The 144,179-nt window shown below is 46.8% G+C and overlaps 2 long non-coding RNA genes across 3 annotated transcripts; both read right to left on the bottom strand.

Moving 5' to 3' along the window:
* Window positions 1-36,419: 36,419 nt before the first annotated feature.
* Window positions 36,420-56,626, bottom strand: LOC144105014 (uncharacterized). Of its 2 annotated transcripts, none has more exons than XR_013308686.1 (3): window positions 56,606-56,626; window positions 44,951-45,034; window positions 36,420-36,690 (listed from the first exon to the last, which is right to left on the bottom strand). It is a non-coding gene; the product is annotated as an uncharacterized LOC144105014 (long non-coding RNA). The 2 variants fall into 2 exon arrangements; XR_013308687.1 differs by lacking the exon at window positions 56,606-56,626 and adding an exon at window positions 50,997-51,015.
* A 2,161-nt stretch (window positions 56,627-58,787) lies between these two features.
* LOC144105013 (uncharacterized) lies at window positions 58,788-105,808 on the bottom strand. The gene is made up of 3 exons (XR_013308685.1): window positions 105,657-105,808; window positions 63,584-63,735; window positions 58,788-58,803 (listed from the first exon to the last, which is right to left on the bottom strand). It is a non-coding gene; the product is annotated as an uncharacterized LOC144105013 (long non-coding RNA).
* Between the last annotated feature and the right edge of the window lie 38,371 nt (window positions 105,809-144,179).

The following is a 144,179-nucleotide window of genomic DNA, read 5'->3' as shown; positions in this document are numbered from 1 at the left end:
GCCCACAAGTGATAAGTGTGACATCCTCGCAATGCAAGCGAAACTAGCTGGATTCTTAGAACTACGCAGACAAGGCAATTGCTGTCTTTTTTGTTTTGAAATATCGCCTTTCGAGCTTACTTTTTGTAACAAGAGAAAGTAGGCTGAAAAGTGCGAAACTTTTTGTTTAAAATTTCGGTCTAACTTCGGTAATGTATCCCAAGATTACATAATTTTATGCTGTTTAGTAGATCCAGAGAAGCGCGAGATTCCCAAAAAACAAGGTCTGGACTGTATACCCTTGTTCGCTGTAGCTTGCCCTGTGTGTTTGTTTCTGCAGAAATTACCCAAACCGAAAAATTTCAGCGTTCTTAAGCTGAGATTGTTCTTCAAGAGTATCGGGGGAAAGCAATAAACGTACAGGATATGTTTTCTAGACGGTTATTGTGGTTGACACAACACTCTGGTTGCATCGAGTGAGGTGAGTGATTTCTCACACGCTGCCTTCGTATTCATTGGTCGCACCATAAAAATAATTAACGACCTTTGATATACCCGGCATTTGGCCAGGACGTTTGGGATACTCCAGTATGCTACATTGTTATACTGTTGCGCGATGCTGTTCATCATAGAAAGATTTTTTTTTGGCGGTAGGGATGCAGGACAGGACAGAAAAGAGGCCTATAAACAAAATGAGCAGCAAGAAACGTAGAACGAAAAGTGGTTTTTTTACGTGACCTATAGGCAATAAATAGCGTATCGTGGATATTGTTGCATCTGAAATCTAGTCCGTATCACATGTGCACTCAATGTTCAGAATAACCCATTTCGACCTCTCCTAACAGCACGGGGATCTCCGGAAATAGTGCACTGAGGTTTTGTCACTTCTCAAATTATAACCTATTTGGCGCGTCCCACACATGAAAATTATAGAATACCGCACATGATCAATGAAAAGTTACCACTTGCTTCCACACGGTATACATCTATTAGGGCCGCGTGTTCGTAGTAGGGGAGCCTAAATGCTCTGTCGCGTCGTGTCGTGTAGAGACTGCTAGGGAAAGTCAACGGCGAATCCGCCATGGAGTAATTTCGCCAACTGCGTAAGATTTTTAACGTCATCCTTGTTTCAAAGGGGTTGTCAATCCATCAGCTTTTGTGCTCATTTTGTTCGGTGCGCCTGACGAGCTGCTTTTGGAAAATGATACAGAAAACGATAAATGCCACAATTCAGTAGTGGTTTAAGAAGAGAGTTATCTCAGAGCTCATGAAACGCTTTTTTGGGCGCCGATACACAAGGAATGCCTTTCTGAATGCGATAAGTAATGAACACGAGCGTAAGCCTTCGTGTGGATCAGTGGCTATGGCGCTTGGCTGCTGAACTAAAAGGCGCAGTTTCGATACCGGCTGCGGTAGTCGGATTTCCTTGGATGCAAACTTTTAGAAGCCCGCGCACTGTGTGAGGTCAGTGCACGTAAAAGAACTCTAGGTGATCGAAATTTCCGGAGCTCTTCACTACGGCGTCACTGATAGCCTGAGTCGTTTTGGGGCGTTAAGCCTTCATAATCGAAACCTGAACACGAGCGCAACTGCGGTGATATCAAATTAGCAGTATTTATGAATATCATGTATCCATTCAACACTGTGAGTTATATTATTGAGCTACTGAGTATACTGGATCACGGTGTGAGTGAAAGACCGCGACGATTGTTTCATATTTTGCGTCAAGATTATAAATTCCAGGCGATTAAAGAAAAGCTCTGATCATGGCCTCATGCGCACTGGTCTAATACAGACATATGTTCAAAAATTTTATATTGATTATATGTCTGCCTGTATGGAGGTGATGTCTGCACTTGTGTTCGAGCCAGGGCTGGCCGCTTTGTACAGTTGACCGTGCAAGGAAGCCTGGATTTCACTTACGGTTTTTATAAGGAACGGATGACGCTTTCAAACGGAAAAATGCCTCTCTCTTCTTTCTCCCATAGGCAATACCACAATAAAGGCAATAGAGGCAATACTCTCTGTTTCGACACAGAGGCCTTGAGGTTTGTTGAGCAGCTCCAATTTCTGGGTGGAATTCTCGATAAACTTTGCTCTGCAGGTATAAAATCTAGTGAAGATCTCACGAACTCTTATTTATAAAAAAACTATGTATTCAGTATGGATATTTACGCACACTAGCGAACAGGGGAGGCGCACTTTCAGGAATTGATATCTAATGACTCACGGGTGTGATTCGATGTCAATTTAGTTGCTTCCACCTCTGGGCTTAATGCAATTTGTGGAGAGCCTCTGTTCGCTTATGCTGCTTCATGTTAAATACACTTACGTATCCTTAGTGAAACATGTACGTAACGTGCAGGAAACTTTGGATTCGGTTCTCATCCTCATCCTGACACTTCCTTTCCAAAAAAAAACAGATAACTGTTTTCGATCATTATAAATCTTTCGCAGAATTTTTGGAGAACTTTAAATAGTAACAAATTATATATGCGTTCTCGCATGATTCAGCGACAGAACTAAAGGAAAATACTGTATTAATACAGAAAAATGTTTTGCATGACAAGACTTTAAACACTCTCCTACTTTTTAGACACTTCTCTGTTATATTTTTCTTAGCGGTAAATGAAATAATCCCTGAAATTTATTAATTATTCATTACAATCACAATCCCTTAGCTTTTACTAATAATTACCAGGAAGTGTCGGAAAAAATATTATAACGCGAACCGAAATCACTATCATGTCGCACAGATTTCCAGTGTGGATATTACATTTCTTATAAGGAGATGATGCAGAGCGCGCCGATTAATTACGAAGAAATAAAAATTGGATAGTTGCGTGCTTAGATGCGTGCAGCCGGGATCAGGACCAAGAAGCAATTTGTGTTTTGAAAAAAAAATGTCCAAAAAAACAGCTGGTAATTAATAAACAAGAAAAGCGGAGCCTTAATTGCTGCTATTCAGCAAAGGTAGAAGTGGAAACAATAATCAACAATGAAGCTTTAATGAACGTTGAAATAACAGGCTCCAGATATCAGGGCACTGTGACTATGCTGAACGGTATTCCTGCTATGGAAGCTATTTTGAAATCTTCTTCGCTTCGATTAGTAATTGCATGTATACAATGTATACCTATTATTTATTTGGGATGTTATTTCTATGCCCAAACCCGTAGGGTTTTATTTGCCTGCCAAATTCCGCACACAGCTGTCCCCGGATGGATGCCCCTTGTTGTCGGAGTATATATAGCGGAATGAATCTATACATGCATAGCGGTCCCGTAAAGGGATAGTTCGCCAAGAGATTGCGCATCTGCGTGCAGAAGTTTGTTCATTCCGGGTTCCGTTCCCGTTGCCTCCCCCCCCCCCCCCCCCCCCCCCCACCAGCGCGACCTCGGAGGACCAGCCGCCCCTGCTCCAGCCCCAGGCCTGCTGGCTTGGTGTCCAGGGGTCGACGACCATGGCCATCCCTTCTCCTGCTACGTGCCGCACAAAGGCGCGATGTTTCTACATTACCGTGCCGGAGCCTGTTCCGGCGGACGATCTCATCGAGGCGGTCTCGCTGTCCGGGGGCTGCAGTACCTGCAGCACCTCGGCGGAGTTCCTTTGTGTCGTGATCTCGATGGCTCAGACGACGGAATTGGTAGCAGCAGGGAGGTTCCTCATCGCTGGTAACCATGTGCCGCTGACGTAGTTGGCGGCGGCATTGTTGTACGTGACGGTGTCACAGTCATGGACGATTCCCTGGCTACTCCCCTGGGAGCCCACAGTAAGGTGCGAGCGGTGTCGGACGCAGTCTTGAAAAGCCGGGGCTACATCCGGAACGGGTGCCGCACCGTGAAACTGGAAATGCAGCAGGCGCCGCCGAACTTCCTTATCGTCTCGGGCCACCGCGCCATTCTGGAGTATCGTGGCATGATGCGGATGTGCTCACGGTGTGGAGGAGAGGTTTACCTGGGCGCCGCCTGCACTGCCACGCGGTGCGGTGGCTGCGGCGTGTACGGCCAGAAGACTGAGACCTGCCAGGCGGCGTGCAAGTGCAACGGAGGACAGACAGCACGCGACCTCGGACTGCGTGCAGCCCAGCTCATACACTGCCGCCGCCGCCGCCGGTTCCAGCAAGGCGGCAGACGAAGCACCTGCCAGCTACAGCGGGAATAGGCTGCGGCGAGCTCCGCTGAAGACAGGACGGAGAAGGAGCGGATTGACTCCTCGGCGCTCCAGATCGATGTCCCATGTTTTCCCGGCCGCTTTAAATGCGTACTTGACTCGGCAAGCGATATTCGGTTACCAGGAGAGGGTCGGGGACCACATCAGTTTTTTACGCCAAGAAATTAGGTTAACTTATTCGCCAGCTCTTCCTTTCAGATGCTTGGGTCGCGCTTCATGGCCATTGCTTGGAGGGTACCCGCCTCAAAGGGCATAGCGCGAGCAGGATAGATCGAATATACCTTCCGCCCGGCCTAGTGCCACGCTTAGTATCCTGCGAGATTCTCTCTGTTCTGACAGGCTTGCGCGCTTTGAATGATCACGTTCCCTTCTCAGTCATCTTATGGGGCTAACCGAGTCGCGCCAATGTGTCCAGCGCGTGGCGCGTAAATTCATCACTCCTGCACAATCCCCGCAGTATTGCAGACATCTGTGCTGAATTGGTCGTAGGCGTCAGAGGTTTGGAGGACGGCTTCAGCCGTGAAGCATGGGACACACTTAAAATGCAATGGCGCACCATCCTGAAACGCACCGGGAAAGAGAAGCGTGTGCGCCATTCACCCGCATTTAATGATGTGCTTCGCCGCATGCGCATTGCCTAGGGAGTGGAGGAACTTACTTTCACGATGCGCGAGTACTTGGAAACGCTACGGGTCAGGTGCAACCGCATCCTAGAGGAGACGACGCCAACCTACTGCGTCACGGTAGACTTGCACCTCCCTGTAGGCGACACGGCAGACTTTTTGCAAGTGTGTAGGCTGCTCTCCCGAGGTGACCGTCCTAGTCATGTAGAGCAAGTGGTGCTGGAGGATGGTACGACATCAGCCGATCCTGCAGACATCACACGAGTGTTTCGCGGCCACTCCCGAGCCCTCTTTGCGTCTCAGCGGTCGGGCGCGATTGAGGACTTGAGCGTCACCGTAGCGAATCTTTGCGGGACTTTGCCCAGCCCAGCGGGCGACGCGATGCTCCGTGCTCCGGCCACGCGCTAGGAGGTTTGTAGCGTCCTGCGTGCAATGAAAGAATCGTACGCGCCGGGACCAGGTAGCCTGGTCGTCAGGTCTCTCACTATTACGTGGAACTTCGCGCAGACGCTCTTTGATCTTCCTATCATTAAACATGTTTCTCTCTTTTCTCTTCTTTCACCAATGAAAACGGGCACTGGCACATCACACCTTACTCCTATTATGGGGAGGTTGAAGTTGTGGAGTCATAATCTAAGAAGTGATATCTTATCATAAAGAAGCTTTGACAGTGGTCCAAAACATCTTAAAGTGCCTGATTAACGCTAGCCAATGAGGGAGGCCTTTATTGGAGATTGAAAAAAGTACGACTCTTTCCTGTCGCCACGATGATGACCGATTCTTTAACGCGTAACCGGATGTCCATCAAAAAATTCCTTCGAAACATCGGTCAGCGTGATTGGTGGATCTTTTTTGGCATCACTAGAGATGCTAGGAAAGAGCACCGGTGTTGGAGTTAATGTAGGACTGGTAGTAACTCTTCGGCTTTGCTTACACGAAAAAAATATTGTATTGTTCATTTTAACACCGACGTATCGTCGTCCTTTGTTAAAATAAATGCATGGGTTAAAAAGTAAACCAACAAAGTTTTTTGGCCCACCAGTGGTCATAGAGACACTGAGAGGAATCACGGATGTCAGACTAAAGGCTGCCCAAATTAATGTGTCTTGTACATTTCTGTGAGCTCGATTTTGCCACATGTGTTAAGAATAAAATTACGAAGTTTTCAAGCCTCATGTCCTTTCTTGCTGAGGAAACAGATCGAGGCAGCATCATCGCCTGAAAAATAAACAGTAATTTACCACCGTTGTCTCTTACTATTCTACCCAAGAAGTAACACCTAAAGAAAAACATGCTTATGCCCTGCTGTAATAGTTTTTTTCCAAAAGCTAGAAATTGCGTTCTGCTGAACTGCATGATAAAACTACAAACTTGCCATGTGTACCTTAAAAAACGACAAAGAGCATAAGTTATTCACCCTTTTTTATCGATGTTCAGTGTCGCTCATGTTTATTGATTACAGTGAGTACCATAGGCTGGTTAAACAGCCTAAAAGTGCAAGCTCCTGCATTCTGACACATTCTGACAGAGGCGCCTGATCCTGCATTGAAAGAATTTTACTCTGTAATTATGAAACAGACATTGTTACGTGGCGGCCAGCCAAAAAAAGAGACGCAGTGATCGATGGCAATGAGATGATTTAATGGCTGCTGGAAAGAAAGAATGAAGGCCTCAGGCGTTGCTGGCACATACCCACTACGGGGGAGTGGCCAAGACACAGGCGGTTAATTGCTGGATACAGGAAAGTTTTGGCGGGAAAAGTAGTGGTAATAGTAGGTAGTTTGATAGATTGGAAGACGGAAGGACAGGGGTCCTGTTATCTTGGAGACCGTGGGCGGGACCATTCCTTAATGTGCATAATAGTATACAATGCCTGTAATGTTTCAATTCCGTACTGACTGATAGCGGGAAAATGAAATTAGAATGGGAGTCGCTGCGTTTCTTGACGAAAATTTTGAACACCAGAGCGCACACACCTGTCGCGTCGTCCAAGCAAAGATGCACCAATGGAAAGAACAACCGCGGAGGACACAGGCAAGCCCAGTTGATGAAATGGAATTTGCAAAAGACGCTTCCTCAAATGAGAGAAGCGGCGGCAGAACAGCAGGAAGTGATCTATTTTCTCAGGTTCGGCACTAGCGCGAGCGCTCCTATTCGCGCCACTGCACAGTTCGTCGTCTTCTTCGTCACATTACCCGGGGCCACAGAGCGACCGTCCCGATCGCTGAATAAGAGGCGCGCGAAGTGCTTACGGGCTTAAGAGGATGGCTGGACCGGAACGAGAAAGGTGTGAGGTGCTGGCCGCCACTATGAATGAGATGGCTGAATGAGTCCTCGCCTTAATGCTTCCGGGCCCCATGTCGCCAAGAGCCGACGGTCGAGGCCCCAGGACGCGCCGAATGGCCTGGGCGGGGTAACGGCGTCATCATATGTAAGCGGCATCTCGGGTCGGTGGAGTCGATAAGCCAGGTCCTTGTGTCGGGTTCAGTTCGTTGTGTTAAGTGTTTTTTTTTCGGGGGGGAGGGGGTAAGGGGCGGGGTAGGGGGGAACAATGGCGAGGTCGGTTTGGGTTTGAAAGGCTGGGGCACGGCCGAGCGACGCAGGCCAAGAACTCACGGCTTACGATCACGGCTCACGATCACGGCTGACGAAGGACGCCGAAGCACCCCAGACCTGGATGTCGATGGTACCCCGCAAGCTCCACCAAATGTTACGTGGCCGCCAGCCGAAGACAGAGACACGAGGATCGACGGCATTGAGATGATTTAAAGGCTGCTGGCCTAGCGCGAGCGCTCCTGGAAGGAAGGAAGGAAGGAAGGAAGGAAGGAAGGAAGGAAGGAAGGAAGGAAGGAAGGAAGGAAGGAAGGAAGGAAGGAAGGAAGGAAGGAAGGAAGGAAGGAAGGAAGGAAGGAAGGAAGGAAGGAAGGAAGGCCTCAGACGTTGCTGGCACATACCCACTACGGGGGAGTGGCCAAGACACAGGCGGTTAATTGCTGGATACAGGAAATTTTTGACGAGAAAAAGAGTGGTAATAGTATGTAGTCTGATAGATTGGAAGACGGAAGGAAGAAAGGAGGCTCTTGCCCGTGCCACTGTACAGTTTGTCGTCTTGTTCATCCCAATATAGTGAAAGAAATATGACCACATGAGAGGCGTGCTTTCACCAAGTGTACAACAGCCACAAACAGTGGCAAGAAAACTCGCGGACTAAAATATGTCTATAAAAGTCAACACATATAGCCATCGTGCACTATGAGAAAGTATTTGATTGATTCCAAGTGTGAGCATCCATGTAGACAGTGTGTATCCGGGTTGTCCAAAAGATACGCCCTAAGGTGCTGCAAATGATACCTAGCAAGTGCATAGTGACAATAACCAATACACATAAATTCTGGACAAACGCATTTTTGAATGAGAAGTTTGAAAGCGGAAACTTTGCGCATTTCCTCAGACTGCACTATTGAATTCACTAACGAGGACGTCCTTCAGTCGGCACCACAACACAGCAGTGATTATTTCAACCAAAGTAACGCTCTTTGTAAAGGATATATTAATTTAAAATGCGCTTTCCGTGTGGACACAGCAGTGCTGTCCTCTTCATACACTAAGTTATGCGGCTTTTGTGATTGTATATCCTTAGCGGGTTGTTCCTGTGGTAGCCCGAAAATGTGTAGAGGAAAATCCTAGTGCACTGGCAATAGGAAGATCTTCATAATTTATACACATGGGGAGAATGTTCTCCTCGATGCTCACCGATGTACAGACAACTCAGACTTCCTCTGAATGCAGATTGCTTGAAGTGCAAAGAAGCCGCCGCGGTGGCTGAGTGGTTACGGCGCTCGGCTCCTGGCCCGAAAGACGCGGGTTCGATCCCGGCCGCGACGGTCGAATTTCGATAGAGGCGAAATTCTAGAGGTCCGTGTGCTGTAAGATGTCAGTGCACGTTAAAGAACCCCAGGTGGTCGAAATTTCCGGAGACCTTCACTACGGTGTCCCTCATAGCCTGAGCCGCTTTGGGACGTTAAACCCCTATAAACCAAACCAAGTGCAAAGATGACTTTTGATACTGAAAGGAAGCTGCAAAGCCGGACGATAATAAGAAAAGGCTCGGAAACATGGAGCTCTTGATGATATTTGGAAGGGATGCATGTCATGCCTCGCTATACTATTTTAAGAACTTTACTATCGCTCAGAAAGAAATAAAGTCATAATTAGAGGAATGAGTGAAGACGTGCATTAAATTGATGAGATTGTTTTGACGAAAGCGAATGCATAGATTTCTATGGACACCGTGAAAGTACAAGTAAGGTCCTGTAAAAGAATAAGCAGGGCTGTTAAGCAAACTCCTCGTTGATATCTCCCGATTTTTTTTGGGGGGGTAGGGGACTTTAGGAATAAAGTAAAAAAATCAGCAGTTGTCCGTTTCTTAAAAAGAGAGATATGAATCCGTGGGGATTTCTGCAAGCGAGTAGAATCCACCAAAAATAAACTTTGAAACTCGTGAGCAGCAGAAAGAAAAGAGGGCCGTCAAGGGAAATTGATTTCAGATAAACTAGAAATGAATTTTCTGTTTGGTTGGGAAAAAAAAGAAAGTAATTGGCGCCGAGTCGCCGGTGCCATTGTAAAGCAAGAAATCACATGAGCAAAAGTAAACAGTCGTGTGATAAATACTAAATATTAATGACCGAAACAAAATAAAGCCGATGCAATGAAAGTTGTTCGCATGGGTCATTAACCTGACGAGACACCGAAGTGGTGTCAACTGATTTAAAGCTTCTAGAATGCAGCGAAGAGGTATACGCGGTGGTGTGGCCGCAATGGCTCTGCAAAAAAAATCATGTACTACCCTTGAACACTCGAAGATTCTGAAGCGGTATAATATAAATCTCAGATTAGCGGTAACAATTAACATAGAATGATTCTACAGGGCCTCAAAGTCATTACTTGATGTGCTTTTTAGCTGATAGGAATATAGAGTAAATATTATTTGGGTGGGAGACATTATGATGCTGTTGTGCAACATCAGTTTACCGATAATATGTTTGGAGCTGAATACGTAAGCTGTGAAGTGGGTGGGGCTACAGGTGAGCAGCAATATATAGCATTTTATAGCGATCATAAAAGTTTTATAATTGACAGCTCATAGTAACCGAATAGACAAAGCTTTGTGGTAGAACTTCAACTATTCTTGGCCTCATTTTAGTGCCACATAATTTTATTTAATTGAAATACTGCCAGCCGCTGATTGAGACTATAGCTGGTTGGCATTACATGTATATTTGCTTTGTTATCTTGTTTGATTGCGCTGTTTATATACCTGGTTTCCTGTGAATAAACCTTCAGTTGTAAGTTAGCGCTGGTCATGTTGTTTTCTTCACTTGTCCCCGTCTTTTGCACTATTTTCCCTTACATTAATAAATGCAGCAATGTGGATCTCCTGGAGTTATTTGACTAAAGGATTACAATGCTGTTCATGGTTCCTTTTACGGGTTAATGGATGGGCCTTTGCTTTCATGTGTTCCTTAACGTTTAAATATGTACAACCTTTGCCCGTAAAGCTCGGAGACTAATTTTTTTTCTTCTTTAGAAACAACTCCCCGCAAAAAATGTTGGTGCGTATGTGTAGCGCCATCTTTTCCAGCTAACTTGAGCTATTTATGTTACTTGCTATAACATTCGATAGATGGCACTACATGTCTAAAAATACATGTACAATAGTCGTTTGCGCGTTCTACTGTGAGTGAATGTCGAGAGATGGACGTCCACTTCAAACAGCGTGTAAGCATACAATTTTTTATGAAGCTTGGCAAGACCGCCACACAGATGTATGAGTTCTTTTGCGACGCTTACGGCAACGAGACATTATCGCCGGCGCGACATTTCGAGTGGCACAAAAGGTTCGTTTCGGGGAGAACGTCGTTGGAAGAAGACACAAGGCAGGGGTGCCCTTCAAACTTTCGGAATGAAAGCAACGTGGCTCGGATCAGGGAAATCATACAGCAAGACCGCACCATAACAGTCCACATGCTATCAGATACTCGCGACATTAGTAAGACAGCATGCCACCAGATTTTGCGTGAGAATTTGGAGAAACGAAAGCTGAATGCCAGACTTGTGCCGCACTCCCTCACACAGGACCAGCAGGACACGCTGGTATCACTAAGCGCTGATTTGAACTCCGAAGCACAGAAGGATGCTGCATTCGCCGACAGCATCATTGCTGAAGATAAAACATGGTGTTTTAAATACGATCCTTGAACAAAGAGGCAGAGCGCCAAATGACGGTCCGCAAGCTCTCTGGCATCAAGAGAGGTGCGGCGGCAGAAGACCACAACCAGAGGTGTCATACCAGAGGTGTCATACACCAAGCGTTCATCCCACAAGGGCAGACTCTGAATCAGGAGTTTCATATCCGCGTCCCCCAAAACATGCGTGACGCACTGCAGCGCCGTCGCCCTGACTTATGGGCATCTGGACAATAGCGACTTCGCCACGGTAACGCAATGGCGCACAGTGCGTACAGCGGGACAAAATTTTTCGCCAAGCACAAAATTACTGTACTTCCTCGTCCGCCTTAGCTCTCCCCACGCGATTTTTTCTTGTTTAACCGTGTGAAGAGAGCCCCAAAAGGTCGTTGGATTGGGAGCGTGGAGGCCATTTAAGACGCCACTACAGAGGAGCTGACAGCACTGCCAAAAGAAGAGTTTTCAAACTGTTTCCAAGACCTGAAGAAGCGTTGGAAGCTGTGTATACACTGCAAGGGAGACTATATCGAAGGGGTGCTGCACAAATGATTTCAGTGTTAAACGCCGTTTTTTTTAATAGACTCTGTCTCGGAACATTGTGGACAAAGGTTGTAGTTTTGTGGTTTGCTTTTCTTTGTGTGGGTTTAAAGTCCCAAAGCGACTCAGGCTATGAGGGACAACGTATTGATGCGGTCCGGAAATTTTGACCACCTGGGGTTCATTAACGTGCATTGACATAGCACATCCCACGGGCCTTTAGAATTTTGACTCCATAAATATTCAACTGCCGCGGCCGGGATTGATGCCGCATCTTTCGCGTCAACAGCCGAGAGCCATAAGCACTGAGCCACCGCGGCGGCGAGTAGTTTTTGTGGAATACATACTAAACCCCGTCAGGAAGTCTCGAACATGTTTCCTTCATTCATGTGTCTGCAAAAGTGTTTTGTAGCGATATCTACACTATGCCAGCCACTTCGCGAGGTCAGCGTGGCTGCCAGCTGAGCCGTGGCACCACCGCTCCGCCAGGTGTGCGCATATGTGGTGTGACGTCATAGCCCGCCGCTGGTGTGCGTGCCGCACACCACGGCGCTGCGTTGATGGCGGAGCAGACGACGCCCGCATAGTTGTGCGCATGCTCGGAGCGACGTCAGAGAACACAACTGGTGTGCGCTCCTCGCGCCTACATCACGCTAGCATTTCGAGCCTTCAGCCTTCCGACTCCGTGGCTAGTGACCTGATTGCTCACGTGGTGCGGAGCAGCTGCCGGCGGCGCGGAGCGCCGTCGACACCGCGTGGGGGAGGAGCGGAGAGGGGAGAGATTGAATCCACGTTCGGAGACGACGACGAAGAAGGAACACCCAGCGAAACGCAGCGGCGAAAGACTCACTTTTCGAACCGACTGAGCGAGTTCCACTCGGCCAGCTGTAGCCATCACGTCACTCCAGGTTTACTCAGAGCGAAACCACAGCAATTTTTTTGTTATTCTTAAGCGGTGTAGTCTCTAAATAATAATAATAATAATAATTGGCTTTTTTTGGGGAAAGGAAATGGCGCAGTATCTGTCTCATATATCTTTGGACACCTGAACCGCGCCGTAAGAAAAGGGATATAGGAGGGAGTGAAAGAAGAAAGGAAGAATAGGTGCCGTAGTGGAGGGCTCCGGAATAATTTCGACCACCTGGGGATCTTTAACGTGCACTGACATCGCACTGCACACGGGCGCCTTAGCGTTTTTTCTCCATAAAAACGCAGCCGCCGCGGTCGTGTTCGAACCCGGGAACTCCGGATCAGTAGTCGAGCGCCCTAACCACTGAGCCACCGCGGCGGGGCATGTAGTCTCTTGCAATGCTAATATTGCGATAATGTAGCACAAGTTATGAAGGTACTCTGTTCTTTTGTTCGTTGTCTCTGTTATCGGTCGCAGCTTGCTAGGCGCCCTTTCTTGCCTTCCCCGCAGTCGGCGTCGTCTTCGGTGTCCTGTGTAAACGGTCGTCCAAATAGCAGAGTGAAGCGACACCTGCCGCTACGTGACCGGAGAAGTCTACATCCGGAAGGTGGCTACCAAAGGAAGACAGTATGACAGCGTAACACGCCGCCTACCAGCAATGGCTGCTGTTAAGTGAAGAGCTGCGCTGGTATCTCGCATTATTGATGGTCCTAATCGTCTGCTAATTTTTTTGCGAAAGCAACACTGTGCCAGCCAGCCCGTCTCGTCGCGTCGTCGCACTTCAGCCGTATGCCATGACCCACAAACGACCTTCAGTCGCCGTTGCCTAGCAACGCCGAAGCCGCGCTCCAACAGATGGCGTTGCCGTCGACGCCGCCGCTGCCGTCGCCGCTCGCTCCCCATGATGTGCTCCGCTGGGGTAGAGGGAGAGGACGGGTCGCCTCTCGGAGGGCATATATGCATATGCGCTTCGCCTCAGTGTATTGAGTTGTTGTGGAGAGAGCTTAAGAGACGCCAGAAGAACGCGCCGCATTGTCTCGAGAAGAGTCGTAACGAAGATGCGGCTAGAAGTCGTGCCATGTCCTGGAGTGACTATACAACTGCGGTAGAAGCCGGTTTGAGCTCTCGAGAGCGTCGGAATGATGACGTGCCGAGGAAACGAAGCTTTCGCAATTCAACTAGGGTTAACCAGAGCTAAACCACAGCCAATTTTTTTATTCACACTTATAACATTAGATTTGTCATTTGTTTGCCTTACGGTCAATGTGATTACGAAAAATAAAAATATATTACTTAAATGATGCATTCAGTCCATGCGTTGACATTTTTTCTTGTCCATCATGTTCTAATGAGGGTTAAATTTGTGTTTCCACCAGTTTTTGCTTGACAAAACCTTTCCATCAAGAGATTGTCAGTTGTGAGCGTGGTTTATGCATGCCTTCATTGTTTTCATGTGAGCAATGCCGCCACTGTCGCCTGATATTGTGGGTGTCGGCATTTGTAAATCTGCTGTTTTTTTTTCTGAGGTCAACAGTTCTTGGTAGCAAGAAATAGACAAACTGAAATAAAGCTTAAAATGCTTGTTATGATCAACATAGTTAAAATCAAGGGGCCTAGTATTTCGAAATTCTTGATAACAAATGATCTAGAGACATCGTCATCAGGCAGTCTAATTCTATAACACGGGCTAAGGTCGCTCCTATGCCTCTCCAATCGACGCTGTCATTTGCGAGCTGCGCCTACCGTATGCCCGCAAAGTTCTCAATTTCATCCGCCCACCTAAATTTCTGCCCCCGTCTGCTACGCTTGCCTTCCTTGAAATCCTTTGCGTTACCCTTAAGGACCAGCGGTCAACATACTTTCGCATTATATGCCTTGTCCAGGCAGGTTTCTTTCTCTTCATTTCATATAGGGTGTCATTAAACCGCGTTTGTTTAGTGTTTAGGGGGGTTTAACATCCCAATGTTAGTGAAGGGCAACAATGCTGATTCTTGGGCTAGTTGGTACTGTTCACTCATAATGGCAAATCCTTTAGCGCAAAAAACGAGGACGTGAGAGGAAGACGTAAAGTGAAGCATAGGAATAAGTTTGTGGAGTGCTCGCTAGTGTGGTATACAGTATTCCTTTAACCTGTGGTCGGGTATACATAGAGAAAACCGGCAGATGCCTTAATGCAAGGCTTGCTGAACACAAGTGGAACGTGGCAAACCCAAGGGACGGTAATCTGTCTGAACATTGTCATCACTGTCCTAGCAAAACATGCAAGCCCATGTTCGGCGCATGCACAGTAGAGGTGAGAAGTATAGACCGCTGCACACGTGAAATAATCGAAGCCCGGTTGATTAGGAAAAGCGGAGCGGACTGCGTTAGCACGCCTTATGTTAATCTTTCTGACAAGGAAATCGCTTTCCTAGACTGCAGTGGTGGGCGCACGCGCAGGGTGTGATCTTTTGTATCCATTGTGTATTTCCATGCTTGCTTTGCTATATATATATGCCTCTGTATTTCAATAAACGCCAGTTGAAAGTTAGCGCTGTCCCGTCTTCCTCTCACGTCCTCGTTTTTTGCGCTAAAGGCTTTGCCATTATGAGTAAAGGGCTCCGGAAATTTCGATCACCTGGCGTTCTTTAACGTGCACTGACATCGCACAGTACACAGGCCTCTCGAACTTCGCCTCCATCGAAATTTAACCGCCGCGGCCGAGATCGAGGCCGCGTCTTTCGCGCCAGAATCCGGGCGCCGTAACCACATAGCCAATGCGGTGGCCCGCGTTTGTTTCCTCACCCACTCTGCACGCTTCCGGTCTCTTAACGTCACGCCCATCACTTGAATTTCCATAGGTCGCCGCGTTGTTCTTAAGCTTAACCCTTATCGTTAGCTTTCATGTTCCTGCCCTGTTGGTTAGTCCCGGTAAGATACAGCTATTGTATACTTTTCTCTTTACAGATATCGATAAACTGCCATTCATCATCCGAGAGAACCTGCCGTATGCACTCCACCCTATTCTTTTTTAGTTTCTTCCCTCTCGTGATTGCGATTAGTGGACTCTACCTACCCTAAGTAGCCGCATTTCTTTACCACTTCCAGCACCTCTGTAGCAATTGTAAACTTCTCTTCCCTTGCTAGACTGTTGAGCAAGACTTTTGTTTTCAACACGTAATTTTAAGACCTACAGCTCTGCTCTGAAAGTCTAACTCGGAGATGATGTGTTGCAGTTCATCTCCGTAGTGACTTAGCAAGCCAATGTCATCAGCGAATCGCATATTAGATATTCTTCAATATCTATTGTCTCTAACTGTTTCGAATTCAGGCCTCGGAATGCGTCCTGTAAAGCGCGTGAATAGCGTTGGCAAGATAGCGTCGCTCTGCCTGACGCCCATCCTTACTGTAATTTTATTGCTGACTTTACGTAGGGCTACGGTAGCTGTGCAGCAGGTAAATTTATCTTTTGAGGATGATAAACGAGCGCAAGATAGCCGGCATAAAGAAGTTTAATACGGAGTGAAACGAGAATGCTCTGAAGAAGGGTGGTAGCCAGAAGCGGTGAAGAAGAAACTGGCCATAGGTATAAACCAGATGTATACGTTAAAAGGCGTGGAGGGCAACGTCATTAGCATCATGGATAATGTAGCAAAAGTAGCGGAAGATTTCTACACAAATCTATTCAGTAGCCAATGTTATCAGGAGGTTAATGAGAGAGACAGTAGCGCACAACAATGCGTCATCCCGTCACTATCGAAATAGGAAGAAAGCCTTGGGAGCAATGGAAAGGGGACAAACAGCTGGTGAGGATCAGGTAACAACAGATCTTTTGACGAACGTAAGGGAGATTATGCCAGAACAACTAGCCAGCCTATAAACGGAGCCTCATGACCTCGACCGTACCAGAAGCTTGGAAGAACGCTTATATGCTGTTAATTCACAAGAAAGAAAACAAGCGCATGAAAAATTGCGGGCCGATCAGCTTACTGTCTATTGCATACAAAGTATTTTCTAATGTATTCTCTATTAGAGGCACCACAACTTAGATATCAATCAACCAAATGATCAGGCACGCTTTCGTGAAGGGTATTCCAGAACAGTTCATATGATTACGTGGCGGCCAGCCGAAGAAAGAGACACGGTGATCGATGGCAATGAGATGATTTATTGGCCGCTGGCCTAGCGCGAGATCTCCTGCCCTCGCCACTGCACAGTTCGTCGTCGTCTTCGTCACACTATCCGGGGCCACCGAGCGATCGTCCCGATCGGTGACAAAGAGTCGCGCGAAGTGGTTACGGGCTTAAGAGGATGGTTGGACAGGGACGAGAAAGGGGTGAGGTGATGGCCGCCACGAGGAATGAGATGGCTGAATGATTCGTGGACTACGAAGCCTCTGGGCCGCAGGTCGCCAGAAGCCGACGGTCGAGGTCACAGGACGCGCCGAACGGCCTGGGCAGGGGAACGGTGTCTTCAGGTGTAAGCGGCGTCTCGGGTCGGTAGGGTCGGTAGGTGAGGTCCTTGCCGCAGGTTCAGTTCGTCGTGTTGAGTGGTCTGGGTGGGGGGAAGAACGGCGATGTCGGTTCGGGTCTGAAAGGCTGGGACACAGCCGAGCGACGCAGGCCAAGAACTCACAGCCGAAGACCATGGCTGACGCAGGACGCCGAAGCTCCCCGGACCAGGATGCTGATGATACCCCGTGGCGGCAAGCCGAAAAAAGAGACACGATCATTTATGGCAATGAGACGATTTAATGGCCGCTGGCCTAGCGCGAGCTCTCCTGCCCGCACTACTGCACAGTTCGTCGTCTTCTTCGTCACAATTTTCACACTATCATTCATGTGATGGAGAAACGTGCAGAGTATAACCAGGCCAATATATACCCTTCAGTGATTACGTGAAAGCATTCGACTCGGTGGAAACCACAGCATTCCTGCAGGCATTGCAAAATTGGTGGTAGCAGGGACTAATGTGAAAATATTGCATCTAGATACAACCTCAGCTTTATTGTTCTTCCTCGATCCACCAGATAAGAATGCGTTAAATATTGTCACAGAAACAGGAGAATTAACAAAAGTAAAACTCAGACAGAGAGACAGCTGCTCAGCAAGCCCCTAGATCGTAGAGCGCGAGAGGTGCCCAACTCGTCGTCGTTAGAGCGCCACCAGCGACCACCAGGTGGCAATATAGTTATTTTTTTCAGAGCGATAAAATGAATAGAAAGCTGCCCGATTTATGGCTCTGTCTTCTTCACGTAAGGCTCTTTTATTTGTCTCGACAGTATTAATTATACTATGTGCACAGTGGATTAAATTATTGATTTGATTCTTGTTAATCATGTTTGGGCTTTGTGTTATTGTTCATAGACGTGTTCAAGTGCGCTTGATTTTTATGTTTTTTCCTGCACTGAGACGTTTATTGGGCTCTGCATAGATGTTTATGCCTATTGTACTGTGTTGGTTTTTGTATTTTTGTGCTCTTGACCTTTTCAGATGTGTTACCTTTGGTTGTGTTCAGCACAGTTTCGACTCATGCAATTGCCCTTGAATAGGTCTCACATTATCAATAAAAAGAACGAAATAGAAAGAATAAACTATTGGATTATATCTGTATAACGTTCCTTGCTACACTTGTAATTGTAGGTTATATATTGTCATAAATGCACCCTACTTGACTTCAATGGACGACCAACTAATCCGTGCGGTAGCAGGGCTGACTACAAAAGCGACATTTTCGTACACATCAGAAGGTGAAAATATTCTCAGTATTACGCTCCTTATAATAACTCAAAATATTTCACAATTTACAACGTATTTAAAGTGTTGTACTGACAAGCAGAATTCTTGCAATAAACCACAAATAGCGCTCGTGAACCTGTTTTTTGTGTCCCTTACTCTGTCCGTCGTCCCGTATTTTGCGCTTCCTAGTTTGCAACATGCATCACCAACTAGCACGGCAGCTTGCCCTCCTGGACAAATATGATATGCATTAGAAAAGTTTTAATGCACAGAGAGGCAACAACTCAACACAACCTCTCCACATAAACTTTCAATCTCTCGACAAGAGCATGGCAGAGTTAAGAATTGCGAAGACCAAGGGACACACATAAATGGATGAATGCAATGAAAATTTAAATTTTGAGTTTTGAATGGCCAGGAGCCCTGGAGACGAGGACAAAATGCAGGCATGTCTGCCTGATGGGGCCCAAGGACATATTCACTACATAATTTCACCCTGGGGTACATTTTCCTCAGAATCCGTTTTATTTCATCCTGCACTTCTTCACTGCACTTCTAATTCACGTCTCGGCTCGGAATGCGGGACAAGCCAATGTTACCCAGATGGAACGAAGAATCTTGCACACAGATTTATATGCGCCGCATCATAGACTTCAGTCGGCATACAAAGCATATACCATCTGGGCCACCCATTGGAGAGAAGCTGCGCAGAGTCAACTCCCAGCTTTCGGTAATTCCCAGTTAGAAAGGTAAATATACAGGGCCGCTGTACGCTCAGCTGGCATTGCGCACTGCGGGGGTGCGGTTTGCTCATATTCTTTTGTCCTTAATCGTTCAGGACATGAAAGAACACGAGCAATTTTTTCGCTCAAGTGACCTATGCTTTATAGTGCTGCCGTCCTCACTGCTAATGAGCTGCGTGTGTTGCGGGTTGTCAGGATTGCGAAATCTGTCGCATCTGGCATGAGATATTGCAACAAACACAGTACCGCTATGACAGAAGTAGTCAACCAAAACAAAGATTCTTAGACATCTGGTACATAAAAACAAAAGCTGCAGAAAATGTAAAAAATTACATCAAAGCTAATCGGTTTATGTTTTAATCAAAGATAGCTGACAAGAATTAGCGCTGGAGAGGTGTGGTGTGTCAGGCCCATTTTGATATTGCCCAGGCGAGTGCTCAATTGGGCATACACCGGCACGTTCTTGCGTGTTTCCGCTAACGTTCATACTGGACATTTTTTTCTCTTGCGTTCTTCGGTTCGGTCGCGTTCCCAGCACATTTCACGGACTCCGGGCACGCTTGAAGGAAGCAAACCGCCTAGTATTCAGGGTTGTCGAATTCGCAGTTTAGCCCTCCGTTGGGTTTGAGAAAAAAAATGGCGCGGCTGAGCGGACACCTCCGCCGTACTTTAATTCACGCGACTGTGTTGTTTACCTACAAAAGCACGTTATGCGTAATCCTTTACATTGCTTTCATTGTACTCCCTAAATTATTTCGTCTAAATCGTTTGCAGGTAGCTAATACGCTTTCTCTAGAAAACGAGATGTGCTAACCCGGCTCAAAAACTGTTTCCTTTATCCGTATGCAGTGAACTGATATGGACAATATAATCAATAATATAGAGAACAACATAATGTGGACAACAGCAGAATATGATCCAACCTATTAACATACGGCTTACCTGAAAAGCGGCAATCTTCAAAGCACTTTCAATAAAAAAATAACCCACGGCACTCTAGCTGCAGTCTGGTTTTTTATTGAAAAATTAACCGTTTATGCAGGTCAAGACTCTATAAAACATGACCAGTAATTTTTAACCTCCTTGATACAGGCCAGAAACCGCAATATTCATAATGTGTTCCAAGCAAAAGAGAGGGGACGGCTTGTATGGCGAAGGTTTTTCCTCTATAACACGAGAACTGCATAAAACGTTCCGGAGAAAAATTAAGGCACACCTTGATTACCGTGAGAGGATAGCTGGATTTTGAAAAACCCTTATGCGTAGGGTTGCAGATTTGTGTGGAACGACTAAAGCAACATCAGAGTTCTGTTAGAGCAAAACGACGATTTCATTCGCCCCGTTGCAGCTAGGGCACAATATAAAATGGTCGAACTATCCACAACAAAACTGATCACCAGGAAAACTTCTTACAAGAGCACGAACCCGGTGTATAAGACATCACTGAAACATGGCTGGCGACACATGTATCTAATGATTACATGGGTTCTCAAACTATTCAAAAATAAGAAAAGATCTCCAAACACGTGGCGGTAGCATTTTTGCTGATAATGCAGCAGTTGTCTTTCATCATCCTTCCAGATGTACAAAACGCTGAGCTCATGCTTTATACGCTACAACACATGGGTACTTATATCGATGTATGTGGTCTTTAACGAACCTTCCTCCTGGGCACGATGCATAAATAATACTTAAGAGTTCAGGGAAGGAAACATTCGCAGCCCAAATTCTCGAGTAATGCTCATAAGTGGTTTTAAATCTTTACCGCATTACGTGCCATATATGATATGGAGCATATTTCTTGTCCTAAATAAATTTGAACGGCGAGAAAGGCAATCTTGCTTATTTAATATCACAATGTGCACTGCCTGGAAGCCATGCACGCAGTAAATTAACTTTCGGGAGAATTTATTTAGTGTTTTTCTTATTGAAATCTGCGTGGCTGTCGTGCAGTGCGTTTCTTGAGAAAGTTCGGCAAGTAGAGTAAACGTTTTCTGCATTGAACCGAAGGTAGCGTTTTTAGAAAGTTATTAGCTTACGCAGCCCTCTGACTTTCTTTCATGGCATCTGGGGAGCGACAGTCCTTAATGGGACACAGAGGAGAAATCGAAGTTGGCTTGTATCTATCGAATTCAAGCTCCTAAACACAAGAACAGCACACTTTCTAAAAGCAAAGCTTGTTTAAGGTAGAAAACAGCAAGAACCAAAGTAAATGTATCGCCACCAGAGGCCAATCTTGCAAATACAAGCGTGAGAATGAAATAGGAGAAAAGACACCAGAGATCTCTGAGGCTGACCAATGCTGCATGGTGGTTACGTGTTTAATCGATATTGAAGTATCCAGGTTTTGTTTTGAAAGGACCAGTGCACTTTTTTCATACGAGGATGTCCGAAAAAGAGAATATAAATTTTGGAACTCAAATAAAAGCTGCAATTGGAGGCGTAACAAGTGCTAAGCAGGGTTTCGGTATCTGCTGTGTTGCTTAGCGGCTATGTGTTCCGCGTTTCCCGCAAGGGCGGAGGAACAGAGGACCTCCAGGTATATCTCGAAGTGCACCTCGGATGGAGTACGTCCAACTTCACGCAACTGAGGGAAGAAAAGAGAGCTGTTCGCAACCAATGTTCAATGCGCCTCCACGTTAGCAAAACGCACCACTCGCATTGTTCGCTTTGTCAACGTGACAAGACGCTCGGCTGCATAACCAGCCCTATCAGGGCTATTATTACGGAATTTAAATTAGGCCGCATGCACATGTACGTACACATCAGTCGTGATTGCGGCTCAACGGGGATAGCGAAGCTGCGCACTCCTCGGAGCAATAACCGTCTCGCCAGACCATCCACTTCAGCCCTCAAAAGCATCGTGCGCTGTGTGTGGTTGAGGTCGCTAAACGCAGACCCCAATTCTTTGCAACAACTTTGACGGAATCGAGAACGGGATCCATCGTAACGTTGGTCCAAACGTAAACGAAGCGACGATGGCTGATAGAGGCATTAAAAATCCGGCCGCCAGTAGCTTCAATTTCGGCTGTTGACTGATGGGAGCGCAGCACTCGCCGACGGCAATCACGAAGTCCTCGTTTTCACTCCTGCCACATTATATTAATTTAGTCTGATTTCGTCATAAGAGGCTCCAGTTTGAATCGTAACGGCCGCCTCGACCTCGACCGCCTACCTATGCTTTGCCTCCAATACCTGCGCGAGTGGTGGCTGCTTCTCTTCGGCCGGCTCCGCGACTCAGCAATCCCTGGCGCGCCATCGACAACCGACCTATCTGCTACAATTGCGGCTTACCTGGTCATGTGGCCCGGCTTTGCCGCCGCCGTCTCCCAGTCTACGCGCCACCTCCTCCAGCTCCCGCGTACTGGCCTTCCACGAGTCAGTACTCCGGGTCTGCTGAGCCGCCGTCTAGTCGTCCTTTTTCTCCTGACCGTTCAGCCCTTTCTAGACGCCGTTCATCTTCACCGAGGCGCCGCTCCGTTTCTCCTATGCGACGTCGCCCTAATCTCCCTCAGGAGGAAAACTAGGTGCCGCCATTCCTGAGATGAGAACTGCGTCCCCGTCGAACTTTCCAAGGCCTCACATATCCCCTGCTAATCTGATCGAAATTTCTGTCTAGGGCATTACTGTCTTGGCCCTTGTGGACACTGGTGCTGCGATTTCTGTTATGAACGAAAAGTTTTGTAGTTCGTTGAAGAAGGTAAAGACGCCGATTGCTGGACTGTCGCTGCGTGCGGCCAGCGCTGAGCACATCAAGCCGTCCGCAACGTGTACCGCTCGAGTTGTGATTCAGGACTCCCTCTACACGATAGAATTCGTCGTGCTGCCTTCCTGTTCCCATCCTGTTATTCTGGGCTGGGATTTCCTTTCCGCCCATGCAGCTATCATCGACTGTGCTCGAGTGGAATTCGCGTTCTCTTCTCTGCTCAATCCTTTTCTGGACGCTAATCCTCCTGTTGCCTGTGTTAAAGCCCTCGCCGCCGAAGACATCGACATTCCCCCGTGCTCTTCCGTTCTTGTACACTTGTCTTGCGACTCTATCAATGACGACACTGTCCTTTTTACTCCAGGCCATACTTTTCTGCACCGCAAGTGTCTCCCTCTGCCATACGCTGTACTGACTGTGTCCGCTGGCCTTTCGATACTTATGGTTTCTAACCCGTTTTCCTGCCCTACCGCTCTGTGCCTTGGTGAATGCCCGGCAGTGTGCAGGCCATCGCATCTCTGCTCACCCGCGAGGAGACCGACGATACACCGCTCCTCGCCATGAACGCGCTCAGCCCTCCTGTCTCTACGCCAGATCGCTCTTCTACCGAAATGTTCTTGCGCTCCATCGACGCCGATCTTTCCCCGCCGCAAAGAACACAGCTTCTCGCCCTCCTTCATCAATTTCGCTCTTCCCTAGACGCACACCAAAGTTCCTTGGGCCGAACTTCTACCGTCCCTCATCACATCGACACTGGTGCCCACGCGCCGCTGCGGCAGCGCCCCTATCGTGTGTCTCCAACCGAGCGCCAGACTATTACAGAGCATGTCGACTAAATGCTTCAAAACGGCGTCATTCAGCCCTCAAGTAGCCCTTGGGCATCGTATGTGGTCTTTGTGAAACAGAAAGATGGCTCCATAGCTTCTGTGTCGATTACCGCCGCCTTAATAAGATAACGCGCAATGATGTCTATCCGCTCCCCCGCATAGATGACGCTCTGGACTCTGCAAGGGGCGGAGCTCTTTTCGTCTCTCGATTTACGTTCTGGGTACTGGCAGGTCCCCATGGAAGCGGGCGATCATCCTAAAACTGCTTTTGTGACCCCTGACGGATTGTATGAATTTACTGTGATGCCATTCGGCCTTTGTAATGCCCCTGCAACCTTCGAACGGATGATGGACACCATTTTGCGTGGACTCAAGTGGAATATGTGTCTATGCTATCTCGACGACATTGTCGTCTTTTCCCTCGAATTTGAAACACATCTATCCCGCCTGAAGCACGTTTTGACCTGCCTCTCTGACGCTGGCCTGCAGCTCAACTTGAAGAAATGCCGTTTTGCTGCGCGTCAGCTGACAATTTTAGGACACGTTGTCTCTAAACAAGGCGTTCGTCCCAACCCAGCTAAACTTCGCGCTGTCGCAGACTTTTTCAGACCCACTTCCATCAAAGACTTGCGCAGCTTCTTAGGTCTGTGCTCTTACTTTCGGAGGTTTATTCGCAACTTTGCTTCGATTGCTGCGCCTTTAACACAACTGTCCAGCAGTTCCGACTTATCGATGTAGTCTCCGGCGTGCGACGATGCGTATAACATTTTGCGCCGCCTCCTCACAGCGCCGCCCATACTGCGCCATTTCGACACGACCGCTGTAACCGAGGTCCACACGGACGCCAGTGGTGTCGGCCTCAGCGCCGTACTCGCCAAGCGCATCTGTGGTTTTGATGAATACGTTGTTGCCTACGCAAGCCGCACACTTACGAAGGCTGAAACTAATTACTCCGTCAGTGAAAAAGAGTGGCCATCGTATGGGCTCTTGCCAAATTCCGCCCGTACCTATATGGCCGCTCTTTTGACGTTGTGACGGACCATCATGCGCTTTGTTGGCTTTTTTCCTTGAAAGACCCATCCGGCCGCCTTGCCAGGTGCGCTTTTCGTCTGGAAGAATATGACATCCGCGTGGTCTATCGTTCCGGCCGCAAGCATCAAGACGCTGATGCCCTGTCCCGCTGCCCACTTCCAGCCGAGATCGCCAGCCTTCCCACCTCTGACGTCTCCCCGTCGTCGCTTCACATCAGCGACATGCCCTCAGCGCAACGTACTGACCTCGGGATCGCTTCTCGTCTCGACTTTCTCTCCAACCCCACGGCTGCTCCTCCATCCCGTGCTCTCCGCTGCCATGCTTCCCACTTTGTGATTCGCGATAACCTCCTCTATCTCCGAAACTACAGCACCGACGGACGCAAGTAGTTACTCGTTATTCCTCGCCACCTGCGCACGAACACATCCGCCTATTTTCACGCCGACCCACACTCCGGTCACGCGGGCGTTTTCAAGACATACACCCGCATCCGGCTGCGCTATTACTGGCGCGGCATGTGCACCTGCGTACTTAAATACGTTCGCGCCTGTCTCGCCAGTCAACGTCGCAAGCCATCTCTTCATCGTTCTGATGGAGAGTTGTAGCCACTCCCTTGCCCACCACGCCCTTTCGACCGTATCGGCATTGATTTCTACGGCCCGCTTCCGCACACTGCGGCCGGCAACCGTTGGGCTATCGTTGCGGTTGATCATCTCACAAGATATGCCGAAACCGCCGCCCTTCCGCCTGCCACAGCGACAGACGTTGCCTCCTTCCTTTTGCAACGTTTCGTCCTTCGTCTCGGTGCACCTCGTGAACTGCTTAGCGACCGCGGACGAGCCTTTTTGTACGACGTCGTCACCGCCCTGCTCTGCCAGTGCAACATAATCAATCGTACCACCTCGTCCTATCATCCGCAGACCAACGGCCTCACCGAGCGATTTAACCGCACCCTCGAGGACATGCTCTCTATGTATGTCGCATCCAAACACTCGAATTGGGATCTCATCATCCCTTATGTGACTTTCGCCTACAACACCGCCCAGCAGTCCACTACTGGGTTCTCTCCCTTCTTTCTTCTTTACGGCCGTCATCGATCTGCTACAATAGACACCATTCTGCCTTACCAACCTGACGCCTCCGAATATACCTCTGTTTCCGGAGCCGCGCAACACGCAGAAGGTTGTCGCCAAATCGCCCGGTCACTCACAACTGACGCCCAGTATTGCCAAAACTTCCGCCACGACAACGCTCACACCACATCGCACTTCTCTCCTGGTGCGCTTGTGTGGCTCTGGATACCATCAAGTACTCCTGGACTCTCCTCGAAATTTCTCTCCAGGTATCACAGCCCCTACCGTGTCCTGGAGCGCACATCTCCAGTTAATTACGTCGTCGAACCCCTCACGCCATCTCCTGATCTCCGCCCCCGCGGCCGGGAGACATTTCACATCTAGCGTCTTTTAGCCTTACTACAACCCATCCATATTGCAGTCGCCGTAAGTCGCCAGGACGGCTCCTCTTCGCCCCGGGGGTGATTGTGAAGAAGATGATGACCCAGACAAAGCAGATGACTCGTGAAAACGAAGAATACGGCCTTGTGCGTCAGCCGTATTGCTATCGCCACGTGTGTCCGTGCCCGACCTGGTTGCCCTCGGATTGTTCTCGCCGCTGCTCTCTTCCTTCCAGCTCTTTTAAATAAACCCCCGCCTTACAAATTATTCACCTTTATGATGCAGACGAGTTTAAAGTTTGTGGATGATGTTTTGTACGGTTTTGTTTTCCTTTTTTGTCAGATGTTTAATGTTTGACCTCATGTTTCCTCGGTGCGCGTTTTATGTGCCGCCATGTGTCGCTGCGTAAAGTGCCTTTGGTGACTTCGCCGGCATCTAACTTGTCAATTTATCACATGAACATTAGTGTTTGTGAATCAACGGCGTTCGTTTGCTTCTCACCTGAAATTCGTGTTGTATGCACCGCCGGCAGTTTTTTCTGCGAAAAAACATTTCCGAAGGAGGGCTTATGTGAGGTGTACAACAAATTCTCAGGGGATTTTTGAGTGAGGTACGTGCGTCTACAGCGGTGCGCTGGACAGCGGAGCGCTGCACTTGCCAGATCAGCGTTGCTCCTGTGCGCATGCGAATGGTGTGTGCGAGGCGACGGCGACAGGGAGCGTGGCGATCACGTGGAGCGGTGAGCTGACGTGTTAGAAAACTGAGGTGTGCAGGGAGACAGCGCAGCGCAGGTCGTGTCATTCAAGTGTGGAGGTGACAGCCGTTCGACGGTGGGTGCGTGCTGCCGTCGACCTCCCTTGGATCTCCGACGCAAACTTCCTGGGTTTCTTGCAAGCGTGCAGGTGGCAGCCGATGGATTGATGGTTCGTGCTGCCGAAAGGCACCTTTGGATATCCTGCTTTAAGCCTATGGCGTTTCGGGACGTAGTCGACGGGCCTCGGCTACGGTTGCTCTTTCTGCTGCATCCAAGTTCTTCGGGCTGTTGACGGGAATCCACCGGCGTCTCCCTGTCTTCCTCTTTGCTCCTACCACCACCTGGCTCCCTTCCACCGCTTTCTTCAACGTAGCGCCAGCGACGCGTCGCACTAGAACCACCCGCGTCCGGCCTGTCTGCAAGACGTCGCCGCTTCACGTGGGACGCTCAGTACCTGGTGAACACTTTCCTTTACTCTGTTGTACGCGTGTTGAGTGTGTGTGTTTTTGGTGTTTTTCTTTATTATTGACACTTTTTTAACTCTAAATACGGTTTCGTTTTCTTTTGTTTGGTTTCTTTGTTCTCTTCTTTTGTTCGAACATGCACGCGATAGCGTTGCCCTTCGGAAAGTCGGGACGCATTACCAATTTGCGTCAGCAAGAACAGAGCTACCAATTATACCATGGCATTGATGTGCACTGCAGTGGCCACGCCTTTACCCTGACGAACACGCCCAATACGACTAGTGGGTTCATACCGGTGTTTCTCTCACCACGCCTTGCGTAGGCAGTGGGTACCAGCTTCAATATCCCGCTCCGTTTTCCTCTTGACACGGGAAGCCAGCGGACTTTTATTTGCCGTGACGTGGCACGTTCTTAGAAGTTGTAAGTTGAAGGGATCGAAACCCTGAACATTTTCACCTTCGTTCGCTCTCGCTATCCGACAGCCCTCATCTCTCACAGAGTCACCGTGACCCTCAGGAGCCGCCATACGTTTGGAACATTTCAGTTGCTTCCTTGTAAATCCCGGAAATACGATCGGTGGCAACTCCCGCCCTCAGCACTGACATCATCGCCATGATGACATTACGGAGCATTGCAGTGGTGGATGCCTCTCTGGGAAGCACTGTCACGAATAACGTGTGTTCGGAGCCGACTCCTACGGGACGGTAGTGACAAGGAGCTTCTGCAAGCTAACTCCCGATCTCACTGCCAAAGAAACTCCCTTTAGATGGACGGGTCAAGGTGTCCATGCTGTTAGTCATCAACGGCAGCTTTCCCATTAGAGCTCCACTGTACTCTTCTTTATTGCAGAGGAAGCGTCTGCAGACGACCCTGCCAGCCTGGCTAGAGCCGATATGTGGCGCCTCGAAGCCATAGGCATTAGCGATGCTGCTGAATCCGCGCAGCACATAATGTCAGATCTCGCGATGGAGCAGCTTGAAGACAGCGCTCGGAAATGGCGCTATAAGTATAAAGTACCTCTCCTCATTCAGCCACGTGGCATTCACCGGTGTTGTGATATATCTGGTCTCGCAGAGAAGGTGCTCACAGAACTTCGTCGCTTTCGCAGCCAGCCGCACACGTTGTCCGAGTATGATCGTACCATGAGAGCTTATTTTGACAACGGTGACGCTGAACATGTCGAAGGGGACAACTGCCCGAGAAGAAACAGTTATTATATTCCGCGGCAACGCGCAATGCGTCGCGATGCTGTCACCACAAAGCAGCGGGTTGTCTTCGACGCCTTTTGTCATGTTGTACATCAGCCATCTCTGAACAATGCGCTTCCGAAGGGCCCCACGCGCAATGTCAACCTTCTGTGGCTTCTTCTCGTGTTTGGATGTCACCCAATCGTCCTGGTGACTGACATCAGGAAGGAATACTTGCAGATAATATTATGGAAGCAGAATAAAGGCGTCTTGCGATTCCAGGGTCTACCGCCTACCGACCGAGCAGGAAACAAACCCATCCATCGTCAAATGACCAATGACGAGCAATTAACGCTCCTTCTGCACGCTGCAATCTATCATCATTAGCGTACACTACGGAGCAAGTAAAAGAGACTGTGGCCAGCATCAGTGACGCATTCTACGAAGATGACTTGGTTGTCGGCCCAGGCAACATCATCAGCGCTCACAAGCTTTACAAGGAGGCTGAGATCATCATGGCTGATGCTGATATGCCACTGTGGAAAAGGCTTCGAACATTTAATCACTTAGAGATGAGTTCTTGCGACATAAAATTGCACTGGAAGGTGACGACGACAACCAAATCAATATAAAGATCCTGGGGCTAACCTAGAACTTAGCTAGCCACACAGCATGCATCTGTAGTTAGCACGGCCATTCATTTGTCTCGTCAAAGCCTGCTACCAAAAGCACTCTTCTTCAGTCTTTCTCAAGGCTTTACTATGCGCTAGGTTCCCAGACCCTTTTCAGCGTTCGAACAAAGGTGATTTTACAATACTTGTGCAAATTGCATCACCCCTGGAACATCCGCTGTGCAAAGACCAGCTAAGGGCTTGGAACTCCTGGTGCAGTTAGATTCCCGGTTATCTCACGTGTTCCTCCCCGGAATGTCTCCGCTCCGTAAGTGTGTGATAAATACTCTTCTGTGAAGTATATCTCCTCTCAAACAAGTACCAGGAGCGCCTACTTCCGTTACCATGTCTGCATGTCAGACGCTTATACAGCATGCATCTCCTTACCAGCATAGGGCATATGGCACCGTTAAAAACAACTATAAAAACAGACGGCAATTGACGTACTTGGCGGCAACCTAGACAAGCAGGCCCCACTTACTTCGTCTCATTCTTGCTTGGCAAGCATGCTACTTGCCTCCCGCTGCAGTTAGGTTCAGTGGGACAGTCATCCACAAAAGCATAGCTTAAAAAGTGCGCCCTCCATCGACAGGCCTTCACCCCACCATCTATGGACTCGATGGCGGCGTAACTACTTGACACTTTTGTTTGCCGCTCATCCGTCCTGTGCTCCGACTCAACTCCAGGTCGGGGAATTCGTCCTCGCTCAAAATGACCACATGCCACCAGTGTTTTTGCAGCATTTTTAGTTTATAATTGCATCACAGTCTGTAGAGTCCCCTTTCTCTGATGCAAAAAACTGTTTTTCAACATACCGAATAGAACTATTTTAAAAGGACCAAAACAACAAGAATGAAACCAAAACTCGGTTTTATTCAAAACATTGCCTCGTTACATAGGAACCTATGACTTTACGGATACTGTCCGAAAACTAATTGGATAAACTGGCGAAGGTATGCAACAGCTTTGGTCATTATTTTCTTAACTAACCAAAATCAAGCATAAAGTTATATCGTTGGTCAAATGCAGAGCGACTATCAACAAGCATGCCAAACTGTGACTCCACACTCGCAAGGTTGCCCGTTGAAATCGCCCCGATTGAAGCCACGAAATTGAACGTGTTAAAAGTTATTTTCGCGTCACCAACACTTCGCCCGATTTACAAAATTGGGCACAAATGACCAGGAAACTGCCGTTAGCTATCCTTGAAAGTTTGAGTAACATTTGTGGGAGTACAAACAAACGCTTGAGTTGCACTTTAAGGCGTCCGCACCAAGCAGAGAACGGTGTTTCTCAGGTGTAGGAACAGGAGCCGGTTGAGGCCGAAGGAGTTTTCAATTTGGTGTCAGGCTCTATTTTGATACAGCGTGCGCTGACAGTCATAAATTTTGTTCCATTTATGCTTGGCGAGCAGAGCCGAAGGAGTTCACAAAATTCGTTGCCGGTTATTTTTTCATTCAGCGTGCGTTCACAGTCTTAAAAATTTCGTTCCATTTATGCTTGTCAAGCGAAGCGCAGTGTTCTCTGACCTGCTGTATGAATTCGGTGACACGATCGGCAAAGTGAGTATTATTGGTCTGGATGCGAAGGGTGCGCTAGCGTCGTTGCCTCCTATTTCAGATCCGGACGAGGTATGTGTCCGGGTTGTCCAGTTGGGCTGACGTGGAAGCTTCCTGCGGCGTGGCTTGTTCGCGGGCCTGTTTGCGTGCTTCTGTCAAGTTGTGAAGATCCCCTTGCATATGAAAGGGGCCACGCAATGTGCGGAAAGAATACCAGTTTGTGTTGGATATTGTACGTTTACGCATGCGCACACAGCTAGGGACCGTGATTTGAATAATGCAATGGCCTCTAAGCAGTCTTTCATGTGTAACCTCACAGGTGACATCTCGCGGCCCCGGCCAACCATTACGTGTGGCATGGTCGCCTGTTGCTGCCAATTGCCATGCCTAGTGATTGAATCGAGGGTATTGTAAACCTTTAAGTTACGTTTTGCCTGTCGTTGAGAACGCGCCTGTCGGGCGCGTCCGTTGGCTCCCTCCGGACGAGTGAAAGGAGCGGTGTGTTTGTGTGGACGTTCGCGCGGCTCGGACTATGGATGGGTGATACCCCAGAGCGGCGTGAAGGGGGGCCGGAAGCTGGCGCCAGGCGGACGGCGAAGGCCCGAAGATGAACGGCAGCCACAAGGACGCCGCGGTTATGTACGTGTACGCGCGGGCGATCCGGCGCGCCCACGAAAAGGCCGCGTGCACTGACCGAGGTGGCGTGAGTTGGCGCCTGGTACGCGGTTGACGGCCGAGGCTAGATGGTGGCCTCTGCGAAGTACGCCGGAGAAGTTTGTCACCCTATAAGAGCAAGGTCTGCGCCTGGTAGAGACGGCGCCTCCTTAATGGCCGTCGGATTACGGGAACCAGGGAAGATGCCTTCACAAGAAGTCGACCGATGGGAGCAGCGTGGAAGCAAGGACGAGAGAGAGCAAGCTGGAAAGAAGGACCGGGAAGAGAGGAAAGACGACCGAGAAGAACAAGACAGACGGGTGGTGGATGCCGAGACGAGAGGCCGCATCCCGACGGCCGAGTTATGTCTCCGCAGCAAAGTTGGCTCAAAGGTGTAAATAACGTAAATAAATTCTCCTGTATTGCTCATTCTGTGGTGATCCGGCTTCTTCCTGAGAAGTGTGGAAGAGTTAGCAAGAACCTGTCTGACTGCGCCGATGTCGGCAGGTGCGCGGATAACCACAAGTAAGGTGCGGAGCATTCAAATCCCCACCTATAAGAAGCGGGGAGCCATGATGCAACCTTGAGCTAAAGTGAATGAGTGGCTTGAAGAGTGTGTACTCTGTAGGGTGATTAATAAAATATTGAAGCGCCAAAGGACGAGACGATAAGTAAGGCAGATCGTACAAGCAGTGCGGTTACAGTGCGGTTACAAGCAGATGACATCGATGGCCACAAATTGAAGGTCCTGACGAAGGTAAGTGCTAAGCAATGGTGCGCAGTCGCTGTCATGAGAAGCACGTAGGGCCCGGAATCCAGGGATACCATTACGAGCACGTAATTCCTTGATGAGAACGATGTGTGGTGGCGGGGGTTAAGTCATCAGCCAGTGAATACAGAGGATTAAATTGGTATTGATGTTTTTGCGGTTCCACTGTAGTGTGTCTATGTTATTGTTTACAGCCGTGTCTAAGCTAGTTAGCACACTTCTTGGGTAGGGAAAAAGAGGATGGAGCAGATGTTTCAGTGGATATAGATAGACGAGAACGTTTGAAAGTTTGAGCTAGGAATTTCATGCGCTCTCATCATGCAGGTGGTTACTGAGAAGATTACGCATGAGATCGAACGCTGGGCGAATCGCTGCTATTTTTTCGGCAAAGAACCAAATTAGGGAGTCATTTCGATCGATAATGTGTTTAATTTAACTGTCATCTGTGATATTGGCTTGGGTTGAGAGATGCGTAAGAGGAATGTGTTAGGGGAAGCATAGGAGGTGGCAGGCCCAGCTTACCCGGTGGTGGCAGCGTCGCTGGTGTTAGGAGCGTACGTTGGGTAACTGACTGCTCCTGGACATCTGGATGCCAGGGACTGGGCTGGGGTTGTCTTGAAGTCTTCTGTTTGGCCGAGGCCAGTGGAGAGAAGTCACCACGACTTAGAGGATGATGGGGTTGCGAGTGCTTCTTGTTTGGTTCACCAGACGACAATCACTGAACAGTCGATATTTGCTTTGTATTGAACGATCGGGAATTTGGCGGCTTCTTCTGTTCTTACTCTGACGCCTCCAGCTTTTTCCTGATATTAATCCTTGGGACAAATGAGGGTTTATGGCTCTTTTGGTTGTGCTATTTTTGTACAGGACGGGTCTGGTAGAATGTGGGATGGGTTCAACCGCAGTGGAAAAAATCGGCGGAACAACGGTGCTTTACATCTTGTTTGATAAGCTGTGTTGAGCAGGTGCGCCAGCGTTGAAATGTAGGATGGTGAGGGCAGTTGAGCACGCGATGTTCACATTTGCGGCACCTATAGCAGCTCAGGGCATTGGGTCTCTGAGGCTTGCACCTGTACATGCCACGGTCGAAAAGGTTGTGTGTGTGTAGGTGGGTGCCCTCGCACATTATTAACACCGGCTCTGTGTCACTCATCATGCGAGCGGACAGGATCGTTGGATGCCACGATTCAAGGCTTTCTAAACGTCGCGCGCCGAAAAGAGCCTTCCTATCGCGTGAAATATGCAGCAACACGAAATCCCGCGGGCCGGCACGCAAACTTCGACGATGTGTCATGAGCAGAGAACGTGGTATATGCAGCTACTCCTTGGGCAATTATTTCGTTGAAGGCCTTTAGGAGAATGACATTCTTACAGAACAAAATTTGAAGGGTCGGGGCATATTCCTCATATGGCGCCAAATTTGCTGTGGAAGCTGTGGCTTGAAGGAATTCGTATGGTCTCACTTGTGCGATGTTCAGTGCGTCTGACGCCGTTGTGACCATGGTCTTCAGCGTTACGAAAGACTTCATCGGAATCTTTGGCTTCTCTTTCAACCGGGGGAGGAGGGGCGGTAAATCAGTCAGTCGTGTAAAAATAATAATAATTGGTTTTTGGGGAAAGGAAATGGCCCAGTATCTGTATGATATATCGTTGGACACCTGAACCGCACCGTAAGTGAAGGAGTAAAGGAGGGAGTGAAAGAAGAAAGGAAGAAAGAGGGGCCGTAGTGGAGGGCTCCGGAATAATTTAGACCACCTGGGGATCTTTAACGTGCACTGACATCGCACAGCACACGGGCGCCTTGGCGTTTGCCTTCATAAAAACGCAGCCGCCGCGGTCCGGTTCGAACCCGGGAACTCCAGATCAGTAGCCGAGCGCCCTAACCACTGAGCCACCGCGGCGGGTCAGTCGTGTCAAGGTCGTCTTTTGTGGTTTGAGCGCGCGCTTCCGCAGGATAACTATCGGGGGCACGTGGCGGCGGTGGCAACCACGCCGCTTCTATGTGAAGAGTTTGGGCGTGCGCTTCCGAACGATACCTATCGGGGGCACGTGGCGGCGGTGGCAACCACTCCGCTTCTATGTCAACGGAGTCCAGCTGCGTGATTAGGCTTAGTGCTGTTTGGGCATGGTTTTCACCTTTATATTTTCGGTTTTTAGCAGAAAAGCGATCAATTTCGGCAATTGAAGAGTCGGTACGCCACTGGAGACAGACCCATTTGCGTGAGATAGCCGTTTCAGGTCGGAGCGCCAATTTTGTTGTGCAAGGAAGGCAGATTCCGGAGCTTGGTGTCCCGCTGTGTTTCCAGTCAGCACCACCAGGTGTGGTCTTCCACTTTAGTGTTTCAGAGAATACGAAGCCCAGGAATTTTACTGCAAAAACTACATCTAACCTTTTGTTCCCCAGCGTCAGGCTGATGTCATTATAAAACTGCTTATTTTGAGTTCCTGAATGGTATATATTTGGTGTTTCTAAGTATCCTTGTGCTGTACGATGTCAGTGCACGATAAAGATCCCCAGGTGGTCGAAATTATTCCGGAGCCCTCTACTACGGCACCTCTTCTTCCTTTCTTCTTTTACTCCCTCCTTTATCCCTTCCCTTACGACGCGGTTCAGGTGTCCAACGATATATGACACAGATACTGCGCCATTTCCTTTCCCTCAAAACTTCTTCTTCTTCCTATTATTATCATTATTATTATTATTATTATTATTATTATTATTATTATTATTATTATTATTATTAATATTATTATTATTATTATTATTATTATTATTATTATTATTATTATTATTGTTATTGTTGTTGTTTCTAATAACATTTAGCACATTTTTTCTGCCCATTAACGCAAGTATTACAAAAATCTCTGCCGTATTTTGGTAATTATTTGGAAGTATTGCTTGCTACAACGTAGTAAGGTCGTGCGGGAACGCTACGACGCAGGCTGGTAGTGTGCTACATAAATCGTTAGCATATTACATAAATAGAAAAAAAGTGTGAAAAGTTTGGCGCAGTTGGTTGTTCATTATGGCGAAACGCTTTAAGCTTTTAAGGGCAGAAACGAAGCAAAGACAAAATAGGGTGCGCACTCTAAGTCTGTTTTGGTTCAGGCCATAAAAAGTGTAGCGCACTTCACTCTATGAGAAAGAGAAGAGGGCCTTTAAAATGCTGCCTTGCGCCACGCCAGTTAAATGTATCTGAGCTGGACAGCATGTGGTTGTGTTCCATGATCTGCTTCTTCGCATTAAGTTTGAGCTCTACACAGGTAGGTTTAATACACCTACTGTTATAATGCTTCAGTTTACGCAATAACAAGTTATGATTGTATAAATCAAATCCTTTCGAAAAATCAGCGTATATTTCAAGAAACTAAACCTTGTGCTAAGCTGCATTTATAATAATATTTTTCAATTTTTGCACTGTCACTTTCTTTAATTTTTGTCGCATCTTAAATTTGCAGTCGGAAAGGACCGGTCAGCGGCAGTAACTCGAATGCTTCGTAACCGACTCCATCTCCTCGCACCTTTCTGCGCTCCTCTCAGCTGCTATTATGGCAATTTGTGGCGTTGATTAGCGCTAGCACCCTCTCTGCCGTCCTCTCCATCGCTCCTCGCAAGGGGGAAGCCCATCAGAAGGCAACCCTTTGGCCACCGACTTTACCATCACCGGACATAGATAATTACGAGGAGTCACTAGCCTCTTGACATGGAGATCGTGCTCCGGGATTCCTTAGCTGATGACAAACCAGCGGCTGAACAGAGATGAACATTAAAAAATTGGCGAACCCTGGAATTCAGCGAAAAGCAAGCAAACTTGCTAGGCGTCTGAGCTTCGTCCATGGCAGCTAGGCTACACTCTCGCGACAACCGTTCTGTATGTACTCAAACGACCACGTGAATATGACGTGGTATCACAAGGTCTTACGACACCCCCATCGGATGTCATCAGGTGGTTTCACATCACCACGTAGGATGTTCTTACGGTCAAAGGTCAAGCCAAATGTCACCCGTTATCAATGAAAACAGTCAACTGAAGGTCATGGGTCAAGGTCAGCGGTCAAGGGCTCGGCACCATAACTCTAGCACACATGGCTATGCAATGCTATCCTTGGTTGGTCTAAAGGTCGTTCGAGATCGTTGTGCTGCCTACCGGAAGGCTGCGTTACGTAGCGTAGCGAAGCTTTTTGCTTCAAAAGCGTGCAGCGCAGCGGGTAGCAGAGCTTACGTGCCAACGCTCAACGCGCGATATTCTTGGAGCAGTGAAGCGTCGCTTTAGACTAAAGGTTGGAGATGCGCCTGCAGTGTTTATGTAGAGATGTTGAAATAAATAAAGCGGTGGCTGGTGTTCAGTGATGGAAGGTGACTACCCAGCAAAGCGTTTTATGGTGGCAATGATTCTATTAATTTCATACACCAACTTACAGCCTTTTATTTAACCATTAAGGTACATAGACAAGCCATCATTATTTACACAGGCCGCCCGGCTGAAAAACAATTGCATTAACGCAGCGGTTTGCTTCAGTCTATCTTCCTTGTCCCAACTTCCTCTCAGTAACAGCAGCTGTATTTTGTTTCCAACAACTCAAAAATAGACCCGAGGCTTCGCACTTCTCACTGTTGCACAGTCCCAGTGGGCACGAATACCTGGTATTAGTACTCATCGCTGTGTATGCGGCGTCTGTTATATTCTGGAAGTAAAATTTTACACTGACTGAGTACAAAGTTGCATAGCATGGTTTAATACACTGATGAAAAATTCATCCTACCAATTTATTACTAGATTTGCACTCGTTGAAGTGTGTTTTTTCTGTCTTTTATGTTTTATGAGATGTCGAATTAAAATTTAAGAAGAAAAAATCCACGTTCTCTTCTTTCTTGACTATACATTTCATTTTATAGAATATCTATTTTCGCTAGCTTGACTTTTGTAATTAAGATACATCGCAATGCATACATAGAAGTTCAATTGAGAACGGAAGTCACGATAACGATACTGGAGACAGAACACGGCGGAACATGTAGTTCAACAGGGTGAGTTGTTGGGCTAGTTGGTGTTCGGATTTTACAGGCATATTTTTAGCGCAAAGGACGGGACGAGATACAGACAAGACGAGCGCCCGTGCTCGTCTTGTCTGTATCTCGTCCCGTCCTTTGCGCTAAAAATATGCCTGTAAAATCCGAACATGTAGTTCCACGCGTCCAGAAGGATTCCTTAAAAACAGTGCTTTATTCTGTGATGTTCTAATTTTTTCTAATGCAGTATCTCGGCAGTTACAGAACAATAAAGATTATGAGAGAATATTTTATCTCTTAAAGAGAATTTCTTACAAAACCAGAAGAAAAAAACAAGTGGCCGGTGAGAACCAAAACCACGACCTCCGAACTATGTGTCCGGTGCTCTACCAACTGAGCGACGGGAACGAGTGTCAGACCTTTTGCTTTCGGAAGGTTTTTAAGTTTACCTCTGTGATCTGTACTAAGCTTGAAACGCCATTCTTGTCCACAAGCGGCGGACGTAGTACGGCCTGTATTACCTCTGTTCAGTCGTGGAAAATAGTGGAACGGCGAGGGCAGGAGCTTGGTGTGAACCCTGTTATGCTTCCTAGAGCATCAAGGCTGCCAGAACTGAGACTCTGGTTAAGCAATTAACAGACGAAAGAAGGTAAATATGACAAAAGTTAACAGCCACAGAAACCAAGCAGCATAAAGGATTTTATGTATATATATATATATATATATATATATATATATATATATACATACATCGAAGTATACGCTTCATTTAAGGAAACATTTTTATTTCACTCGACGTTTCGATCGGAGGACCGATCTTTTTCAAGATCTCTTGAAAAAGATCGGTCCTTCGATCGAAACGTCGAGTCAAATAAAAATGTTTCCTTAAATATACTTCGATGTATATTATTTTAAGCAGTCAAGTACCTCATGTTTTCACAGCTATATATATATATATATATATATATATATATATATATATATATATATATATATATATATATATATATATATATATATATATTTTATATATATATATACATATATATATATATATATACATATATATATATATATATATATATATATATATATATATATATATATATATATATATATATATATATAAAATATATATATACACTCATGAAGGAAGCCAACAGTCACCGAAACCAAGGTGCAAGGCGGAATGTTTTCTGTTTTTTTTAAATTTATAGTGCGGATTAGTGGGAGAAAAATACTTCAATTAAGCTTTGATTTTAAGAAAACTACTTATAAAGCAGCTGAAAAAACAACCATGCCGCCGGTGGGATCCGAACCCACTACCTCCGAATATCGCGTCCGGTGCTCTTACCAACTGAGCTACGGCGACGGCTGTCCAATCTGCTGCTCTGGTCGGTATTTATGTTTATTGCGTGTAAGCAAACCTTTGAGATCGACGGCTGTCCAATCTGCTGCTCTGGTCGGTATATATGTTTATTGCGTGTAAGCGAACCTTTGAGATCGACGGCTGTCCAATCTGCTGCTCTCGTGGGTATTTATGTTTATTGCGTGTAAGCGAACCTTGGATGGTAAGAGCACCGAACGCGATATTCGGAGGTCGTGGGTTCGGATCCCACCGGCGGCATGGTTGTTTTTTCCGCTGCTTTATAAGTAGTCTCCTTTAAAATCAAAGCTTAATTGAAGTATTTTTCTCCCACTAATCCGCACTATAAATTTAAAAAAAAAACAGAAAACGTTCCTCCTTGCAGCTTGGTTTCGGTGACTGTTGGCTTTCTTCATGTATTTGTCAAACGAGCTCCTAATTTCTCTTTACTTGTCTGCTATATATATATATATATATATATATATATATATATATATATATATATATATATATATATATATATATATATTGTTTACCTTTTAACACAAACACTTTAGTCGAATCTATGAGCTGAGGTCGCTCAGGCTGACAACGTACCTTTGGCTGCCTCCCCTAGTGCCCCTTTCCCCTTCTAGCCGTTCGTTTTTTTTTTTGCGGGTGCGATGTCCAGCTGCAGCGGCTATACCACCAATGGGCGCAATATTGCACGAGGAAAAAAAACTGCTTTACGACTGTTTGGCTCTTTCCTTTGTAGTTGTGTCAAGATTGTTGTGCTGCCTGACCTTCCGGCCAGGATAAGCGCACCTCTCTCTCTCTCTCTTTTCTTTTTATTTCCTTCTCCCTTAGCCCCCTCTCACGCAGCTTCAGCTGCTCTTTCCTGCCTTTTGCTTTTTATATTTTCACTTATTTTGTTGCGTTTACTCACTCCTGCTCTGGGTCTAACCCCTATAAATAAAGGGGAGACACAAATCAAGCGAATCATTCTTGGAAAAGATCGGTCGTTCGATCGAAACATCGAGTAAAAAAATGTTTCCTGAAACAAAGCGTATACTCCGCTCTATATTTTTTTAAGGAGTCAAGTACGCCATGTTTCTGCACATATATATATATATATATATATATATATATATATATATATATATATATATATATATATATATATATATATATATATATATATATATATATATATATATACACACGACGCGGGAATATATATGTACATATTAACCACGTCGTAGAAGGAAAATATATTCCTCCATGTTTTGATCGCTATGTCGATTCAAACGAAAAATTTTCTTTCCGTGAAACGTTAACTTCGCTATATGAGGTATAACCAGAAAGTCTTTGGCCCTATTTTTGTCAGGCAAAATAAGGTACATGTAGGTAACTAAATATACACGTATTATTAAACCTACCCTGGAATATTTTTCAACATACTTTCTACACCAATTCAGACATTTGACTCATTGCAGAACTAAATTTGACATGCCCCTGTAATAGAATTCGTCCGGCTGACTGAAAGCAGCGTCCAGCAGCTGTCTTGGCTTTATCGCTGCACGTGAATCGGTGTCCTGACAGGAGGTTTTACTGAGGACCGAAACGAAAAAATCACTAGGGGCGAGGTCGGCACTGTATGATGGGTGATCCAGACACTCCCAGTGAAATGACCAGAGCTTGTCGGCGGTTATGATTGCCACATGTGGTCTCGGATCGTCGTGAGAGATTATCGCTTTGTCCGCATCGAGAATCCCACGCGTCTTCGTGTGGTGGCAGCCAGCAGACGAGACAGTGTGGAACAAGAACCTTCGGCATTGATGGTTGCACCTTGCTCTTGAAGTCCAGCAGGAGTGCTTTTTGCTTATGGTTTCCCCTACGTGCAGCTTCGGCTACCTATAACTGACAAATGTTTTTACAGTACCTTAGGCTTTTATTGTAGGATGATGGTCTTTCGGGCGTCGAAGGAGGCGCATGATGGTCGAAGCCACTTGTGTATTGTTCGCACACCTGCGTGGTCGTTTTCAGGCGAAACTCGCACGCACAAATACGATGAAACTCTATTTGCCACTCGACTGGAAATAGCATAACACTTATCTTTTAGAGCACTGCGGAGAGGTGCGATCTGCAGATAACCCAGCGCCAGAGCATATCGGCAGCTTCTTCAGTCCCCAGCGTGTCGTCACGATATATTGACCACCAATGGCGGCAGCGAGACACGCTTTATGCCTCGTGGTCCAGGTTGCATACTTTCGTGAAAAAAAGACAATTAGAGCTTATTTCTGTGCAATGTGCTTTCGATACTGAAGTTTGCTGCATGAAAATTTGTACTATCTCGGCGTGAGCCCAATTTTCGCATAATGTCCATCAATGTCATCAACCTGACCATGCCCACTGGAAGGCAAATGCCTCTCCTATATCTCTCGAATTAACCCTGTCCTATGCCACCAACGGTCATCCTATCCCACCAAGCTTCTGAATCTCATCCGCCCGCCTAACTTTCTGTCGAACTCTGCTACGCTTGCGTTCTCTTAGAATCCAGTCAGTTACTCTAAAAGAACATCAGGTATATTGTGATCGCATGACATGCCCTGGCAAAGCCAATTTATTCCCCTTGATTTTCACTAGCATATCAATTGCCAGCGTTTGTTCCCTGACCGACTCTGCCCTGTACCTATCTCTTAGCGTTACACGCATAATTTTTCTTTCCCTAGATCGCTTTTTTGTCCTTAAAATGAACTGTTTTCGTTTCCTCCACGTTTCTTCAGCACACTCAGCAGCAGGCATTTATTCCAAACGCAAATCTCTCTTACACACTGCCGAGTAATGACTTTAAAAAGCAACCATAATCTCTTAGGAAGATGACAATATTTGGCATCGCGTATTTGGAGCGGAGCTGCAGTCGCTGCGCTGTAAAATTTCTACTATTTTCCTTGGTACGCATAGACCACACATTGTCAGAATAAATCTCTACTTCGTTATGATTTTATGAAACGCATACTCACAAGAGAGCGTATGAATCCATAATTTTACGCACTAAATTCGGTGCGTTTCGGTTTCGTGGCTTTGCACAGGACGACGCCGAACTAACCAACGTCCACTTCATAAAAAATGTAGCCCACAAAATCAAATTTCCTCGACGGCAGAGAGTCAGCGGTGTTGCAAAGGCATGGCTCCTCCACATTATATTGACGTAAATATAAGAAAAATATTTGTCGCTTGTTCCCTGTCTAGACCTACTGGTACAGCCAGTTCTGCTGCCGGTACTGTGCTCCACAATCGCTGCCTCGCTGTTGCATCATCTCGGCGCTCGTCGAGCGACACGAACTTCTTTTAGCCTGTTTTCGCCTCACGTACTGTTCTTTAATGAACGGGGCCGAGCTTTAACCTATGATTTTCATCGAGAAATCGTGTAATTATATTAGTCATCTGATCAGCTACTCCACAACCTAATCTCATCTGGTGAGAGAGGCATAAATAGGTGCGCTGTGAAGTGCGCGCCGCGAACTTCACGAAACGCGGCGCGTCACGTGAGGGATATTTCATGATGCTATGACTATAAGAACCAATCACAAATATTGGTCTTAGAATTTATGCGATATGTGCATGGCCACGATAACCGCCTAAGCCAGGTCACGAAGAAGCAGACAGGCAGCCCACGGACGCCTTGCGTGCTTTCTTTTTCTAGAGCATATTATTAGTCGCTTTGGCAACTGTTCCTAAAGAAAGTGTGGTTGCCGAAGAGACGGCTTGAATAAAAAGTATTCTGCTCATAAACTGTCAAACCAGAAGAATTGAGTTTCTGATACTTGTGCAAAATCTTTTTTGCAAGTCTCTGTTAGAACCTTCACTTTTTCTTATGATAACAAAGGAAAAATTGAAAAACATATTGGGAACAGCGTTTTAATAAGTAAGCTCCTCTTACCTATGACAACTGCTGGCATTGTCCTCGATATAATGCCAGCATGATTGTACGAAAAACACACAAACGCTTTACAAAGCGGAAACAATTTAACACAACTATATGCACAACGCTCAGATAAAACATAAAAACTAAAAAAGCACGTCCGTTACTGCAGTAGTAAGTAACAAGAAACGCTCAAAGGAAAGAGAACAAAAGGTGAAATACCAAAATTGGTACTCGGATGTTTTAGATAGAATAATAAATGTAATGAGACGGGAGCAAATACGTCGGCGAGAAATACTGATATCTAGTCTGCTTGTCTGCAATGGGCAAGGGGCGGAGGCGAAGAGAGAGGGTTCTCATGGCTGACGATGTGGTGAGAAGATAGATGAGAGCCGGTGCACACTGTCTGACGACCTCAGAACCGCGAGTGAAAGTCCGCGTCACCCCACCCCCCCGCAAAAAAATGGCGGTGGTTTAGTCCTGGTTAAACCTGGAGTGACGCGTTAGCTACAGCTAGCCGAGTGGGACTTGGTCACGTGGCCATTCAAGTGACGAACCACGTGATCAGCCGCGGAGCAATGCAGCCGGCAGCTGCTCCACACCAGGTTACCAACCACATGACAGCGTGGGGGCGCAGCCACAGGGTGGATTCCGCTGCGACAGCAACGGCGCCGCCATGCTGAAGGCTGGAAATGCTACCGTAATGTAGCTATGGCTACGAAAATGAACGAAAATCTGTGAGATTGGAATGTTGATACCACAAAGCAGCACCCGCACTGAATCAACTCGTTGTTTCAGTACATCTTTCACCTGCTGATTTCCGGTCTTGTCGATGTTATCAGCTATAGTTGCAACACAACTAGGGCGTGCCACGGTGACGGACTTTGATGGTAGGGCAGGCCGTTCAGCATCAGGGGAGGTCGATATTACAACCGCATCTGACCGAGCCTTAGCGATGGCCTTTGACACTGCAGCTGGCATCGTATGTTTTTTAGGCTCATTCTGTGGAAACTCAGTTGACTCTAGCTGCGGCGTAAGTTTATTTAGTTTATGCTTGGTTTGCGACTCCGGGTGTCGATGTCGGGAACGACGCTTGTATCGACGAGTACACGCAGCCGGTTCTTCGTCCTTTCAATTGTTCTTCGCCATTATCTTTAGTATAAGTATTTCATTCTTCATTTTTATAAAGTCTTTAGCTGTCGCTACTTTGGCACCGGAGAAGTTCGCGTACTTAAATGCCTCCGTTTCACAAGTGTCATGCTGGTTGTCCCCGCCGTATCCTCGGCAGGATACCTCGTTTCTTCAAACAACACTCGAATGTCTCATCTTTTTGCACTTGCTGCCCTGAAAAGGCCTGCGAACCTACAGACGGACAGGATGACTCACATAGACCGCCCTAACAAAGATGAGAGGTATTCAGTTGCTAAACAAATTTCACGTTCTTGAAGTGGCCGAAACGATGCACATCGACGATACGGGCCGAAGAACTGATACGCGGTCCCTGTAACTCATTTGAGGGTCAACAGTCGCAATGAGGCCAATGGTAGTGTTCTTTGCATGAGCAAGAAAGGAGCGGACTGTCGTGTCAGCAAACACACCAATTTCTTTCATGTTGCTCAGCGATGCGTGGGATTTCACATCAACGGCCACAGTATATTTCCAAGCGTCGAATTTGACCTCTCGGAGTTTTCCCAGAACCACCTCGTGGAAGAACTTGGTCAGCCGCTGTCTGTTTATGGCATCCAGATTAGCTGTCACTGTGGTTGGCACGAAGGCCTTAGAGAGAATTCCTGGTTTGTCAACTGTAGGTTTAAGTAATTCACCCACTGTTGATGTCCGCTACTTTCTTTTATGGCGGCGAGACTCAGTAAACGTGCCACTGCTCTCAGAGTTCACCTCAGCCAACAGTATCATCTGGAAGCTCCAATTCTGCTACGTTGAAGTAAACAAGTGACTGCGCCGCTGTCTGCTTGACGGCGACGACGGGAGGGTGAAGGGGACGTGCGCCCTTCATACCGAAGGATGATGAGGCCACAGTTTGCAGACAAGGAGAGAAAACAAAGAAAAATGAAAGCGCCGCTGGCAAAATGACGATGACAATGCCCTCAGGCTTAATAGCACATACGTACGGCGGGGATTGGCCAGGGTGCATTGCAGAGACGCTCGATAGCACCACTTGTTCTTCCTCAATGTTCGGATGTTTTCTTCGTATACGTGCCAAAGATTATGCAAAGCAGCAGCACTAATTACGGATACAAATTGCGGAGACAACAAAGAATGCGCAGAAAGCAGTAGTTTGTTCAATGTTCTCCTAGAAGAGTGGAGTCAGTCATTTTGATAAAGAATGCTGCCTCTGACAGCTTGATGTCTTGCATGAACTCATGGTTTCAAAAATTCCTTATTCCCACGAACCGTTCGAAAATGGAGGAGTCTTAGCCGCGTTAACGTGGAATGTCCGACACTCGAGTAATTTTAAAAGATGCTTTAAGATAATTTTATAAACAAACTTCGTTCTTTCTTGTCATTGCTTGTGAACGTGCATTTTCCTTGTCAATGCGCATTTTATGTGACACCCACTCCTGTCAAGGGTCTTTGTTCAAAAGCTGGCAGTATTACTGAAATAAATGGATGAAGAAATGGTATAAGACAAGACTGGTCAACTTACGATGCATTCCTCTCCTTGCCTCTGTCGAATGCCTTGTATAGTTTTCTCCCCATCCGTATAATTATATACGCAGCCCACTGTGCGCTGAAAAGGAGACATTTTAAAGGGTGAAAAGAAATGCGGCTAAAAATGTAACCCAGGTGGGCTGAAGGACGCTCTAGAGGGTTGTTTTTATAAATATGCACATATACAGTGAGCGGAAGAAACAAGAAATAACACGAGGGTAATACGCGACAAAGCCAGCAGACACTTAAATCATTGTTTTTTTTTACATTTTTGTATCAATAAGAGAATAATTGTTTCATTATTTTATTACTTAAACACAATTGATGACAAACAGAAGAAAACACAACAAGATGGCACTTATGTCCGTCAAATATCGCGTCCAGTGCTCTACAAAGTGAGCAAATGCGACGGATGGATGTAAGGATAGATGGACGAACAGATGGATCGATGGATAATGGACGGACGGACGGGTGGACGGACGGACAGATGGACGGACGGACGGACGGACGGACGGACGGACGGACGGACGGACGGACGGACGGACGGACGGACGGACGGACGGATGGATGCATGGATGGATGGATGGATGGATGGATGGATGGATGGATGGATGGATGGATGGACGGATGGACGGATGGATGGATGGATGGATGGATTGATGGATGGACGAATGGATGGATGGATGGATGGATGGATGGATGGATAGAGCATCCTCTTGGGAACGGGTTGCAATTGCCTTCGTGGTCGGCTCTGCTTTTTATTTTTATTTAAATGTGTTCTAAAATGGCATTAAAATTCGCAATTTGCAAGTGTTCGCCACCGCCACCTTCGTCCTGAGCGGCGGAGGAAGTACTTCGCTATACTGGCGTCCCTTCCCAACGGCGGCATGCGTTTGATTTTTCCTCTGCTTTCTAATCAATTCTCTTTAAGTGGTGAAATAATAACAGTGTTAAATTTCCATTTATCGACATAATAATAATAATTGGCTTTGGGGGGAAAGGAAATGGCGCAGTATCTGTCTCATATATCGTTGGACACCTGAACCGCGCCGTAAGGGAAGGGATAAAGGAGGGAGTGAAAGAAGAAAGGAAGAAGAGGTGCCGTAGTGGAGGGCTCCGGAATAATTTCGACCACCTGGGGATCTTTAACGTGCACTGACATCGCACAGCACACGGGCGCCTAGCGTTTTTCCTCCATAAAAACGCAGCCGCCGCGGTCGGGTTCGAAACCGGGAACTCCGGATCAGTAGTCGAGCGCCCTAACCACTGAGCCACCGCATCACAAAAATAAAATTAAGCAGTCCCCAGTGGTGCTTGGTTTCGGTGACTGGTGCCTTCCTTTTTGTGTATGTCAGAATGAGCCCCTCACTTCCCTTCCCTTGTCTGCTCATAAAGGCTACAATGGTTTATTGATTATGTAATATAAGCTAAACCGGTTCTGAAATTCCGCTCACCCTGGGTAGTTGCTGCGTGTTAGGTAAAGCGATTTCACTCCACTGATATGCGCGGCAGGAAGGACAAAGGATGCCTTTGTTGTACGGGATAGAATATTGGCTTGAGCATTTTGGATCAACGAGAGAAGAAATCTTAAGCGGAGCAAGATAATTTCAAGGAGGAAAAATCCACGGAGAAGAATTTAAAGGTGATATGTGTGGAAGATTTTAGATGGTAAACCACACTTCCAGAAATAGGAAAGAGGGAAGTCATTGCTCATTATTATTCTCCCTAGAGCAGCCAAACTCCTTCATAGGTCCCCGAAATGCAGCGAACATCATTAAGGATTTACTGCTTGGATTTGTAAATAGCACGAAGAGCTGAATAATTTGTAGGTCTTCTATTTAGGGACTAGGATAATCTTGATTTTTAATTTAAATAGAAGCGCCTTGTAAGAGGTTATAGGAAACAATTATTTTATAAATCTGGAAGATTAGACACTACGGAACTGTCACAAAGTTTATTTAATTGCAATGCACATGTGATTAGCTTCGTTAATTGCATATAGTTAGGATTTTATTGCGCAAGCATTTTTCGCCGGCAAACCAGAACACTAGCACTGAGGTAATCTCGTAGTCATTACAACGGTAATTACCAGGAGACACTTGGGTTCTCCCTCTCTATCATCCGCAGGCGGGGCATACTCTAAGTCAATCCAAGCGTGTTATCTTTGTAGATCGCTTAGAAAAACCCAAAACACTTAGCTTCAATCCAGATGTTTCGTGAATTTCCAGTGTACCTTGGAGCGCCTTTACGTGTTTCGTCCACAAGAACATTTCAGGTAGTTTATATCGTACTTTTGTGACAGTCATGCAAAAAGCGCCGAGTAATAAGCACTGCTCGTGGTTAATAACGTCGAAATTTCTATTTGGCGAAGTTGATAGTTCGCAATAATTACCAGTGGCGAGCTGTATTTTTAAACTTCTAGGTCACCAGAGCTCTTATAGTGAATGAAAGTGAAGATGAACACTTACTCCAGAGGCATGAATTTATCTGGGATTTATATCAGACAGCGAGGTTATACAAGATGAATGACGTTGTTTACCGGAAGTTATGCAGATCAGCTTAGTTCACTTCCTTAAGATAATAGAACACACAAATTGATGGAGATGAAAGAGAAGCGAAGGGCCAGCACTAATTTACAACCAAAAATTTATTCACAAAGGAGTCTGTTTTTAAACGAAGATACAAAGGCATAGCAAGTGATCTTAAAGAAGAAAAATTTCGGAGGGCACCTAAATATACTGCGGGCAATGAATGTGACAGCATTGTAAAGTTTTTCCATTTCCGTTTTTATTTATTTTGCTTCCTTTTATTTTTTTTTTATTATGATACGCCTACTTTAATATATAGTCCTGAGGTAATTTCGACACGATGTTCATCTTTGTTCGCCTAGAACTAACTCGATTTTGTGGGCTTTATGTTGCTTGCTCACCTCTCTACTGCGGTCAGTGCGGAAGTACTAAGAGGAACTCCCATACCTTCGAAATTATTATTTTTCTATCAGCCTGCACGTGAACTTGAGGAGTCCACTTTTCAGGAGATCGTGTTTCACAAACGGTGAGCTATACCGGCTGTGTTAAAGGCAAGATTTAGTAAGTTGCAAAAATAGAATTTTCTGATTAAAACTAGGCTTTTTCAGCACGCTATTGGCCGGGTTCGCGGACGCAAGAAAACCGGTCAATCATGTAACTTGTAAGTCGGTTAACAATTTTTCAATAATTGACATTTAACATTTAGAGTTAAGCGCCTCGCTCCAATTAAAGATTTGTATCCGGTCGTGAGTAACCGCAATAGCAGACTTTCTAATTTTCAAATTGCGATTACCATCTGCTCTATGGCCCAAAAAATTTGTCTACACCGTGCCAAAATTGCATGCCCATTAGAAGAGCATGCTGGCAAAGCAACAACTCCAGAGCTCACAACTAGTCGAAATAGCCAAAATTTTCAAGCCACAGCGCCGAGGGCAACCGCGTTTTCGAAATTCCGAAAAATGGTATGGCGGTTTCTAACGACCGGATACAAATCTGTAATTGTACCAGGCGCCTAACTCTAATATTTAAAAAGTTATTTATTCCAAAATATTCAACCATCTTACTAATTAAGATGATTTACCAGTTTTGTGGTGTTCCCCAACCCTGGCAGTACCATGCAGCGAAGGCCATTTAACTACCTCCAAAATCTGATTTTTAAAAATTACTTACTCTTCCCTGAAAAACACGCTTTAATGCTTTCACAGTATAACAAACGAAAGTAGCGCGTGAGAGACTCAACAATCCCTATGAACTGTGTGCTTCTTATATAAACAAATTCAACAGTTACTAATGCAGTTTGAATGCTCCTTACTGATACGAAAGGCTTCAGCCAATTCCCGCGTGGTTTTATCCTTGCGGGTGTGTCGCACCTACAGCAGGGCAGTGCACGTGAATCCGTCTTTTAGTAGTAGTAGTAGTAGTAATCTGCGTAACAGTTGTGTGACTCACTGGGAACCGTCGGAACGGCGTTCCCCGGGGGAGAAAGGCATGGTAGATGACACGTATGCAAAACCGCAGTGCGGTTGCTATAGAAAACAACCAACATACACTAACCGGTGAAGGAGGAGGCCAAGGCGAGAGCCTGGGGTTGGTCAACCAGAGAGGGGTTGCCAACGGAACTTGGAAGGACAACGCTTTCCGCGGTAGGAGAGCACGACGAGAGTGGAGTTCGTAACTAGAAGGTGGGGACTGAGGAAGGAGAAGGGCACGGCGAGAGCAGAGGAATGCGCAACCGGAGGGTGGTTGCCACACAAATAAGTGAGAGGGCGGTAAGCGTGGAGCGTGAAGGAGAGTAACACCCCAAGCACTGTCGCGAAATCTTGCATGACAATCTGGCAACTGCTCAGTGAGCTTACTGAGCTAGCGATTATAGCGGTTGCTAAATATAGAGGACGCAAAATGTACGTATGCGTGTGATGGCTTCGTTTTGTGTTGTCTGACCTCTTTGTTGTATCGTTCGGAGACGCGTTATATATATATATATATATATATATATATATATATATATATATATATATATATATATATATATATATATATTGGACTCTGTTTATTAACCGCTGAGTGCACAAGGTGGTTGTGTAAATTTTTTGGCCTTCTGTATCTTGCCTGGGGGACCATTGGAAAAATTTTCGAGAGACGCTCACTTTGTTCTATGGTCTTAAACTGTTTTTGAAGGATATTGTTAATATTCGGGAGGCAGTCTCTGAACGTCAGTACTAGTAGAGCGATGCGGTGTTGGCAGGGATTCCGCAGGGATGTGATTATGATTAGTAACTTCCGCCCTTTTCATGGCATCGATGATGATAGAAGACGGGTAGCGCTGTTTCTTCAGAGCTTCGCCCATGTGATTAGCATTTTCTTGAAAATCTTCTGATCGAGAGCAAATGCGTTTGAAATGATAGCCTCTGATTATGGAATTGAAACTTGGCAGGGGCGTGGGCGGCAACTATAGGAATGAAGTTACTGTTTTCTGTCGGTGGGTTTTTTATAAACGCTAGTCATTAGTGCACCCCCTTCAACACGAACCAAAACATCAAGGAAGTAAGTCCTATTAGTTGAGTAGGTGTGTGTGAAAGAGGTATTTGGGTGTATGTTGCTGAATGAATTGATAAACTAAATTAGTTCTTCGTCTGTAACTGTCCAAATTATGAATATGTCATGATAGAAACCTTTGTAAAAACCTCGTTTGCTTGGATATGAGAAAAAAGTCTGATTCAATTTTTTTCGTAACTATTTTGGCGTAATTTGGTGCCATTTTTGTGCCCATAGCGGTACCACTATTCTGAAGACAATATGATGTGTTGAATTCGAATGTGTTTAGTTTAAGAACCAAATCTGAGAGTGTCTCGATGGCACTTGAACTGAGAATCTAGGGTTATATGTGTTTTACATGCTCAGACCATGGCCGGGGTTCTGTCGTCATTTGGGATATTAGTGTAAGTTACACTACGTCTATGGTAACTAGGGAAGCACCATGAGGGATGCAGACATTGGATAATTCTCTCATTAAATTATTAGTGTCGCGTATGTAAGATGGATGTTTCGTAGGTATATGTTTGATAAGAGAATCGTTGCAATGTGAGATCGGTTTTGTCAGTTTTCGGACACCAGAAACTATAGGTCACCCCGGATTAATCTTTTTGTGTATTTTCGAAAGCATGTGAAAGCGCCCCATTTGGTCATTTTTTTTACGTAAGCACCGTACCTATTCGCGGTGGTAATTCACCTTAATCGGTTAGTTTAATGAGTTTTGCTATGATTTTCTGGTGTTCACATGTGGGGTCTGAAGAAAGTTTTTTATAGAATTTTGAGTCGTTGAGTTGGCGGTTGCCCTCCTTATTATAATCATATTTGTACAAAATAACTCTAGCTCCGCTCTTGTCGGCGAGCTTAATGACGATGCCGGTTCGCTTTGTAAGTGGCTCTAAGGCGTTACATTGGTTTTTTCTGAAGTTGGGTGAACGGATTTCAGCTAGGGGAGGAAATAAATGCAAGAAGCACAGGTGGTACCCTGGGAGGCTAATTCCATTGGCTGGATCCATCACACATACTTCTGGGGTCTGAAAAACCGCGAAGAGCACTTGACGGTTAGTAACTGGGCAGCGTTTCACAAGTCCGAACCGGACCCCTAAAGTCGTGGAGGAGCCCGAGGTAGCGGCCCCTGTTAGGATTTCCTGTCTCCGAGTCGGAGCTATTGCGTCGTTGGGTGGTCGGGCATCCCGTGAGTGGAGCCGCACCATTGGTCAACATCGACGCCCTCCCTGTCCTAGCCAGGCAGGAGTCGAGCAATGATAAAATGAGGGTCAATGTCTCGCTGTCCACAGTTCCCATCCCATTACCCATAACCCTTCCCTCATTACAATTCCCACAACCTATGTCCCACCCCCTCCGCTACGTCCCAGGGGAGATCAGGGGAGTTTCCCTGGGCCCGCTCCCCCGGTTGTGGGTCGCTTAGTAGCATTCCCCCCTCATTTTTCTTATTTTCGCACCTACGGGTGGCAAAAGCACAACATTGCCTTCGGGCCTTTTCATCTATATTACGATTGGGTTAAGCCTGTTATACTTAAGTGGCACAGGCAGGGGCCTATTGGTTTACATTCTTTTTTGGCCGCCCCACCCTATTTTTGTCCCAAAGGCCTGCACTATGTAATTTTTACTGCATTAATATTGACACGAGGATTGGAAGTAGAAGAAGAAAGAGATCGCAGCCTCTAGAAGTAGACGACGCTGAAGTGTAGGTCCGTTTCTCTGGTGCCCTCGTTCAGCCGCTGCAGTTCCTTTTCAGTGTAACAACTGTTACACATCTGGTGGAGCAGTGCGGGGTACGCTTCCCGACCTGCGTACGCCTACGAGATAAAGACGGCACTCACACCGGTCCATCAGCGCCCAAGCCGCCGACTCCGCGGTGAGACACCTGAGTTCGGGCCTCTTGACAACCCGACGAGGAAGACGCAGCCTCGACCGACGGTCCCACCGGAAATGGCCTCAGACAGTAGGTTCCCGGCGCCCATCCTCTACCACACGCCGCGAACACCGCCATCTTTTCACGGCGACATGTACGAATATATGCGGAAGACTGGCTGGACACCTTCGAGCGGGTCGTCCGCTACAACTGTTGGAGCGACGACCGTAAGCTCCATAATGTGTATTTTGCGCTCGAGGGCTCCGCTAGGACATGGTACGAGAACCACGAGAGCAACCTGTCCACCTGGGAGACATTTCACGAAAATCTCATTGCTACAATCCCCAACGCAGACCGCCGGGAGAAAGCTGAAGCTGCGCTTCGCTCCCGTAACCAGCGGACTAACGAAAGCGTCCGCATGTATGTAGAGGACATGACGCGCCTCTTCAAGCGTGCTGACCCATCCATGGCGGAGGAGACGAAGCTTCGCCTCCTCATGCGCGTGGTCAAGCAGGAACTATTCGCCGGTCTTGTGCGCAGTCCACCGCGTACTGTTGCCGAATTCCTCACGGAAGCGACTACCATGGAGACGACGCTCCTGCAACGAGCCCGGCAATACAATCGGGATGTAAGCACGCTTGGGCCCGCTGTTTTTTTGATGCCACTAGGGAGTGATGCGGCCGTTTTACGGGACCTAATCAGGTCGATCGTCAGGGAGGAATTACAAGCCCTCCAGCTGCCTCCCAGCGCGCCGTCTTTTACATCGCTGTCTGAAGTCGTCCGGGACGAGGTGCGCCTAGCAGCACAGCAGCAACAACTGCCTGAGATCCCAAGACAGACTGAGGTCAGACCAACCTATGCATCTGTCCTCTGCCGGACCCCAACGCCAGGCTACGACGTGAATACCGTGACTCACGCAGCGCAGCAGTCTGGTCTTTCCCGTGTGCCTGCTCGACCAGCTTATCAGCGGCCACGGAAGTGTGAAGTGTGGCGTGCACCGGACCGGTGGCCCCTTTGCTACCACTGTGGTGAGGCGGGACATCTTTACAGGGTTTGCCCGTACCACCGAGTGGGTCTGCGTGGTTTCGCGCCCGACGACCCTTGCCCCCGGAATGGCGAACGACCATTCGAAATTGAAGCTCATCTGTCGGCCCGTCAGAGGCTTGGGACATACGGTCGCTACGATCCTAGGTCGTCATCCCCGCTGCGTTACCGTTCCCCAAGCCCTCGCCGAGACGCCGGCTACTCTGAGCGGCGTTCTCTCAGTCCACGCCGGGAAAACTAATTCCAGCGGTCTCCGGAGGCAAGGCCGCTGCTGTCGGGAAAACTGATGATCCTCCGCCGCCGATATACCGATACGCTGATTCCTCACCGGGGCAGGGTAGCGACAGCATCCGACGCGCTACTTCTGATTTGCGTGTGACGATTGACGGAACTGACACCATCGCTTTACTTGATACTGGGGCTGGCTATTCCGTGATGAGCCACACCCTCGCCCAGGAATTGAGCATAATTTTGACACCATGGTTGGGCCCTAGCATTCGCACGGCTGGAGGTCACCTCATTAGCCCGGCCGGAAGGTGCACAGCCCGAGTCGGCATCCGCGGTTTCGTCTACGTGGGTGAATTCGTCGTGTTGAGCGAGTGTTCGAGAGATTTGATCCTGGGCCTCGACTTTCTACAGGCAAACGGTGCTGTGATCGATCTACACGAGGCGCGAGTCACATTTTCGACGAAGCAAGCCGTGGCGCACAGTAACACAGAAGGCCCAGGAGTCAACGCTCTGCGTAGAGTCGAAGACGACGTAATGCTGCCACCACGGTCCAGTGTGCTGGTGTTAGTGAGGAACGACTCGTTTCACGACTACGAAGGTATTGCGGACAGTCACCCTTCGCTGTTGCTCGAGAAGGGTGTGGCTATCGCGCGCGGTCTTGTTGAACTGAATGACAGCTGTGCGACAGTTTTTCTGACGAATTTCACGAACGAAATTCAGCACCTCGCCAAGGGAACGGCCGTCACCTTCCTCGGCGACGTGGATAGGTTGCCGAATCTGTGCCCCGTACAGGTGAATCTTCACGACGATGCCGCACCAAGTAACGCCCTTCAGAAGGTTAAAATCAACCCGGAGTTGTCACCTCATTAGAAGAACCTTCTGTCGTCGCTGCTACTTGATTTTAAAGATTGCTTCGCGGCGAGCCCCAAGGTCGGACGTACGCCGGTAGCCAAGCATCGCATTGTCACCGATTCGGCCACGCCACCAGTTTGTCAGCGTCCATACCGCGTTTCGCCTAAAGAGCGCGAAGCTATTAGGACGCAAGTCGATGAAATGCTTGCAGACGACGTTATACAGCCGTCAACAAGTCCGTGGGCGTCGCCGGTGGTCCTGGTGAAAAAGAAAGACAACACGCTGCGATTCTGTGTTGATTACAGGAAACTGAATAATGTTACCAAAAAGGACGTATACCCACTCCCGAGGATCGATGATGCCCTTGACCGACTGCGGGACGCCAGGTTCTTCTCTTCCTTAGATCTGAAAAGCGGATATTGGCAGATCGAGGTGGACGAGCCAGACCGCGAGAAAACGGCTTTCGTGACACCCGACGGTCTGTACGAAATTAAGGTGCTCCCGTTTGAACTTTGCTCCGCTCCGGCCACATTTCAACGCATGATGGACACTGTTTTAGCTGGTTTGAAGTGGCAGACGTGCCTTGTGTACCTGGACGACGTGGTCATCTTTTCGTCTAGCTTCGAACAACACTTGCAGCGATTGCGCATTGTCCTTCAAGCTCTTCAGTCTGCACAACTTAACGATCAAGCCAGAGAAATGCCATTTCGCCTTCGAGGAGCTCCGTTTCTTAGGACATGTTGTCAGCACACAAGGTGTTCTTCCAGACCCCGACAAGACTTCCGCCGTCTCCAGTTTCCCACGCCCAACCGACAAGAAGGCCCTCCGACGTTTTTTGGGGCTCTGCTCGTATTACCGCCGCTTTGTTAAAGATTTTTCTCGCCTAGCTGAGCCATTGACTGCCTTGACTCGAGATGACACACCCTTTGTATGGGGAAGTGCCCAAGACGCTGCCTTCGAGGAACTCCGCTGCCGCCTTCAAAGTCCACCAATACTAGCTCATTTTGACGAGAATGCGGAGACTGATGTCCACACTGACGCCAGCAATGTCGGCCTCGGAGCGATCCTCGTACAGTGGCAGGACGGCGCAGAGCGAGTAATCGCCTACGCGAGCCGCACACTTTCTCGATCGGAACGGAACTATTCGACGACCCAAAAAGAGTGCCTTGCCGTCATCTGGGCTCTGAGTAAGTTTCGACCTTACATCTACGGCCGACCGTTTCGTGTTGTCAGCGATCATCACTCGCTATGCTGGCTGGCCAGCATTCAAGACCCTTCTGGCCGGTTGGCCAGATGGAGCCTCCGTTTACAGGAGTGCGACGTTACGGTCGTCTATAAATCGGGTCGGCAGCACCAGGACGCGGACTGTTTATCACGAGCGCCCGTGGAACCCGCTACGCAAGACATCCCCGAAGATTGCCCTGTTCTTTGTGCCATTAGCATCTCCCGTATGGCGCAGCTTCAACAAGCAGATTCTGAGTTGGCGCCACTCGTTTAGTATCTGGAGGGTTTGAATTCTCATGTACCTCGTGTGTTTCGCCGTGGACTACAGGCCTTCATTCTGCGGCGTGGAGTCCTCTACAAGCGCAACTTTGACAGCAACAAAGAGACGTTTCTGCTTGTTGTGCCATCCCAGTTACGCTCCGAAATCTTAAGCGCTTGTCATGATGAACCGTCCGCCGGCCACTTGGGGGTTAGTCGCACACTGGCAAAGATTTGGCTTAAGTATTACTGGGCAAATTTTCTTCCATCCGTGCGTAGATACGCAACAACATGCCGGGATTGCCAACGGCGCAAATCTCCTCCTCTGAAGCCAGCCGGCTTTCTGCAGCCCATAGCACCACCAAAGACCCCTTTTCAGCAAATTGGCATAAATCTCCTCGGCCCTTTTCCGAAGTCGACCAGAGGAAACCGGTGGATTGCGGTCGTGACAGATTATTTGACCCGATACGCTGAGACCACGTCACTTGCAAACGGTACTGCTGCTGAAGTCGCCGACTTCTTCGTCCACAACATCGTCATGCGTCATGGCGCTCCTGCAGCTATCATTACTGACCGTGGAGCTGCATTTACGGCCCGCTTCACTCAGGCTGTACTCAAGCTCACGCACACCAGCCATAGACGTAGAACAGCCTACCACCCGCAGACAAATGGCTTGGTAGAACGCCTCAACAGGACCTTGACCGACATGCTTTCCATGTATATTGATATCGAGCACAAGACATGGGACGAAATTCTCCTATACGCAACATTCGCGTATAATACCGCGCAGCAAGAGACGACGCAGTTCACTCCGTTCGAATTAGTCTTCGGTCGACAGGTTACCACCCCCATCGATGCTATGCCACCCGTGGACCCCCCTGACAGTAAGAGTGAACTTGTTGTCGACGTCGCCACCTATGTTCAGCGTGCGGAAGAAGTACGGCAACTGGCCAGACACCGCATTCACCGTCAGCAGCAGATCGATGCTGACCGCTACAACCTCGGACGCCGCAACGTTACCTACCACCCAGGCGACTATGTGTGGGTTTGGACGCTCGTTCGTCGTCGCGGGCTGTCCGAAAAGTTACTGCGCCGCTACTTCGGCCCTTACCTTGTTGTCCGCCGCCTCAGCGACGTAACGTACGAAGTTGCACCAGCCTCGCCAGCTCGTTCATCGCACAACGGCAAGCGCAGCGACGTTTTGCATGTGGTGCGAATGAAGCCGTACTACGAGCGACCCCCCGAGTGACTTTCCGGCTGATGTCAGACTCGTGGTGTACCTCTTGAACACTTTTTCTCCCCGCTATTCGGTCTGACGGTAACACCGCATCGGGGCGATGCTCCTGAAGAGGGGGCAGTTACACGAGGATTGGAAGTAGAAGAAGAAAGAGATCGCAGCATCTAGAAGTAGACGACGGTGAAGTGTAGGTCCGTTTCTCTGGTGCCCTCGTTCAGCCGCTGCAGTTGCTTTTCAGTGTAACAACTGTTACAATATAAAGGTGTAGATATTTATCCCTGCGAGTTTTCGGTTTCCAATAATCGTGAGGTTTGGGGCACCAAGCAATATTTTTTTTTGGTTTGTCGTAAAATATTCCCCTAGACCAAGTGTTCGGGAAAAGTCATCCAGATTCTTAAGTAATTGGTGTTCATTACACTCGCCATTTTTTGGCAGTATTTTAGGTCTTTGATAAAAGGTACTTTTCATCGGGGGTGAGTTGTGAGCTTGATAGGTTGGTTATATTTTCCGGAAAGCGTGGCTCTACAGGTGTTTGGTCTTTCAAATTTGCTCAACTGAAAGTCCCCAAGCTCATTTGTCCCGGATGCTGAGAGTGCCATGTTGTAGCGCGTCCACCTCTCTTCGAGTGTTATTGATGCGAACGTCTGTTCAAAGTGCTGAACTGGTATTTTTACAGAACGTTTAAAGAAGCCTTAAGTAGTTCTTTGCTCCATACTTCTCGGTTTGATTCTGAAAGTTTACTCATGGCTGGGGTAGCGATACGAAAAGTATTTTCTGATTTAAGATATATTTGAAGAGATTTTGTGAGGAGCTGGCAATTATATAAATGCCTGGCTCGTAGGCACGAATCATGAAATCTAACAGGGCAGTTACGAAGAAGCAATCCTATTGATTGGATCGCTTTGCGCATACATTGTGCATTTGTATGTACTGTATATATATTTAATTAGTACCATATTTGCTACTCCTTCTTTCTCTCACTCACATCTTTGTTTCACCTTCCTCCCTTCTATATTACCGCTTGTATTTCTACCCCCTGGAGAGCAGTCACCTCAGCAATATGTGGCAGTCTGCGCGATTGGTAACCATCTTCGTCCAGCACTTTTTTTCCCTACAGCGTTAGGAAATGATATTGTTACATTGTGCCACTCGCGTGAGAATGGCAGCTGAAATTTAGGGAGCGATAAATAAGTCAATGCCTTGTTATTAACAAAACTTTTGTTGTCCAAAAGCATTTTATATTACGTAAATATAACGTGAGTATGCTGAGAAAGACAATTTTTGAGATTTCTGAAGTAACGGTTTCTTTCCGGCTCATACCACTGCACTCAGTTTATCAAAGTAATTGCCTGAAGAAAACGGTGGTGCAAATACTCATCGTGAAGCTCCGCTCACAAAGACGACACAAAGTGCTCTAATCGCGCTTGTCTACAATGAATGAATATCAACTGGCCCGTACCACGGACGCTGCTGGGGCCATTATACTCTAATGCGTAAGTGGAAGTAAAAGTTATGGTCCTTCCAAGGATTACTCACGCTGTTTACCAGGTTAATTTCGCTTAGTGAGCTGCAGACATCTTTAATGTGCACCAATGGTATATTTAATGTAACATTGCTGATAATAAGGCAGCAGATTACTTACAGGTATCCAGCGCAGCCATATGGCTACGAAAAAAATCTATACAGCTCCTCAGAAACCTCGGAGTTAAAGAAAAATTTGTCCTGGTCCGGGGCCCGAACCTAAGACCATCGCTTCACTGGAGCAGTCTGAGTGTGCACAATAATAGGTATCACACAGCTCTTAATGAAGATATTGTCCTGTTTTTTTAAGATAATTATAAAGACCAAAAGTGAATCGTATGAGATTTCGTTAACCGCCAGTCGCCTTAAGGATACATTAATAGTTTCCAATGACTGATTGCAGCGCCTATTACACTGAAGCAATTTTATTCGTAACAGCTAGGTGTGCAGACACATAACTAAGAAGTAAACTTGCCTGAAATGCGGAAATATATTAATACGAAGAAAACTAACCTGTCCGCCATCTGTGTAGAGGATATTAATTGAGTAGCCTGAAATGGAAACAAATACACGCACATAATAATTACACCCTTTCTCTATGAAGAATGGGTAGAAAAAGTGTGAGCAGCGAGAGGCTAACATGGAAAAACAAAACAATTTCGTTTCATAAAACCCCCATATGCCGCTCCAAGAGCCCTTAGTGCTGTTTGTCTTCAAGTGGGTAGCATGCGCGGGATAAATTGCCCTAAAGCATGAGCGGCTTCGTTACACTGCAGAACCGCAGCTCGCCACAGAGGTTCGAGTCACTGGAAGTGGTAAGCCATTGTGTACATCTCCCCAGGTTATGTAGTGGCCCGAGAAGAACGAGAGTGAGAAACCAAGGCGGTAAAGAACTGCTGCGGGACCATTTAGGGGGCACTTCGAGGTAAAAAAAAAATTTTAAGGACGATTACGATTCTTTCCAGGGCGCAATTTCAACGCAGCTCTATAGGTGCCCCAGGCTCGGCCGACGTATATTTTTGATTCGCTGTATCGTCGGCATGTCTGGCGACGATATTGAATCGACATTATTAATTGTTTAATGCCAGTATTAGTTGAAGACTATGTGTAATGGACTGCCGGATATGGTGTGGCGGTTTAAAACAAGGCGTGATAGCCTGGGGCTATGATGGTGCTCTGGCTGTCGTGCAGGTGCAGCTGTCGCAGGTAGGGCTGTGTTGCAGCTGGTGTGTTCGCTGCGCCATGAGGTCGATTCCCAGTAGCTGCAATGTTTATTTTTATTTAATTATTCATTAATGGCGTGGCTGAGTTACACCGACGGCCACGGCACGACTCAACTTACGAACGGGCACAAAGGAGCTGCACTTTAAAATTGCAGTGTGCCTCCATCCTTCCGGAGACAGTAGATCGAGCTCGGTTTTCATGCAGAACAAAATTTTAAGGTAATGAAATAAATTTGGGTCGCAACAGTTTTTATTGCGCCGTATATTCATTTGGTCTTCCGTCTACTGGCAAGGAGATAAGTTTCGCATCATTTCAATAATATTTATTGGCATTCATTAATTTGCTTTTTTTAAGCACAAAGGGCAATAGAATTTCCTCGGTGGACCTGTGGTTTGCTGCTCGGCTGCTGATTGCAACATCGCGTTGCGTAAACACGAAGTTTCAGGATTTCCTCCTTGGCCGTTTCTAATCGCAGCTCTGTCCTGAAATTGTTTTCCGGTATCCTGTATTTCTGCCTTACGGGCTTCAATTCCACAGTCTTCATTTGCGTTTGTGAGGTTACCATTGAGCAGTCGTTATCGCGAGTCGTTACCATGGCTTAAAGCCATATATATCAGTTTTGCGGGTAGATCCTGATATTCTTTCCATTCCCCTTTATGCGAACTCATTTATGTGTGATTGCGCACAACAATAAATGTAAGAGTATACATCATAAAAAATGTAATAGTCCATGGCATATACATTTACGTTGCGCCATGGCCGGTTAAAATCAATTGATTAATTAGGTAAAAATTAATAAAAATATTTTATCTTAACCAGTAAGTGATACAGGATAAGAAAGGGGACGGGAGAAAAAGCTGCTGAGCTGCAGCTTGACAACGCTCCGGCTAGCCAGGATTATAACGATTACTTCTTCAATATACTACATGACTCAAATTTCTGCCATTCGCTGCTGTCTAGTGCAACGTCAAACACCGAGCTTGGCCCCAACAACCAAAACCGAACGTGGGTTGTGGCGTCACTTAAGCCAATGAGGAAGAAAAGTAAACTCAATAATGGCATGGAATTGGTTTGGGAATCGTTATATTATACCATATCACGACTCGGTGATGTAGAAAACTTCCTTTAGGTGGGACCTAATATTTCCACGTTGAAGTAACCGCTGAAGAGGTGGGCATTGCAGTCATCCGACAAAGATACTGCTTTAGCTAAGAGGTGCAGTTACTCCAAGACGGGGTCGTCATTCGCTGTTTTGGTATGTTGCGGGTTCTACTGTAGTTTCTCTTTATACCCATATAATGCCATTTAGTCAATGCTCTGTAGTATTGAATGGACGTTCTCTTGGGGCAAGATGCAGTGCCACAGACGGAGCTCCTCTGCCGTTCTTGTGCAGATTATTAATACCCTCTTGAGGCTAGCGGCTGTGAGCTCGCACTAAAAATGTGCCCGCCTTTGGTGGCCCGGGAGCAAGAATAAAACCCTCTTTTAACACCTTTCCTCAAGTTCGGTCTATGATTGCCCCCTCTCCTAACGTCCATGTTCTCTACTCGTCAGACTCCAAGTTCGTTCTGTGCTTGCCAAACGTCTCAGGTTCGTTCCTGAGTTTCGGGAGGCTTGAATGCATGCTGCCTAGCCCTCAGTTGCATGCCGAACCAAAGCAATACATAACTGCTTCCCTGTCAGTGTTTATTCTCCTTCCTCACTGGCACAACAATGGAGGTAGCGCACCGGATTAAAGGGTAAAGAAGTACGTGAACGTTTCGCGTTTATCAGAGGTTGTCCAGCAGTCTGTTCAGGGGACTAATTCGAGGCGACGAGGTCGAGTTGAGGGCGGAGGCCTGCGTGCCTGTACCACAGTTTATGATTTTAACTCGCTGATAATTTGTACGATTCGACAGCTGGTGTGAACCACCCGCAGGAAAAAAAAGACTAGCAATGTAATTTTGCAGGAGATTTTAATGTATTCCTTGTTCTTAAGAATAAGAAGTAAGGCGGGGATAAGATATATGTTATTTGCCGTGCAAATAAGTGGTCAGCAGTAATTATGCTTAGGCGAACTGTTATAAAATGTTCTCAGCGCATACAACCCACGGCACTACTGGATGTCGGTATCAGCCAGCTTTCGCCTGTTCTACACTTACACTCGCTTCGCTGTCGAAGGCAGTGCGGAAAACAGTAGTGTTTTTAGCGGTCATTGCTCATCATTCAGGAGTTCTCTTGAAGAGCGCCAATGTAAGAAAATAACATAAATGTGAGCAGAATTCCAATATGCTGTCTTTATTTTGCTTACTTATGGGCTCAAAAATAGATGGTCGGTGCCTTTACAGAAGCGCGGTGCATACGTGCGTGTATACCGGGCATATTAGCAAGTTGTAACTAAGTTTAAAATGAAATGTATGCGGTCATTGGAGAGTGAAATAACTGGGTGAGATTTACAGCTGCGTTACCTTACCTGAACTATTTTTTGTTTTGCAGAGCTCAAGAAATGATAAACACTAATTAGTTAAAATTTCATCCACAGGCTTTTTTTCCAAAGAGTACCAGTTTAGAAAATGTCGTCTTGAAATACAGCTAACTGAAATGTTTACAAGAAGATGTCATGCGTAGATTTTTTTACCTGAATAAAAATAAATCCCGCTGTCGCGTTAATAGTTGCTGGCGCATATTTTGCGGCCAGTGCAAAGGAATCGCCAGCTGAACGAGTGTTCTCAAAGATGAGCGGCTTTTGTTGCTTGCGGCATTGCTTGCGGAAATTAGGCAATTATAATGGTGTGTTTTATATTTACGTCGCAGATTTTGTTTTTAGGCTGTTAAACTTATGTGCGCGTAAGATACCTTATCTAAATCTTTTAGTTTACAGCTTTTTATAGACACAACATTCAAAATACGCATTTTTTCGAAGCCAACATGTATATAAATTGCGATTAGCCTATTAATAAACTTGTATTGTAGAGCGCAATATTTATAAAATATTCCATGCGTATTTCCACGGCACTCAGTGGATTTCACTCGCCTGGGTCACGCCGTGTTATTTTTTTAAAACTTGGTCACATTTACGTGTGGACGCCGGGACATCCTTATACCTCACGCTAGCGAACTTAATACATCCGCTCAACTCGCAATCTGTCGCCTCTTGGAATGTGTGCCTTAACTTGGAATAAACTCAGTTGCGTTTATAAAACATCGATTACCAGATCTCTACCTTGCATAACCTTCTCTTTCATATTTCCTGGTCTTGAATATAGGTAGGCCTTCCTCTTTAGACCTCACGTTTGTGACCTATATAGGTTCCTACTGGCGATGTACTATCACTGTACAGCTATCCTTGGATCTTGATTTGAAACTACGGCTTCCGTCCGGCCTACCACGACATGAGGCGATTTTACTGCGTCTCCTCTGGCTTTGTGTCGCATTCAAGAACCATTATACTACTATGATCGGCATGGCTGATAACCCTGCATGTGACATCCGTGGCCACGATGTAACCATATTTCATATTCTTTTTTAGTGCCCAGCGTAAAGATATGAAAGACAAAGCCGTGCTCTGAAATACGTCAATTCAAGACAGCTAACGGTGTTCAAGATTCTTGGACACTGGCCGCGGCGATCATCGGCGGTGATGGCCTGCCATGCCTTCGTGCGGTTCTTAAGAGCGTCTGGCCTCCACAGCAGGTTGTGACTTTCTCGAAGCCTTTTCACCTTGCATTTTTTAATCACCCCCTTTTCTCCCTCACCTCCTTTATATCCCCTCATTCCTTTTCCCCAGTGCAGGGTAGCAAAGTGGTTTCCATCTGCCGGTTTGCCTCTCCACCTTTCCTCCTCGCCTTCCTCCTCCTCCCGTAAAGCTTCCTCTCAAAGAAACCCGCATAATGCTAACATGAAGTTAAAGCAGCTTCTAGATGCACTCAATCCCCTTCTAATTAAGCAAGATAGCTTCGCACAAGAGTGTCGCAAAGCATCCCAAGTTAATGTCGATTATCGGAGGAATTCCCCACTATACAGATACAAGTGATTTCGTAAGAGGGTAATCAATTCGTAAAAACGCAGGTCCGTCTGAAAAACTGACCACCTGTATACCGAAATGCTTCAATATTTTATTATACTCACCAGGCCCAAGAGTTAGGTGCATGGATGCACTTTGAGTAAAGGGGAACCATATGAGAAGGCAATAGAATGCTGGACTTGGACACATAATTTTTCTTTCCTTAATTAACACAGAAGTACTAGACGACGGAAAAGCGCCTTAGCAGTCCTCAAGTCTGAAAAAAAGATGGTCTCAGCGTAAATGCTCACTGCTCGCAGCGTAAAAAATGGTACTGCTGCGAACGGCCTATGTTTTTCTAGGAGCTGGCTTGTGATATTTATACGCTCCACAGACTGCAAAGAATGAGCTTATCGTCCCATGGCACATATAATAATACGCATTGTTCTGAGTTTGACGGACGACTTGATTTATGATTTTGTTTGCGTCATAGAGAGAGGAAGATTTAAATTATGCTGTTCGGGGTCGTATGTAAAAAGGATCATCACCTCTGTGCTGTAAAAATAAAGCAGAATTTCACAAAAACGAAACTATAATGCCAAGTATGCCTATAAGTGATTAGTGTCACATCCTCGCAATGGAAGTGAAATTAGCTGCATTCTTAAAATTACGCACACTAGGAATTTGTCTTCTACTTTTGTTTGAAATATTATGATCTTTCTATCTTACTTTTTGCAACAACAAAATGTAGGCTGAAGTGTGGGAAACTTTTTGTTTAGAATTTAGGTCACACTTCGTTAATATATATCATAAGATTACACAATTTTAGGCCGTTTAGTAGATCTACAGCCGCGCGAGATTCCAACAACATTCTTGTGGCTGTATGCCCTTTTTCGCAGGAGATTTACATGAGTGATGTTTCGACGCCAGAAATTACGGAAACCAGGAAATTTTAATTTCTTAAGCTGAATTTGTTTTTCAAGAGTAACGGGGGAAAGCAATAAACGCAAAGGATATGTTTTATAGACGCTTATTGTGGTTGACACTGGACTCTGGTTGCCTCGAGTGAGGTGGGTGATTTCTCACACGCTGCCTTCGTATTCACTGGTCGCACCATAGAATAAATTAACGACTTTTGATATGCCCGGCTTTCGGCCAAGACTTTTGGGATAATCCGGTGATGCTACGTTGTTATACAGTTGCGTGATGCGGTTCATCACAGAAACTTTTTTTGGGTTGGGGGAGGAGGGGGAGAGATGCAGAACGGTTCAAAAAGGAGGTGTGTAAACAAATGAGCAGGAAGAAACGTAGAGCGAAAAGTGGTTCTTATTACGTGACCTGTAGGCACTAAATGGCGTATAATGGATATTGTTGCATCCGAAATCTAGTCCGTACCACATGTGTACTCAATGATCAGAATAACCCACTTCGACCTCTCGTAACAGCACGGGGGTCTCCGAAAATAGTGCAGTCAAGTTCAGTCATTTCTGAAATTATAACTCATTTGGCGCGTCACTAACATGAAAAATATAGAATACCGCACATGAACAATGAAAAGTTACCGCTTGCTTCCACACGGTATACATTTAATAGGGCCGCGTGTTCGCAGTAGGGGAGCTTAAATTCTCTCTCGCGTCGTGTAGTGTACAGACTGCTAGAATAGACAACGACGGATCCGTCATGGAGTAATTTCGCCGGCTCTGAAATATTTTTAACGTCATACTTGTTTCAAAGGGCTGTCAATCTCTTAGCTTTAGTGCTCATTTCATCCGGAGCGCCTGACGAGCTGTTTTTGGAAAATGATACAGAAAATGATAAATGCGACATTTCAGTAATGGTTTAAGAAGAGAATTCGCTCAGAGCTATTGAAATGATTTTTTGGGCGTCGATACACAAGGAATGCCTTTCTGAATGTGATACGTAATGAACACGAGCGTAAGCCTTCGTGGTGGATCAGTGGCTATGGCGCTTGGCTCCTGACCAAAGACGCAGGTTTGATTCCGGCCGCGGCAGTCGAATTTCGATGGAGCGAAATTCTAGAGGCCCGTGTACTGTGTGAGCTCACTGCACGTTAAAGAACCCCAGGCGATCGAAATTTCTGGAGGTCTTCACTACGGCGTCACTATTAGCCTGAGTGGATTTGGCACGTTAAACCCCATCAGCCAAACCTGAACACAATCGCAACTGCGGTAATACCACCTTAGCAGTATTTATGGATATCGTGTATGTATTCGGCACTGTGAGTCATATTATTGAGCTACTGAGTATACTGAAAAAAAGTGTGAGGGAAAGACCGCAACGATTGTTTAATAACTTTTTGTGACAACATAATATCAATCCAGACGATTGAAAAAAAAAGCTCTGAGCATGGCGTCATGCAAAGTGGTCTAATACAGACATATGTCCTAATATTTCATCTTGTTTATATGCCTCACTTTATGCAGGTGATGATTGCGCTTGTAATCGAGCCAGGGCTGGCCACTTGGTCCTATTCACCGTGCAAGGAAGTCTAGTCACTTACCACTTTTTATAAGGAAAGGATGCAGTTTTCGAACGGAAAAATACCTCTCTCTTCTTTCTCACATAGGCAATACGACAATAAAGGCAATACTCTCTGTTTCGACACAGAGCCCTTGAGGTTTGCTGAGGAGCTCTAATTTCTGGGTGGAATTCTCGATACACTTTACTCTACAGGTATCAAATCTATTCAAGACCTCACGGACTCTTATTTGAAAAAAAAACTACCTGTTCACTTTGGATAATATTTGGCGAACACCAGAGGCGCACTTTCAGGGATTGATAGCTAATGACTCACGGGTGTGATGCGATGTTAGTGTGGTGGCTTCCACCTCTGTGCTTATTGAAATTTGAGGAGAGCCTCTGTTCGCTTATGCTGCTTCATTTAAATACAGTTATGTGTCCTTAGTAAGAATTGTGCGTAACGCTCAGAAAACTTCGCATTCGGTTCTCATCCTGACATTTATCTTCCAAAAAAACTGAGAACTGTTTTCGATCATGATAAATCTTTCGCAGTATTTTGGGAGAACTTTAAAGAGTAACAAAGTTTAATATGCGCTGCCTCTTGAAGCAGCTGCAGAACTACAGAAAAATACCGCATAATACAGAAAATTGTCTGCACATGACCTGAAGATAAAACACTCTACTACATTTCAGACACTTTTCTATTATCTTTTTTTTAGCGTTAAGTGAGAGAATCTCTCAAAATTATTTATCCTTACATCAACAATCCAGTAGATTTTCTTCCTATTACCAAGCACTGTAAGAAAAAATAAAACTCCAAAAAATCACTATCACGTCAGAGAGAGTTGAAGTGTGGATATTAAATATCTTAACTGGAGATGTTCTAGGGCCCTCCTGTTAATTACAGCGAAATAAAATTTGTTTACGCTAGAATTGAAAAAAATGTCCCCAGAAACAGCTGCTAATCGTTAAAAATGAAAGGCGCCCGGAGCCTGGGTAATTGCTTTTATTCAGCAAAGGTAGAAGCGGAGCCGATAATAAACAGTGCAGCTTTAATAAACGTTGACATAACAGGCTCCAGACATCAGGGCACTGCGACCATGCTGAACCGTATTCCTGCTACGAAAGCTATATTGAAATATTCGTCGCTTCACTGAGGAATTGCGTGTGTACAATGTTTACCTATTGTTTAACTGTGGTTTTATTTCTTTACCACAACCCGTAGGGTTTTATTTGCCTACCAAATTCGGTACACCACTGCCCCCGGATGGGTGCCCCTTGTCGGAATATAGGTATATAGCGGAATGAATGTACACATGCACAGTGATCCCGTAAAAGGACAGTTCGCTAGGAGGCAGACCGTCTTCGCGCAGAAGTTTGTTCATTCCAGGTTGCGGTCCCGCCGTCCCGGCCGCCGGCGATCTCGGAGGACCAGCCGTCCCTACCCCGGCCCCAGGCCTGCTCCCTTGGTGTCCAGGGGTCGATAACCATGGCCCTCCCTACTCCTGCGACGCACCCCACGAAGGCGCGATGTTTCTACTTTACCGTGCCCGAGTCTCTTCCGGCGGCCGACCTCATCGAGGCGGTCGTGGTGTCCGGGACCTGCAGTACCTGCAGCACCACGGCGGAACAAAGTTCCTTTGCGTCGTGAGCGGCTCACGCGACATAAATGGTAGCAGCAGGGAGGTTCCTCGTCTCTAGGAAAGCAAGATGGCTGCGGCAGGTGTGCACGTGACGGTGGAAACGTCACAGATGACGCCCTGGCTACTGCCCTGGACCTTCACGGGAAGGTGCGAGCGGTGTCGCAGACAGTCTTCAAGAGCCGGGGCTACATCCGGAGCGGGTGCCGCCCCATGAAGCTGCAGATGCAGCGGGCGCTGCCGAACTTCCTCATCGTAGCGAGCCACTGCGCCATGCCTGGAATATCGTGGCATGAAGCTGTGTGCTCGCAGTGAGCAGGAGCGGGTCTCCTTGGGGCCACCTGTACTGCCACGCATACGGCCAGGAGATTGAGACCTGCTTGCCGGTGTGCAAGCGCTGCTCAGGACAGCACTCGACCTCCGACTGCGTGCAGCCTCACTCATAAGCCGCCGCAGCCCCCGCCGGTTCCAGATAGACGGCAGACAAGGCACCTGAGAGCTAAAGCAAGAAGAGGCTGCGGGGAACTCCACTGAAGATAAGGCGAAGAACGAGTGGATTGACTCCTCGGCGCCCCAGATCGCAGACGAGCAGTCCGAGGGCGCCTCCAACACCGAGAAGTTGGCGTCGCCGGACTCGGGGGCGTCGCTGCTCGAGTCACCCTTGCGGAGCCTCGGAGCCTGCAGGTCTCCCTCTTGGACGCGCAAACAGCGGCGCCGCAGCAGGATGCCGAGACGGGCACGGAGTCGCCCGCGGCGTCTTCCCTCGACGCTACCTTGCACACGCCCGTTAAGAGCTGCGAGAGCAGCGACAGCGTGAGCGAGACGCACCCGCACATCCCGTTCTCTCTGCCTCCGCACCCCCCCATGCGCTGCGAAGATGCATGGTCCAGGCTGGCGTGCGTTCCGCGATGTCCTAGACCTGGACGACCCCAAGCGCCTGCAATTGTGGTCTGATGGGGGCACTTCATCATCGGCCGATCCGGCCCCGAAGAAGAAGGTGAGGACGGCGGACGAGGAGAACGCCCTCTTGGACGACTCAGAAGACGCCCCAGTCTTTATCATCGCACCTCTGGCGATATCGGCCTTCCTCCTCCGCCGCTCGGCGGTGGCCTGGGCGCCGCCATTCGGGCGCTCAGCTGGCGCCGTTATCTTATCGACGCGCTGGCTCTGCACGCGCGGCGGACGAACTGTGACGGTGTTTGTGCGGCGAAATTTGTCGATGTGCGTGTGACTGCGTCTTCTTTTCCGCAGCCACAAGCATCCGCCTGACCTTTTCACCGCGCAGCCGTTTGCACCGCGTGGCATCGACGCCCCGCCGCCGCAGGGCCGCCAAACAAGATGCCAGCGGGGACCCAGGGCGCCACAGTGTTGGTTTCTTCTCTTGCTTGTTTTGTCTAGGTTTGTGGCATTGTTTCAATATTACGGTTCATGACGGCGGTGTTCTGTTTCGCTTGTTTTGAAATGCAGGGATTTCGCTCCCCCTATGAGCAACGGGAGGTGCTTCACTTTGCACGATCGTTCCGCGTTGACGTTTTATTTCTGCAGGACTGCACATTCCGCACCCTTGAAGATGTTATTTCTCTTCATTTGCGTTTTTGTTGTGATGAATTCTTTTCCTAGATGGACTCGCGGAGTTGCGGCGTGGTTATTGTTTTCTTAAACTCGTCTTTTCGCGCTGGAGCGCATTGCACGTTCTGGCATGACGGTCGAGTGATGGAGGTTGATCTTCTGCTCAGCGGGCGACGGACCCGTTTTTTCAACGCTTAACGTTTACGTGCCGGTCACGCGATCGTTGACGAACGGGTTCTTCCCCTCGCTTGCTTCCCACTTTCTCGAGCCGATGCCCCACGTTTTCCCAGGGGGGGAGTTGAACTGTGTACTTAACATGGCACATGATATTCGGGTACCAGGACCGGGTGCATTAATTTATTACGCCAAGGAATTGGGTAAAATTATTCGCCAGCTCTCCCTCTCAGACGCTCTGGTCGCGCTTCTTCGCGATCGCTTCGAGGTTATACCCGCGTGAGAGGGCATAGCGCGAGCAGGATCGATCGAGTATGCCTTCCGCCCGGCCTAGTGCCACGCTTAGTATCCTTCGACATGGTCCCTCTTCCGACGGTTTTGCGCGCTTTCAGTGATCATGTTTTCTTCTCTGTCACTTTGCGGGGCAAAGCGGGTTGCGCCAATGTGGCCAGCGCGTATTGCATGGACGTATCACTCCTGCACAATCCCCGCAGTATTGCAGACATCTGTGCTGAATTGGTCATAGGCGTCAGATCTTTGAAGGAGGGCTTCAGCCGTGAAGCATGGGACGCAAGTAAAATGAAATGCCGTACCATCCTGATACGCGCCGCAAAAGAGAAGCGTGTGCGACATACAGCTGTATTGAATGATGTGCTTCGCCGCATGCTCATTGTCCAGGGAGCGGGTGAACTTTCGCGATGCGCGAATACTTGGTGACGCTGCGGGTCAGGTACAACCGCATTCTAGAGGAGACGGCGCCAACCTCCCGCGTCGCGGTAGACTTGCACCTCCCTGTAGGGGACACGGCAGACTTGCTGCACGCGTGTAGCCTCCGCTCCCGAGATGACCATCCTAGTCGTGTAGAGCAAGTGTTGCTGGAGGGCGGCACGACATCAGCCGATGCTGCAGGCATCACACGAGTGTTTCGCGGCCTCTTCCGAGCTCACTTTGCGTCGCAGAGGTCGGGCACGATCGAGGACTTGAACGTCACCGTAGCGAATCTTTGCGGGACTTTGTCGAAACCACCGGGCGATGCGATGCTTCGCGCTCCGGCCACGCGTGAGGAGGTTTGAAGCGTCCTGCATGCATTGAACCAATCGTACGCGCCGGGACCAGGCGGCCTGGTGGTCGGATTTTACGGCACCTTCCTTGTGGCTCTGAGCGGGCCATTGACCCAGTTGGCTAACGCTTTCTTCGTGAGTAGATACAAAGCGCCGTCTTCGAACTCGGGACGCGCAGTCTTCATTCCAGAGGAAGGATGGTCGGCCTCGGGCCCCGAGTCGTGGAGACCCGTCACGCTGCTAAACTCCAACTATAAACTGGCCGCGTCGATCCTCTTTCAGCGCTTGCGTCCCCTCTTGACAAGCCTCGTCAGCCCCTTCCAGTCATGCGCCGTGCCAAGCGTTCAGTCTTTGCGCATTGACCATGACTCGGGACGCTCTTCAGTGCGCGCGTGCAAAGGGGTGTGGTGGGGTGTTGTCTCGTTGGACCAAGCGAAAGCGTTTCAGCGAGCAGGAAACCGCTACCTATTTGGGGTACTGCGGTGTGTCGGCTTGCCCTCGGTAGAGTGAGCTGGTGGTTAACGGCTCTATTATTCCTAGCTTCCCCGTCACAAGAGGCCTGAGGCAAGGTTGTCCTGCATCTCCGGCACTCTTCGCTCTTTCTTTTAACTCGGTTTTACGGAGCGTTGCCTCATACCACCGCATTCGCGGTTTCCCAATGACGGGACAGGAGACGATCAGGATTCCAGCCTATGTCGATGACATCTCAATGTTTCTGCGGGACAGCGCCAATTTTGCGGCCTTTCTGGCCACCTTCGAGAGGAATGCAGCGCTCTCCATAGGCAGACTGGACTCGAGAAGAGCCATGCGCTTCGTTTTGGTGGCTTTAGCGACCCCCTTCGGGCGCCGGTTCCTATAGTGGACGCGGTGCGCGTGTTGGGATTCCTGTTCGAGGAGGGAGGCGTGTCTCAGCGTGTTTGGACCAATGTGGTTGACCGGTCAACCAACGCACTGCCAGAGGCGGCGCGGTTCTACCTGTGCATGGAAGCTGAGATCGCCGTGGTGTAGAACCGCGCATGCGCCATAGCCAATTATGTAGCCCGAGTTGCGGTCATACCGGGCCTTGTCGACACACGCCTGGCGTCACTCGTTGAAATTTTTTTGGGGGAAGGAAAGTCCCGCGTCAGTCGCGCGCCACACCCTGCAACTCCCGACCAGCCGAAGACGATTTGGACTGCCGTTTATTACCAGGATGGCCCGTTTTTTGATGACTAAAGTGCTGTGCCGGCTTTTCGAAGATGATGCCTATCCGGGACAAGCCCTTTCACTCTACTCTTGAGCACGGCACGTAGAGCTTTCGCCCCGGGTAGGCATGTACGACAGCAGGCGGAAGGACCACCCGCGTTTTATTGCGCAGTCACGGGCTTCAAGCGTGCGTTGGAGGCCGATAATCCTCACGTTGATATCGGCGAAGCCTCGACCATTGAAGTTCGCCATGTGATTACCTGTGCGCTGCTATCCGAAGAGGACCAGCGGTGCACAGCAATGAGAAAGGGGTGCTGCTGGGCCACGGGTCGGTTTCCGCCTGCGGTGAGAGACATTGAATGGCGACGCGGCTGGGGCCTCTTACCCACACGTCTTCGGCTCGCGTCCTAGTGCGTGGTGCCTATTGGGCAGTGCCCCAAACTGCGGAGCTGCTGAAACTGTACAGCACTTTTCATTTGTTGCGCGCGTGATGTGGCGGCTAGTGCGCCACATGTTTTCAGAGCATTACGGAGAAGGCATCCGATGCTTGCATAGCCTTTCTGCGGGCCTTGTCTTTAAGTGCGTTTTGTTTGAATTGTGGCGCCCTCGTTGCCTTGCAGAAGCTCGCAGGGAGCCTGCGCAAGCCATGTACCCAGCGCCAGAGAACCTGCGTCTTATTCTGTGGCCTTATCTGTCTGACCGTTTAGATCAAGATGGAGAAGCGTTGTTTCTGCAGCGCTGGCATACTTGTTTCATTGATGTGCGCGACGGGAGGCTGGAGATGCCAGCTCCCCTATTTTAGTGCGTATAATTGTCAACTTGTGCTCCCCTTTTCATGTTGTTTGATAGACCCTGGTTGAGGGTCTGTTATCGGGATTGGGGAAATTTGCGATCCTCCATCCGCCCCACCCTTTTATATCTCATGCATTTTGATGTGATCAATTTGTTTAGTGATTCTAAATGTACTTTGCGGAACTTATAAGTCGCTTTGCGATATATTTATAAGTGCCTTTTGTTGTAGGCGACGTCATTTGTGTACATACGTGTTTGCCTTGTATGTGCAGGATGTTCGTACACAATAAATTTCTCTTTTTATAGGATATTTTTCGGGAGGGATGGGAGGGCAAAACCATCTTTTATGACCGCCATCTTGGATTTGAGAAAACGAAACCATCGCTATTTCGTCCCGTGACATTATACTCTCATATTTCCACCTCTATCCACCATTTTGGACAGTGACGTCCACATTGGCAGGCGGAAGGTGGTTGTTTCTACAATGCTATTGTAGACGGCGCTACAAGTATCATTGCGGGATGTGTTTTTTTCTAGTTGCTGCCACCGATGGCGGAGACGCCACGAAATATCGAAGCCTGATGAGTAGTTGCTGCCACAGATGGCGCTGTGATCACAGGGAAGTTCCAGACCCCACGAAATATCGAAACGTGGTGAGTAAGAGCTAACGCTCTTAAAAGACCTAGGAATGCAGAGTCTCAATCGAGCCACGTGAGCGAGCTGTGTCGTACGTGAGCAGCCATTCGTCGAGGTAACGTTTGCGATAAAATAGTTGCCGTCAGTCAGCCGACGTTTCAAGACAAAGGTTGCCGCGTATCGGCACGAGAACTTCGGATACCAGTGTCGGTGTCTTAATGGCGTCGACACCCAGATAAGATCTAAGCGTTAAGATAATGGTACGATAGGCGCTCTGCTGTGTACTTCTCGTGCTAGTGAACGCGTCCTTTCCGCTGGTTTTCTGTGTACAACGCACCAACTGGCCCTACAAAATATGCTTCTCCAATATGATTTCTAAACCTTGGAACGGTCTTGAAATTCGATGGTGCCCAGACGAGCAAGACGACGGCGTTCCCTAAGTGAGGCAAAGATGTTCCGTGATGGAAGTGTCATCGTGTACGGAGAATGGGAGAACGGTATCGAGGAAGGTTTACCGTAAGCGTGCGTAGAGAAGAAAGGAGTATAGTCGATGACTTCATGCTTAGCAGCGTGATCGGCGTATCTCACAAAGGGCAGAACGGCGTCCCAGCTCTTATGGTCGTACACTACATAGGTCAACATCATGTTGATGATTGTCTGGTTGAGGCGCTCGATAAGGCCGTTTCTCTGTAGATGGCAGGGAGCGGAATGGCGCTATTCTAAGCCACAGAGCCGGAGATGTTCTTCCACATCGTCAGCCGTAAACTGTCGATCGCGTTCACCGATGATGACATAGAGCGCACTTTGGCGAAGAACAATTCGGTCAAGCAAGAAGTGGAATACGTCGGCTGCTTCGGCAGAAACGAGCGTAGCTGTTTCCACACATCGATCCAAGTAGTCGACAGCCACAGTAATCAAAAGTGACCATTAGGTGTCGAGTACAGGAAAGGTCCAATCAAGTCAATTCCAATTTCCTCAAAAGTTGACGCAGGGGTCCTATAGGGTGGAAGAAGAGCAGCCGGTCTCGTCGTGCATCGCGTCAGGCATTGGCAGGGGCACAACTTGGGACGTAGCGCTTTTTTCTCGTTTACAGCCTTGGCCAAAAAAAAAAAAAACGCTGCCGGACTCTCGAGAGTATGCGGCCAAGCCGAGGTGCATTGCGGTGGTGTCATGCATAGCATTAGGACGGCGCCTCTTCGAGAAGCCGGGAAAACGAGCAGGCGGGCACCATCAGCTGAGTAGTCCTTGAAGAGCTGACCATCCAGAATAACGAAGCGTGTAGTAGGTGCTCGCTTCCCTGTCTTACCAGAAAACTGAGTCAGAGTGTGATCTTGGCTTTGTTTGTGCTGGAACATTGCGTGCTCTGGCCAGCGCTTTCTCTATATTTAGAATGCCTGTCGAGTACGGCCGATCCGACCGTCCAACGTCCTCTCCGATCCTCCTTTCCTGCTCTCGTCCGTCGGCAGCCTTAGCGCCTGCTCCACGTCTGTGAGGCAGAGTGCCATCTTAGTAGCGCATGATGACAGAAAGCCGACGAAGACAATTTTTAAACGTTCTCTGTTTATTCGTGAGGCGGGGCTCTGCATCCCTCCTAGTTATCAGGCTGCCTCTGAGGTATTGACGCGTCATAGAGGGCGCCGTTCGTGGCGCTGCACACAGTGGAGCCGCTGCAGGCGTTGGTTTTAAAAGAAGCCAAAGAGAGTGCGATGCAGCGGTGTTGGCATGGCAATGAAAGGCAGTGGCGGCTTTTAGATGCAACGCCGAAACATACCGGGAGAGGTACTGAAACTGCTTGGCAGAAATATTCAATCAGAGGGTAAAGGCGGTTAGTAATACGTTTCACCCAATTGATTTGCGATTCAATCATGTTGAATAAGAAAAATGGGAGAATGAAATAAAGAAGGCATGATATATCATCCCGAGAAGGCATTTTTCGATACTGCCAAGTAGCAGTAGCTTTCAAGTCTTAGCTCTGCTTTTTGCAGGCTAAGCTGTCGTCGTTACCACCAGTAGATAAAGATTTTTCTCTGTGTCTGGCAGACTGCAGCTACGATTGTTTAAGAAGAGTAAAGAAAAACAGTCGCAAATCCATGGCGCAGCAGCTGATGCCAAGGCATTTCGGACGTTGCGCCTGGTCTTAACAAGAATCAGGTGCTAATAAAACGAAGCAAATCTAAAAAAAGCTATTGAAGGAAATGAGGCAGATAAAACAGAAGTCAAGTTCGCTTGAGCACGTCATCCGGCGCAGTCACCGTGGAGGCCCAACCACAAGGGAGCATTTCTTCGGCGCAGCATCAGCGTTTTTACTACCGTCGTTATCGCTTCAGGCCGCTGGAGAGGGCAATCAAACACACGACGGCGTACGAACTGTTTGTTCAGACGGGCGTTTGGTGTGTTTTGTTTCGTTCACTGTTCTGTTCCGCTCACGCACGAGATGCTTTGTCCTCCTGGAGCGTACAAATATGATTGAGCTACAAAGCATATTTCTGATATCTGTAAATAAATGTCAATGCTAGCAAATATACAAACTCTAGAAATGTAAACTGCTATAAACACAGAGTTTTAATGTATATAGCAGCAGACACATGCAAAATATTGTTATGTGAATGCTGAACAGAGTTGTAAACATATGTAAATAAATTCACGTGAACGTCCCCTTTCTACAAACGAGCTTAAAATTTACCACACTTCGCACAAATATGATAGCAGCAGCCGTGCTTGCCATAATTAACTTGTGCCATTTTAGTGCCGCTGCGAGGACACCTTGTCAGCGTCGCAGACCACACCATTTATCCTCTCAAAACCATTTTCTTTAATCATGGGGCCACGAAACGAAAAACGTAACAACTTGCAGCGCTCTATTCGTCTGGCAAGGAACAGCGTCCTCAAGTGATAGGCGGAGCGAATGCCTGCGACCACCTCTGCAAATGACGAGCAAAGCTGCTGCTCCAGCCGATTATCGTTGGAAAAAGCGCTGCACCGAGGATGAATCGAGAGCTACGCAAGGTGATGAACGAAGCAGGAATCTGACAGACGCGTGGTGTAGTACAGGAGTAGGACAGATAACGCCAGCACCGCGCGACCGTTGGCAAGCATGACGCATGTAGTCCAACCGAGTGATTTTAGCCCAACCATCTGGGTAACGCCGCAGCGCGGCAACTAACTGAAGTGAGGCGTACCGGCGGCTCCCATTGTGAAGCGGGCGATGCGGCTGGCATTGTAAAAATAGAGGAGGCACTGGTCTGGCATTGTCTGGGCCACAGTTGCGAGGCAGCTGCCTAGATCGCCTTTACGAGCTGCCTTGAAAGGAAAAGGAAATTAGGAGAAGCAATCAGCGCACGCCTCTACTGTGTTTGCATTCAACTTGATACATGAAGGTGGATCTGTTTTGCACGAGTGTCCCGCGCTTTGAGCCTTGCCAGTATGCCCTCATCAAATAATTATTACCGCACAGCTCTGTGTCGTTTCATGCTACTTTAATAAAATGGGATTTATTGGTACCTTGTTTATTTCAGATGCCCACCCCCCCTCTCTTCCTTCCGGTGGTGAAATGCTGTTATATGTAGTCTAGTATGGTTCTGTAACAGCACTTAGAATTCTCTACATCTCATTGACAACAGCACTTATTGCATATTATGCTCGAGGAAATCGCCTTTTACGCCCACACAGCTGTAATCGGTGCACAGAAGAAGAGAGCACGTGTTAGAATTTAAGCTGCTAATTTCATTCAAAAGATGTACAAATCCAGAATTTTTTACACTGTGCTGCCTTAATAGCAACCATTACCCTCTTTGAGCTTGTATACTTAGCTTTCTTCCTGTTTTATGCTGTAATTGCCTGAAGGCAAATAAAGTACTGTGTCTTAACGTTGTGTATAGCCTATTTTTATTTATTTTGAAAACCTATCCCGGTGGTGGTCCTTCTCGGAGGCGCTCTGATATCCTCAGCCTTCTTAGCATCGACAGAGTAGAGAGCCCCAATGATATGCTGAGAGATATGCTGAGGTTTTCAACTGGAGCACTATAGAGTGAGTAGTGGTTTTGAGTTCCGCGCCTGCAGGAATATTCTGAAGCTCCTCCTGCAGAAGTCCAAGCACGCATTGTTGACCGTGGTATTCTACGCGAAAGGCCATGGCAGGTGTGGCCGACAATTTTAATGAGAGAGCATTTTATTTCTCATCGTGCGAATTTTCGTCCTGTTTCTGTCATAAAATTCGCTGAGTGGTTGCGAGAGGTGTCCATGAGTTTTCACGGCAGTGCAACCAGCCCAGTGAGCTCTTAGCCACGTGACAACCGTCGTAAGTGAAACTAAAATAAAGCATTTAGTTTTTATTATACTCCTACTTTCCGATGAAAGCGTAAAGAAAATGTATACTATAAAACGAATTTGCAGAAGCCACCGCGAAACGCAGGAAGGTTCTAGGCGGATCTCTTACCACTTTATTGGGGCACTCCTCACAATAAAAGTGCAATGACGGTAGAAATCTCGTGTATTGGATGAAGCAATGGCCAATGACACATTTACGTTAAGCAGCAATGTCGCTTCTATTGCTTTCTCATTGCACTATTAAAGTGACTTAAACGTCCTCATAGCGGTTTTGACTGATTCAGCACATTGCACTGATTACATTCCTAAAGAAGGCTGATATGAGCAGCTTGTCGCCGAATGTTTAATTAGCTTCTTCGTAACATCCTAGATGGGGGCCCGCTACGCGGCATCTCAGATCTGCGAATCACTCAAGATTTATCTGCAGCTGAGGCAAGACTGAATTAGGGATGCTGAACCGGGCATTACTTTTTGTTTGTTGCTGTCCGGGCAGCGACACTGAGTGCCAAGGCACGGCGCTTTTGACCCTAGAGGCGAATCCTTTTTAACGCGATAGCTTTAAATGCCTCGTTCACCAGAAACTCGGTGGTCGGCGTTGTCTGCTTCAGCGTTGTTAGCAAAAAATCGCTACCATGGCTCTTTCAGGCCCATCGAACAGCATTGGATGCAGGCGGGCCACCTATGTCGGGTGCCCTTACAGCCCCATCACATACTGCCCAACGTGAGAGGTGGGCGTTAATTAATGATGATTGGTCACTCGGGAAGAGAAACCTAGGCCACACAAAGCTCACCATTCAGAGCACTTGCCTTCGCAGGGATGTGGCGCATCGCTTAACCACAGCACCAGGATGGTATAGAGACTCCAAGCAATCAATTAAAGAAAAGTAAAAAGTGCCCTTAGGGATATATGGTAACTTACAATTACGCTAGCGCATCATGCCCTTAAGGCGGGCCCTAAGTGTCCCTTCCAATTTTCGACGAACGTATAGAAACTAGCCCCTAAAATTTTAAGCGAGCGAACTCTGAGAACACTTCTAGCTCAATGCACTGTAAAATTTTCAAAATGAAAAATTAACATCAGCTTACTCACGAATATTAGTCATAATTGTTTTTGTTCACGCCTTATAGGGATCTCATCTCGCAAAAGGGGAAGCATGTTTCTGAAATCTGAAAACTCGTTAATCACAGGGATAATAGTGCCTTGTATCAACGGCGTACCTCATAGTTTTGAAAAGCATACCAACTTATTTTCTTGGCGATGCCAGTTTCACGGCACATCGAAAACTGTCGGCCTTTCTCAAAATGAGTGCTGAAGCTAAAGAAAACCGGTTTTTCGTGTCAAGCATGTTACCAAGTTGGTTGAATGCAAGGTTTTTATCGTCTACGAAGTTCCTCTGAGCTATGGTTGCGTCCATACAAGGCAGACCGGTCGTTGCCTTATGAATGTGTAAGAAAAAATGCAGCCTCTTCTACATCAGCCAAAACTAACAATCTATCAGAGCTTTATTTAATTTTCCATTGTCTTTTGCTTTTCTGAAAAACCGGAGTTGTTGGATATCTACAAGGCCGTTTTCAAGGCAGCTTCTTCAGGCGTCATTAATTCGTAAGTCGGGAAGTGATAAGTCAGTGACACCTCGCTTGCTTTGCTCAGTACCGAATCAATGTTGATAAATGCTTAGTTATCTCTTCTGTGTTGCTCTGTGAAGCTTGGGGTGGTCGTTGTGTTTTTTGGTGTTCGTTTGATCGTTTTCTCCCCTATAACTATCTTAGTTGAGATTAATTGATATCTAGCCGCCTACTCCAATCAGTGGATAGCTGGGTATGCGCGTCTAAATAATGGACCACGTGATTTCACTTTCAAATTTCCAGTTGCACGGTAGCGTTCGTCCTCTTTACCTCTCATGCCCTTGCTTCTCGCGCGCAAAGCCCACTCCAAACGATCACTTGTGAAACAGCCCAAACTTCCATGATGATTATGAATTTTTATGGCGCAAGGGCGTCTATGGCCAAAGATGCGCCATGGCACAATGTATTTTTCGATTACTCATTGCCAAGGAATCATTTTCCAATCATTTCAGCCCTTACTAGCCAAGCACCAGGCCAGGAGAAAGCTTGTGCCCATTGTATCACTGGTGGGTACCCGGCAGCACTGGGGATCGAACCCCGCACCCCCCGCACGCGAGGCGAGTGCTCAACGACTTGGCCACCGTTGCGGTGCCCAGACTTCCAATAGGCTCGAGTCGAAGGCGTAGAGATAGCAAAGAAGCAGGTGTAAAGAAATAGAAATATCCGCTGGCAGATAATGTTTATCAAGACAAACTGCAAAATTTTGTTTCTTCCGAACGGATGACACCGTATGGGTGGTGAGAAAATTTAATTTTTAGCTGGGTTTACAGTGAGCCGATCGAAAATGGCGTGGCTAGGCTCTATTCGTTACAATTACAGTATCATTCGATGCCAAAGGACAAGGCTGCCAAGGTCGCACTGCAACGATGCAAGAACAGCTTCTCAGGACGGCCAGCAGTCGTCAAGTTTCGCCTAACCGAATCGTTCACAAGAATCTTGCAGCTAGAAATCGGTACACAATGAATTTAGAAGGTTGTGACGAGTGAGTAGGCTTACTTGGAAAGGACATACAAAGCGACGGTTTAGTACCTGAAAGAAATGAGTCTATATTCATCAAATTCAGATGCGCGCGGTTCTTTATAGATTTTTGCTAACGTGGCTAGTAAAGCAGCTAAATAGCGAAATGTAAAAACTTAATATTAATACCAAACATTCAAGTTGGAAAAGGTTAAATGCAAAGCGGATCACAATAAACCGTTTTATTTTTCTGGTACCAACCTCCTCGCAGGCCGACCTCTAGCTGTGACTATGGCTTTCGATCTTTCTCCTTTCGCGAGTACAACGAGTTGAACGGATACCAATTTTCTAAGATTGGCACATATTGCCTTTTGTGCAGCTGGTCCTAGTTTCATTAAAGTGGAAATCAAAAACCTCTAGCAATCTTCAAAGCCCAGGGATTAACTATTATCATGAATCAACCCGAGATTTGGCCCCATGTGATAGGTACGTAATTGTTGCACGCTCAGATGGCGGTGCACCTTCGCGCCCACTTTTAGTATCTGTTGACTGTTAACATCGCAAAATATTTTTTTCCCCTAAGTGCTGGCATTAAGAAGTTCACATCAAAGTTCTTGTTGAATCTTTATGTATTAATAAATACACGATGGGCATATGTTGTGTCGCCAGGCCACCACTCTTAGAAGGAAAATGTGAGTTGCAAGCCATTTATTATGTGTTACCAAGACAGATACTTAGCATTCATGATCACTTTGAAGAATGAGTTAGGATATCTTGAAGACTGGTTTAGACATCTTGCCAAGATTAGTTCTAATGGTCTTACATACGACACAGTGTTCAGTGTATTAGGGACCCGCTTTGACAGCAAAATAAGGCGAACCAATCTAACGCCCATGATGACAGCCTACCAGCTAGCATTTGGAAGATAAGATCGAGCGGATTACAGACGGCGAAGAGAAGAATTTAAAACACGTGGCTAAAGATGCTACCAGTTGACGCACAGTGCCAAACAGATGTCTGAGATACATAACAAACCGTTGATAATAGCTTTCGGTGTTGCTCTAACGAATAATTCAGTGGAAGGCGACAACAATAAAACAGTCTACGCAAAAAGATTTTAGGATCGCTGGCTGTAATGGAAGAGCTTAGGTCGTAAAGTTTGCCCTTTGAAAGAGCCGCATTGTGCATCATCACTAAGAACAGCGTTGTTCAACTCTGTCTCTCCTCGAAGTGCAGTACGCTTTGAGAGGAGTTGCATACGCCGAGGAAGATCTCGCTCCTTAATTGCAGGAATAATCACGACGGATGTTTCTATCACAAGGAACTTTAATCTGCGGGTGGAGTCATAACTCGATTATTGTATTCAATTGTAGGAGGTTGCAGAGTCCTACTTCTTGGAGTAAATCTCAATAGGACTGAGCTGTTTTCGTGTTTTTTTTTGAAAAAAAAGGTAAATAAAAACATGTGGCGATGACCGAGCGGCCTATAGAACCAGTTAAACAGTTTCCGGACTGAGCGAACAGTGAGATATTTTTTGTGCTGTCTGCAGTGGCAGGAGCACTTCAGCCTGAGAGCCATTATTTTCTGAATCCCCGAGCAAACCTCCAAACAGAAATTTCAGAATCATGTCCAGAATCTACGATGTTAAACGTTAGTACATTAGGACAGCATATTTTCCCCCTCAAGCTGCGATTCAAATTCAAGATTTTCGGCCAATGGTGGGAAGCGTAAAAATTCGAATCGAGGGAACAAAAGAAAAAGTTTTACGGCTTCCTAATCCACTTCGCTCTAAAAGAAAAAAAGAACTTCATGATGGCCTAGCCCTGTTAGGACGGGTTATATGTAGCGTAAGCGCGGCGACAATGGTTCGGAAGAGATAATATATGAAAGGCGCACATTCACTACATGAGCCTTTATTCACGGTTAAACCTTGAGCCGTCGTACGGAGTGGTAGCGTCTCCGCCTCCAAAGGTCCTGGATTGATTCCCAACCTCGACACACGGTTTTTCTTTCTTCAGTGAGAATGCGGAGGCTTGGTCACGTGGTCAGTCCCGTGGTGCGGAGCAGCTGCCACGGCTCCGTGGCTGGTCACGCGGTTGGTCACGTGACCAGTCACGTGGTTGGTCATGTGGAACAGTTTCCACAGGATGCTCAGACCGGCGAGGCGCGCGCGGCAGCTCCGGCGCGTCAGCTGTGCTCCGTGTGACGTCACTGCTCGCGCATGCGCAGCACGGCTCTCCAGGAGCCACGCGAAGCTGCTCAACCTCGGCCAGTGTAGCTTACGCTACAAAAAACAACCTTGCAGTTCCATAATATAGGGTCATGCAAACCTTCCGAAAAGAAAGCCAGAAGTAAGAGCTCTAAAGGGACAATAAAACAAGATAGCGCTTAGAAGCTGGTTTCAGAGAAAAGCCGACGACATCCTTAGCGTTTGTTGTCGGCGTTGGCGGCGTTGACAGTCAGCGAAAAATGCACGAAAAAGGCGCATATAACCAGCCTAGGGGGCAGGTTGGCCACATATGTCAAGTGGCTTCGAGGCGTGAACCTGCCGACCTGCCCACAACTTGCCCCCCGGATTGTGGGCAAACCGGCCCTTTTGGTATGTGTTAGTTAAAGAATGGTCGCGTAAGTTTGCTCATCAACAGCAACATTGGTCTCGCAGACTCCACCTGTAGGGGCACCTGCTATCGCTGGGCAGTGGCGCATCGCTTCACTATTGCGTCACTGCGCTATCACTCGTATTATGATTCCCAGGAATAGATGAATTCTAAGTAGACAATTATCCATTCGTTCATATCGGGATTCACCCTTAAGCTCTGACACCTGATAAAATCAGCGCGAAGCGTATTTGTTTACTTCCTTTTTTATATTACCGTGTTATTCACCTAAGTCATTTTATCGCCGACAAATGTAGCGCTACTCAAAAGGGGGTTTTTAACCGAATCTCCAAGCAATCCAGCAGCATGCGCTCGAGCGGAAGCGACCTCTTCCTCGCTTCGTCACGAGCCGTCATCAGCTCGGCTGCATGGCAGTGCCGGCAGAATGCGACAATTGTGGAATTGCCCCCCTACTTTCAAGAGGCATCGCCTCGATGCGACCGTTAAGAGGGGAAAGAGTAAAGAAGCACTGAAAGTGCAAAGGTGCGTGTGGCGTCGGAAGTGAATATGATGGGAACCCGGAAAGGGGTAACGAGCGTAATAAAGTTTCATGCGCGACAGGTGCACGACTTCAGACTGGGACGGTGGAGAAGAGCGGAGAGTTCCTTGCGGGAACACTTCGCAGTTCACCTCGCTGAGTTCTCAGCCTCTCGCAGGGACCGAAGTAGCAACGCAGAAGCTTTTCAGAGCGCTCGCGCATACGTATGGGGCTCCATACCCAGACGTGCTCGCCGGGCTTGAAATTAACCTGCGTGTGGTGGAGGTTGAAGCGCCGGCCGTCGGTTTCCTGGTGTCGGATCCGGTGTTTAGCAAGATGGCGAGCGGCTTCTGTGTCACGACCGAATTGGTCAGTGCCCGCTACAGACGAGGGGGCAAAGCTTGGGAGCCCATGGCGTTAAGCCCTGACAGGGCGTCACGGCCGCACACCAAACGGAAAGGAGTAAATCATGTCGTTTCTTGGAAGGCGGTTTTATACGCATACGTGATGTAAGAGAATATTTCGTCCCAGTTGCGACTGTCATCGTCGACATACATAGATATTATACCTGCAATGGTCTTGTTCAGCCTCTCAGTTTGTCTATTCGTTTGATGCCGATAAGCAGTCGTGTTTCTGCGACCGGTGCACTGAGAGGCAGGACCACATGTGCAATACCCGACGTAAACGCGGTTCCCCGATCAGTTATTACGACCGTGGGAGCACCGAGGAGAAGCACAATATGGTGAACAAAGAACTGTGCAATTTCAGCCACTGTGCCACGGGTAAGATGTATTGTCTCACAGTAGCCACAGAGGTAGTCAGTGGCAACCACACTATAAGGTTTACTCATGGAGGACACCTGAAATAGGCCTAGTAAGTCCATGCCTATTTGCTGAAATAAAATTCGCGGCGGATCAAGTAACTTCAGTACGCCGGCCAGTTTTGTCGGCGGTATCTTCCGGCGCTGACGCTCACGACAGGTTCTAACGTAGAGTTGTGCAACGTCAGCAAGCCGAGGCCAGTAGTACTACTGGCGGAGGCGTCCCAGTGTTCTGGTAACACCGAAATGACCAGAATAAAGGTTCGGTTTGGTTTTTTTTGGTTTGGTTTATCAGTGTTTAACGTCCCAAAGCGACTCAGGCTATGAGGGACGCCGCAGGGAACGGCTCCGGAAATTTCAAGCACCTGGTTTTGTTTTACGTGCGCAGACATCGCACAGTAAACGAGCCTCTAGAATTTCGCCTCTATCGAAATGCAACCGCCGCGGCCGATATCGAACCAGCGTCTTTCGGGTCGGCAGCCGAGCGCCATAACCACTGACCCATCGCGGCAGCTTTGCCAGAAGAAATTCCGTCATCCGACGAAGCGCTGATGGGACTGCAACGAGATGCGCAGTTTCGGCCTGGTCGTACTTTTATTCTTTTCTTGTAGAGGAATTCGTACGACGAGAGTTCATGCGAGAATAGTTGGGGCGGAGACGGAGCGGTTCTTTCGAAGTACTTGATTAGAGGCAGCAGTTCGCAGTCGGCCCTCTGGTGCTTAGCAAGGGCGGATGTGGTGACAGCGCTGAGGAAAGCAGAATCATCTGCGGTCTCCCTCGGTGGGCAAGGGAAGAGGGTCTCAGGAGAGGCAGTCAGCGTCGCTGTTTATAAACCGACTTATACACGATTTCGACGTCGAGTGCTTGAAACCGAAGGCTCCACCATTCAAGCTCTCCGATGGATCTTACAGCTTCGCAAGGCAATACAAGGAGTGATGATCTCTTACGACTCGAAACGGGCGGCCGTATAGGCACGGATGAATATTCATGACTCTTCACACAATCTAGGTGGCAAAATTCACTTAGCAACGGGACAAAGTGCGACTTTCGTATGCGATCACGCGTCCTGCACCGTCTTGCCACTAAACAATCACCGCACCAAGGCCAACATTGCTGGCATCTGTGTGCAGTTGCGTGTCAGGCTCCCCGTCGAAGTGGCCAAGGGTAGGCGTATTTTGGAGGCGGGCCTGATTTTCAGTGACGACTTTTTCCTGATACGTGCCCCACAAGAATGGTTCGGCGTCTTTCGTCAGTTCAGATATCGGTTTTGTGAGCTTGGAGAAGTTTTGAAAGAATCTCCGATAATATGCGCAGAACCCTAAAAAAACGCAAGCATCGTTTATCTGTTTGCTGGGGAATGCAGCAAAGGCGGCCGTCTTTTCGGGGACGGGGCTAACGCCATGAGCACTCACGATGTCGCCAAGAAACTTGAGGTCCCTAAATATGAATATGAACTTTTCAGGCTTGACAGATTGACCCGCGGAACGAATTGGTTCGAAAACAGCGCACAAACACTTCCCGTGCTCCACGAAAGTATCAGAAAAAATCACGACGTCGTTGAGATACACAAGGCAGGACTTTCACATCAGGTCAGTTAGCACCGTGTCCATCGTAAGTTAGAACGTTGCAGGGGCAGAACACAAGCCGAAAGGCAGCACCTTAAATTCGTACGATCCGCTAGGAGTAAAGAAGGCGGTCTTTTCTCGGTCACGTTCGTCAACCTCTATTTGCCAACAATCTCTACGCGACTCCATTGATGAAAAGTACGTGGCATTGCGTAGGAGGTCTAAGGAGTCATCAATGCGCAGCAGTGGATATACATTCTTTTTGGTAACGTTATTGAGACGTCTGTTCTCTACGGAGAACCGTAGGCTACCTTCTTTTTTTGCGACGAGAACAAAAGGCGATGCCCAGGGGCTCGTCGATGGTTGTATGACGTCGTCGTGGAGAATTTCGGCAACTTGGCGGTGGATGACATAACGTTGCTAAGACGAAACACGATAAGGAGGATGACATAGCGGTCTTCGGTCACTATCAACGATAATACGGTTCTTAGTTATTGGCGTCTGACGAACATTGGAGTTTGACGCAAAATAGACGCGGGTAGAGTCAATAAGGGTTTCCACGCGGCGTTTCTGATTGGCAAGGAGGCCCGGGTTCACGTCGGTCTTAATGGCTGTTCCCGCACTCTGTTGGGCTGTTCCGTGTTCGTTGTGGCGGATAAAGAAGATTGGCCGGCTTTCATTCGACTTCTGTTACCTGGAGTGGAGGGCGACTTCGGCTTTACTTTTTGTTCGCTTCTGCCGAAGGTAGTGAGCAACTCGAAGCGCAACTCTTCTCAGTTGGTAAAGGAACCCTCATGGTTCTCGAACCGCGTCTTTTCGCAGCCTTGGAACGCGAAGTACATGTTTCGTAGCTTCCGACCGTCGTCCCACTGCTTGAAAGTGGCCACACGGTCAAAGCAGGCCAACCAGCCCTCGACATCCTCGTATCTATAGCCGTGGAAGAATGGCGGAGAGCGAGGTGGGTGTAAGGAGGAGAACCAGCGGGACAGTGCCAGAAGGCTGACGTGTCTGACTGCCAGGTGTGGACGTCATGTTAGGCACTGGCTTTATTAGTGGCTGAAACCCTGGTTCCAGGCCTCACACTTGGCGGCTTTCCTTGTGGACGGGTGTTGCTTCCAAGCGTCGGGGATCTGCGTCAAAATTGTTTTCGGGGTCAGCGGGCATGGGACGAGGCCCAGCACCTGCTCCGAAATGTTGCTGGCGTATGTAGCACAACTCAAAAAGGGGCTTTAAACCGAACGGCCAAGCAGACCGGCAACATGCACCCAAGCGGAAGCGTCTCTTTTCTCGCTTCGTCACGAGCCAAGTGATGCGATCGGCTGCATGGCGGCGCCGGCAAAATTTGAGCAGTGTGACATTAATACTACGCAGGAAAATAACATAAAATACCGAGAACTCACCCAGAAACATCAGAGAGCCCAAATGTCGATTTTCTTAAACAGTACTCTTCAGACCTCAACATAATTCATTCGATAACTCGAAGCAATTCAAAGCGCTGACTATTGTACTTGCCCAAAACGATTTGTTAGACAATCACGATGCATTCATTACTGTATTAGGATAGGTACTCAAAAGACATGAAGAAAGCTGCAGTCGCGCAAAGATCGCGATGAGGAAGAAGTTCAAAAATAAGCAAACCAAATAGCTGGCAGTCTTTATTGCCATCTAATAGAGAGTATTTAAAATAGCCGAAAATTATTCTCGATATATTTCTACATTGGTACGTGATTACTCAGCCGAATCAATGCTGCCGTGATTGTGTGCCTGAAAATATTGGTAAAATTATGTAAATGCATGCATGTAATGTCGGGGAACTTAATAGCGCTCCATCCCTTTGGGTGAAGGTTACCCTGAGGGCGCGTTCTACAAAGCTTTCTTTACTCAATATCAAGGAAAGGAGGCTCCTTCAAACCTCCACTATGGTTAGTGTATAGGCGGCCTACGGGAAGCAGATTTAGGCCTAGGTCGTCCTGCTTACCACGTAAACAATCAAATTATGATGGAAAGACCCAACGGAGGTGTGTAGGAGCCACTTTTGGCGCAGCGCCTAGAGTTGCTGCTCGATCATGCCGGTCATATTTTGCTTGTCCATCTCATATTACTCAGACAAAAAAAAAGCCATTGTAGTCGGGTGAAGCCGCTTTACAGTCCTATGAGGCTTGCACAAATACTTATAAACGATAGAGGCGCTGTATGGAGGCTAGGTGTCACCTCTTTTGAACCGCAAAACTCACAAACTCTTTATTGTTCTTAAAAAAACAAAAAATGTACTGCAAAACTTTCCTAAATAGAAGAGAGTCTCTGAAGCAATATCTCAACACGCGTAAGAAAAAAAGCCCGCCAATGGTGACACGTGCGTGCAAACTAATAGATTTAAAACAGCAATCGAGCTCGGGATGTCTCTACAGTGCGTCGATGCATTCGAGCCTTAACACTTTCCCCGCTCTCTCCTCAAGTGTAAGCTGAATCGAGATCTTTCCCTTCCATATGTCCCGGCATATCGCATTACCGAACAACTCCACATTTTGCACCTTTCCACGATCAGCAAATACTATGAAGATTATTCAGCTTTTCGTCTCATCTTTTGGTATTTTCCGTGCGCGCTTCGGGTTCTGCCATTCACGGAAGAATGCTTTAGTGATGAGTGTCTTACTTCGCTCTGGAAGTATTAATGCGAACTCCCAGCTGATATTACTAGAAATAAGGCCCTAACTATTTGCACTTTGGTCGCCGGCCTTCTTCCTCTCTACCTTGACACTGAGCTAATTCTGCCGTACAGTGTTCAAATTAAAAAGTCACATCTTGTGCATACATTCAAATAATGGTCATCAGAATGTTTGTATATCTGTAAATGCTCGTTGTTTTTTTGTACGAATGACGACTAAGGTCCTGTCAGGAGAATTTAATTTAGCCTTTGCCATCTGCCGCAACATGCTGTGCATATTGAGTTTATTATATAAACACAAACAAACCTCGCTATGTACCAAAAACGCATGTATTATATATTCGTTTAGCTCTAGATGTTTCATCCGCCTTTTTGTCATTCTTGGTGTCAGGATACTTCCTGATTTTTTGCACATGCAAATAAATTCATCAAAAAAACGTCCAAAGTCGAAATATAATTACGCCCTTTCTATTTCGAGGTATTCCGGCCGACGGTTAGGAGAATGAATGGGAGTTTAGGCTAACGTCTTCTCCTGCGTCATTATTTAGGGATGCGAAATAAATTTAATTACCTTTCTCTCTTCCAGAACGCTTGTATGTCCTTTGGAAAAGCTTCTAAAAAAGAGGCCGCATTTTTGATAGAAAAAGAAATTACCGTAATGAAAGTGTACACAATTTGGTCGCATTAGGAAATTTGTTGTGAATATAGTAAACATTTTGAGTTTATGACGCATCCTATTGTTCCATAAAATAAATCACTTGGCGCATCGGTTGTGCCCCGTACGCCCTAAAGCATAATACTATACTGAGCGGGACAAAGTGTCCTGTCAAAAAAAAAATACTGTTGTGTGCCTGACCCGGCGTCTCAGACTTGAACTCGGTCGAAGTGTATATAAGTGACAATGTATTTTTTTTATCAACGCGGCCAATGGGCTGTGTACGCGGGCAATATGAGTTGGTTTATTCCTTCGGCAATCGTAGTGACAATATCTTTTCATTTATTCATGGTTTGTTGATCTTTTGTAGCGGGAGCTACACTGGGCTATCACTGAGCGTATTGCGTACGTAGGAGAGGACAGCTGTGTGCATGCGCCTTTACCATGGCAACTCAAGGGGAGCAAAGTGCGGCGTGCGCTTAGCCGTCGCCGCGGCCGCGCGCTCGTTCCAGCGTGAAAGCCGAGCGGGACGTCACGCGAAGGAGCAGTTGTGCGCATGCGCCGATACCATGGTTATCAGAGCGACCCCACAGCTGTGACGCGTTCGTCGTCGCCGCACGCCGCTCTATCGCCCGAACCCCGCGTGTCATGCACAGGATTGCGTAAAAGGCGGAGATGTAGTGGGCGTCTGTATCACAACGTTTGTCATGCATGCGGAGAAGGAGAGTCCATCCTTCGCTTAACGGCGGTATAGACAAGAGAAGATTATCTCTTCCGAACCGGAAGTTATCACCTCGCTGTGGACTTGAACCAAATAAGAACGCTGGAGTCGGTGCGTACGTGAAACAAGGCATCCCTGGTGTCAGACATCTCCCTTCGATCGCGGTGAATAATGGTGAAGCCTGTTGTATTCGGCTTCTGGAAAGCGGCGTTATCATCCAAGGAGTCTACGTGGCACGTGGAACATCTGTCAAGCAGACGATTGATGTGGTTCCCACGTGTATACCAGCTTACAGCACGGTTTCACAGTTGTGTGTGACTTTGGGTGATTTCGACATGAAACAGGACTTTCTTATTCAGTGTATTAAAAAAAGTTTGCCTTTAATTTAGATTCTGACCTGCACGTCAATACTAAATAATGGGGAACTACTCTAGAGCTTGTATGCTTGTATACTAAAGAGGCTCTACCAAACAGAAATACTGTATCGAAAAAATTTAGACCGCTGCATGCTACTTCACAAATCATCGGGCAGTCTTTGTCTCTGTCAAGCAAAATGAATAAAAGATGTGCGTACCTAATATCTCTCATTGCTAAACATACAGTGATCACAACAAGCTAAGCCAGGGAAGTCTAATGGACGTGTCTATTCTTATTACATAAGAAATTCGAACACACTAAAAAAAATAGAATCAACAACATCACATATATTAATTATTTCCTTAAAGGAATGGTGAAATGTTTTTTTTAGAATTCGAGGTTATTTAAGAATTCTAATTATGAAGCTTTGAGGTAAAGCATGCAAAGTTTTTTTTTTCTGGCATTTAAAACTGGCGTAATCACCAGTTAAAACGAAGACGATGTTCGGGTTTTTTCTCACTGCGCTGGGGGACAACGGGGAAACTTCTGATGACGTCATTGATGTCAAAATTTGAGATGCTCGCTGCCTTCGACAACATGCTGCCGCGCTTCTCGCGATGCCGCCAAACAATGTTTCGTGAGCGCCTCTTTCGACGGCTCATTCATTTTCTTCCTTCAAACAACAGCTTTTTCCCTAGGAACTTAACGCCGGCGTACTAAGGTCATCATTGCTGCGTCTGCCTGTCACTCTGCACTGCAGAGAAGCCTGAACGGCGACGCCAGTTTAGTCGACGATTACGTCACCATTTCAAATGCTAGCGCAAATAGAGTTGGCATGCTTCAGCGGCAAATTTCACACAATCGGCGCGTTTAAACTCTTGGAATTCTAAAACCACTTCACTTGCCGTTTAACGCGGAGAAGTAATGACTTGCAGGGCAGTGTTCGTTAAAATATCTTCATTCGGTATTTGAAATTCCTCCTCTTATGCAGAACAGCATCATTTAGCTATCGGAGCTCTGTTTTGAATACTGATCAAAAACAAGATATGCATTGTTTACTACAAAACAATTCTGGTAATATTGAAGAAACTTGCGCGAAAATACTGCATATATTCGCTGAAAAAACAGCAGACATTAAAAAAAAACTCGCAAAACTGTTACTAATGTCTACCACGACTTATCGACATAAAGAGTTTGAAAGGAAGCTATTGGAGCCTAAATAAAGGTGGCGCTCATTATGACATACAAATTAAGAAAGCCGACAGTCATAGGAGCCATGGGCAGCTCAGGGCAATATTTATATTTTTATTATTGTTTCTGCTCTTCGTCAATGAAAAATTATAAAGTGTCATCTGTTTGATGCGAGTTCCCACGTCTTCCAAAAGCGTTTTCGCCCTTGCCTCATAACCTTCAATGCTGTGCACCTCCTTTTCCCTCGTGCACTCCCTGACTTTATCCAAGTTTGTAATTCTTGCTGCCCCCCTCTTTCTGCTGGTCTTGTTGCGCTCAATTGTATTCTGCAGGATAAAGTGATCGCTCCCCGAGTTTTTCTTCAGGTTTTTCCAGGCGGCATGTCTTAGATTTTTACCTAGTGTTAAATCCGCACTTACAGACACTATTACCCACTCTAGTAGACTCGCTAGGGCCCGTAAATCGTTAGCGCCTCATTCCTGATTGTATCTGCTGATTGCTTTCCCATCGCAATGTCATACGACTTGGCCCCTAGGTAGCTTTTTGCATTGAAGTCCCCTTCAATTATCAGCGGAACTCCATTTGCCGCAATTTTGGTGCCTCTAATATTTTCCCAGACCTGCCCCTTGTATATTTCGGCCTGCTATAGATATTTACGATCCCTGTACTCTTGTTTTTTTCTACGATGGGGCAACATTTCTGTGCATGCATATTCTACCCCTTTCTATTCCAAATCAACGATTTTGGCCGTGTATTTTTTACGTACTAATATGCAAGTGCTTGGGTGAAGATGAAAGGTCTTGTCTGCAATGTGCTTCGTGTCCGCATTCGTCTCCTACAGCGGGGCACTCCTCGTCATCATCGCCAAAAACTCTATTCGCAGACAGCTGTTGACAGTGGTGAGCAGCGTTGTTCTTTCCATATTTTTCCTGTGCAGCTTAATCTTAAGGGCAGCCATTTCATTTTCCTTAATGCCTACAGCCTCTTGTTGGTTGAGCTGCAACTGCTGGATGGTGAGTTGCAATTGCTCCAGGCTAGAACGCATCTGCAAATTTTCCTCTCTAAATCCTGCTCTCCTCTGTATCTTCATGTCCTTGATTTCTTTGAAGCTATATTCAGGAGCCTCAGTTTGTTTGGGTTCGGAGCTGTGGAGAAGAGGCTCCGCATTTACGATTTTCATATTTATTTTAAAATTTTCCACTCTTTAAGTTTATAGATTTCATTCCGAGGCTCTTACAGTGCTTTTTTCAGTTCTCTACATTCATTATTCTTTCGCAACAACTGAGGATACGAGGTAACTCGCGCTCCCCAGCTCACCTTTTCCGCTCTTCTCTAAGTGTTCTTCTACCTGCATCGCTCCTTCGATCCGCGTCTGCTTTTGTTGATTGACGCCCAGCTGACCGACCGCGAGTGGCTGCTTGATATTTGGGGGCCGGCTGCGCCTGCCTGAAACCTTATCCTGGGCCTTAACTTCCTGAGCCTTGCATCTCCGAGGTCACGCATCTTCCCCGCCTCCCTCGTCTTAATAATGTACGGAGTTTTTGAATTTCTGCTCCGAAGGTTTGAGTTTCTCTTGCGTTCGCCGTTACACACTGAACACCGCACTTTACATTCATGTCCCTCCGCAGGCTCCCGTGTCCTGCACAGTTCACATCATTGTCTTCGAGTTGTGGCAATTATCGGCTCTATGGCCCACCTCCCCACACCCGTCGCAGGCCAGAGCCGTTTTCTTGTAAACGTAGAAGGGCATTTCCCCTCCGTTGTAGTTGATGTAAATGGGAACTCTGCTACCCGAGAACGTGACCGCCACTCTGCCGTTTTTCGAAATTTCCTTACAGCCAGGAGTTTCTTCCCTTTGGCTCTGATATTTTAGCCAGAGCCAGGTTAACCACAGCCCGAATTCATGCGCTTCAACCTCGTTTTTTTTCAGATTACGCTGCGTCGCGCCACGCAGCGTAATCGGCGTAACAGTTGTACTCGAGCCCACGAGGCTCGTTCTCGAGAGAGTGAAGAAGACCAAGGATTACAGGGTCTCAATCGTTCCACGTGAGCGAGCTGCGTCATCCTTGAGCAGCAATTTGTCGAGGTCACCTTGCGATGACGTATGGGCGACGTCAGTGAGCGGACGGATTAAGACAAAGGTTGTGGCGTACCGGCACAAGAACTTCGGATACCACTCTCGGTGTCTTAATGGCGTCGAAAACCCAAATAACATCTTTAAGTTCGGAGGTGGCTGCAACGTGAGTTGCGTCGTATTGTGCCTTGGAAAAGTCCAGAGACGCGATGGTACGCAAACGAGCAAGACGACTGCCTTCCTGAGTGAGGCAGGGATGCTGCGTGATGGAAGAGTCATTGTGCACGGAGAATGTACGAATGGTGTCAAGTAAGGTTTATGGTAAGCTTGTGTAGAGAAGGAAGAAACGAGAGTACCCGGTTACTTCATACTTTCCGGCATTATCGGCGCATCTCACAAATTGAAAAACGGCGTCGCAGCTGTTATGGTCGGAGGGTGCATACGTCGACATCATGTTAATGAGTGTCCGGTTGAGACCGTGCGTTTGTCTGTGGACGGTAGCAAGTGAGTGGCGGTATTCTGAGCCACAGAGCCGGAGCAGTTCTTCCACAACGCCAGCAGTAAACTGTCAACCGCACTCAACGATGATCACTCGAGGCGCGCCATGGCGAAGAACGATTCGGTGAAGCAAGAAGTGGGATACGTCGGCTCCTTTGGCAGAAACGAGCTCAGCCGTTTCCACACATCGAGTCAAGTAGTCGACACCCACGATGATACAAAAGCGGCTGTCAGGCGTGTACAGAAAAGGACCAATCAAGTGAATTCCAATTTCTTCTCCCCAGAAGGTGATGCAGGGGTCTTGGTCAGTGGAAGAAGACCAGCCTGTGCCGTGCATCGCCTCAGGCGTTTGCAGGGGGCACAACTTGTGATGTACGCTTTGTTCTCATTTACAACATAAGACAATAAAAACCTTGCCGGACTCTCGAGACGGTGCCGCCAAGCCTAGCAGTTTTGCGGTGATGTCATGCAAGGCATGTAGGACGCCGCCGCGGAGAGAAACTGGGAAAACAACGAGCAGGCGGGATCATCAGCTGAGTATTTCTTGAAGAGCAGACCATCCCTAATAACGAGGGTAGCTGAGTTTAATTTTACATCTACTACAACGAAAGTGTGTTGTTGGTGCAGGCTCCCACGTCTTATTAAAGAACTGAGTCAAAGCGGGAGCCTGTCATTGTTTGCGTCTGAACGTTGCGCGGTCTGGCATTGTCTGGGTAACAGTTACGGGGCAGTTGTCTAGTTCCTCTTTACCAGCTGCCGTGAAAGGAAGAGGTTATTGAGAGAAACTATCAGAGGAGGCCCCTACTGTGCGTGCATTCAACTTGCTGATACATGAAGGTGGCTCTGTGTTGCACGGGTGTCCCGCGTATGGAGCCTTGCCTTAATGCCCTCATAAAGAAATAAGACCGCACAGTCCTGAGTCCTGTCATGATGCTTTAATAAAATGGAGTTTATTGGTACCGTATTTTCCCCAGATGCCCCCTCCCCCACCGGCGATGAAATGCGGTTTTAAGTACTCTAGTGTGGTCCTGTAACAGCAGTTTGAATTCTCTGCATGTGATTGACAACTGAAGTAGTTACGTTTTATCCGCGATGAAATCCCCACTTACGGCCACACAGGTGTAACCGGAGCACAGATGAAGAGCGCAAGCTTTACAGTTTAAGCTGCTAATTTCATTCAAAATATGTACAAATCTAGGTAGTTACAGTGATAGTTACATTACGGTAGCATTTCGAGCCTTCAGCGTGAAGGCGCACCTACCTGTGACTGCGCGCCACCCTGTTATCTGCTTAAGAGAAAATAGAGCAAAACACGATTACAACAAGGAAAGAAAACAGGACCAGCGCTATTTTTTTCAGGAGGGGGGGGGGATTCATTTTGTTTTTGAGCCTTTCTTTCCTCCATAGCACACAGCCTTTTATGTCTGTTAGGAGCTGAAAAGAAAATCCCTAATTTATACCTGGTCACCACTTTTTTCAGGTTATGCGAAAGGCGATGTACGTACGAGAGAACTGCAACCTTATTCCTTTATTTCACTCTGTCTGACCCAGGCACACCAGCCAGTCTTAATTTGTTGCACCTCAACAAGATGGCATCATTCGGGTTACCTGCTTCTCTTAATCTTTTAGCCTGTTCGTTGAAGGTCTTAATTTTCAAATGGTCACAAGATTTGGACGGAGCAGAAAACGACGATGAAACAATTCCGGTTTTTACTGTTTTATAATGATGTGACTTGTAGTTCAACGACGGCTTGCCAGCGCTTGGCAAGTATTCCCAACAAATATGTCCCGTCTGAACTTCATGGCTCAAATCTAAAAACTGCAGCTCGTTATCGGTCGTGACCACTGTGGTGAATTGAAGACGTTGAGCGTTTTCTTTAAATACTTTCAGAACATCAGTCATATGTCTAGAAATGTTAATTTTATCGACAAAGATTAAGATGTCGTAAACGTAACGCAAAATTCGCGACGCTATTCCGGAGAAGTTTGCTTGAATACCCCTATCTATGAAGGATAAAAATATGTCACTTAACACCGGTGCCACCCTGGAACCAATTCAAACACCACCTTTTTCCGTGAAAAGTTTACCCTCCCATTCAATGAACGTAGTCTCTACATAAAATGAAAGTAATTCAAGGAAGCTAGCTACCTATATGCCAAAAACCCTATAAATTCTTCTTCATCGTTATCTGCTGCGATGCATTTTCCCACGGCACTCAACATTTCATTGGGAGGGAGAGCATGAAACAAATCAACCACGTCGACACTAAATACATTACAGGACCCTGGATAATCATGCTGAAGAAATTTTACGACGCTCTTAGAGTTGCGGACCAGAGTAGCGGTGGTCCTGTTGTTTTCTTTCCTTTTTGTCCTCGTCTTTTGCGCTATATTCGCTTTAGTATGTATCACCAACTCGCCCGTCTTGACATCGTGTTGAACTGTTATCTGCGCCGCCACCCTGTCACGTGGTTGGTCGCGTGGTGCGGAGCAGCCGCCGGCGGCGCGGCGGCTGACCACGTGGTTCGTCGCGTGGTTGGTCACGTGACCACGTTCCACTCAGCCGGCTGTAACTGTCGTGTCGTTGTGTATACCATATTTTATTTATTTTTAAAGCCTATCCCGGTGGTTTTAGTCTCGGGCGCACCCTGATATCCTCAGCCTTCTTAGCGTGGACAGTGTAGAGAGCTCCAAAGATATGTTGAGAGTCTAGGTTTTCAGCTGTAGCACTATAGAGGGAGTAGTGTTTTTGAGTTTCTCGCCTGTAGGAATATTCTAAAGCTCCTCCTGGAGAAGCGCAAGCACGCATTCTTGACCGTGGCATTGTACGCCAATGGCCATGGCAGGTGTGCCCGACGATTTTAATGAGAGAGCATTGTATTTCTCATCGTGCAAATTTTCGTCCTGTTTCTGTCATAAAACTCAATAAGTGATTACGGGAGGTGTCAAGATTTTACGACGGCATTCCAACCAAGCCGGTGGGCTCATAGCAACGTGACCACCGTTGTAAGTGAAACTAAAATAAGGCATTTAATTTTTATTTTCCTGCTACTTTCCGATCAAAGTGCAAAAAATTGTAAACTATAAAACGCATATGAAGAAGCCACCGGGGAAGGCAGGAAGGTTGTGGGCGGCTAACTTAGCACTATATTGGGGCACTCAGCAAAATAAATTAACAATGACGGTGGAAAAATCGTGTATGGGATGAAGCAATGGCCACAGACACATTTACAGTAAGCAGATATGTTGCTTCTATGGCTTTCTCTTTGCACTATTAACGTGACCTAAGCGTCCTCATAGCTGTGTTGACTGATTCAGCGCATTGCACAGATTACATTAGGAATGATGAACCGGGCATCAATGTTTATTTGGCGGTCCGGGCAGCGACATTGAGTTCTAACGCACGTGCTTTTGACTCTAATGGCGAGTCCTTTTTTAACGCGACAGCGTTAAGTGCCTCGTTCACCAGAAAATGCGCTGTCGGCGTTGACTGCTTCAGCGTTACTAGCAAAATATCGCTACCATGGCTCTTGTGTGTGTGCGCGCGCGCTCTTAGATCAATTTAACCAAGCTCTTATACTAGCTCTGTGAAACAAACTGTAAATTGTTCAGAGTTACGTTGTCTAGTCTGCACTATTTTTCTTTTCTCAAAGTTGAATAAATTGTTAAGACTAAACTGGCGTATATATACAGCTGGTATATATATATATATATATATATATATATATATATATATATATATATATATATATATATATACGAAGATCGTATTCGTTGACATCCGCATGGAAAGATTAGCAGGCATGTGGTCATCAATGAGCGAATGGCTGTAAATATTTCGGCCGGGCCGCACCTCTATCATGACTTCCAAGTGCCTGGCGTTGGCCAAAACATTGCATAAAAATAGGAGGCGACACTTAAGCGCCACTTTAAAGTATGACGCGATAGCGTAATGGGTTAATTTTCGAGGTCATTCTCTACTTTACATTCATAGATACCTGGGGGTCTCCAAACCCCTCCTGGCGCACTGGTGCAGCAGTTAAACGATTCGCCACTGCCCTGCAATGGCAGGTGCTCTCAGTGGAAGGCATTGTGCGGCTCCGGTTGCTCTTTGCGAGCGAGCAATCATTAATTTATCTGCCACCTGCAACTGTGGGCAGTTTCCTCGCTATCCGATTAGCAGGTTGTGATGACGCGGCAAGGTCACGTCACCTAGGTGGCCCACCTGTCTCCTAGTTTGCCCTCTGGGCACGATCTGGCTCTTGATTTATCGCACGCAACGCCGACAGCGGATTTTCTGCATAAGGGGACCTTTAATTTTATCGCGTTAAGAAATATCTCACTGAAAAGTGCCTGACTTATTGAAAATTAAATGTACATTTTTCCTCCGATAATAAATGATTGATTTAGGTAAGCGTCCCTTCAATTTTTCCTCGTAGAAGCCAATGCAGCTATGTCTTAAATATATATACAGTGGCTACCGTGCACACCTCATCAAGACACGTCGTACAGAAATATGTCGTCGAGAGCCAACTGCAGCTGTTATTTGATACCGCCATATGAAGTACATACACCGTATCTCCGATATTCAATTCCGCTCTCGGAAGCATTCATCCCTGAACCACACGTCGAAATTGAAGACATCCTCAGCCGTCTTTATTTAGTACCAATAGGCGTAGCTAACCAGATCATTTTCGTGCAATGCACCGACGCCGCCCTAGCACATTTTGTACAACCAACGCGCTGGTGATCTCCTTGTGGGTGTCGTGCGGAGAGCTAGAGTAGGAGCCTATGGTGATAAAACTGAAGCCATGGCTGTCTTTTCTACTCCTCGGGGCTAGATAGCTCTTCGGCGCTAAGCTTCGGCTCGTTCTATCGCCGTTTTAAAGAGAAGTTACCTGACGTTGTAAAGCCGTTTACTGTTCCTAAATGATTAACTACGGTGACCTTCCACGTGCTTGCTATAATGTGTTGCCACCCATTGCTCCGCTGTGGCGTTTGCTATGTGAAGAGCTGCCGTTATATATTGACAACGCCATGTTTTCTAGAAAAGTGTTTGTCAGTCGCCGCCAGTAAGCCAGATGTCGCGGGTGTGGGTGAGATGAATTTGTGTAAAATAAATAGTTTGGTATATATTTTGGTTTGTAATCGACTCCAGCGTACCCACTGCTGCCAGACAAATTTTGAGTACCAAGTGGAGTAGCGTGTGGACGCATCGGAGATGCTCCAGCATGCCAAGACCAAAAAAATGGCATAAAAAGTAATAGGTTGCGTCAGCCGCACAGTTTCAAGTGCAAAATAAATTATTCCGCTGGAGGAAGACAATGCTCCGCTATCCCCTGTTTTCATTCACACGTGCGAGAAAATTGATTGCGATTTTGATGATTTGTGTACCTTGTTTGTAAAATAATTAACGTATACAAATCTTTTGCTGCTTTTTGTTGACCAAAAGCCTTAGTTTGTTGCTAATTATGTACAAATTCTTTTAGTTTGAATTTTACTCATTGTCATCTTTTTTTGCTCGGTTATTGTCGAATACACTGTATTTTTTCTGTCGGACCTCTCCCTAGCTTTTGGCTACTGGTCCGGAAAGTCTTTTGTCATTTGGGATGCTATAATGAGAACAAAATATGATGATGATGATGATTCAAGGGAAGCGGTAGAGTTCCGGCCACATCTGTATGGGCGCCATTTCAAACTTGTCGCTGCAACACATTTCTGGTTGACCAGCATTCGAGGTCGATTTGGAGGCTTGGTACTTTGTAGCCTTCGCCGACGGGACCTCTATTTCGCCTTTAATTGTTAATTTGGGTAGAAGTATGTCTTTGCCGTGATGGTAATAATAGCCTGGTTCAGGGGATTCTTCGCCCTTTGCGCCGGTCGCAGATGAGGACTACAGTGATTAACTAAAGCTTTTTCCATATGAACAAAACGCTCCTGAACGCAAACCGAGAAGAAAAAAAAAACTTATTACGCAGAGCAAATGTTGCTCTTTTCATACTCCTATATGACGCACTTTGCATGTTATTTCAACTGCATATTGTTATACTGTCACCTAGTTTCGCCAAGTGGTGCGCAGCTGACTTGCAGGATGTAGCGTTCGCGCTGTCGCGTATCGGTCGCTAATGCTCTGTCATCTTCCCTGGCAAGAGGTATTAAAGCACACTTCGTCAACATATACGTTATAATCTAGTGGTGGTGTGGGTTGCAGTTAGCCCATGGAACAAACCCCTCAAGGCAGCCGTTACGCCTGCCCTGTATTACTTGACACACCGGCACATAGCTTCAGAAAATATAGATTCAGGAATTGGCTCCCGACCTAGCGCCATTACAAGCGCCATTGTGTCAGCCGCTGCTGCTCTTTTGCAAGCGGCGGGTGCCATGGCAGCCCACTACACATCCCAGGCTTCACGCGGTCTAAAGGCGTTCCGTGGGGAAGGTTTCAAGGATGTGGAGGTCTGGCTCCGTAACTTCGAATGCGCAGGCGCGTTCATCCAGTGGAACCAGGCAGCCAAACTCCACAACGTCAACTTCAGCCACGACGATGCCGCTTGCACCTGGCTTGAAAAATAAGTGGAGGTTTCGACTTCGTGGCGAGAGTTCCGTCGTCGGCTGCTGGAGGTCCTCAACAGCGCCGATCACTGCGTATAAGCTGAGCGTGCACTCCGCATCTGCCTGCCAAATGAAACCGTCCAAATAGATGTCAAAGGCAGGACACGCCTCTTCAGGAGAGCTGATCCGGTCATGCCTAAAGAAAAGAAACTCCAGCAATTAATGCGTGGCGTCGAAGAACAGCTGTTTGCATGCCTCGTTCGCAGCCCGCCATCGACCACCACTGCATTTTGTACAAGGCCGCAGTGATGAAAGTCATACTGCGACTTATAACCAACCAGCGCATACTGCTGCGGTTAAATAATCGTTTTCAGCAGCTGAGAGCCACCCTGATGACTTGCTAGAACTGAGCAGCACCATCGTGCATGAAGAGCTTCACAAGTTTCGCAGCCCCTTGCAGACTATGCTGGCTTCCATTTCTCCTCCTGTTCGCGATGAGGTGCAAGAGCCGTTCTGGGGGCCGACTGCCGAATCACCACCTCCAATGGGATACTACGGCCATTCCACCTATACCGAAGTTGCGAGCCGTCCGGCTCCTGCTTTGCCAACACCGATTCAAGAAACGCATTCGCTTCTGCTGGACTGAATGCCACTTTTTCAGTACTTCCTCAAGCTCCAAGTGCCCCTACGAAAGGCTGACGTCTGGAGCACACCGGACAGTCGACCACTCTTCTTTCACTTCGGAAAACCAGGCCATCTCTACTGCCATTTTTCTTATCGACGCCACGGCATGCAAGACTCGCGTAGATTCTCCCAGAACCCTGTTTGGCCATCGACCACTTGCCATCCAATGCGACGCATCAGTTACGACAATCTTCCCCAAAGCCCTCTTCCCCCCCACCCCCCTAACTTCTCGCGGGAGGCACAAGGTCGTTCGACAAGCCCTCGCCGGGAAAACTAAGACCAGCGGGAAGACTGAAACTTCCATCTCCGCCGCTACGCACCGACCGCGAACTGACTGCACCCTCATCCGAGCTAGACAACCGCGTTTCTTTGGCCATGCTTGACATTCTCGACGGTCACAACTTCAGTGCGTAAGTGAACACCGGGCAGACTATTCGATTCTAAGTAACAAATTGGTGACTCTTCTGAAAATGTGGTTACCATTTTTTCTGCGGTGTATATTCCTACTACTGGTGGTCATCTCGTTACGCAAAAGGTTATTTTCATGGCTAAAGTTCAGGTGAACAGATTCGTCGCCGTTTCATTCTTTCCAAGTGCTTGATTCCGGACCTTACTCTGGGAACTGCCTTTCTGCGGGAGCACGGTGCAACATCGACCTCCGTCGAAGAATAATCATCTTTTCGGCGGCAAAGCTCCACAACTCGATAGCCCATGCCAGAACAATGCGGAACTTCGCGTTTTCGCAAACAACGTTACGTTGCCGCCACGAAGGAGTGTTTTCGTTGAGGTCACCAGCGACGACCTGCATGACATCAAAGCATGCTGTATGTTGCATGATGTTGTGTTGAGGCTGTTATGAAAATTAGTGCTTGCAGATTATTAAGCTGAAGTGTAACAACGCGAAGCCGCTTTGTGTGCAATCAGGGGCAAAGCTGCGCTTCAACGCAAGCAAGTAGTGCGAATACAAGGCTTCTGTAGCAAACATGAATCTAGCAGCCTGCTTTGTAATATCTGCAATTCAGCAGTAGAAAAGTAAACTAGCCAGAATGTTTAGGATATAGCCCTCTAGGATGTGGTATGCAGCAATGTAGCACTCTAAAATTCGTAAGTACTGGTGACCATACAGATGTGTATAGTGCTCAGAAGTACGGACAACAGCTTGTATGGTCGTTTCCTGTCTGCCTCCGCTATTTCACTTTTAATATTGAATTAAGAAAGCCACTACCAAATTGCCCAGCAACCTCCTCTTAAATTAGCATGGCAGAGGCGCATGCTTGCTTTACTGTTGATGAAGGAGGAGGAAAAACTTTTATTAGAAAACTATACGGTGGTCGTCTTCTTGAGTGGAGGCTTAAGTCCATGGCTCAATGTGCCACCGCGGCCCTGTAACCCAGCCAGAGCAGCTTTCGCCGGTCTTGCGGTTTCGTGCTGGTCAGAGCGGTCTCAAGAAGGGCTATCAGCCCATGGCCCCGTTTGTCACCGCTATTATCTCGGCATGATCGATTAGCCAGCGCTGGTCAGTCGGCTCCGTGCATGACAGGGCATCTTCCCAAGAGGAAGGGGTGGGGAGGGTTATGAGTGGGACGCCGCCGGACGGTCTTGTGCAGGGCCAAATGATGTAGTGTAGGTCGAAGTTCTTGGCAACTCTGTCATTTGTACAGGTACGGGGTGGGGAAGAACCAGTGTTTGTGATTAATGTTATTACATATGTGAGTATGAAGTTGACGCCAACCCACAGCTTCGGCCTTGGTCGGTGTTTGGTCCGGTGATGGCAGCGTTCTTCTTTGTGTGCGGTAATATTCTTTGATGTGAGTGCAAGCGTGCAGCGCCATGAATGCGACCTTTGTTTCTATGCTTCCTTCGCCGCTTGCACCTACAGCACCCGGAAGGTTGCTGCTCGGGCGAGAACGTGGGCGCTCTAATTGCCGGGAAGAAAGGCGTCACCAGGGGTCCAAACGAAGCACACGGTGTGGAATATGTCGGAATAGATTGGTAATAGTGCCCCGCGCAGCCTGCAAAAGTAGTAGCCTTCACGAACGCGCAGCACGCAGCTTAATTCTCAGTCTGTAATGATTGTGTAGGTCAGACTTGCGTGGTGCTCGACACGTGTGGCCATAAACTTTACCGTCGACGAGATAGTGTCCTGGAGAAGGAATGATTGAAACAACGCTCGAAGCAGTCCAACCTAAGACGATTAAGCTGCAAATGTTGAATTCCAACGGCAGATCGCAAGCGCTGTGCCGGACCACGACCAGAGTGCATAGCTAAGGCGGATACCGCGCCCTTCCATTCTGCCAATTGGATGCGTGCGGTCCCGCGGGGGCACTTCATTGCAAGAAAAACTACATTGAGGCAACATGACGGCGCCCTTTGAAAGGGGCCTCTCGGTCTCCCACCGATTTGTCCTTGCTGCCACTTTCTCTCTCACGTTCACGGCAAACGAAAGGCGCACGAAGCTTTCGCTTTGAAGGAAGGTGCCCGCACCACAAAATTTTAGCGATGAAATGCTCCAAATCTTCAGATTGCTTGCGTATTTGCAGAGCTGCTAGGCTTAGCCAGCACGCGTCGTCCGAAGTCAGAAAGTGCGGGAGATTCAAGCAGGTTAAATTTTTGGTCTAAAAAGCGATAAGAAAGAATTTACGTTCCGTTTACAGTTTCTTTTATTTTTAAAGTAAATTCAATTTTTCCCAGAGGCGAACCAAGTGAAAAGTAATTAGATCCGGGAAAGTTACGACTGCGCGTTCCGGCTGAAATGGCGTTGCACGGGGCTAACACTCCAGGAAGAAGTCAGAAACGTCGCTTGTATATTGCCCGGATTACCACGTAACGCCGTATTGACAACGCGGAGGAAGCAGCCGCAGCCGATCGTACAGCAAGAAGACGCGGGAGAAAAGAAAATGTTACGAGAGGTTCCGCTCAATTGTACCGATCTCGGCGGAACAAATAGTGCTTCTTCACAGAGTGATCCAGCATCAACGCCTGATCCCGTTCTCTCATTGGAAGAATCAACTCGCGGTCCTGAACTGCCACTGAAATACTAGTGCTCCAAAAAAAGCAGAAAAACTTCATCTGTGTATGCTACTGGAATTCAAGAAAAGAAGTCTCTCACAAGTAGATCTGGCTCCTTTTTATCTTTTGTATCAGCACATCCTGGCCAATTTGTCATAGTGCATAAAATTTCCTCGCAGGTTTTTAACGGCTTTCGGCACACATTTCACTCCCACAGCTTGCGCAAAATTACTACCAGTACAGAAGCTTTTTATTTCATCAAAGACTTAATTACTTTCGCTTTCTTGGTCTGGCTCCTTTCGAAGATACTAATTTACTAATACTAATTTCAGTACTTGGCGTCTCCTTTACGATCAACTAAGATAATTTTAGCGTTCTTCCAGGCTTCCGGTACGGTCGAGGTCATAAAGGATCGCGTACACAAGGTGGCTAGTTTTCCTTGGATAATCTCCCTTCCGTCCTTCAACAGATTGGCTGTTACTTGATCCTCGCCAGCTGTTTTCCCCCTTTCTACTGCTCCTAAGGGTTTTTTTTTTACTTTTCCGTCGTTACTGGCGGGATGTCCCATTCCTGTGCACTATTGCCTCTCTCATTAACGTTCTGATTACAATGGCTGCTTTATAGATTTCTGTAGAACTCTTCTGCTACATTAACTATCTTATCCATATTGCTAGTGGTATTGCCATGCTTGTCTCCTAATATATACATCTAGATTTTACCTACCTATGCCCAGTTACCTCTTCGCCCTTTTATGCTGCTTTTTTTCTTTAAAACATGCTCGATTCTCTCCGTATTAAACTTCTTTATGTCGACTAATTTGGGGTTATTTATTAACGTCAATAGCTCTGCTAGTTCTATTCTGTCTGTGGGGTTCTACGCCGTCATGTGGTGGTGTCTCTTAATCAGATTTTTGGTCTTTTGAGATGACTTGCCGATATCCTGTCGAACCCTCCTACCGCCTACATTTACTGCGTACTCCGTAAGGATAGCAGTGAGATTGTCCTTCATTGTTTGAACATCACGATCGCCTTCCTCAGTTAAATCCGAATATCTGTTCTGTAACGGCTAACCTGGTAATTGGCTTCCCCTTCAATAGTTTCTTCCACATTCTTTTCAAATCTAGGCTAATTCGAGACCCTACCATTTTCTGGTCACTACAACGCACCTCTTCGACGGCCTCCAGATCCTAGCCAATGCAAAGGTGAGCCATAGTATGAAGTCTATTTCATTTTTAGTCTCGCCATTGGGACTCCGACACGTCTACCTCTTATGCACAAACTAATTAACACTCGCCCCTGAGTCGCCAGCGGGTGCGGAGCAACTGACCAAGGTGGCGGTAAGACCTGCGACGCAGCGCAGTGTGCTTATATCTCTGGCTCCGGATGGGCCGCCACTGGAATATGAACCTGGCAACGTTTGGTGCTAGAACCTAATTCACTCAGGCTAACCTAGCAGTGGTGTTCGAGGAACTAGTGGGCATTGATTGGGATGTCATAGGGCTTAGTGAAGTTAGGAGGAGAGGTGAGGCACATACAGTACAAAAGGGCGGGCACATACTGGGATATCGTGGATTAGAGAATAGGCGGGAACAAGGTGCGAGATTCCTTAACAACCAGGATATCGCTGACAACAAAGATGAGTTCTTTAGTATTAACGAAAGGGTGGCAGTTATCGTAATTAGGTTAAATAGGAGGCAAAAACTCAATATGGTGCAGGCCTGTGCACCTACAACCAGCTATGATGATCAGGTTGCTTGAGACGAATTTTCTTTCAAATTGTGAGAGACAAATCTATATGCTCGATATAGAACAAGTCTTGTACTTACCGAATGGCACTGAAGACGTGTAGAATTGAGACAAGGAAACAAAAAGCAGCTTTCATGGCGTCGATTCACAACCTTTTTAAGAGAGAATTATCCGGCTTCTGAGTGCATTTTATCCATATATGCCTTGAAGGCCTTTGCGCAATGAGATGCAGGCATCATATCGTGGAGTAGTGCTATTGGTCCTGGTCTCAGCGCAGCTGCATCGGGCAAAAAAAATTGGTTTCTAAAGGACATACTTATTTCTGTACAAGATGAACAAAGCCGCAGATTTTTCTTTCCGAAACAAGAACTTTATCTATTTTTTGAAGTTTCGCTTCCTTGTTTTTATCATGATGGTCGTAGCGAAAAAAAGAATTTCATTATTTATTTCTTTATTTAACCATATTGTCAACCCTCGTGCGAGGGTCCTTACAGAGAGGGTATGAAAACTTCATAGAAAAACAGCATTATTCACAAGCACTGAATACATCAGCATGAAACGGTACATTAAGTCAAGCATCAAATGGCACTTTCAAACAGATGGTATTCTAGAGATCGTTCGAATTCATGCAGATCACAACAGTCAATGGCAAGTGATTCAACACTTCAATTACATGGGGCAAGCACAAATGACTGAAAGTTTCACTATGGACCTAATGCGACTGACTTATCCGACTATGACTTGTTCTAGAACTCCATTTGCCTGGTGTTTGTATGTATGTTCCTTCTGAATATTTATCTGTTCTTGGAGCATCTGGAATATTAGCTTCAGCCAAATTTTGTGTACGTGTTTCTAATAATTCTAGCTTACAAGAAGAGGGCATATCTCCGACTGAGTTTGTCCTTCGATATCGGCAGCAAATAAAACGTACTGCGTACCTCTGAACTCTTTATAATTATTTCTTTATATAATTCTGCTTAGGACTCTATACTAATGGCGCATACTCAAGGACAGGCGTCACAGAAGCTTTATATGCAATTTTCTTACATCCCGTGTAGCATGCTGCAATTTTTTTCTCAGAAAACATAACATCTGGTATACTTTAGAACGCACCTCTTCTATATGTGTGCCCTAAGTTAAATTTTGTGTTATTGCCATTCCTAGATACATAAAGTGAGTTGCGTTTACTAAAGAGTCGCCACCAATGAAATATAGGAATGAAAGAACAGATATCTTTGTTGTAATGTGCGTGTATGTTGATTTTGAATTATTTATTTCCATGTTTCATTTTTGCACCACTCGCTTAATGACTGTAAAGATTGGTTATTTCTAAGCGGGTCGTCCGCGTTTCTAACTTTAGAATAAATTAAGCATTCATCTGCGTTTAGCTTAAGTCGTACATTTGGTTCCATGACTGCAGCGATATCATTATTATACGTCAAAAATAACAATGATCCCAGAACGGAACCCTTCGGAACTCCTGAAAGCACTGCTAGGGAGCCGGGCACTTGACCGTCCATTTTGATCACCTGATTGCGATTTGTTAATATTCTTTATTCCATTTTACAATATTTATCTTAATTCCAGCTCTCTCCTGTTTAAAAAAAGAATTTATTGTGCAGTAATTTATGAAACGCTTTGGAAAAATCTACAGCGACTATGTCAAACTGCTGCTTTGCATCAATCGCCATTGCCAAATCATGAATCGTCTCTTCGAGCTGTGTAGTGGTGAAACCGCCTCCTCTGAATACATGCTGGTGAGGGTAAATAGCTCTTTGGTAGGCGATGAAAGATGTGCTTCGCTATAATATGTTCCATAAGTTTTCAAGAAATCGATGTAAGAAATTGGGCGGAAGTTATTTACAAGTGTTCGGTTGCCTCCTTTAAACACCGGAATTACTAGTGCATTGTGCCAATCTTGCGGTACACAATGGGTTGGTGTACAAGGGTTAAAAAAATAAATTTAACGTATCGCGACACCCACTCGGCATATCTTCGGAGAAACTGGGTTGGTATATTGTATGGTCGATTGGCCTTTTTAGCATCCAAATTGAGGAGCTGCTGTAGACGCCCTCCTGCGAAAATATGACGTCATTCATTTGGCTAGGCAACAAGCATTCTGAACTAAAGTCTATATCATTTTGTTTGTGGTGAATACGGATTGCAAAAAGTGATTAAGTTTATTTACTATACGCTCCTTTTTTATCAGTACCTGATTTTCGTGCTTAATCTCCTGTATTCTCTCCTTCCTATCACTAAAGTATCGCCAGAACTTTTGCGCTGACGTTTTGAGGAAGCGGCGAAGCGTTTCATCGAAGAACTTTTTTAGCTTCTTTCAGCGCTTGCTTCAGCTCAGCATGAAGTCGCAAAACTGGAATGCGTTTATTTTCTTTTTATGTAGTCTTTATATTTTACGTTTCATATAAATTATGTCCCTGGTGATCCAGGGGCTTCGGTGCTTCGTCTTTTTAACACGAGTTGAAATATACCTGCCAACGCAGTGTTGTATACTCTTCTTAAATTGCTGCCACAACTCTTCAACTGTTTAGGAATCACAATCATATTCAGAATCACCAAAGGCAGATTCCAGGTATTCAATTATGAAGGTGCCGTCCACACGCTCATAATCCTTAACGAGCACAGGGATATAAGGCCTTGAGCATTTACTTGTTCTAAGTTCTATGACATCAACCATGATCTTGTGGTCAGAGACACCATCTTCAACGTTAACAGTGTGTTCTTTATTATTTGACAGGAACGCCAAGTCCAACTATGACCGCGAATAGGGCCTTATTTTTGTATCCTCTTGAAAAATTTGTTTTAGGTTATACGCGAACATTTTTTCTAATAGTTTCTCTCTGTAAGACGAATCTGGACGAACAGAACATAGGCGTTGCAAATTCTTGTGTGGTATGTTAAAATTTCCCGTCATTATAAACCTCGTGTTTGTTTTGACATGCGCACACAGAAAAGTGTTTAGTTCATCAAGGATCTCAGGGGAAGCAGAGGGCACGTGGTGCACCGATAATTTAAGTAACGTTATAAAACTCTCTCTTCAGCAAACTGTTTCAGCAACATTGCAATCCATCATTACAGCACATAGAGTTTCTTACTATCATAAAAACGCCTACACCACATGTGTCCCTGTCTCTTCTAAACATTATATGCTCAGGAGGAACAATGCAGTCAGCAGGTATGTCGTTTTTCAACCAGGTTTCTGATAATATTACAACATGCGGACTTTGTGAAAGGAGCAAGTATTCTAATTCTGTATTCTTATTTACAGTGCTCCGCGCATAATGACTCAAAAGGCGTAGCTACATCTGCAATGACGTGCCCAACGTCGCATTCTTGATTCAGGAATCAAGGTCAGCTGGGCTGCCTGGTTCATCTGATCGGTGCTGTCTGGAATTATCAGTCTTATCTCCGCGGCCTGTAGACAGCAGACAGCGTTCGTTTCGGCTGTGATCCCAGACATATGTTTCGTTGTTTACGCGAAGTTTATCATGGACAAGGAAGACCTTTGCCTTCTTAGCCCTGTCTGCGGCTGCACTGACCCATAGTTTTCTGCGTACTTCTAGTTTCTTTGGCATAGTCAGGACTTATACGCCAAGACGTTCCTTTCAGCTTTGTGCCCTTTTTTCAGGAGACTCTCGTTTTCTCTGGAATTGTAAAATTTAAGAATAACTGGTGTGCTGTCCCGAGTCCAGTTCGAATTTCCCGCACAGGCGCCGGCTTCATCTGCAAACACCGGACTGATCTCCTCTGCGCTCGTTTTCTTCCTTTTCCCGGTGCGCCTTCACTCTCACTTGCGTGCTTTCTGTCTGGTAAGAGCTCCCTCCCGGATGGTCATGTTTCGTGACTTGTGACTCTCGTTCTTTCCAACCGCGCTGCACGACTGTGGCAGCATCGCGTTTTTACAAGTTGTAAATACCTGGATAAAGTTTTAATTTTCTTTGTGTTTGCTACTTGTTATCTATCTAAGGAGTGGCCGCAGCCATAACGTGTGCCACGGAATAAGAATAGTAAAAACGCAATGAACGTCGAGTCTGCGGCTCGCGCGCTTCGAAAGCGCGAAGGTTTCTGCGGCTCCGCTGGCTGTCTCCGCTCTTCAGAAGTTCCGTTTTCTTATCGCAGCCACGGACAGCATGGCGTCGCAAGACCGCAAACCGCCCGCTGCTCAAGTGAGTCCGGACAAATCTCATTTCACATGCTCTGAGAAAACGGCAAGCTCTGTGCAGTCACGGCATTCGTCGCGCTCAGCTCGTTCGGAGCGTTCGGCCGTCTCGGCAACGCCAATTTGCTCGCCGCCAGAGTAAGAGCGGAGGCCGCCGCGGCGCGAGTACAGGCTGCTCTTACGAAGAAAGAAGCCGCGGTGAAACTGGAAAGGCCCAAACTGCAAGAACAAGAGAAAAATGCGGCTCCGGAAATCGAACGCAAGAAAGTCGAGCTGGACACTGAGTTACAAGTGATGCAGATGGAAAGAGAAGCGGCCACCGCGGAAGCGCAAGCAGTGATACCGGAGGCTGACGTAGAACAGCACGGCGGGGAGCATCACATCTGTCGGACTGTCTCCGAGGCATCCGAAGACCGCGCTCAGCGTACCTTGGACTACGTGCTTGACCAGGCTCTCGTGCGCATCGGCCCGCGCCAGCAATCGCAGCAGCATGATGGCGGAGAACATCACGTCTTTCAGAACGTTGATGAAGTACCTGAAGACCACGCTCTATGCACGCGAAGCGCTCACAACAATGGCGTCGCGCAGAACGTTGCTCATCAGCAGGGAGATGAAGCTTACGCCCTCGAACTGACCGCCAATGCAAAGTATGTGATTCGACGCGACCTTGTGAGTAGCTCACTAACAAAGTTCGACGACTGCATGCCCCGAAGACTACCGGTCGTGAAAATCTACGTTCAAAGGAATGACACGAACTCTCGAAGCCACAGCAAGCGAAGAACTTGACCTTCTTGTGAAGTGGCTTAGGACCGAGTCGTCAAGCTATGCAAAGCGGCTGCGTTCCGTTCACGTCGACAGCCCCGAGGCCGGGTTAAAGGTAGTTTCGGGAAGACTTGAGGAATGCTATGGTCGGCCGGAAATTATAGAAGAGGCCATCTTCAGGAGAATTTCAAGTTTTCCCCGACTGTCCGACAAAGACACCCAGAAACTGAGAGAGCTGGGAGACAAGCTTCTTGAAGTTGAGGCTGCAAAATGTGACACTCACCTGAGTGAGCTTTCCTATCTCGACACCGTAAGAGGGATAAACCCCACTGTATAAAAGCTGCCCCAGTGCTTGCAAGACATGTGGACAGCGAAACGCTTGAAGTACAAACAAAATCATCAGGTCGCCTTTCCCTCTTTCTCGTTCTTTGCCAGCTTTATCAAGAACCAAGCGAAAAGGAGAAACGATCCTCGCTTCAAACTCATTTCTGCAAGTAGCACCCCTTCAAGGTTCCCAAGAGCAGACAGATGGGCAAAGAATGACAAAACGAAAAAAACATCCATCTCAGTGCAACTGGCGGACGTGGAGGCAATCACTGACCACGCGCCCTCAAACGCACCAAAGAAGTGGCATGATACAACCTAGTATTCTCCTCTGCACAAGAAGCCTCACCCCCTCCGGAAGTTCCGCGCCTTCAGAAAAAAACCACTGGATGAGCGAAAATCTCTGCTGAAAAATTGTGGGATATGCTTCAGGTGCTGTGCGTCCGCAAACCACTTTGCAAGAAGCTGCAAAACAGTTCTCAGATGTGACGATTGTGGTAGCGATAGGCATGCCACAGCACTTCATGCGGAAAATATGTCAGCCATAAATGTGCTGTAGCTCGTAACGACTCTGAAGATGCAAGTCTAGAACAAGATTCCGCACTTTAATTGTCGTCTAAGTGTACATGCTCGGCGGTCGAAGCAGCGGTAGCAAATCTTGCTCTAAGATCTGCTTGGTGAAAGCCAGTCATCCGACTGAGCCTCACAACGCTGAAAAAATGTATGCCATGTTAGACGGCCAGAGCAACAGATCCCCTGCAAGAACATCGTTCTTAGACATTTTCGGGCTCAATAGTGACAGTTCCCCCTACAAACTAAGGACATGTGATGGAACTGCCAAGGTGACAGGAAGAAGGGCATCCGGCTTTCTCATTGAAGACTTTCATGGCTCCGTGAAGCTACCCTTGCAAACACTCATCGAGTGCAACGAGATGTCTAACAACAGGAACGAGATTCCAAGCCGGAAGTGGCATGGCATCGCCCTCATCTCAGAGCTGTAGCTAAATTCATCCCTTCTTTGAACCCAGAGGCTGTTTCTTCTTTTTCTCTTGAGAGACATCTTCAGAGTACACAAGATTCGACAACAGCGTAACGGACCGGCTGATAGCTCCATTGGCTCAGAACCTGGATCTGGGATGGGTCATCATAGAGAATGTCTGCATAAGTCGATGTCACACACCGGACTGTGTCGGCAACCTCAAAACAAACGTCCTTAAAAATGTACGTCCCTCTCTTTTCGATCCATGAAAGAATCATTTTCTTGTCGAGGAGAAGCTCGATGGCACGCAAGGTTGGACATACTGCTTCCAACCAGCTCAGCACGTTGCTAGAAAAGACAGCTATGATGATGGGATTCATTAAACGCTATTCCAGACAAAGGGGGATGACAACAGACCTTCCCTTTCTGTCGAGGACAGGTAGTTCTTGAAGCTGATGGACGACGAGTTCTCAAGGACGAATCCAACAGTTGGGTAGCACCTCTTTTTCGTTCTCCAAGACCTTGGCTTCCGAATAACAAGTGTTTGGCCAAGTAAGGCCTCACTGCTGTCCAACGAACCTTGAAGAGAAAGCCAGAACTGAGGGAACAATTCGCGAGCTTTATGGACACTACGTTGAAGAACGGCCACGTCGAGGAAGCTCCACCGGTTCGAGAAGGAGAAGAATGTTAGTACCTTCCCATCTTTGGTGTTTGCCACCGACGAAAGCCTGGGGAAAAACGAGTCGTGTTCGACTCCAGTGCACAGTTTAAGGGCGTGTCTCTAAACAGTGTGCTGCTTACCACTACATTCTTGATCAACAACCTGCTTGGAGTGCTCATCCGATTCCGGAAGGAACCCGTGTTCATAACTGCGGACATTAAGCTTATGTTCTACTGCTTCGTGGTACGAGACGACCACCGATATTATCTGAGATTTCTGTGGTTTCGCAACAACATCTGCAGTGACGTGGTGAAGTACCGAATGAAGGCACTTGTGTTTTGAAATAGCCTTTCACCAGCAGTTGCAACATACGGGCAGTGGAGAACATCACAAGAAGGAGAGTAAGAATTTGGCAGCGACGTCAGGCAGTTCATCGAGAGCGGTTTTTATGTAGATGATAGGTTATAGTATCTCCCCATAGACAGGACGCCATCAGCATAATACGCCGCATGCGACAGCAACAGATGTTGGCCGCATCAAACCTTAAGCTCCACAAGATAGCCTCTAACTGCCCAATAGTGTTGAAAGCATTTCCAGAAGAAGACCGTGCCAAGGATTTGAAGGATCTTGACTTGTGCAGTGGCTCACAGACGATCCAACGCAGTCTAGAAGTTTCCTGGAATCTGAAGAAGGACGTGTTCACATTTACGACTGCATTCCACGAAAAGCCATTCACTCGGCGCGGTGTCTTGTCAGTAGTGAATAGCCTATGCGACCCACTTGGGTTTGTTGCTCCAGTCATCGTTCAAGCGAAGTCCCTCCTCCAAGAGCTAGTCGCTGAGACATGCGACTGGGACTGCCCACTTCCTGACGACAAGAGAGCCGCGTGGGAGACGTGGAAAGACTCCTTGAAAGTACTCGAGCAGCTGGACATACCTCACGCTTATGCTCCTGCCTTCCTCATTACCGCAGAGTGCAGGGAATGCACATATTCTCCGACGGAAGAAGGCCAGTCGTTGAACGTTGCTGGTTGTTGTAGCGGTGAAAATCCATGGCGAAATCAGGAAAAGCAGTAGCGGAGGCTTAGACAGGTTGCTTGACGGCGAGGTGCCGTGCCTTATGAAGAAGTGGTCGGTGCGATGCTCGTTATGTACAGCGTCGAATGATGACGTCACAGATGACAACGGTAATCGAAGATCAGGCATTCCACGGTATCATTGTCATGAGGCACTCGGAAGAAGGCCAGTCGTTGACCGTTGCTGGTTGTTGTCGCGGTGAAAATCCATGGCAAAATCAGGAAAAGCAGTAGCGGAGGCTTAGACAGGTTGCTTGACGGCGAGGTGCCGTGCCTTATGAAGGAGTGGTTGGTGCGGTGCTCGTTATGTACAGCGTCGAATGATGACGTCACAGATGACAACGGTAATCGAAGATCAGGCATTCCACGGTATCATTGTCATGAGGCACTCGGAAGAAGGCCAGTCGTTGACCGTTGCTGGTTGTTGTCGCGGTGAAAATCCACGGCAAAATCTGGACAAGCAGTAGCGGAGGCTCAGACAGGTTGCTTGCCTGCCAAGTGCCGTGCCTTATGAAGGAGTGGTCACTGCGATGCTCCTTATGCATACAGCGTTCAATGATGACGTCACAGATGGCGACGCTAATCGAAGATCAGGCATTCTACGTATCTTTGTCACGAGGCACTCGGAAGAAGGCCAGTCGTTGACCGTTGCTGGTTGTTGTAGCGGTGAAAACCCATGGCAAAATCAGGAAAAGCAGTAGCGGAGGCTTAGACAGGTTGCTTGACGGCGAGGTGCCGTGCCTTATGAAGGAGTGGTCGGTGCGATGCTCGTTATGTACAGCGTCGAATGATGACGTCACAGATTACAACGGTAATCGAAGATCAGGCATTCCACGGTATCATTGCAACGAGGCACTCGGAAGAAGGCCAGTCGTTGACCGTTGCTGGTTGTTGTCGCGGTGAAAATCCATGGCAAAATCAGGAAAAGCAGTAGCGGAGGCTTAGACAGGTTGCTTGACGGCGAGGTGCCGTGCCTTATGAAGGAGTGGTTGGCGCGATGATCGTTATGTACAGCGTCGAATGATGACGTCACAGATTACAACGGTAATCGAAGATCAGGCATTCCACGGTATCATTGTCATGAGGCACTCGGAAGAAGGGCAGTCGTTGACCGGTGCTGGTTGTTGTCGCGGTGAAAATCCACGGCAAAATCTGGACAAGCAGTAGCGGAGGCTCAGACAGGTTGCTTGCCTGCCAAGTGCCGTGCCTTATGAAGGAGTGGTCACTGCGATGCTCCTTATGCATACAGCGTTCAATGATGACGTCACAGATGACGACGCTAATCGAAGATCAGGCATTCTACGTACCTTTGTCACGAGGCACTCGGAAGAAGGCCAGTCGTTGACCGTTGCTGGTTGTTGTCGCGGTGAAAATCCATGGCAAAATCAGGAAAAGCAGTAGCGGAGGCTTAGACAGGTTGCCTGACGGCGAGGTGCCGTGCCTTATGAAGAAGTGGTCGGTGCGATGCTCGTTATGTACAGCGTCGAATGATGACGTCACAGATTACAACGGTAATCGAAGATCAGGCATTCCACGGTATCATTGCAACGAGGCACTCGGAAGAAGGCCAGTCGTTGACCGTTGCTGGTTGTTGTCGCGGTGAAAATCCATGGCAAAATCAGGAAAAGCAGTAGCGGAGTCTTAGACAGGTTGCTTGACGGCGAGGTGCCGTGCCTTATGAAGGAGTGGTCGGTGCGATGCTCGTTATGTACAGCGTCGAATGATGACGTCACAGATTACAACGGTAATCGAAGATCAGGCATTCCACAGTATCATTGTCATGAGGCACTCGGAAGAAGGGCAGTCGTTGACCGTTGCTGGTTGTTGTCGCGGTGAAAATCCACGGCAAAATCTGGACAAGCAGTAGCGGAGGCTCAGACAGGTTGCTTGCCTGCCAAGTGCCGTGCGCTCTGAAGCAATGGTCGCTGCGATGCTCCTTATGTACAGCGTCGAGTGATGACGTCACAGATGACGTACGGTAATCGAAGATCAAGCATTTTACGGTATCTTTGTCACGAGGCACTCGGAAGAAGGCCAGTCGTTGACCGTTGCTGGTTGTTGTAGTGGTGAAAATCTACTGCAAAATCTGCAAAATCTAGCGGAGGCTTAGACACGTTGCTTGCCAGCCAAGTGCCGCGCCCTCTGAACACGAAACAGAGCCATATTTTTCACAAATATGCAACTATGTGTGCTAATTTCAGAACAACGCTGCACTTGAGGCCCGCTGTTATATTTGTTGAGTAAATATTATTACCTGCCTTTCAAATTCATCCAGGGGAAGTTCAGTATAGAATGAGAAAACACACACGATTTTGTCTTGACATGTTCACAAAGCCCTTTGGTTTTCTATTGAGTTTTTGTTGTTTTAGATAAGATTGTTGATTTAGGTGAAAAACCAATTCTAGTATAAAATTGGAAAACGTTTTTTAGACTGAAGAACTTCCAACTATTGCACGCGTATATAAAAAAAGGAGTCCTTAGCCGCACAGGACAGTAGCCTCACACTGGAAATGTGTTGGAAAAACGAGGTCGTTTGTAGGACCCGTCTTTGCCAACACATTTTCAGCACTGGGCCGATGCTGTGTGGTGCTTGGGATTTTATTACACACCTCCATATTTTACAAATCATGCACAAAAAATAGTATTTCTACTTTGCTTAGCAGCTTACATGTGAAAGAATGACTGATAGCTATTGCAGATAAAAGGAAATCCGCAGCTGGACCTTAAAATCCTTTCTCTTGTTTCCTGGTTTTTCGCCCAGTGCAGTGTCTTTTTGCCAGACGAATGCGGCATCGCAACCAACGCAAGCTGTGACATTATGAACTTAGTTCTACATGATGATACTAAGATGGCGATGCTTTGGCGCCGGAAAACGGCTGATTTTGTCATATCTTCAGAAAAGTCAGAAGTGCGATTCACTTAGAATTTTATACTGCCAAATTAAAAAGTGATGTTTCATGAGTTGTGCTATATGAAAGGAGGAGACCGAGGAGTTATCAAAAATAAACTGATGTAAAATTTAGCCATAATTCACAAGTTAATTTCCCGCGTGTGTCCTTAAGGACCCAAGTTAAATTTAATTCATCACAAAACATAAATCAACGTGTATAACCAGTACGTATTGCACTAGGAGGCACCAAAGTGAAAAGTGCCGGTGGGGCACCCCAGCTATAACCATATTTTAAGGTACTGTAAATTCAGCAGTGCTAACAATATTGCATTGATTAATCTTGAAGTCAGCAACATCAAGCAAATAGCAGAATGCAGTCAAGAAAACATTTTCGTGATGAGTACATTAGGGATGAGTCAATATGCTCACGAAATGCTGTTTAATGAGAGTCTCGAGTGATTTTTAAGCAGATGATAATTTCAAAGTCGAAGTGTCCCACTCTGATGAGCCAGCAAATTTAGTCGTAAATTTGCATAGATAGTTCTAGCTATACGAAGAAGAAAGCTATAGCGCTTAGAAAATCTGGTATTTTTCTTACTAACGGTAACCGCAATAATGAAATAAGACTGGCAAACAAAGACATCACGCAGAATATGATTTGGCTTAGTCCAGCGCCTATGAGCAAATACATTTTTCTGCCTTACACATATGTTTTAAAGGAATAATTTTAGCGCAAAACAATTAAGAAAACGGCTGTGGTTTAGCTCTGCTAAATCACAACCACATTGACACGATAGCTACAGCTGGCCGAGTGGAACTCGCTAAGTCGAATTACAAAGTCAGGCTTTCACTGCTGTGTATTGCTGGGCGTTGCTTCTTAATCTTCGTACTTGGACGTGGATTCACTCTCTACCCCGCTCCACTTCTCCCCCAGTCGGTTTAGCCGGCAGCTGCCACGGTGGCCACCGGGGCCACGGCGCCGCCGCGCTGAAGGCTCGAAGTGCAAGCGTAATGTAGGCGCGCGGCGCGCACACCAGCTGTGTGCTCAAACATCACTACGCGCATGCGCACAGCTGGCGTGGCGATGGTTCCACTTCTCAGCGCGCAGCCACGCTGACCTCGCTATCGCTACAAAAGGACGAGGACAGAACACAAGACTAAAGATCCCTAGTCTCAACTCCATATGTGTGAACATATATGCCACTTCGGGTGAGAGTTATAGGCATCGTTTCATCAGGCGTTGCCTTGCATTTTTGGAAAAGAGCACGGTGCTTCTTCTGCTTACTGATAACGAATAAGCCTTTCTTGTCCCTGCATGGTGGCTGCGGTCTGTTCAGTGTGAATGTTTGTTTCTTTGATTTTGTCTGCTCTCTTCACTACGATTTTTTCACTGCTACCTTTTTATTTTTTCCTTCAGTCACCTTTTCCTGCTGTTAAGTTTCTCGGTCCCCATTACAGCTGCACCTAACCTTTTATTCTTGGTTGAATTTTGGGGCAGTTCCTCCGAGGTTCACAGGTCTGTGCTCCACAGCATCTTCCCTTTTTAGATGACGGCATGTTGCTTGCTACCAATATGTTCAACGTCTATTTTGACCGCTGCACTAACACGCGCCAATTGTTTTTATTGTTTCGTGGACATAGTCAAAAGGTTATTGCTCACCGTTCGTGTCACCGGGTGAGGATTTCATTTTGCGAAGTACCTGGGGCATTGGAGGTAAAGCTCCACTTATCGCATACAAACCTTGAGCGTCATGTAAAGGTGTAAATATGAATCTCAAGCGGCCTTAGTTAATAAAAGAAATAGAAGAAAATTTTGAGGTAAATGGGAATTTAACCAAGGCCTCCGCCATGCTAGACGGGGACGCTTCCACTCCGTCACGACTGTTCATTTGTAGTTAGCAAGGGAATGAAACCAGCTAACCTACCACATGCTTTACGTAGGGGCAAACTATTTCGCGATGCTCACACTAATTCGCATGTCTTAGTACACTGCCCTCCACATGCACATCAGAATTACGTGAGACATACACGTGGGTCAAGAATCGAGAAACATTCAGGCGGCTAGTCCGGCGCAGAAAACTCCCCAAACCAATGCGCAATATTCACTGAACGGAGACTTAGATGAACGAGGTTGCTCAGGTGGCGATCCATCACGCGGCTCTTCCTCAGGCTTAGGAGTTCAATCAGCATTAACAGATCGCACGGAATCCCGGAGTCCTTCAGGAAAAGCAAGAACCTTATACTGTAACGCGAGATCTGTGTCAATTTGGTTTCGGCACTGTAGTATGTACCAGAAAAACACTGCGTCACGGTACCACACAAAGCAATGATCGATCGTCTCTGGTTGGCCGCACAAGCGGCACTTCACCGACCATGGCACAGCAGTCTCCTTGGCGGTAAGCCAGACCTACACGGGTACTGTCGACGGGCGGAACTTAATAAAAAAGTTATTTTGCAGCAGGTTGAATAAAATCTCATTGAACTTGCTTCAATACACTCGAATCCATAAAACCAACATAAGGCTGCCGGTACACGAACACACGATATAATGAATGTATTAGTACTTTTGTTATCTCACTCTTGACAGGTCAAATAAATATCGCAACGAGAAGCGAACAGTCAGGAAATCAAAGGCATCAGCAATCTCCTTGAGGAAAACTCACATATTCACCTCTTGGCCATGACCAGCTCAGGCAAACAGATAAGGTAGTGACATCTCAGTCACCTTCTACGCACCGCTAGCAGAAGTGGTGACTTCCAGCTTTGAAGAGGAAAACCTGCGAAACAAACTTGTTAAAAAACAAGTGATCACAGCCAACTCCTCCAGACTCGAGAGAAAGAAACAAATTGTCTAAAAGTATACTCTCCCATTGAGAGCGCGAAACAAAAGTCGCGAATAGTGAGAGCAGCGCTTGTACCTTCTTCCTCGCACAGTGCATTGCTTGCCATGCTAGACGAGATGTGCAGCTGAGAAGCCGTTGGGTACTTGTGCCGGAGCAAAAATCGAGAGCTTCCAACCCATCCACGCCTGCGTTTGGCGCCTCACAGAGAGAATTTGACTCCCAATATATCCCATTATTCCGGTCCCGGTGAAGGGGAACCCCTAGACAGTGTAGAGAATCAGAGTTCCAGCTAACGTCACAGAACGATTAGGTTTTTGTACCTAAGTAACGCGGCTATAATTCCTTACATTTTTTCTAAATTTAGTGCCGCGCGAGAGACGTCACAGAACTGCGCTGCTAAATGCAAAGTTTTAAGCACACCCTTTTTATCTGAACAGAAAAGATCGACTTCATCAGCATAGGCTAAAATTTGTGACTGATCAAGTGAAAATAATTGAATGCCTGTAGATATGACGATATTAACAAGCACGGGTACTAGGTATAGAACAAATAAGAGCGGTCATAATGAGCAGACCTGTGGGACAGACGCGATTAGAGGAATTGCTTTGGTAAGATCATGATTCACGATCAATCTTGTGTGGGACTTTGTGGCACAGTTCAATGCCCTTAAGAAATACATCCCCAATCTTTTCACTTTCCAATATTGCAAACAAGAACTCATGACGCACCGTATCGAAGGCCTTCGCAAGATAAATCTGACTTAGAGCAACCTGACCGGCGTCCTCTTGTACCGACTCCAACCCCCAAACGTGCAATATGCATACGAGTTTGGTTACTGCGGCTTCGAATGCCATATATTTGGAGTGAGCCAATTAAATCCAGCGCCACAAACTGCAAGCGCGATAAAAGAGTTTTGTCAAGTGTTTTAAAGTCTACGTTAAATAATAAAATTTCCGCGGTACTGTTTCATAGGCCTCAACCGGATCTTAATGTGCCTTTCGGATTGTGTGTAGTATGACTCGCATAAAAAGTAGGAAGTACAAAGCAAACATCGTAAGCAACCCTGAAGAGTCCCAACAAGACAGGTGACAGGCAAGGCGAAAATGTTTTGTAGAATTTGGTACTCCAGCCATCCGGGCCAAGTGACTTGTGGCCCAGCACAGCACAAATAGTCTATCTGACTTCTTCCAAGCAACAGGATTATACTTCGCTGCTTTTCGCCGAGTTGAGGAAATGCATCTTAGAAGCGACTGGAGCCCGACCCACTACTCTGGCTACAACCACCTCCAAAAAGACGCGCATAACAGTTATAAAAATTAGCTGTGGCTTAAATTTTGGTTAGCTTGGTGAGAAGGGAAAGCTTCTTTTGCATGGCTACGTTCACAAACGCACACACACTGGCGCACAGATTATCTGTAAAGCGTCGTTGAAATGCGCGTGTAGCCACGGTTGGAAGATTGTGATGACGTCAGTAATCACATGACCTGCCACGTGACACCACATGACATCTGTTCCATGACTGCACTGACGCTGCCCTCTTGAAAACCTAGTGTTGTGAAGCTTTCGCTTCAAAAGTCGCGAGAATGCCGTAGGTTTCGCTATAAATATTTCCATCGGACTGAATATTTAATCCCTTCTTTGCAAGAGCAGCGTGAGTTTCACTACTTAACGCCCGTCGAGATGTTCGCCCTTCAAGGAACGTACGCGTTCGAGATCTAGTTAAGGCCTAGTGACCATTTTTTGTGGTGAACAGCTGCAAGAGTGCTTTATTATTGGTTATGTCATCAACGCGAGTCCCAGAAAATCTTCTTTCTGGCTCCTGCAGGTCTTTTAAGGTATGCCCAAGCTCACGCAGGTGATGAATCTTCTGAAATGCGATTCGTGCTTGCGCTTCAATTGCCAAATACTTAGTGTCCTGCTTGAATTGATGCCACTTCTCAAAGACCTAAAGACCCTCACAGTCCAATTCACCATTTAAACAAAAATTACCAGCACACTGATAAATTTAATCTGTCAGGATAGAATATTCTCTTTCCACAACTCCTACTGATGCTGGAGGACAGGACGGCTGCGCCTTCCTATCTGAGCAGACATCATGCAATGACCACTAAAGAAAGCCGGTCTCTCCCAGTAGCCATTGGCATTAGATAACAGTCAAGCAGAACCATAGATGTTGTCTAGCCTAGCGTTGAGGAAGATTGGAAATGCATGAAGTGAACACTCGCGCATTTTTGCTGCAGAATGTCCACAAGGTTGTGTTCTCCGAGCAACTTAATTATAGTAGCGAGAACTAGGGTCCTAACGAACACGTTGCATTGATCAGTTCTTATCATTGAAAACACAACTGAAATCACCAAGCAATATAATTTTGCTATTCGTGCGCAGAATATTATCTAACGGCATAAAGAAAGCTCTCTTTTTTTATCGATTCACAGGCACATACAGACAAACCACCCGCGCCCCGCGCCACATATGCTATACTAGAGGTCGGAAAAATTCAATCTGGTGTTGATAAAACGAAACATCCTCCAGAGAGGCCATTCGAGTGGCTTACATTGATATTAAATTCATGCAAAAACGGATTAAGAGCACATACTGTGTCCTCATGAGAAGATAATTTCCTTTCCTGGATGGAAGCTACATTGACGGATAGTGTCTGCAAGAGGTGTGCAATTTGATATTAGCGACTTCAATTCTGCATACCCCTCACGTTGAGGATACCGTCCTACGCTTTCACCGAGAGTGAGATGAAAGAGGTGCACCGCAGCAAGTCTGCAAGACAAACCAAGTCAGTTGATTTGCAAAAAATTCCTTTTTTGCCAAATGGTCGCATCATGGAAATATCAAGATATCGGCTTGTTGAAGCCTTCAGCTCCTCCTGGATCATGTGAGACCTCTTGATGTTATTACAGCACCGCCTAGAGAGACCAACGCCACAGGGATAATTTTGACACCATTTTGACAAAAAGACTTGAGCAGCATGTTTTCAGTTAGCAAACTGGCGAACCAGGTTACCGGACCTAAGCCCGGAGAAGGCATAGCCATGAACGCAAGTCTACAGAGATATGAAACCCACATTCAAAGGGGACAGCCTGAACAAATCCCCTCCTCGCGGAATGACCTCACCAGGATTTGACGACAGGCCAGAAGACGCAGAGGTAGGCATTGTATCAACAGCCCGAATGAAATTTAGCACCGAGGGCAGATGCGGACAAGAGCAAACAAGGGCTCGGTTCACGTTCACGCGGCGAGTTGCTCTGTTGTCCTCTGTTGCCTCAGCCCTCTCATTTAGAACCAATGTCGCAGGGCTCGGGTACCCAGTAAAAGCGTACTTCTGTAATATGTGGTAGAATAAAAATGTTTCCAGCTAAGAGATTATTGAAACATGGCCGTTCTGAACGACCTCTTCTACTGTTTGACTCTTGCATGTGATTGAAGGCGCGTCAGTGAATGCACAGATGTCTAAGAAACGTATCTTCGAGATATGTACTGAGGCGTGCAAGACTAATTTAGTTATCGGCATGTAAATTACAGATATCCAATATAAGCGAGGAGTTAAGCTGTTCGACGAATTTACTTAATGCATCGCTTGCAGTTGTTGCGATGCGGCAGCCACTGACACCGCAGCGGGGAACGCACAGTGATGATTCAGCAGATGGAGCGCGTGTAGTGAATGCACAGATATTTTAGAAACATATCTTCGAGTTATATAATGAGATGTTTATTTATAATTTTTTGAGCGTGTGAAATACAGATGTTCCAATTAAGCGAGAACCGAATAGTGTTTCATGTGAAAGAAAACCAAACAAAACAAGTAGACCGCAAAAGTTAATTGAGTTCATTTATTTATTAATTTACACTCAGGGTCGTTAGTCGTTAGAGAGTGGAGTGGCAATAACATACAAGAAAAAAACAGCAGCTAAAATTTTGAATATAGTTACAGCACACACTGGTATAAAATCAGTAACAGCATTAGCAAAAGGCAGCATTACACAAAACAAAACACAAAAAACAGAAGCTAATAAATTAAGACATAGTTATAGACACAGACAAATAAAATTAACGGCAGCGTTACGAAAGGCATCAGTATCAGTAATATCAGCAATATTGTGGGGAAGGTGAATCCAGCTGACACAACTTCTCGGCATGAATGAATAATGAAAACATCTTGTGCGGCAAGGAGGGATCCAAAGTTTGTGGCGGTGATCAATGCGTACTGAAATATACGGTGGTCATTTTAATAGCTTCTTTTAAGATAAGGATTATGATAAATTTTGTGAAAAGTACATAATGAAGCCGTCCACCTGCGATGCGAAAGAAGCGGTAGGGAAAGGTTAGCTTTCATGGCAGTTACCGTAGTAGTTCGATGATAGTTGTAAAGTATTGAACGACAACTGCGGTTTTGAACTGATTCTAAGACAGAAATGAAAGATTCGTCCCCAGGGTTCCACACCGACGAAGCATATTCCAATTTCGAGCGCACCTATATTTTGTAAAGTAGTAGCTTTAATCAACTCGGTGCACATGAAAAATTTCTGCGAAAGTATCCAAGGATGCGGTAGGCATTATTTATAATGTAGTCAAAATGAGTTTTCCAAGACAGATTAGAAGAGGCGTGAACACCAAGATATTTATAAGACGAGACAGTTTAAGAGAGATGCCATTAATCCAGTATGCCGAGTGTGTAGTAGATAGACGAGAAATAGCCAAATGCTTGCATTTAGTAATGTTTAGATTCATATTCCGCAGGTTACATCAATTCCAGTACCTTGTTAATATCTGACTGAAGAAGAGATACATCATTATCCTCATTAATTTCGCGGTAAATAACACAGTAATCGGCAAAAAGACAAATAGATGGCGATATAGTAGTTGGTAAGTCGTTTATAAAAATGAGAAAGAGGAGGGGCCCAAGAACGGACCCCTGAGGCACACCAGAGCCAACAGGCGAGGAATCTGAATTGACGTTATTTGCTGTTACGAACTGACTTCGGTTTGAGAGAAAACAATGCAACCATGCGAGTGATGTGGAATCGATGTTAAGGCTGTTTAGTTTAAGAGAAAGAAGCTCATGTGAAACCTTGTCAAATGCTTTAGAAAAATCTATAAATATAGAATCAACATTGGGCCTGCGATCTAGAGTACCATGCGAGTCATTTGTGAAACATATGAGTTGCGTTTTGTATGAAAACAATTTATTGAAGCCGTGTTGGGCATTACTGAAAAAACAATTGGATTCTAAAAAAGTAGCAAGATGAGAGCAGATGACATGTTCCATGATTTTACACAGCGACACAGGGCGAAAATTACCAGGGCAATGTTTATCGCCAGTCTTGTGCAGCGGCATCACCCTCCCAACCTTCCAGTCATTGGGAATACAGCCTGTTTCCAGAGATTGGTCTAACAGTTTGGTAAGGATCATTGAGCTGTACCTCTTTGTATTAGCCAGAAATTTCGAATTAATGTTATCGACGCCACAGGAGGAAGAAATCTTAAGGTTTTCAAATATTCTCAGGATGTCTGTTGTGTCGACAAGAATGGAATCCATGGGAAAAGATTCCAACACCGGACACTCCTGATTGATAAGGCAAACATTGCCAGAAAAAGCAGCAAGAAATATATTATTAAGAACACTAGTACATTATTAGGTGAAAATGCAACGCCGTCAGAAGATGCAAGTAGTATTGGCGAACTATCTTTTTTGTTCACATTGTTCCGAAAGTGTCTATGGTATCAGCAGAGCAGGGAAAGTACTGTTAAAGAAGGAGTCCTTACCATTTTTGGCTAATCTGTACTTAGCGGCCGAAGAACGGTAACCGTCCCATCGTTGTTGCGAATTCGATGATTTGGCCGAGCGAAACAAGCGTTTTTTCTTATTGGATAGCCTTTTTAAAATGCTATTAAACCATAGTGATTGGCTGTTACGCCGAAAAAGTCGTAGTGGCACAAATGTATTAGCGAAACGTTCAACAGTATTTCTAAACAATTCCCAGCTAGTGCGGAGAGAACGCTGTGAAAATTTTGGTAAATAATTGTTTGAGAAAAGAGGTAATTCACGATTAATGGCATCGTAGTTCACCCGTTTGTAATCTATAATTGATTTGATGATGCTCCGGCAGTTAGGATTAATATTGTTTACATCGAACAGAAGCAAGGAGTGATCACAAAGACCAGATAAGTACGACATTGAATGGATAAGATCCGGCGCGTTGGTTAGCACAACGTCAAATACATTGGAAATGATGGCGTGACTCCAGTTGGCTTAGTAACTAGCTGCGAAAGGTTGAAGTCCAAAGAAGTGCGCAAAAAGTTATTGCATTCGGTAGGAAAGGGGCAAGGATACGGGGATGTATTCGCCCACACGAAACTGGGATAATTGAAGTCACAAGCAAGAAGGACTGCCGCACCCGGATAGCGTACTGAGATCATGTTAAAAGCATCATGCAAATCTTCAACGAAAGTTGCACACGAAGACGGGAACGGTGGCATATGCCCAGAATCAGTTTCCTCCAATGAACACGAAGTTCAACCCAAACGAATTCTAAAGTGTTAGACTGACTAATGGGTGAACACACAATATTATCGGTGATGGCTACTAAAACTCCTCCTTCAATTCTGTGACCTCCATCAGAGCGATAAACATTGTAGCGCTTCTTGCAATGAAACAATTCCCTGCTCTCTATCTTTTCAGAGAGCCACGTTTCAGTCAGCAATAGAACATTGGCATCACATGAGTCAATGAGAGAGTTTAGATCTTCCCGCTTTGGTATTATGCTTCTATGTTTGTGAAAAAAATTCAAAGCGCTGTCTTATCTCCAGTCGTCCGTCCACTGCCCCTCTCTGATCTCTATGGCGAAGCGTGTGGCGAGCCAGCAGCAGCGCGATAAGGGGCCACTGAAGATACCGGTGGGCCAGCTAGCTCGAAAACGCTATCATAGCCGTAGCATTTGTTGTTACAATACGGTTTGTTGTACCTCAGCTTATACTTGAAGTCAGCATCCTTCGCTAACTCCACAAGCTTCTTTCTAGCGACACGTGTCTGCAAAGAATAATCTTCGCTTGCAGTGACCTTTTTATCTATAAGTTTGGCAGACTGCACTATGATTTGCTGTTTTGTTTTGAAAAAGCGGAACTTCACAACAAACGGACGAAATTTTTCATTCGAGAACACACCAGTCCTGTGTGTTCGTTCAGACATGTCATTTGTTAGAACAGGATCAAAGTAGTCTGAAACAAGGTTCAATAATTTTTTCCTCCGTTTCACCCGACGTTCCGGACAAACTGAGGGAACGCTGAAGAACAGAAGATTGTCCCTGCGCTCCCAGTCTTCCAGCTCAGCCTTTCCAAGATGTAATTTGTTATTTTCATTGAAAAGCTGATGGGTTAGCTCAAGCAAAATCCGCGATTCCCCCAGAGCGGCATCACTGACAGATGATTTATATTCGACTGCCGACACTCTCGCGTCCATATCGGCAATATTCCTAATCATAGATTCCTGATTTAGCTTCATTTCATTTATAGAGGCTATCAAGTGCGATTGCTCTAACTCCATTTCAGCAGGCCTTGAATTAACAAATTCTGACAGAGTCAACACGTCATTCAGCTGTTTCTGCAGAGAATTATGAACAGCGCTGTCTTTGGACCGCGTGTTAGCCCCAGAGCGCGCCCCAGAGCCAGGGTTAAGCTCAGCATCCCCCGACACCAAAAGCAGTGTACTAGAAAAGTCGAAGCACTGGATAAGCAAAATCAACAGTACTGCCGGGCGTGGGAACAGGAGTAGGCGTATATTTCTCGATTTCTTAGCAAACATGGAATCCTTATTACCAACCTGCATGAAGAAACGCATGCCGTGAAGCAGCCGCAAGACGAAGCTGTCCCCACGCCCATAAATAACTTAGCTCTTAGAGAAGCGCTATATAGGGTGACAAAAAAAAAGTATGGTGGGGCAGCCAGAAAAAGAATGTAAACCAATATGCGTGACAAGGGGATCGTTTCACATCGTGTGGCATTTAAGTTCATATTAAGGATAAATAAGAACACTTCTGAAGGAGGAATGGTAGTGTCACCGCATATGTGAATAAATCAGCTTGAGGCAGCAAGCAGCTGAGAGTTTATCTGCGAAGGAGAGCTAGGTTAATTATTTAAATTCAGTTATCTTTCCGACTCCACATATCGCGTACTAGCTCTCCGTCATGGAAAACGTTTTTCTCCAACAATACTATTCCGCCTTTTACGATATATGCTTCAAGCATAGTACACACGATCTCGTGAATATTCGTACAGTAACCTTTACTCAAGCCCAAAGTACAGCGCCAACAAGTTGTCCAATGGCAGACGGTTGTTTACTATCGTCGGTTAGACAGTGCATTGGAAAGTTAGTGGAACCTCGCAAATGTAGTCCGAACTGAGAAGGATTTTAGCAACTTAAGCTGACTTATGTAACTTCGTATCCTTGAGCAAACATATTTTCTTAATTAGTGGATGAAAGAATTGAGACATGCCACTTGTTGTTCAAAATTTGCTCGCAAGCATTTGAAATAAGCTAAAATTACTTTTGCTAAATTGCAGCTTATTTGAAAAGAGAAGCGCAAAGAAGTGCACGCTCACATATGAAAGCCTATGTCGAGATCAAGCACACTTAGGCGCCCACGGTGCACTACCTATCGAAACAGATCACTATACCTCAAGATATGAGCCACATGGTGCAACAGCGAAAGTTTTTGGTGCGGAGAGACCGATACTTTATACCGCGGAACTTGGGAATGACGGGCTAGCACCATAATGCCTAGAATACATAGCCCTATTCTTGAGCATTAGGAGCAGGTCCTAGCCGACCCGAACCCGGAGGCTCAACTTACGCTAGCACACGCAGCCAGAGTGGCAACTGAGGCAGAATGACTCCCGAACCAAGGGCTGCCGACCGCTAATCTCTCACCAACCCCTTCCCGACCTACTACCGCTATCCCGCATTTTAGTCATTAACGTTTATCAATCAATCAATCAATCAATCAATCAATCAATCAATCAATCAATCAATCAATCAATCAATCAATCAATCAATCAATCAATCAATCAATCTCGTGCTGATTTAATGGATTTCTATATTCTGTAGTAGCATTGTCTCTCCGCGAAACTTGCTTTTCAGTGCACCGCGTGGACAGCACCTCTCACATTAGTGCGCCGTGCCTGTTTTGCGCCTCGTGTTTAGTGTTGAAAATGCCTGGCGCCACAAGCGTTTTACGTTTTACGGGTTCCAGCTTGACGGGCAGTTTGTTTAACTCATCGCAGACAACTGTTGTATAGGGAAGGATGCTCCTGCCGCTCCGCAATTATAATTAAAAACTACTCGAACATCTGCTTTCTTCCCTAATTTCTTCGTACTATGTGAAATCTTGTGCATTTTGCAATTTGGAGAAAGCAGGCAAGAAAGCAGACGTTCGAGCAGTTTTTTCTGCTCCAGACAAACTGGCAAAATTGTGTGAGATGACTGATCCCTGTTATAAAGAATAGGAACAGTGCTGTGAGAACCAAAAAAAACAAATTTAGTGATTGTGTAGAAGGATTTGTTTATTCTTTTCAGATGTCATGCCTGAATGGAAGGCTACGCGAACTTAACAGTAATGTACAAAAAGGTAAAGTAAATCTTTCTGAATACGGTCAATAATGCAAGCAAGGTGTGTGCAGTCCGATGTTTAATGAATGCATAGTCATAAACAGGAGGAGAAAACCGCTGACACGGGAAGTCATTGAAGCTAGAGAAAAAAGAATCCTGAAAGATGATTGTGCTAGCACTCCTCCTGTATAGCTATCAAAAAAGGAGATCATGTTTGTTGATGGCGCGAAGAAAACCTAGATGAGTGGGGGAAAGTGACTTGCTGTGACATGATTGTGGGATCATATATTAATATTCTCGCCATGTAGAAAAACCCGTACTGCTTTCAATAAAGAAAATCAATTGAAAGTTAGTGCAGGTGGCGTCCTCTTCGTTTTGTACTGTGTGATTGAGTGCTACTTTCTCTCATAATAATCCAACTCGCCTAAACAGCTACCCTAATAAATGTTTGAGTGTTGTCATCTGTGAATAATATTTTCAAGAAACTTTGACGTTAACACTTGCTGTTGGGCTAGCTGGTCTGGCACAATTTTTGATGAAGCCGAGCAAAAAAAAAGACGACTAGAAGAAGGACGACACTGACGGAAGCACTGAACTAACAAATTTTTTTTCCCCGAGGAGACGGGGGCAACATACTTATACAGTTTCCAGTCCGGAGCCATGCCCAAGAAAGCTAGGTAACACCCATTTTGACTTCAAAACCTGTCAGGAAATACCAAAAAACAGAAAACGGTGTTGCAAGTTAAAAAAATTGTTCAGCTCTTCCATCCACGTTGTTCTTCTGCTGGTCCGATGTCAGTTTGCTCCGGTTCACTCAAAAAAAAACAGTTTACGGGCATGGCTTTGTTACATACCATCACAGAGGCCCTTGGCAAGGACTACGAAATAGTTCAAGCAGGCTTCATAATTGGCAAGCAGCAGTGTACTTGGGCACAATAAAATTAATCCTGGATGATGCCGGCCATCCACAGAAAAAAAGTTAACACACTTCAATACGGATGGTTGCTAATTGCACATGGAAGTTCCGTGCATCATACCGTAGGAGCTGCTTCCAGGGAACGAATTCCTTTTAGCTTGCCAGAATGTGTCTAAATGAATATCGTTGCTAACATGTTTCATAGAGCGAAGGAATTTACTCATCTGTGTGGTCACGCGGTACGTAGTTAAAAGGGCTTTTCTACCGCGATAATTATCAGGTGACGGTAACGAAATGCTTCCAAAAGTGAAAGCGTTGTAGATTCAAATATGTGCTAACTGTGCTTAGGCAAGACCTGGACAGTTTTACATTTTTGCTTAGTTCGGGATGCTCAAAACACACACAGACAACAAAACATACTTCTCCAAAGCACATATTCACCTTTGTTACAAACATTAATACATACTTTACGCTGTTTTTGTACAGGGACCAGAAACTATGGCAACAAATGTATATTGATGGCCTATTCCTGGTCTGAGCATGCTTAGGAACAATAAAGAGCAACATTGAATTTTGTACGGACATTGTAGGTCTCTGTTTGTGCACTTCTTTGAGTTGCGCTGTATAAAAATGAGTTGAAACGAGCTCGCCAGGAGCTGGTAGTTAGAACCGCAGTTATTTCTAGCAAACAGGAGGTCCTTATAGATATTTGCCATCAATATATGAAAATTCAACACCTCTATTATATTCTTTTTTCAATAGTGTAGAGTTTCTGTGATCTATTTCTGGCATTGCCAGCCATGAAAAAAATTGAAGGTGCTACGAAATGTCTTCCGGAGGCTCCAAAACAATGTAATTTCTTGAATGTTACTAGGGCCGTACTGTGCAGATAGAAGCACACTGCTGCTTTGAAAAAACCTGTACACGAGAGTTCTGCTAATGTAATGCATATTTATAGGGTATTTTTACATTAGTTCTTGAAATTGACAAGTTCTAACATGCCCTTACGCCCTTTTCTATTTAAACCATTTTCCTGAACGTGGGCAGAGCCTTACCTGAAGTTTTCAGGACGTATCAGTGTATCTTCAGCGGCAATGCGCGATTAATATACATTGAAAGTAGGGTATTCCGCGGCACTGTTCCTGAAAGAAGGAGCGAGCAAGCCCTTTATGTTACCTTTCGTTGCTCAAGGCGGAAAACTGCCAAATTTGAGCACATACAGATTCCGAAAATTGTGCAAATTATGGCTTTGCGAATGTTGGCCAGTTGTTCAATTAGAGATTTTCATCACAAGTTTCTTTACACATCGCTTAGTGGAGGAGAAAATTTTACACAAAGTCTCTGGCCCTGTAAAATCTCTGACGTTACTACCACAAAAGAAACTTGCGTGCCCACCTCGTTGCAAGAAAAGGAAACATTTAGCATGAAACTCCCACTATTCTCACACTTAGCAAATGTTCCCTTTTTAAAAGAGAATCATCTTTTCGCGTCCTTGGGTTCTTTGTTTAAGGATACAAAAAATGTTTTATGGTAAATTTTTCAATACCATTCTTCTTATTTTCGGCCAAAACAAAAGATGGAGGATTTCATGGCGTTGAGAGCCTAATTAAACCGAAAGATTATCCATCGACGCTCTAAGACAAATGCAATCTCACTGCGCTAGTAGAAAGGCAGTTAAACAGCAGAAAATAACAACGAAATTGTAGCAAGAATTTCGCGACCGATAATTGTATGTGTACTCTCAAAGACAATTTTACTTTTGCAGTTTTATTATTGAATATATTCCCGACGTGAAGCAAAATGCATATGAAAACAATTGCAGTGTCACATTTAACTAGCTTGGCTTTAATCGTGGTGACGCCAAGTCTCTAGAAAGTTTTTATACAAGTGATTTTGCTGTAGCGTTTCTTATCCAGTACTGTTTTCAAATATATATCTATACCCTGTGCAGAAGCTAGTGGAAGAAAAAAATTCAACTCTCTGCGTAATGAAGAAGGACGGTTGCACGAACCAAAAGCAGCAGATTTAGACCTTACTCAAGATGTGTACAGAGGAAATCAAACGAAGCAGAAAGGAGTTGCTGAAGTTTGGTTACAGATGGTTGAGGGGGGATTAACGTCCAAAAGAGAGTCAGGCTAGGAGGAACGCCGTAGTGAAAAACTCCGTAATTTTCGATCCGCTGGGATTATTTAACGTGCACGGACATTGCGCAGTACACGGACCTCCAGCAAATCCCATGCATTGAAATGCTTCCGATGCAGCCGGGATCGAGCCCGCGTCTTTTGGGAAAGCAGCCGAGCGCCATAATCACTGAGCCACCGCGGCGACTGGTTACGCCAGTAGAGGCGGCGCATACGAGTAACCGAGGTTCCTTGTTGAATTCATGGGGATTCTTCACGGGTTAATGGTAATAATAATTGGTTTTTGGGGGAAGGACACGGCGCAGTATCTGTCTCATATATAGTTGGACACCTAAACAGCACCTTAAGGTAAGGGATAAAGGAGTGAGTGAAAGAAGAAAGGAAGAAAGAGGTGCCGTAGTGGAGGGCTCCGGAATAATTTCGACCACCTGGGGATCTTTAACGTGCACTGTCGGGGGTTCACAAAACAAATTTTCAGCACACACACGATGTGTACCGGGGAAAATTCTGAGGGCACTAAAGTCTGCTTAGGTGCCGGAATGCGAAAGCCTGGGACATTCCAGAACGCGGTTTTTTTCCCTCGGCGCCTGTAGGAATGGCATTTTTCTGTTGTTTTGTATTTTTATTTTTATATTATTTTTGATTTATTTTGTTTTATTTTCTTCTATTAAATTTTTGTTTTTATAAGCCACCAAGATTTGAATGCCGAGAGAAATAAAAATGCGGGAGGTTTAGCTCTGGTTAACCCCTGTCGAAAGCGGAGAGCTGCATGTCCCTGTCTACGTTTGTGGTCGAGAGACTGCCGATTTTTATAGATAGCCATACTGACATTTGTAGGAACTTTTTTTATTTGTTAAAGATCTCAAGCCATAAACAAAGAAGAAAAGGCCCTAAGTCAAGAAGAGAAATGCATGTTTGCGGAGGAGTTGCCGACATGAACCACGTCATCAGAAATTGCGAAGAAGCTCCAAGAAAAAGCAAATACGAAGACGACGAATGTTGGAATGAAGTATTAAGAAGCACTGACACTAGGGAGCAAAAGGAACTGACCCAACTGGCAGCTGCAGCATCACTTAAACTTAAGTGCAGTCTTGTAGTGGGTAAAGCTCCGACTCCTCTCCTGGAGGCCTGCGTGCCGTGCCGGCGAGGGTAGGTAGGGGGGGGGGGGGGCAGGTTGAATATAATAATAATTGGTTTTGGGGGAAAGGAAATGGCGCAGTATCTGTCTCATATATCGTTGGACACCAGAACCGCGCCGTAAGGGAAGGGATAAAGGAGGGAGTGAAATAAGAAAGGAAGAAAGAGGTGCCGTAGTAAAGGGCTCCGGAATAATTTCGACCACCTGGGGATCTTTAACGTGCACTGACATCGCACAGCACACGGGCGCCTTAGCGTTTTGCCTCCATAAAAACGCCAGGTTGAAACAATAAATGTTATTCTGAATCTGAACATATTGCTTTCTACAAACCGACATTAAAGGCGCTCACAAGAGACAGTAAATGATAATTGGTTTTTGGGGAAAAGAAATGGCGCAGTATCGGTCTCAAATCTCGGCTTACACCTGAACCGCGCCGTAAGGGAAGGAATAAAGTGGGGAGTGAAAGAAGGGAAGAAAGAGGGGGCGTAGTGGTGGGCTCCGGAATAATTTCGGTCACCTGTCAGTCAGGCACCATTTCATTTCCTTAAAACCAAGTTTATTTCACTTTCCTTCCCCCATGGCGTGATTCGTGGTCCACAGAGATATGTGAGACAGGCTTAATCTCCTTTCCTTAAAACCAATTGTCATTTATTTTGCTTTTTTACTGGCGTGGTTTGGGCGTCCACCCTGATATGTGAGAAAGGCGTATTTCTCATGGTTTGACCTCTAGCTACATACAAGGTGAAACTTGGCCGCGCTGACGGCTCGAAAAGCTGGCGTAGTGAAATTTCATTTTCGCTCAGAGCGCAACACGAACGGGACACAAGACGAAGAACTAGCACAAACAGGCGCTGACTATCAACTGGTTTTTTTTTTTGAAGAACGAAAAACATATAAATACAAACAGTGAACTACTTATCAATCAACAAAAGTTATCTGGAAGGCACGTGGGAGGATAGATAGCTCAATTCCCTCTCGGATAACATTATGGAAGGGCTGCTGATACATTTTGCGCCGTTGTGGTAAATATAAAAAGCTTCCATAACTTCGCGTGTTAATTTATTTTTATGTCGGAACAGGATGCGCGTGTTCTTGTAATCGGGAACACATTGGCATTTTTTGCACTGGAAGGACGCCTGTGCAAGGGGGTCCCCTTTAGCTCTCCTTTCTGCATGATCCTTTTCATGCCTGCATTGGCATTGCCTGCTGTGGGAGCCTGTGTGAGACAGGGGGTCATTTTTTCTACTGTTTTCGTGCTCCAGCTAAGGGTGACCTGCAAGCGTGAACGGGATTTTCGGCAGTGGTATGCAACTTCTGAAAGCGTCACGGAATTCATATGGAACGCCGTTCAGCCAACACTGCCTAAAAGGAAACAGGCTAACGTAGAACAAGGAAGGTTAATCGACCTCAGCGTCCAGGAGATACCGGAAAGACACAAAAAGGTGTTGCTAATGGAACCGAAGTTCGCCTTTGAGCCACGTCTGAGGCCCGCAGAGAAGGTGGCGTGTTCGAGGAACATTGTTCGCTTGGCACCAGAGGACATGCGCCCCCGTTGCACCGTGGATTGCGTGGACGTGCTGGAGAGAACCCATGGTAAGCAGCGGAACAGCGGGAGCATGAACAATACCGTTGAATTCCTGGCTGGAAGCGGTCTGAAGTTGCTGACAGCTGATAAGGAGGGATGCTTTGTAGTCCTTCCAGCGGGGGCCTTTGATGAGAAAGCGTCCGAAGCCCTGCGGAAGAACTTCAGACAGGTTGCCTTCAAAGCTTCGAAGGTGAAAGGACAGGCAGTGCAACTTCTAAGAGGCCACAACTTGAACAAGCTGGCTGAAGCAGCTAACAAGTCAACGGGTCAGCAGCTCGAAGTCTTTTTCACCGCTAAGACGCACAAGCCAGGCTATCCTTTTCGTTCCATCGTCTCTGAACGTGGGACTTGGCAGCATGTCGTCTCAGGGTATCTTCAGAGGCAACTGGCTTCTTTGTGCGTTCCGGGCCCATTTGTGATTCCCAATTCGGACTTGCAGGTCGATTTTCTCAAAACGGATAACCCCGGTGACTGCATGTTTTTCAGCATTGACGTGTTGGACCTTTATTATTCCTTGCCACATTGTGAACTCATAGAAGCTGTGAAGATGTGCATAACACAGGACAATGATGAAAGTGCTTTTATCGATGGATGCGGTGTCTCGGTTGACAGTTTTTTAGAAATCTTGTCCTTTTATCTATCTGCAACAGTAGTTGATTGGGAGGGAAAGGCTTTTGTACAAGCGTCGGGGGTTTGCATAGGCCCCAGGGTGGCACCTGTGTTAGCCGACATCTTTTTAAGCAGGGTTGATAGGGAAATTGAAAAGGCATTGGATGGGGTAGTTGTCAGAATTTTTCGGTATGTCGACGATTACTTGGTGCTCACCCCAACAGGCAGTTTGCCTAGAAGTCTAGTCGACGTTCTGAAGACTTTTAAGGAATGCGGACGTGGGCTGGAGTTCACAACTGAGGTTCCCAGCAACAAAGAACTGCAGTTTTTGGATTTGGCACTGTGTGGGGGGGAAAAACACTTATGTTGGTGGTATCGCCCGAGGACTGCCAAACCATTGCTAAACTTCCGGTCTGGCCATTCTAACCTCATAAAGGAGGGTATTGCCACATCTTGCCTGCAATCAGCTCTCAGGAAATCTTGCCATGAAAGGACGCGAGAGAGCATTTTTGGCGCAAACAGGCAGGTTACGTGTGAACGGCTACCCAGATCAACTCATTGTCAGGGCAGCGGAGAAACTTCTTAGGCAGCTCAAGAATGGGGCTCAGCCGAAAGAAGCCAAAAACAAAAAGCCAGCTGTGGTCCCGTATGCACACTGCTTGTCACATGGGCTGAAAAAAGTTGCGAGTAGATACGACGTTGATGTCGTCTTTTCTGCACCTAAAATACTTAGCGCAATGTGCAGACAGGTGAATCAGAGGCACTACGGCAAGAGCAAGAGGGATGCTTGTCAAGTGCGCCATGTGTCGCCATCTATACCTTGCGAGGTAGGGGTGGTATACCAGGTCCCCTTCTCTTGAGGTGCAATGTACATTGGCCAGACTGGCAGGTGCGTTAACAAACGCTTGCTGGAGCACGAAAACACCAGAAAAAATGACCCCCTGTCTCACACAGGCTCCCACAGCAGGCAATGCCAATGCAGGCAAGAAAAGGATCATGCAGAAAGGAGAGTAAAGGGGACCCCCTTGCCCAGGCGTCTTTCCAGTGCAAAAAATGCCAATCTGTTCCCGATTACAAGAACACGCGCATCCTGTTCCGACATAACAATAAATTAACACGCGATGTTATGGAAGCTTTTTATATTTACCACAACGGCGCAAAATGTATCAGCAGCCCTTCCATAACGTTGTACGAGAGGGAATTGAGCTATCTAAACTCCCACGTGCCTTCCAGATAACTTTTTGATTGATAAGTAGTTCACTGTTTGTATTTATATGTTTTTCGTTCTTCAATAAAAAAACAAGTTGATAGTCAGCGCATGTTTGTGCTAGTCCTTCGTCTTGTGTCCCGTTCGTGTTGCGCTGTGAGCGAAAATGAGCACTTACCAACTCGCCCAAATTTCCGTAGTGAAATTTTTCGCTTCAAAAGCCGAATGCTTGCGCAACGCTATCAACTTGCAGCAGAGCCAATACAAATTTCTTAAGCACTGCCCGTTTGAGTTTCGTTTTAGTTTTCTCTCAGTGCGCTACATATTTGTCCAACACGGCCAAGTTCCTTCCGCATTACAAAGAAAGTCCGTCTGTTGACTCTAGTAGAAGGAGCCGTCTGCTCTGCGAGTTGCATTGTTCGCCTCCATTCGGCACAGGAACTGTTGTGCCGCCCTTGCTGTCCAACACAGCGCGTAACAGCACAGCTGCGCTCAGTCTTTTCTACTCTATAAAAGAAATGGTGATTGCGGTAAACCTGTTCCACGCAGCGGCCGCTGGAAAGTGATGGATGCTTTGAAAATGTTTAATACAAAAGCAGCCAGCGCAACTGTGATCTGTAGAGAGCTCGGGAGGTATAAGACTCAGAATAGGTGCCTTACAAAGCAGTTCATCCGCGTTGGGTTCTCAACCAATCCATGTTTATTTCTGTTGTGGGTTTTTCTCTACGCATGTTTGGAGGTATAGAACAGTAACTGTACTATGACTTGTTTATGGTTATAGTCCAGAGCTGAAAAAGAATTTTGTTTCGTAGCCCTGCAGTTTATTTCGCTGCAGTTTATAGTTGCTGCAGTAATTCTCTTCAAATACCTAGACCAGAGAGAGCAACACCTTCGCCCGTGGCCCCAACATATTTCCCTCATGTCTGCAGTTCGCCTTGAAAATTCCACTCTGACTCTTTCTTTCACAGTCTGACCCTCTTCGCATCAGGCTTTTGGAATGAAGACCCTTGCTTTTCTTGTGTACAGAGTCCCTATAGCCTTTTGCCACAACGCCTACAGCACGATGCGGAAACGGTGGTTGTGATAATCTTTCCTCCATAGACACACTGAGACGCCAAATAGTGGATATATACAATAGAGCGGGCTCTGGCAGGTACGCTCTAACATCAAGCGGCTTTTAAGGTGGCTTAACATCTTGAACAGTGCCGCATTAAAATGACGTCTGTAGAGAGAAATTTTCTTATGCCCATAAGTACTAGGGCAAAAAAAAATATATTTCATTTCAAGCAGTCGATGAAAACACCGTTGTGTGCAAAAAGCTGGCAACATATAAAATACTCCACTACCACTGAAAGAAAATGAATTTTAGTACAAGCAGAAAATGTAATTTGCATCTAGAAGCGAACGCTGGGGAACTGCTCGTAAGGCCGCTGTGAAAAATTCTTGGCCAAGCATATTTATTTTTTTCAGTGCCATAAAATATAAAATATTCGCAGCAAAGACGTCAGTAACCCTATGAAAATGGTATAAAAGTTCAAACCAGGAAATTTGCTTCACATATAGAGTGGGAGGGAGTGCAGCAGTGCCAAACATTGTAAACAGTGCACTGCTAAATTTAGAGTGTATATGGCATATAACTCTCTGAAATGATCCCAAAACGTGCATGCGTGAGGCAACGTTATCCTTTTCCTTTAGTTCAAGCAGGCTTAACAGTATTCAGCTAAAGCCAAAGCCCTTGACCATACAGCTTACCCTGTTATAATAAACTTTTCTGTGAAGAACAACTGTCGCTGAAGAAATGCGCGGAATACAACCAAAATCGTGTTACTTCATGATAGTATTCATACATTAGGAGAAAGATTTTAGTCTACGCCATGCCGCAGAAGACGATCCGGGCGAGAGATAAGTACGAACCATGGCCAGCGAGTTAGGTACGAGCCATGACCTGCGAGGCTGGCCATGAAGACTGAGTTTTGCTGAATAGGCTGCGAATGAATCAGGATGGGTCCAGCATCATCGTCCACTCTATTACCGCATTTGTGGGTATTATGTACGAACCGTCCTTTTCCCTCATAGAGATAGTGGTTGTATGGTACACGCCGCGTATGGGTTTGTTTACAACGCAGGACTGAATTGAATGGCAACATTTTTTATAGCCGTGGAATAAAGATAAAGCTGACATTGATCGAACTTCGTGCCAATTATTCGGATAGTATTCAGAGATTTCAGGACTTATTTTTTTCGTTTTGAATAACCGCGAAACTTCACTATTTGATTCCAATATACTCGACTCGCTATTCGAAAGGATGTGAAACACCCTGGTCGAATGGAAACGATCACAGTGGCTTCGTCGAATAGGAACGCAGTGTGCTCCTCATGTGCTACTTCACCTTGAACTCTTTCTTATGAATTACAAAATAACCCAGCCATTCAGTCATGTAAAACTATGACGGCCATTTGGAAGAAGAAATGACAGCAATATTGTCCCGAATTCCAGTACATTGAAGCAACATCTTCATGGCAATCAGAAATCCTCCTGGAACCAAGAGAAACGCAGTAAAACGACAGCAGGACTGCATTTGCAAGCTGCAGGCGAGAGCCAATAAGCGAGGAGCATCTAATACAGTGCAGTGTCCAGAACGCATTGTAACCAAGGCCTTGAACGCTTATCCGCAGATGAAGCGTCAACGGTCGACAACCTTTCGCTAAGCTTTCGAGCGGTTCACTGCCTCTTCATCCTTGGCGACTGCACACGAGGCAAGAGATAGGAAACGACTGCCGGATGGTTTGTTTGCCGGCGATGTTCAGTGCCTATGCGTAAAAACATCGGGATAATATAAGCTTTGCACGGACTGGACTGCCGCTTTTTTTCCACACCGGTAATTGGTAAATAAAAATTCACCAAACTTACACTTCGGTCAACTCAAAGACCACTGAGGCTTTCAGAAGGGCTGCTCGATAATAGACTATATTCATCCCATAAGTCCCACGATGAAGAAATACGCCAAATAAAACCAACATCACATCGATTCATGATAGTCCTCATATATTACGAGAAAACGAGAAAGAATTTGAGTGTCTAACCCAGATCTGTCATGTAGGCAATGCGTAACCTGTGTGTAGATGCACGCATGCAAAGGCACTGGAAACTGTCGGCAGCGGCTCCACAGTGGCCATAGTATTCCACAGGGAACCGAAGTTCAAAGCCCGGGTTATCCTTTTCAATAATAATTAATAATAATTGGTTTTTTGGGGAAAGGAAATGGCGCAGTATCTGTCTTATATATCTTTGGACACCTGAACCGTGCCGTAAGGGAAGGGATAAAGGAGGGAGTGAAAGAAGAAAGGAAGAATAGGTGCCGTAGTGGAGGGCTCCGGCATAATTTAGACCCCCTGGGGATCTTTAACGTGCACTGACATCTCACAGCACACGGGCGCCTTAGCGTTTTTCCTCCATAAAAACGCAGCCGCGGAGGACGCACTTTTGTGTCGAGGCGAGATCGCCAAGCTTTGGCATGAGCGCCACAGAGAGGGTATATACGATACCTATTTCTACCACACCTATTTCTAGGGGCACGGTGGGACTTTGATGAGTGTTCGGATGAATTGGTTCTTCCTTTTTTTGCAGGTTGGTGCGTAGTACACATCAAGCCGCCTTCGTAACCATAAGTTTGTTAGTATCCTCCCGTGCTCGGCTAAGTGCTTTTATTTGAATGATGAAGACTGAAACATACCCTTCTTACCAGCTCTCTGAGAATGTGAAAGTGAACCCCGGGCCTGCTTGGATTTAGGAATGCTGCACGGGTGACACAAATATTGAACCATACGCTATGCTCATGTGACTGCTACGCAATCAGTCGATCGACCTTGATAAATTAAGTGTAAGAAATCAGTTCTCTCAAAGAAATTGTCGCGAACCAACACAAGAGGTTAAATATCTAGGGTACGTATTCAGAGTTTGTGCTATCATAAAAGCCGCCATAATCTGCCGCAGGTGCCCCACCCAATTGGTCGAACAGCCGCAAGCGGACTTGGTGGTTGGAATGCAGCGAAAAAGGTCGAAGAAACCGAATGGTGACGTCAAACACACAGCGTCTGCGGCAGATGCTCAAGGACCGCAAACATGATGGTGCGCTCTGAAGTGACGCCTCTCGCTTCGAAGTTAATTCGTCTGTGTTGCTGCTTTTTCCGGCACTTGAAATGGCCTAAGACATGGTAAGTGGCTTTCACTTCGTCTTATCTCGCCTATAACCAATTTGGTGGAATATAAATTTGGCGTGCCTTTTACTTAGTTTGACGATTCGGTAGCTCCTACGCCTAATCAGGGCCTGTTTGTTGTAGAAATTCTCTTCATTAAAACCGGATGGCGCCACTGTCACCGAGTTTATCTCGTCTGCGTACGTTGAATGATGTAACATAAACCGTAATGTCCGACAGAATGCTTGCGTTTATAGCGCGCAAGCGTGGATTTTCAATTTTAGAATTCTCTATTACCTGTTGAAGCGTCCCGCATCATGATCGTTTGTAATGATTGGCAGATGAGATCGGTCATGTGCACGGATGGTCAGTACCAGCAACGCACAACCACACAGACGCCTTTGAAGTATCAGAGGTAGTTTTTCGACGTCCCTACGATTTTCTATAGCCGCGGTGGTGTGGCTCTGCATCGTACTGGCGAGTCAGCTTGCAGGTTCGTTTTGAGGCGCCAATGTGGGCATGCTTGCGCTTCGTACCATGGACCACCTGTAGCGCTGAATCTTTGCAGTGTTTGCTTGTTCATTCTTCAAAGCTGCCGGCATGCCGCTTTATCGCTTTGTTTGAGATGGAAGACGCGACCAAATTCATCTCAATTGATAGCATCGAGTTGGAGCTGATTCTACAATGTTCCAGAATGTTGTAGTAACTTTGCACGCCGTACCTCGAAAGTTCGCTACAAGCTTTTACTTGAGCACAGCCGAGAGCAGCGGGCATTCTGTTCGAGGACCGTCGAACATGCTCTTTGCTACGTCACAGCCGAGTGATTCAGTCCAGTGCGGCCGCAAGTTAGCCCAAATGAAGAGCTTTGCTTAGACGCCATTTTCTCTGTCTATCTGCTCTCCGGATTGCAGTCACCAGTAAGTGGCATCTGGTGGAGGCGCTGGAAAGCGTCCATATACCGGGCACCCCCTTCAAGTCGTGACGCCAGACCTCGGTGCTTCGCACCGGAGGATGAGCCAACAGTTTTCCGAGCCAGCCGACGTCTCCAGGGAGAGCAGCCTGAGTTCGGGACCCTGCCGGACCGCACCTCAGTAAGAAAAGACGCTGCTACGAGCTCCACAACTTCGCCAAAGATGTCGACCGCGATCATAATGCCACAGCCGCGGGGGCCGCCAACATTCAATGGATCCCAAGACGAAAACCGCAAAGAATGGTTGGATCATATGAGCGCGTGGCATCATTGAACAAGCGGGGTGATGCGGCAAAAATTAGACACGTATTTTTCTCACTGCAGGGCCCAGCAGATACGTGGTAAGAAAACCACAGGTCATCCCTAATGATATGAGGGCTATACAAGAAGGAACATTTTAAGGTATTTACCAGTGTCAGTGAAGAAAGAAAGAACCGAACGACTCCTCGAGTCCAGGATACAGCTTCCGAAGGAGCCCATCCGCGATTACGTCGAAGAGATGAAACGCCTCTGTCGCCGCGCCGACCCCGAGATGACCGAGGAAAAGTTCAGATTTTAATACGCGGCGTAAGACAACAACGCTCTGCCAGCCGCCAAAAATCGTGGAGGAATTCTTGCATGACGCGTGCATGATCGAGAAGACCCTCGACGTTCCGGGTTCGGCAGTGCAGCCGCCTTTCTTACGTTCCTGCAATTCGTCCGGACACGACGACCACCGCCAGTGAGAACTTAAGGGAAGTTATTCTCGAAATCGCCCGCGGGCAGCTACGACAACTCCTGCCAACTTCACAGCCTCAAGCAGCGACCCTCATGGATGTGGTGCGCGAACAAGTGCAACAAGCACTTGGCACCGCGACTTCGACGGCCACGCAACCCAAGCCCAATATTTACGCCGCCCCGCTGCGCAGCCAAAGGCGTCCTCTCATTCAGCGTCAGTTGTCGTATACACCATCCCAAATATTCCAATCGCCCGCCCGCCCAACTCAGCTGCAAGCTGACTAAAGAAAAGCCTACCTGTGGAGGACCCCCGACCAGCGCCGCCCGCTCTGCTTCCATTACGGCGAACCCGGGCACATTCTGCGGCAATGCCCCTGCACAAGAATGGGATTGCGTGGCTTCTCACTTTATGCCCCACGACCACGTCCTGGCCAAAGACCGCGGGATATTGAGGAGTACCTGCGTCGAGAGGAGCACGTGTCATCTAGACGTCTCTCCCGCTGACCATCACAGTACACGCCACGTTTTGCGTCGCCGGGCCGCAACTAAGCAGCGGTTCTTCGCGGAAGGTCCGCCAGCCCCGCAGGGGAAACTAAAGAAGCCATCCATTGGAGGTGAGGTACCTCACCAGCGAAAAGACGAAGATCCTCCATCGACCATGTCGTATGAAGGCGCTGCACCCGCTGCGCCGCATGAAGAGGCTGCGCGCAGTACACCGACGTCGCACACAATAAAAACTTCTACCACGACGGGAACCGGCTTCAAAACGACGCCGCCACCCAGAAAAGCTTCGACGACACGCCCTACGCACGGTTCACATAGGCGACGAAGCCGCGACCCGACGCAGAGGACGACGTGCAACGCAAGAGCCAGGAAATCCGAATTAGAAGTGGCTATGGACGGCCGGAAAGATACCGCTTTAGCCGACAGGGGCGCCGATTTTTCTGTGGTGAATGGAACATTCGCCGTGCAATTGAGGAAAGTCACGGCCACTTGAGACGGCCCACGATTTCGCACTGGCGAAGGCCACCTCATTACGCCATCGGGGTGATGCACGGCGCGCGTGACTGTCAAGGGACATACCTATCCTGCGACCTTCGTAGTACTACAGCAGTGTTCCCGCTACAAATACTCTGCATTGACTTCCTCAATCAGCATCAGGCGTTCATCGACCTGCGTTCCAAACTCATCACGCTTTCGACGCACGAAGCCATCCCCTCAATGACGACCATGGAGCAGCATGTATCCCTGTGTGTGCTGGATGGACAAGTGAGCGTCCCACCCCATTCAAGCGTCAGCGTCATCGCAAAAGCCACGGAAGGCAATAACACTGAAGATATGATCGAGGGGAACCCGACTTTGCTTCCAGGCCGAAAAATCGGTATCGCAAGAGGCACTCCACATTTCCGCAATGGATAAGCTGAAGGGCTGCGGACGAATTTCAGCGAAGAAGACCATCTCTCTAACAAAGAAACGACGTTTGCTTACCTCAACAAGCTATTCGACATTCGCGACGCCTTCGCTCTCTCCTATCAAGCCCCAGAAGATTCTCCTAAGCGACATCGCAGGCTCGTTTTTGAGGTAAACCCAGCCCTGTGCCGCCATAGGCAAGACAAGGTCCACAATCTGCTTCGAAGCTACAGCGAGTGCTTCTCGTCATCCGATAAACGCCGATTGCCAAGCATCCCATTATAACCGACCAGCACGACCGACCTCTTCGCCAGGGCCCCTACCGTGTGTCGCCGCAAGAAACACAAGCCATCCGGAACCAAACGTCATTCAGCCATCGAGGGGTCCCT

This window comes from Amblyomma americanum, chromosome 9 (assembly GCF_052857255.1).
Source record: "Amblyomma americanum isolate KBUSLIRL-KWMA chromosome 9, ASM5285725v1, whole genome shotgun sequence".
Taxonomy (NCBI): Eukaryota; Metazoa; Arthropoda; class Arachnida; order Ixodida; family Ixodidae; genus Amblyomma; species Amblyomma americanum.
The sequence above is the reverse complement of the archived record's forward strand: the minus strand, read 5'-3'. Positions and strand labels throughout refer to the sequence as shown.